Source organism: Hyperoodon ampullatus (assembly GCF_949752795.1).
Source record: "Hyperoodon ampullatus genome assembly, chromosome: X".
NCBI classification, from domain to species: domain Eukaryota; kingdom Metazoa; phylum Chordata; class Mammalia; order Artiodactyla; family Ziphiidae; genus Hyperoodon; species Hyperoodon ampullatus.
This window is the reverse complement of record NC_136913.1, coordinates 115,933,315-116,077,493: the sequence shown is the minus strand read 5'-3', so window position 1 is coordinate 116,077,493 and position 144,179 is coordinate 115,933,315. Positions and strand designations below refer to the sequence as shown.

Sequence of the window (144,179 nt, the reverse complement as noted above, 5' to 3'; positions counted from 1 at the left end):
ATACATCCTTTAAAAATGTTATTGGAAAATGTTTTATGATCAGTAAGTCAAAATAACTCTCTCCCACCGTTTCTTTCTCCCTGCTGCTCCCTGATACCCACGCTTCTTTGTTCCATTTGGCACGTAAACTTGTTTTTGCCGCCAAATGAGTCAGTCATGATGGGAACGTCAATTGATTTGAACAGATGTGTGTCAATGTTACTTGGGAAACTAGATGCCAATAACCAGGGCCACAAAAAAAGGCAGTGGTTGCAACTCTGTAAAAATTTACACGTGCGTACAGACAATGACTAAAGTGGAACCCCAAATAGGAAAAGTTGGATACACTCCAGTGCTTGGAGATTGAATGATTGTATGCTGCTTTTGATTTTCACTAATACGAGTAACTGTCCAATTAAAAAAGACCTACTAAGGACTCTGCAGTGCAAATTATTTTGCTGATTGTTTTAAAAACACCATACCTATCAAATCATCAAGGCAGATGGGGCAGCAGGGGACTGGGTTTGTTCCCCCAATCCTGGACCATTATTAGGCTCAGGGCAACACTTGGAGAAAAGGTCATCCTACACAGGTGGGAGTTAACTTCTAGGCAGCTTTCCTGAGAGACGGCACAAGATGAAAATAGAAATAGGTCCAAAAAGCATTTTTTGGAAGATCAATGAAAGTTTATTAATAGGAATTAAAGACTAGAGTCGGGGCTATATCCAAGTTGGCATAAATTTTTAGAGATCTATTTTCCCATCAGCCTACAGTGTAACTTATCCTCATAACCCTAAAACTTGATACATGCCTTTGTATTTAGAATAATTACATTACTCTTAAAGGAAAAATGATCTATGCACCAATTATAGCAAATGTGTATCTCCCTGCCACTCTACACCCCAGGCATTCTACCCATTAGTTACCGCTCAATAAATGAACAAAGATCTGTTAGCTCTTTCATAATATCTTACCTATCTGCAGCCTTTACCTCCCTCCCCCGCCCCAGGAGTGATCTCTTTGGCAAGTTCAAAAAGACGTAGACCCCTGTGGGGATTGTAAATTGAGCCATTAGGGAGAAGCCCTGAGAAGACTTCCATTTCTGGCATTGCTTGGCTTTGGAGCACTCTCCTTACACCAGTGCACTCTAGAATCTGAGCAGCCAGTGGGAGTTCGGGCGGTGGCCCTGGCTTGGCCACTGCTGTTAGTCTGGGAGCTGAGAACAGAGCAGTGTCCTGTAGTCTTGAAGACTTTGAAGCGTGATTCTCCCAAAGCAGCTCCCTCACCTGTCCCCTAACCCCACCCTGACCTGCTCGCCAGACTCGACTGTTGCCCCAAGACCAGGCTTTTTAAAGTCCCGGCCACAAAACCGCAATAGTCAGAAACATCATAATCCCAACATCTTGCCTTTTTTTTTAGGCGTGCGTTTACATGCTTCGCCAAATGCTTTCATATTTTCTTTTTGCAACAACCCTGAGAGATAAATAGGACAAGACGTCAAAAAAGCAATTGCCAACAAGAAAACGGGCTTCTGGAGGTTGAGGATGTGTCCTAGGCTAGTCTGGGGCCTCTTCCTCCAGACCTCGTGCTGTGCCGCTTCTGTCATTACCTGTTAATCAGAACCGAACACACAGTAGTGACTAGAGCAGGAAATGGAGTTGAGTTTGTTTGGTTAGAAAAATTAGAGGTGAAACTCATTAGTCGTATGATGAGCTTTTGCCTACACCCTGGACACTTCCTGGGTGAGGCCCAAGACTGGCCCCAGGATGACTAAATAGTGACAGTAAATAACGCAGCTGTATACACGTAGGTGTGCACAAACAAAAGTGTTAATTAAAATCATTTAAAATCTCTGACCGTATATGATACTTTCTAAAGATTCAACCAAATTAGTCTTAAGGAAACAGATGGAATGTCCAACCATAGGGGTTAACTTAATTTAGTCACTCACTCAATGGAAACTTTTTCATCAGCCATTACAAATAATAATTTTAAAGACTCCGTCGAAACCTGGAAAACGCTTATGATACCATGTTTTACAAATCAGGGACATAAAATCATGTGGACACCACAGATGACAAGCGGGTCTATATAGGAGCAGAAACTGGAAAGAACATCAAAGAAAACATACTTGTTGCTTTAAGGTGGTGGGATTCGAGCTGAAGTTCTTTCTCTGCTTTTACAACGTGTCTTTCGTTATGCCATATTTTTTGTTACGTTGTCAAACATAATTCTCTGAAAAGTCTTTAGGGGTCACGGGCGATGCAGCAATCTTGGGTCAAGGATGCACAGACCTCAGACGTCTCGGGGATCATCATGTCACGAGATACCACTGTGCACTTGTGACAGATTGATAACTGAAAGGTCTGGGAGCCGCTCATCTTCACAGCAATACAACTGGTAAGTATTACAAGACCCATGGATGAAAAGATCGAAAAGTGGGCCCTAAGCAAGGAAGAAAGAGGTTGCTGTCGCAGAAGGAGGGGGACGAGTTGTACTTTAATAGTTTAATGGGGGTGTGTGTCAGACTTTGTGTCTTTAACTATCATTTAAGTTCTTTGTAATGAATTGAAATTCATTTAAGGCATAAGATTTTATATGCGTGCTAGAATGTTAAAGAATTTATGCTCAAGCACACAACTGTAAAAACATGAACCATAAACAGTACAGACACAGGGTCATCCTTAATATGTTGAGTCGATATCAGTGGTCAAGAAAAGGCATAAAAACTCCATGAACAAAAAGTCACAAAAAAAGAATACATTAAAGATGCTCATTTCAGTATTTTGGGGTTTTTTTGGCCACGCCACACGGCTTGTGGGATCTTAGTCCCCTGACCAGGGATGGAACCCGTACCCCCTGCATTGGAAGTGTGGAGTCTTAACCACTCGACCACCAGAGAAGTCACTCAGTTAACTATTTTTAAGGGTAGAAATTAGAAACATCCTGATGACCAATAACAAAGATTGGATAAATAAAATATGGTGTCTCTAATATGTGACAAGAGAATATGCTCTGGCTGAAGCATTTAGCGATAAAAGAAATGAGCAGATTTTTTGCACTGTTCCCATCCATGCAATCTGAGTATACAGGGAGCATTCTGCATGCAGTTTTGTTTCAATATACAGATAAAAGGCTGAGAGGAAATATGTCAAAACTTTAACAGTGGTTATCTCTGAGTTGTGGTATAAAAAGTGATCAAAGAAAGATGCTAAACTATTTTTGCGATGTGTTCCTAATATGTAATCTGAATGTATTGGGAACATTTTGCATTCATAGTTTTGTATCAATAATGTGGAAAGCAGCTAGGAGTACGGATACCAAAAGTCTATCAAAGAAAGATGCTAAACTATTTTTGCGATGTGTTCCTAATATGCAGTATAAATATATTGGGAGCATTTTGCATGCATGGTTTTGTATCAATATACAGATAAAAATGGCTGGTGGGAATAAACCAGAAATTGTATAATGGTTATCTGTGGGTTATGACATCATAAAGTGATAAAAGTAAGATACAAAATTATTTTTGCAATATGTTCCTGAATATGTAATATAAGTGTATTGGGAACATTTTGCATCCATAGTTTTGTATCAATATTTAGATAAAAGCCTAGGAAGAAATATAGCAAAATTTAATAGTAGTTATGTTGGGGCCCTAGTATTATAGATGATATCTGTCTTTCTCTTTATACTTTTATGTATTTTCCAAGTAATACTTGTATAAACAACAAGATGCATTACTTTTATAGCGATAATAAAACTTATTTTATGTTTTTAAAGAGTTTGTACTTATTTAAAAAAACAAAAAAAAGCATGGTCCCCTGACCCAGGGATGGGGAAAGTCTTCCTATTTGGGTAGCAATGGGCCTAGAATACATTTTTCAACCTGTCTGGGCGAAACCTACACAGCTTTGGTTGGCTCCGTGGTGCAAATGTATGTTATCATTTACTCTTGGCAAAGGAAAGAGAAAGTATAATTTAAAAATATAACCATGACAGAGGAATAATAGTACTATTGCTAAACAGACTGCTATCTCCTGTCTAATCAAAGTAACACTTTAAGAAGTGTAGAAAGTTGAAACAGGCTGCTTTTCCTCCAGGAGCAATTGAGGTCGCGGGACTTGGATTGCCGCCCAGGGCCTCAAGACACGTTGGCCAGTTTGGGACATGCCTGAGTCAGGAAAACACCTTACAGAAAGTCTAATTCCACTTAGCTAACTTTTTGCAGATGCAGATAAACCCCCTGCATTTCCCACAGCTCTGCTGCACTCCATAGCAACCCTGGTGGTGGAAAACACATGTGCCACTCGAATTTAAGCTTTCCCTGTTCCCTTAAGAGAGAGGCATTTGGAGACACACCAGGCAGTTGCACTGATTTGAACAGAGACACTACCTCAGAAGAGGACTAGGGTCCCCCCTGATCCTTTTAGAAGCGCTCTGGGGAAGCTGTTTCCCCCCCACCCCCACCCAAAGAATCATTCACACCCTGTAGCAAGTCCATATTGTTAAACATAACTTTTGAAATATGTCCGTCATATTCCTTAAAGCAGAAGCTGCAGTTGTGAGGCAAAAATAGACTTTGAGAACGTTCTTCCAGTTTCCTGGTGCCATGCCCCTTTTCTGCTTAAGGACAAATAATCATACAACCAAACGTGTCCTTTTGCAAAAATAGGCGTGCTCCTCTTTAATCTTTCCTACGCATTTTTCTCTGCCGCATTCTAGCAATCTGAGCTCATTTTCGGGGTGCCTAGCTCTGGGCTACTTACTTGTGGGGAGAGGAGAGGATGGGAGAGAAGCAGGTGAAGGTGATGCTGACCCAGAGCACGCTTGAACACACGAATCCTGTCCTCTGTCTGCTACTGGGTACAGAGCTGGGGCTTTGACCTTCTTCTGAGCCAGGGCAGACCATACAGAAAATCTGCTTTGCTTAGCTGAATTATCCAGCATCTTCCTTTCGCCTAGGCTAGACCAAGAGCATGGAATAGGGGAAGGGTGTGGGAGGGCCCCCTTCCTCAATGGAAGCCTTCCTGTCCAGCTGAGGGGGCGGGGAGGCGGAGAAGGCGAGAGATAGAGAGAGAACCCTTAACGTAAGCACTGACCATAAACTCATTTCATTTACTGGAGAAAAAAAAGCTCCAGCCCAAGAGGGGCTGGGGGGCAGGGCAGGGGCGGGCGCAGAAGGAGCTGGGAGCTTCCCTTTGCTCACAGGGTCAGTGCGATCCCTCATTTTACAGAAGAGGAAACCGAGTTGCTGAGAGAGAGGAAATAACTTGTAGAGAGGTCGCGCAGAGAATTGGTGGCGACGTTAGAACTTGAACCTTGATCTTCAGAGCTCTTTCCACTGTAATACACCGCGTCTAAAGGACAGAGAGAGCGACCCAGGAAGCCGCTAGAAAGGATGTGGGGCTTGACGAGCACCTGCGAAGGTGGACGGGGCCAGAAGAGGCAGAAAGGCAGGCGAGGACATTCTAGGTAGGGGACAATGGCCTGGCACAGGCAGGGATGGATGTGCTGTGGCAATACGGGGGTCAGGAGGTAGGTCTGGAGGAAATTGCTAAGGTCAAATATAGCTTCTCAATGCGGGCTATGCAGACCCTAGAGGAGATAAAGCAGCGTCCCACAGAATACATATGGCACAAGTTCTAGAGGACAAATTTGATTCAGTAGTGGGTCATTTAAAGCACTGTTTTTCTAAGACAAGCACAGAGTCACAAAGATAAAACTGAGATCTCAAAGTCATTTCAAGTTTGTTGCAGGCCCCTGTGGGCTGCCCCATGACTCCCACCCCAGTCTCATTAGGAGGGAGGTTTTATGCACTCGTCTCTAGACCTTTGGCTGTTTGTTTTTCCTGCAGTACGAGGGTCCTCGACCTCTGATAACAGCTGCCCTGCTCTTCCCTTTGGGGGCTGCTGCTCCCCAGCCAGTCACATGATTCTGGAAGAGCTGCCCATCACAGGAAACTGCTAGAGCCTCATGTCAGGCACATGGCCCAGGTCAGGCCAGTCCCATAGTATCCCATGCCCCTTTCCACATGGATTACGCTCGAAAAAGCTCATGTGACCCAAGCCTAACCAATGAGAATACTTCTCTGATTTGGGGGCTGGGAGTTTAGTCCTGAAATAGAGTCTCTCTTGCAGTTTCTAAGCTTGGGGCTGTATGTGGCTATGCCCTCACCCACCCTGGTCTTCCATGTCCATCACCGGGAGGAAGTCCATCTTCAGCAGGAGAGAATGAGAACAGCATGCACACAGAAACACTTAGAAACACAGGAGGAAGCGGGGGGGCGGGGGCGGGCAGTGGGAGGGGAGGGAGGCAAATGACCTGACTTAAGTCCCTGATTCAAGGTCCGGAGCACGTATGGTCTGTTGCTCTTTTGTTAAGCAGGTTTCATTTGATTCATTCAACAAACACTTACTGAGAACCTTCTAGGTGCCAGGCACCATCCTAGGGTCTGGACATAGAGTGTTAAACAATGCTCTCGTGGAGTTTATATTCTAGATTGAGTTGTGCTTCTGTCACTTGCAGCTGAAACAGTGCTGCCTGCCAGATCGTGGAAGAATGTACATGCTAAGGATAAGGACCAGAGAGAGAGAGAATCTACACTATAAACAAGGGAGTCTGAAATTTCTTGAGCAGAGAACTCACGTGATCTTTCACAGAAGTCTAAATCTGAGGCAGGCCAGGTTGGGAGTGGTGACTCTGAAAAGGCTGGAATGGCTGGGACTTCAATCTGCTCCATTTTTGAAATACTCTCATGAAGAGGATGTCATGGTTCCTGGGATGAAACACAACTTAGAAGGAAAATAAAGTGCTTCTGGGAAGTGCTCCAGGCCCAGGTCTTCTGGCACTCCCACCACTCCCCGCCCCCATTGCTTGTGTGCTTCAGCCTTCCCTGGGCCGCTCCATTTTCCATTTACGTGGGGTACAGATGCCACTGATCAGAACATGGTAGCTGAAGGGAAGGCCCATAGGAGCTCCCGTCTAGGCTGCCCTCTCCCTGCCCCAACACACCCACCTAAGACCCATCCCAAGGGCTTACTTCTCCAGAAGACTCCCTTGACTGCACCCACCCATGTAGAACCTCCTTTGAGCTCCAGCCACTCTCATGTCCAGGCACTTTGCTCATAGTAGAGGTGGCTTTTTTTCAGGTGAGACTCCTGCAATTCAGTAGGAAGCTGCATGAGGACCAGAACCAGACTCGCCTCCACCACCTCTCCTATGGAGACTAAACCTGTGCCTGACACTGCAGAGGAGGTGCTCCACCCCAGTTGGTTGATGGGGCTGATTGTAGAGATGGCTCAGGGGTACGATGAGCAGAAGTCCTTTTCCTGGGACAGTCCTGGTTTTAGCCTATTTTATTGCCATAATTATCAGCAGCGTCCTCTCACTTTCAAAAGTATCTCGTGATAAAACACATTGTCACCTACTCATCTGGAGAGTACTGAAGGGGATACTGTCACAGCCAAGTTGAAAGAGCTCCTGATATAAGACAAAAATATTTATAAAATCAAAACTGCATTATATTGCAAATCTGTGCTCTGTCACTTGGAACTGAACATGCTCCTTGCAGAGCTCTGGAGAGCCTTGCCTGCCTGCTTGGCTGCATCTGGTTCCCACACTCGCTTGAACACATGAAGCATTAAAGCCATAGTTCAGCCTGTCACAAGATTCAGGTATTGCCTCCATTTATTTCATGCCATGAGTATGTAAAATAGCACTGTTACGCCCCACAAAGACTGGAAAGGCTCCCGAGCTCAGTCCAGAACCAGAAAGAGTTTAAAGGCAAGCATGAATGCACGGGAAGTCCAGCAGATGGGGCAAACTGCTGCTTGATGATTTTTTTCAGCTCTTAGCTTGTGAAAGTCTGCCTCCCAGGGGCAGCCAGAAGAGGAAAATACAGCCTCATCCCATCACCCTCGCATCTTCCTCTCTACCTCTGTCTCCCCAGAGTTATGGCATCATCCTGCCACTGCTCCAGTTGGGAAGTTCCATCTGCTTACCATACTCAAGGTCTTCGGAGTGGAATGCCTACGAGACAAGCATTTCTCCCTTTGGTGGATAAAAGAGGGCTACAAATTCTTTTTTTTTTTTGAAACGTTTTATTTTATATTGCAGTATATTTGATTAACAGTGTTGTGTTAGTTTCCAACAAGGGTCACAAATTCTTTGACATTGCTCCCACTGGGATATGGGGTCTGTGTCCTCTCCCCTCAGATCTGGGCTGGCCTCAGTGCCTTGCTGCCCAGTGTGACAGAAGTGGCCTTGTAGCTTCCACCTGGGTCTCTTGGAGCCTTGGGCTTCCACGTACAAGTCCAGCTGCTCTGAGGATGTGGTGCTGGAGAAACCATGTGAAGAGATGCCGTGGACTCCAATAGGAGAGAAAGAGATGCCCAGGCAGCCCCTAACTGTTCCAGCCCCCAGCGGTTTGGATCATTCCAGCTGAGTCCCTGGATATCACAAGTCATCCCTGCCAAATTGCAGATTCCTGAGCAAAATCAATGATTGTTGTTGTCTTAAGACACTACATTTTGGGGTGGTTTGTTATGTAGCAATCCATAAGCAGGGTACTCCCTCTTGCCAGTATTGATTTATCACTTCTTGGAGCATAAGTCTGATGCGCTATTAAGCTCTAGGACCAAAAGTGAGGATGGGGAAGGACCAAGGGGTGAAGGGAACCCTGTACTTCTGCACTCCTAGTTCCGTAATGTGAGAGCAAGACTGGGGGTAGGTGAGAGAATTGTTAGACAGTAAAGGGGATTTTTTTAAATTTAGTATTATGTGATTATTTTTAGTTTCCTTTTGTTTATGGCAAGTGGAAATGGTTTTGTGTTTATCATAGTGAAATCAAATTATACTTAAAAAATAAATGTATGTCACACCAATTAGGATGACTACTATGGAAAAAAACCCCAGAAATTAACAAGTGTTGGCAAGGACATGGAGAAATTGGAACACTTGCGCATTTCTTGTAAAATGGTATAGCAGCTGTAGCAAACCACATGGCAGTTCCTCAGAAAATTATACATAAAATTACCATGTGATCCGGCAATCCCATTCCTGCATATATACACAAAAGAATTGAAAGCAGAGATTCAAATAGATATGTATACACACCAGTCAGTGTTCATAGCAGCATTATTCACAGTAGCCAAAAGGTGGAAATAACCCAAATATCCATCTACAGATGCAAGGATAAAGAAAATGTGATATATCCATACAATGGAATATTATTCAGCCTTAAAAAGGAAGGAATTTCTGCCACATGCTACAACATGGATGGACCTTGAAGACATTATGCCAAGTGAAATACGCCAGACACAAAAGGGCAAATATCGTATGATTCCATTTATATGAGTTATATGCTTTTATGAGTAGTCAGACTCACAGAGACATTAATTCTGGTAGCTAGCTGCATTCTTCAAGGACCCGGCAGCAGAATGATCCACTGCTGAGTCATCCCAGTTTTATTGCCAGGGGCCCAGCAGCGGGGGAGCCCCTCTGGCTCAGCTCCTCCCCAGAGGGTGCTTCCAGCCCTCCAGTAAGAGACCAGACTCTTACAGCTCAGAAGAGTTAAGCACAGAGCATAGGTACTGCTGGGACATCCTGCAGGCACGCAGGGCTTCCCACCTTCCCCAAGGATGGGGGGTGCATGCACACTCTCGGGCAACGACTCCGGAGGACCACCCCTCCCTGCGGCCTCGGGAGTGGACCCGTGCACATTACCTGGACCTGGGTTGGGGTCGGAGTCTGGGGGAGAAAGGTCAGGCCTCCCGGCTCCCCCCAGGGCCAACCACCTCGACCCAAGGCTGACCAGCTACCGCCCAGAGGTCTTTAAACCTTCGCTCCGGATGCGCTTAGGTACTTGGACGGGGGACGCGCGACAGGGGAGCCGGGGAGCCGAAAGGTCTGTCCGCGACCACCCTCGGGACACAAACCTCGGTGCGGCGCTGCCAACCTGTGAGCGCGCATCCATGTGGAGGGGCAGCCTGGCACATGTGGGGCGTCTTGGCCCAAGTGGGTTGAGGAAGGCACCAATATGGGGGTGGGGGTGAATTCTAGAAGATCTGCTGTTGCTAACACTTGACACAGCTGAGGATGTGAGCTATTCGCCAAACCAAAATGGAAAGGATTAACTGAAAGTCTAAATGGATGAGAACTCCACCACCTTCGCCCCAACCTCCCTTCCCCACTTGAGTTTCCAGAATCCTGGCAACCTGGCTTATGACCCCAGGTAGGAGGTGGGATTTTACTCTATGTAGTAGACACCTCTGGTGCCTCTTGTCCCTTCTGCTTAGGCCACCTCTGATTTCATCTGCACAAGTGCACCATTTTGTACAAGATCAGACTGACCTCATGCTGGCAGCGGTTGACCTTCAGGGAGCATTAGGTCTCTTTTTGCTTTCAGTTTCAAGGCCTTCTCTGATGCTGTATGTGCTATGGTCTGAATGTTTGTGTCTCCACCCCAGAAAATTTATATGTTGAAACCTAACCCTTAAGGTGATCGTATTAGGAGGTGGGGCCTGATTAGGTCAGGGTGGGAGGTGATTAGGTCCTGAGGGCGGCTCCACCCTCAGGAATGGGAGTAGTGCCCTCATGAAAGAGGCTGGAGAAAGGTCCCTCGCCCCCTCTGCCAGCAGAGGACATAGTGAAAAGAGGCCAATGTATGAATCAGGAGGTAGGCGCCATGATCCTGCACTTCCCAGTCCCCAGACTGTGAGCGATGCATGTCCCTTGTTGATAAGCCCCTCAGTCTGTGGTATTTTGCTATAGCAGCCCCAGTGGACGAGGACACTGTAGGAGCTTACCGGGCTCACTTGTAAGAGCATCTTGTAATTGTGGTCAATTAACACCCCAGGGTTAATAAGACCCCAGGCTTAACCCTCACCTGACAGGGAGATGGGAGCTTGTGTTTAAAGGCTGTAACTTCCTGCTCCTCAGTGGTCAATTCTGGGAGGCCTCTGAAAGCTTCTAGGGAGGCCCTGGGCAGAATAAAACCCATGTTTCCCACAGGGGTGACCTCAATAACGCACCATTATATTGGCTTTTCCTCTTTCCCTGTGTCACTCTCTTAGCTCCCTCATTCCAACTTCCCGAGATCAACCCCCAAATAAACTACCTGCTCTCAAATCCTTTTCTCAGCCTCTACTTTTGAGGGAATGCAAATTAAGATACTCTCCATTTGGAGATGTCAGAATGAAATGTCTGTGTGCTGGTCCAATCATTCTTGAGTGAAGCTGGTTGACAGGCCCGACCTAGGCCACAGAGCTTCCAGTCAGCGTGTTAGCATCTCATCCCTAAATCTGGATCAGGGCCCAAGATCAGGGTCCAGAGCTGGGACAAGAGTGAGGCAAGGGAAGTGCCCACCCTCTCCAGCTGACCCTGCACTTGCATGGGCCTGAGACGTGAGCACCTCCCTAAATGTTGCCCCCTGGGTGTCCTATTTGCCTCCCTCTAGTCCTGGCACTGGCCAAGACAGTAGCAAAAAGCCTTTAAGATTAAAACCAACAAATGGAAAAAAGAAACTCAAATAAAGGAAATAATGCATACAGCAGAAGACAACTTTAAAAAAATCCACAATATCCTCAGAGACATAATTTATGCATTCTTCAAGAAGAAAAAAAAAAGAGCATTTAAAGAACAAGAAAAAGCTCTTGGAAATGAAAAGTTTAGGGCATCTCTCAGCGAGTAGAACAAAAAGGCAGAGTAGGAAAATAGGAAAGGAAAGAAAAAAAGAACATTAGAGGATTGTTCCAGGAGACAAGCCATAGATGTTCTAGAAAGAGAGCCAGAAAAAAGAAAAGGTGGAGAGGATATTATCAAAGAAATAATACATGAAAATGCCCAGAACTGAAGGACATGAATTTCCCGTTTAGCAGAATACACTGTGTGCCCAGCATAATGAATGGAAAAAGCCCACATCAAGCACCTCATCATGAAAATCTCAAACACAAAGATAAAGAGAAGATTCTAGGAACTTCCAGAAGAAAAAAATAGATTACATGCAAAGGATCAGAAAACAGAATGGCTTTGGATGTTTCAAGAGAAATACAGGCAGCTAGAATACAGGAAGCAATTCCTTCAGTATTCTGAAGGAAAATTAAGATCCAACCTAGAATTCTATATCCAGCCAAAGCAATAATTAAGCATCAGGATAGAATATAAACATTTTCAAATATGAAGGGTCTCAACAAATTCCTTCCTTTCTTAGGAAGCTACTGGAGGCTATAAGCCACCAAAATGGGGAAGAGAGACTTCAGCTTCTGCAAATGGCAGGCTAGGTCATTTGGGCCAACACTCCTGCTGAAGACATCAAAGAAGGTGGACAACATAATTTAAAAATATCCTTAAGCATGAAATACTTAACAAGACAGAAAGTAGAGAGCCAAGATCCAGGAGAAATGAGACCAGCTCTTTGGGTCATTTTGGCTCAAAGAGACTTTTTCCATCGGGAAGAAGAAGCCAAGAGACCAAGTGCTTCCAGTGGCCTCCCAGGGACAGGGAACAAAAGTCAGAGTCCAGGGTCAGCCCAAGACAAAGACTCTGGTAAATCATCGCCTGCCTTGGGCTGGTATTCTGAAAAGCTGTAGCCTAGGAGTAAGGATGACTTGGAAATAAACCAGCTCTCACATGCATTGCAGTCTGCCTTCCATTCATCCGAGTAACCCATCCCCACAAACCACACACGTTGAAATTGGATTAAGTGTATTCCAGATAGCTAGCAGTCCCAGGCACATGGGGAAAACAAGTCTTCTTTAAAGGAATATAACAATATCCTAGGTTTCAAATTATGTCTTTAAAATCTAACGCCCAACGCATAATCAAACACATAAAGATTTAAGACACTATGAGCAAGAACCAGTAGAAATGACAGCCAACAGAAAGCAGAAGAACTCCCAATACCAGAATTTTCAAGTTTGATTGTAAAACAGTGATGCATATTTTGTTCAAAGGGAAAACACCAAGCTTCACAATTGTGGCAGGAAACTGAAAACCATAAAACAAGTCACAGCAGATTTTAAAAAAAAAAAAGAAGAAGGAGAAGGAGAAGAAGAGAAGAAGGAGGAGGAGGAGAAGAAGAAGAAGAAGAAGAAGAAGAAGAAGAAGAAGAAGAAGAAGAAGAAGAAGAAGAAGAAGAAGAAGAAGAAGAAGAAGGAGGAGGAGGAGGAGGAGGAGGAGGAGGAGGAGGAGGAGGAGGAGGAGGAGGAGGAGGAGGAGGAGGAGGAGGAGGAGAAGAGGAAGAAGGAGAAGGAGAAGGAAGAAGAAGAAGAAGAAGAAGAAGAAGAAGAAGAAGAAGAAGAAGAAGAAGAAGAAATGTAACACAGAAGAGATACAAAGGAAATTCCCACAGTGATAGGAAAGGAGAATGCCAGGATGAAACCTGTACACTAGACCTTGAGAGCTACCTGTTCAGGTTGGAGCAGGGGATGGAAGGCCTCAAGAGGGTTGTTTTCCAGGAGGAAAAATGTGGAGCCAGAAAACAACAACAACAAAAGTGGAGCTGATAAGATTCTCTAATGTATTTCCCACATGAAAAATTGGGTTGAAAGTTGTACAGAGTTATTGGACATTGGGAATTCCCCAGAGGTCTGGTGGTTAGGACTCGGCGCTTTCACTGCTGAGGGCACGGGTTCGATCCCTGGTCGGGGAACTAAGATCCCACCATACGGGCGGTGCGGCCAAAGATAAAAAAGTTATTGGAGAGTATGAAAACACTTAGCCAAGGATTTGAGGAAAGTCAAGGAGAGAGGGAGAGGGTGAGGAAGAGGGAGAGAGAAAGGGAGAGAGGGAGGAGGCAGAGGCAGTCGATAGAAAATATTTAAAATTTTAAAATCAGGAAAGAACAGTGTAACCACAGGATTTTATTTGTAAGTCTAATCTCACATAATTTCTTGTTTGACCTATGGGTTATTTAGAAGTGTGTGAATTTTTCTAATATTTGGGAATTTCCTGCCTTCTCTTGGGTTAGTATTTCTTTGTGCTGATGTTATTTCCTCTGTTTTCTTCTTAGCTTTACCTCTTTCTGTTAATTTTTAGCAGTTACTCTAGGGTTAACAATATGCATCCTTAACTTAAAAAGTCTATTGAGGGTCATTACTGTCTCTCTCATCCTTCATGCCAAAAACATCAAACTTCCAACTTTCCCCCTCTCACCTTACGTGCCACACTTCACAAATCTAATAATCTTACAATGCAATAATTCCATATACCTGCCCTCGTGTTCTTTGTGCAATGGTCATATCTTTCACTTCTACAACTCTTATAAACCCCAACTGACAGTTTCTACTATTTTTTTCTTTATAGAGTCGTCTGTCCTTTAAGTAAATAAGAAGAAAGAATAGTCTTTATGCTTACTCACTTACTTGCCATTTCCAGTGCTCTTCATGCCTTCTTGTATATCCAGAAAACGATGCTATTTTGATTAATAAATTAATAACTGATTAATTTTAAAAATCCCACCATTAGGTATACGGTTCAAACAAAGACCATACTTTGGAAGTTTTAATCCATCTCAGTAGAACTGTGAAAGGACCTGCTTTAAGTCAGGGCCTTCCAGAAACCACAGAGAAGGGAAAAAAAGCTATTTTGATTTTGAAACAGTTACTGTTTTAAAAATAAACAGCTGTTAAGATTACTAATAAAAGTCTGTGTAACAATTGTAATAAGAATTGCCATTTATTGACTACCTACCCCATGTTGTTGGAAGTGGACCCTCAGTGGGAACTGAGGTTCAGAGGTTAAGAACCTTGCTCGGACTCCATGGGTAGGGAGGAAGTGGAGGTGAGCACAGAAATCTAATTCTGACTGTAGACACATGTTGATTTTCATATGCAATAGCCTGGAAATGTGTATGACACACAAAGCTAAGCAAAAAAAAATGTCATGGTCATTAGGATAAAAAAATACTATGCACTTACGACTGTGTTTGGATATGTCCTAGTTTTCCCTAATTTCCACATTTTTTAAAATGAATTTTTATTGGTGTATAGTTGCTTTACAATGCTGTTAGTTTCTGCTGTACAGCAAAGTGAATCAGTTATATGTATACATATATCCCCTCTTTTTGGATTTCCTTCTCATTTACGTCACACAGTGCATTAAGTAGAGTTCCCTGTGCTATACAGCAGGGGCCCCTAACTCTGGGGCTGAGGACTGGCAGAAACGTGTCCTGTTAGAAACCAGGCCGCACAGCAGGAGGTGAGCGGCCCAGCAGGAGGTGGGCGGCAGTGGGGGGGAGCGAGTGAAGCTTCATCTGTATTTGCAGCTGCTTCCCATCGCTCGCATTACCACCTGAGCTCCACCTCCCTTCAGCATTATGGTGAGTTGTATAATTATTTCATTATATATTGCAATGTAATAATAATAGAAATAAAGTGCACAATAAATGTAATGTGCTTGCAGGGAGATCAGCTCGGTGCTTTGTGACCACCTAGAGGGGTGGGATAGGGAGGGTTGGAGGGAGATGCAAGAGGGAGGGGATAAGGGGATATATGTATATGTATAGCTGATTCACTTTGTTATAAAGCAGAAAGTAACACACCATCGTAAAGCAATTGTACTCCAATAAAGATGTTAAAAAAATGTAATGTTCTTGAATCAGCCTGAAACCATTCCCCCCACCCCCACCCCCACCAGCCCCCTGCCCCGGTCCATGGAAAAATTGTCTTCCACGAAACCGGTCCCTGGTGCCAAAAAGGTTGGGGACCCCTGCTATACGGTATGTTCTCATTAGTTATCTATTTCATACATAGTATTAATAGTGTATATGTGTCAATCCCAATCTCCCAATTCCTCCCACCCCATCCCCCCTAATTTCCACATTTTTAAAAATCAGCATTAAAAACCATAGGAGCACAGATTGAGGTTTTCTTCTTGATGTAATCAGAATGATTGAAAAATAACTGAAAAGAGGAAAAAAAGTCACAGAGCATTAGCTTCATTTAAAAATTATTTTCTTCTTCCTCTATTTTAGCTACAATAAAAATAGTTTCACTTTTCCTGATTATATACATTTAGATATATACATAAAAGTTCAAAAACCAAACAACCTGATTTAAAAATGGGCAAAGGACTTGAATAGACATTTCTCCAAAGAAGATATACAAATAGCTAATAAGCAGATGAAAAGATGCTCAACATCACTAATCATTAGGGAAATGCAACTCAAAACCACAAGGTGATGCTACTTCATATCCATGAGGATGGCCATTATCAAGAAAACAGACAATAATAAGTGTTGGCGAAGATGTGGAAAGATTGGAACCCTTGTGCATTGTTGGTGGAATGTAAAATGGTGGAGTCACTGTGTAAAGCAGTATGGCAGTTCTTCAAAAAAGCTAACAGAATATCTAGTAAACAGCAATTCCACTTCTGAATATATACCCAAAAGAATTGAAAGCAGACACAAACAGATATTTGTATACCCATGTTCATAGAAGCCTTATTCACAATAGCCAAAAGGTAAAAGCAAACCCAAGTGTTCTAATTTGCTAGGGCTGCCATAACAAAATACAACAGACTGGGTAACTTAAATAACAGCAATTAATTTTCTCAGTTTTGGAGGCTGGAAGTCTACAATCAAGCTGCCAACAGGGTTGGTTTCTCCTGAGACCTCTCTCCTTGGCTTATAGATGGCTGCATTCTTGCTGTGTCCTCACATAGCCTTTCTGCATTCTTGGTATCTTGCACTAGGACCCTATCCTTATGACTTCATTAACTTCATTACCTCTTCCAAGTCCTATCTCAAATACAGTCACATTAGGGGTTATGAATTTTGGGGGGACACAATTCAGTCCATGACACCAAATGTCCATCAATGGATAAATGGATAGACAAAAGGTTATATATACATGCAATGGAATATTATTCAGCCTTAAAAAGGAAATTCTGACACATGCTACATGGATGAACCTTGCCGACATTATGCTAACAGAAATAAGCCAATCACAAAAGGACAAATACTGTACGATTCCACTTATATGAACTATCTAGAGGAGTCAAATTCATAGAGACAGAAAGTAAAATGCTGGCTGCCAGGGGCTTGGGGGAGGAGAGACTGGGGAATTATTGTTTAATGGGTACAGAGTTTCAGTTTTGGAAGATGAAAAAGTTCCGGAGATGGATGTTGATGGTTGCATAACAATGGGAATGTGCTTCATGCCACTGAATTCTACACTTAAAAACGGTTATCATGGTACATTTTAGGTTGTGTATATATTACCACAATAAAAAAAGTGCAAGAACTTCCCCGAGATAATAATCATTAAAACTTGGGGAACTCATCTTTTCATGCATCTTTCTCTACACTTATGTATATACATATTATGTGTTTGTTGTCCTTGTAGAAATCCTATTATTTAAGTTCAAAATATTATTGTAAGAGATTTCAAATGTAAAGTATAGAGAATCATAATGCAGCTGCCCATGTACCCACCACTCGGTTTTAATAAATTTTAGTATTTTCCCATTCTTGCTTGAGACCTTTTATAAAATTCTTTTATCATGTAATATTCAGTACCTACAATATTATGTGTGTAATGTGCATATAAAATTAAAATGCACACTTGAGAACCCACTACAATACCCAATCTCAGAACTAGGTCCTGTGGATACCTTTGAATCCACCTGTGTCCATCCCCATGTCATCCCCCCATCCCCCTGCCTCTTCCTACCTGCATCTCCCCCCCCCCACCCACTCCCAAGAAACACTATCCTGACTTTTGTATTTATTATTCCCTGCTTAAATAGCTTGTCACATATGTATACAGCTCTATTCTGGCCACCTCTTGCTGCCTGAAAAACTATCTCAGAATTCAGTGACTTAAAGCAGCAAGCATTTAATTGTATCTCATGATTCTATGGGTCAGGAATTCAGGCAGGGTTCAGCTAGGAGATTCTTTATTTCACAGAGCGGATGGGCTGGGCTGGAAGGTCCACATGGGCGCCGCATAAGTTTGGAGCCTTGGCGGGGATGGATGGGTAGAAGGCTGGGTTCAGCTGGGACTGTTTACTGGAGCCTAGCCTCCTGAATGACTGACTCGGGTAGTCAGACTTCTCCGAGGGTAGCTCAGGACTTTCAGTGTTCCAAGCAAGCCAAACAAAGCTATAAGACTTCTTATGGCTTTGTGTAGAAGTCTGGAATGTCACTTCTGCTGTAGTCTACTGCTCAAGCAAGTCTCCAAGGCCAGCCCAGATTCAAGGGGAGGGGAATTTTCTCTGCCTCTTAATGGGAGGATTAGAAAAGAATTTTTGGCCATCTTTATTTTATCACAACAGCCCCTAAACAGTATGCTTTTAGTATTTTTAATGCCAGAGGGTGGCAGGGGCCCTGTACATGTGGAGCATTCCACAGCAAATGTCACCTTCTCAGTTAGGCTTATCCTGATACCTTGTTTTACCTCCTTTCTTTTTTTTTTTTTTGCCTTGATTTATTTTATTTATTTATTTTTATACAGCAGGTTCTTATTAGTTATCTATTTTATACATATTAGCGTATATATGTCAATCCCAATCTCCCTTTTATTATGGAAAATTTCAAACGTATAAAAAGGTACAGTAGGATTATGAACTCCACACAGACCGATCATCCAGCTTCAGTGATTATGCGCTCATGGCCAATCTTGCTGCCACACCCCACCTACTTCCCCCGACTCCAATCAAGCCATTTCCAGCCATGAATAATTGGATATATATTTCTAAAAGACAGGACTCTTTTTTCAACACATAACCACAATGTATTATTCCATATTTTAAAAACCACAACAATTCCTTGATATCAATGTATATTCAAGTCTGTTCAAATTTCCAATTGTCTCACAAGTGTCATAAATGTGTGTGTATTTTAAAGTTTGTTTACTTGAATTGGGATCCAAATAAGGTCCATACATCACTATTGATTGATATATATATATATTTTTAACACTCTTTTTCTTTTTTCTTGGCAGCGCTGCACGGCTTGCGGGATCTTAGTTCCCCGACCAGGGACTGAACCCAAGCCCTTGGCAGTGAAAGCGCCAAGTCCTAACCACTTGACCACCAGGGAATCCCTGGTTGATATTTCTTTTTTTTATATATATATAAATTTATTTATTTTATTTATTTATTTTTGGCTGAATTGGGTCTTCATTGCTGCGTGTGGGCTTTCTCTAGTTGTGGCGAGCAGGGGCTACTCTTCGTTGCAGTGCGTGGGCTTCTTACTGCAGTGGCTTCTCTTGTTGCAGAGCACGGGCTCTAGGCTCTCTAGTTGTGGTGTGCGGGCTCCGTAGTTGTGGCGCACGGGCTTAGTTGCTCCGCGGCATGTGGGATCTTCCCGGACCAAGGATCGAACCCGTGTCCCCTGCGTTGGCAGGCAGATTCTTAACCACTGCGCCACCAGGGAAGTCTCCCTGATTAATATTTCTTTAAGTCTCTTTATCTATAGATTTCTCCTTCATGTCTTTTTTCCTTGCAATGTATTTGTTAAAAAAAAACAGGTTGTTTATCCTGTAGACAAACAACTGATAGCATCTTAGACTGAATGAAACACAGGAATATTTTTGGCTTGTCAAACTTAGAAACTTTTCCACGTTCTCCAATTTTTCACTTAACAAGCACAATACTCCACTTTCTTGGCACTTGAGACCCCAGAGGTTTTGGTTGCCTCCCCAGCACCAATTTCAGACTTCTTCCTGTTTCATTGAATCTTGATCTTGTTCAACATATTCCAAGGGAAATGAACTGTAATCTTAGCTCTAAAAGTGGGCTTGATTGGGCAAAAGGCAATCCCACCCCCAATTTCCAGTTACTAGTTAAGAAATGGGACATTTGAGCCCATTCTGGCTAGTGAGACTTGAGAGGTTTTTCACCGCTTTTAAGAGAGTTGCACAGAAAGCCTTTCTTGAGGAAGCCTGCACTCAGATGACTGTTGGCAGCCTCTCCCCTGACCACAAGAAGGCCTGGACTTAGGATGAAGCTGGCACTACGGACAGCAGAGTAGACCAATGGAAACCCCATGGGTTCTTGGCATCCTAGTGGAGCAGTGGATCAAACTGGTCAGGCCTGAGCTACCTCTGGACTTCCCAGTTACGTTGCCAATAAACCTTATTGTTTAAGCCAGTTTGATCTAGGCAATATGAGTGGAAGCCTAGAACATGCTAACTGATACAAAAGCCATTAAGATGACTCCAGTCTGGCTTCCTCTCTGCTACAACCAAAATAGACTACTCACCATTTCCCACACTCCCCTGCAATTTTTTTCCCTATGCCTCTACCCAAGTAGACCTTTTGGCTGAAACCTTTTCCCCCAGCCTTCTTTCCTCTATATCTACCTGTCCAAACCTTTCTCATTCTCCCAAGTCCCATTTCAAATATTGCTTCTCCCTGAAGCTTCCCCCAGAATGCCCTCCTGCCTCCCCTTCCCCATTCTGAGTTTCCTCTTTGAATTTCCTCGCATCAGGTGTGCCCCCTCTTCTAGCACTGAATGAAGACTTGCCTTGCATTAGAATTGCTTGTATACTTGATCCCTCTCCCCTACTAGACTTTAAGACCCTCAACGGCAGGGACAATTTGCATTCACCTCTATCCCCAAAGCACCTAGCACAGAGCCTGAGACACAGGAAGGCCCCATAATAATCTACACTAAGTCCCCTACATACGAACCTTCAAGTTGCAAACTTTCAAAGATGTGAACATGCATTCCCATGTCCAATCACATAAGTTATTTCACGTGTCTGGTGTATGTTGTCACGTGTGTGCATCCTCTACAAGTGGTTGTGATTTTGTGTACTTTACTGTACAGTGCTGTATAGCGTACAGTAGTACAGTGTCTTTATTTCAAGCCCAGGATGTCTGGAAGCAAGCATAAAAGCAGCAGTGATGTAGCTGGTACTGCTAAGAGGCGCCAGCTGTTGTACTGAACTACTGTACTTTTCAAGGTACTGTAAGATTTAAAATGTTTTTGCAATTTTTTGTTTGTTTTTTATGTATTATTTGTATGAAAAGCATTATAAACCTATTACAGTACACTACCATATAGCCGACTGTGTTAGTTGGGTACCTAGGCTAACTTTGTTGGACTTGGGAACAAATTGGACTTAGGAACGCGCTCTCGGAACAGAACTTGTTCGTATGTAGGGGACTTACTGTACTGAGTTGAACAGCAACAATGCCGAATGTGGTTGCTCCTTTAACCTATGTGACCCCAGACAGTTGTTCTCTATGAAGGCTCAGTGACCTTTTAAAGAAATTGTTGTGTCTCCAAATTTACAAGTAACATATGCAAACAAATTTTGAAAAAGGGGAGGGCAGATTCAACTGAAGGCAGCATCTTCCCCTAAGCTCCAACCAAAGGCCAGGTGGCCCCTTGTGGACCTTGTTTAACCACACCTGACCAACTAGAGCAAGGGTTGCAATCACTAACAGAATGTCTTTAGAAAGGTGACTTCAGAAGTGCTGAGCTTCAGGAAGACCCACACTGAGGAGGGACCAGACAATTTTAAGAAAGGGGTGGTTTGGAGACCTCCCTGGTGGTCCAGTGATTAAGACTCCATGCTTCCAATGCAGGGGGTGCAGGTTCGATCCCTGGTCAGGGAGATAAGATCCCACAAGCTGTGTGGCATGGCCAAAAATAAATAAATAAAAATTTTAAAAAAGAAAGAAAGAAAGAAAGAAAGAAAGAAAGGGGTGGTCTGGACACCAGCCCTGGTGTCAGACAGATCCCTGTTTCAGTACTGGTTATGTTCCAGATATGTCACCTTGGACAAGTTCCTTCCACTCTCTCGGGGCTCAGCTCCCTCATCTAAGAAAATGGGGGGAATAAGAGTACCTACTGGGCTTCCCTGGTGGCACAGTGGTTGAGAGTCCGCCTGCCAATGCAGGGGACACGGGTTTGTGCCCCGGTCCGGGAAGATCCCACATGCCGCAGAGCAGCTGGGCCCATAAGCCATGGCCGCTGAGCCTGCGCATCCGGAGCCTGTGCTCCGCAACGGGAGAGGCCACAACAGTGAGAGGCCCGCGTACCGCAAAAAAAAAAAAAAAAAAAAAAAAGAGTACCTACTACCTCAGGGGGTTGTTGTGAACAGGAATGAAGCAATGCGTGAAAAGTGCCTACATGTAGTAAGCGCTCGGTAAACATGTAACTGCCATTAACGACAAGGAGGATGAGGCTCACAGGGTGGGAGGGAAAAGCAGTGGAAAGTAGGGGTAAAGGGGACAGGACAGCAGGAATAAGGAGGGAACAATCTCTCTCTGAGCAGACTTTTTTGTATAGCTCTGACTCTCATTATGTTTCGCCATAATAAGTAATTATAATTAGGATATGGGAGCCAGGGGCCTACATGAAATATAAACACTAACAAATGAATCAAATTGCTTTACAGGTGAATAACACAAAGTAATTTTGGAAAACAGTGTTTTGATTGGATACTGTAAGGCTTACGACAAAGATCTGTCCACAAATACTGGACTCTAGTTAATAAATCTGTTACAGACATATGTAACTACTTTATGATACTAGGGTCAAACAAACTAGTGAATCAAGCCACATTCTCACTGTCAAAGAAAAGAAGTTTAAGAATAAGGAAAAGAGGAAGGCTAGGGGATTCCTGTGGTGGGGATGAGAATGGAGACAATAGCCTTATGGAAATAAATGTACAGTTGTCTCCACTCTCATCCATACCACAGGATTCATTGTAGCCCAGATACAGAAGTAGATATAGATGTGTGTGTACATGGGTGAGTATGCATGCTTATATTTCGTAGCTCTGTCCACTGGGAGGACCTAGAAGCAAGGACACCCCAACAGTCATAAGCACACCTAGCACTCAGATCTTTGTTTCTAACACCATTGTCCAATAAAGGAATCCTTGAAGTAATGGCTGATTCCAGACCGGGGCAGGGAAAACCCAAGGTGAACCCGTAATGTCCTATGGTGCCAGGAAATAGGAAAGTGCTTGAAAAGGGGTGGGGCTAATGGGAAGATGCATGGCAAATGTCTGGGGGAAACGTGCAATATAAATGAACCTGTGATTTATGTTCAAAGCTCTCAAATACTGCCATAATGAAAGAAAAAAAAAGTTAGGAAAAGAAGTTCTACTGAAAAGCTACCAAGTTTGAAAGTCACTTCAGTCATGAATCATAACGGGGAAGCTCATTATGAAGTACACTCATGCTGTATAAAGAGAAAACTTGAAACTTAATTTGGCAGTTTTTATCGGTAATGCTTGAAGTTACAAATAATAATGAAAAAAGAATTAAAAAATCATTACTCTTTCAAGTGAAGTATCTATAAAATTCACATTTAAAAATGGCAAAGAGCACACACAACCATTCATGCCAGAAAGTTATTTTGTCTGAAGCTGCCCACAGGATCATAAAATAAGCCAGCAGAAAAACTTGAAGATCACATTAGAGGAACTCTGTAATCATCTTTGAAAATGCTTCGCAGTGCTCGAGGAAGTCAGTTTACATTCTTAAAGATCAGTTATGACCTCAAAAAAGCTCTTTAATGTACAAGTCATTTGGAATTACTACCTTCAATGAGCTTAATATTTTCCTCTATGCTATCGGTGTACTAGTTTCCACATAAGAGGTGGGCGCCAAGGTTAAGTGCCAAAGAACTAAGAGCCAGGTTCTGGAATAAGATTGCCTGGGTTCGAATTCCTCATCTGCCACTTCTAGCTGTGTGATCCTGGGCAAATTATGCAACCACTCCAGGCTTGCCTTTCTTCATATGTAAAATTGGGATGATTAAAAAAATCCACTTCGGGGCTCCCCTGGTGGCACAGTGGTTGAGAGTCCACCTGCCGATGCAGGGGACGCGGGTTCGTGCCCCGGTCCGGGAAGATCCCACATGCTGCTGAGCGGCTGGGCCCGTGAGCCATGGCCGCTGAGCCTGCGCATCCGGAGCCTGTGCTCCGCAACGGGAAAGGCCACAACAGTGAGAGGCCCGCGTACCGCAAAAAAAAAAAAAAAAAAAAAAAAAAAATCCACTTCACCTCATAGGGGTTATCATAAGGATTCAGAAGTGCTTAGTATGGTTCCATTGCATATGGTGATAATTCAATTAATGACTAATAATAAATAGGGTTTTGGGGGTTTTTTTGTTTTGTTCAATCTGAAAATATGTCTTGCTTCTCATTCTAGGTAATTCAGATACAATTTTTAAATATTTTATTTGCTTTTTAACGTTCTATCATTTATTCAACAAATACTTATTGAGCACTGTAATTTGCCAGGCATTCTTGTAGGTGTCTGGGATATAGCAGTGAACAAGACTGTCCCAGTCCCGCCCTCATGGAGCTGATGGTCTACTAGGGGGAGACAGCTGATAAGTAGAGAAATAAAGGAAAAGCTCCATGTGGCAGGTGCTTGTCAGGGAACAGCTCTGCCATGGACGTCCCCACATAGGCCACGAGGACAAGGTCAACTGCAGTCTGACCCAAGTCTCAGACGAACGCCCTGTGACCCTCCCAGGAACATGGTAAACAGCCACGTGAGGAGCTGTCGGGAGGCCATTGGTCACCCACCTCCCGATCTTGCGGCGGCTGCCATGAGGCAGTTTCTGGTCCGCCTCCTTGGTTTTCGAAAGGCGTGGGACTTCCAACCTTGCTGCTCCACTGAGGGTACAGCTGCGGGCTATACAGTCACTTAGTTGGAGTATGGAGCCGACTCCTCCACGACAGGGCAAGCCACCACTTGTGTCATCTGTCCTCCCTGTTTTGGTATCATCCTGTGCGACTGGGGACGCAACAAGTGGACATAATGCTGATCTTGCCTATGCTGCTAAGTAATAAACTCTCTGCATCAGACTTGAGCTTTGTTTCCTCTGCACCTGAATTGATGGCAGAGTTGCAAGTCCAACCTAGCAGCTGTGGCAGTAGTTGCCATTTAGGGACTCTGCCTGACCACTTGACAGAGCTAAGGACCACAGGAAACTAAAACAGAGGTAATGTAATGGAGAGTGACTTTGAGGCTATTAGGGAGAGCAGGGAAGTGTTCACCAAGGTGACACGTGAGCCAGACAGGCTGATCTGGGGGAACCGAGTGATAGGCGGAAGGAACACCACGTGTGAAATGAACTGAGACAGGAGGCAGAGGATAATTGAAGTGAGACCAGCGGGCAGAGGCTAGTTTACACATGGGCTTGCAGGCCTGAGGACAGCTTGAGTTTTCAAGCGTTAAGGAGGCAAGTGATATACAGTTGACCCTTGAACAACACGGGGGTCAGGGGAGTAGTCCAAAATCTGTGTGGAACTTGTTAGTTCCAAATTCAACCCACGGCAGAGCATGTAGCGCTGTGGGTATTTATTGTAATATTCAATACATGTGTGGGTAAGTGGCCCGCGCAGGTCAACATCATGTTATTCAAGGGTCAACTGTAATCCGATTTATATTTTTTTAAAGATCATCATACAAAGAAAGAAAATAAAAACAAAACACACACACAAGAATGAAAAAAAGATGACCCAAACTGCAGTGCAGGGGCTGACTGAGAGGGGCGAGCGTGCAAGTAGGGGGCAGCGGCCTCCGAGCGCTCTGGCGAAGTATGCTTGTGATGCAGCCAGGGTGCTTGGAGCAGCGAGGTCGGAAGAACAGATTATCCACCCTTGTAGGAGTTTGGCTTTTACTCGGAAACTGGGAGCCACAAGAAGGATTTGAGCCCAAGAGTGACTCAACCTGATATTTTAATTAGGATCACTTAGGCTGCTGCGTTGAGAGGCTGTGTGTGTGTCGGTCAGGGGGAAGGGGGACAAGAATGGAAGCTGCTATTGCCATAATCCAGGGAAGAAATGATGACCAATTTGTCCACGGCAGCCTTCCCGCCACGACTTTGGCAACTGAACCTCTGAGACTGTGAACCTCTCTTCTGTGAAATGTGCTTTCAATAGATAAAAATAATGTATATAAAGCACTGTAGCACAGCATCTGACACATATTAAACCTATTAAATAGTAGGTATTATACTGGCTTTGCCAGTTTTATTCCTGAATCCTCTGCGCCTACTTTCAGAACAGCTCTTAGAGGTTCTTGTGCCTTTAAAAATGCAAATAAAACCTTATCACTCTCTACTTAAAAACCCTGAAGTGCCTTCCGTCTGTGGAATGCAGAAAATCCACCCTCCTGGTCACCGCCTACCAGGTAGGTGGTCCATGGTCTGGCCCTGGCATTCCTCTCCAGTCTCAGGGCCGACCCCTCTCCTTGCTCGCAGACACTCTGGCCTTCCTTCTCTCCCTCCAACACCTCAGATGGCTTGTTACCATCTCAGTGCCTTTTGCATTTGCTGTTCCTACCATGAAAACTTTCTACTCCAACGGTTCACGCGGCTGGTTTCTCTCCCAATCGCAGCTCAACCATGACCTTCCCTGGCCGCCTTATCTAACATATGGCACCCACCCCTCATCCTCCAGTCCCCAGCACATTGCTGTTTTAGGTCCTTTACAACCTGCCACTATTGGAAATTGTTTTGTTTCCTGTCCCTTTCCCCAACTAGAATGAAATCTTCATGAAACCAGGAACCTTGCCCGTCTTCCCCAGCACCTAGCACAGAGCGGATGCTCAGTGTATTTCTAGGATCTCAAATGCAGGGAAGGACATTAATTAACTTTCCAAGCTAAAGAATTAAGGCAGTAGCCCAGGTTATCTATAAATTTTTTATACATGGAATGAAAATGGGGACCTACCTATATTTACAGGTATAATACATACAATATTCTAAGCATTCACAAAATGGGAACATATGAAGGGTTTGACACATGAATTTTCCAAGTTGCTAAGGTTTGCTTCTTCCTTAAGCATCAACATTCCCCTGGATGGTAATACTCCTAAAACAGGGTCCACGTTGCCCTAGCTCCTAAAATCAAGCAAATGAAATTTCATTTTCCTTTCCTTATGAGCATCCCTATTGTAAGGGGTTGTGATGAAACAGCAGCCCTGAGGGATTACTGGAGCGTGACATTTATGACCATTTGCGCCAATCCTCAATGACTACACGGCCCCAGAAGGCTACAGCTTTTTTCTTTTGAATACTTTTCCTCTACCTTGACAGACTGCTATCCTACAAATTACTGCTATTCCTGTCAGTATCTCCCCTCCCCTACCTTATAAATGGACTATATCTGATCTGTTGAAAATTGGTTAAAGAAATAAAATTGTTAGAACTGTATGCCCCAAAAGCAGGTTAAGTCAAGTCTGTCTGCACAATATTCTTAGAAGTGTGCGAGCTTCAGCAGGCCTTTCCTTCCTGGCTGTTACCTGGGTTTCTTGCTGGGTTTGTCAACCAGCTAAAACAGAACCACAAACTAAAGAGTCTGCGCAAGTCAGAAGGGGAAACAGTTCAGCTTCTTCATGATATTGTACCAACAATCAGACCGATCTTGGTTTAATCCCTGACACTTACTAGCCATGCACCTATCTTCTCGAAACATTCATTTTTCTCAGCAGCGACTTATGTTTATGGAGCACTTGCTAAGCCCCAGGCTGCTGTTGTGTTGCACCTGTACTCTCCCATATAATGAATCCTTACAGTAAGCCCGTGAAGGAGACAGCATTATCCCCATGAATCAGTTGAGAAAACAGGTTCCGAAGTTAAGTAACTCAATGTCACATAGCTAATAAGCAATGGTCAGGACAGTCTAACCCAGAACTCTTAGCTATTCATTCATTCAACAACCATCATCTGAGCTGCTACTATCTTTGAGGCACTAGGTATACACCTCAGTGAACAAGACAGGTAAAAATTCTTGCCCTCCTTTATTTTATACATAGTAGTTTGAACCTCTTAATCTCCTCCCCTTATCATGCCCCTCCTCCCTTCCCTCTACTACAGTGAAATGAAGAAATTCTTGCCCTCCTTATATGGAGCGTACATTCTAGAGGACATGAAAGGAAGAGACAAACAGTGAGCAACAAATACAAATGTAGATTATACTGCATGTTATTAGATTATACCACTCAAAATTGCCAAAGGCCAACTATTTTGACCTACAAAAATGGTAATTTCATACGGTTCGACCTAAGAGAAGGTGGTAAGTGCAACTGAGAAGAGGAGGGTGAGGAAGGTCCGCAGTCAGAGGCAGGGTGCAGTGGTGAGTAGGGTGGCCCGGGAGAGCCCAGTGAGCTGGCGTGCTGAGGAGAGGAAGTGGAGTTATCCTGGATGCTACACTCACACGGGGTAACGCCCACCTCAGCCTCAGAGGGCACGAAGATCAAATGAGATAACAAAAGGGAAAACTTTTTGTAAACTAGGAAGTTCTAGGACTATAGCAAATTATTATTTAGTATCATTTAAAGTTCCCTGTTTTGCTGCTGGGAATTACAGCAGACTTTTTAAGGCATAAATATAGCTGGATGGCCTGCAAGGTTACTAGTTCATACCTTACCTGGAGCAGAGAAGCAATGAAGAGTTTTGGCTTAAAACTTTTCTTCCTGCTCCCAGAAAACAAAAGGTTTTGTTGTTGTTCTTTAGTCGATAGAGTATTCTCTACCCAAAGAAGGTAACAGTGTATGTCTGAAAAACTGTTGAACTGCAGGTGAGGTTGCTATCGAAGCAATTTAACAGAATTCTAAGAGAGAGCCATGCTATTTTAGCATCGGAAAATGTAATAAACTATATACCACGTGTCTAAAATCTGAGGTCTCTGAAGTAGGTAAGAATCTCACTAGCTCCACCAACCCATTCTACCAGATAATCATTATTTGCTGTGCTTGGTAAAGATTACAATTAAACTAGCTGCTGAAATTTAACAGACAAGGAAAAGGTAACCAACAGAAAACTACACTAGGTTAATTTGTAGAGAAATAACAGGTATGCATAGTTTCTTTTAAAGAGACAGCCTTTATTTTAAGGATTTTTACATTGAAGACTTCAAAAAGTGGTAGGTTTTTAGAACTTACTGACCTGTATTTAAAAGGAAATGTTGACAAAGATTCTCCAGAAATAATCTGAACAAGCGGGAAAATACAGTTAATACTACTGAAACCTACTAAAATAACTCCAGGACATATGGTTTATCCGACATAACAATACCTCTAAATGCTGTCACTGATATGAAACTGACTGCTTCTTTTCTAAACACACAGTGGTATAATTAACAATATTCAATCACTTCTGTTCTTTCCTGAATATATAAAAATTAAAATACCAATTAAAAAACTAATATATTCTCCTCTTTCAATGTTTCTTACAGATACAATTTCAATATTTTCATTCAATAGTGGTGTGGTTTAAGAGGTTTTTCATTCACAAGTCAAACAACAATTCATCCAAAGGGAACTGATACTCTATAGGCTCATAGTGCAAATAAAGAGGTTGGGAATGCAGCAACTGACCTTTCTAAAATACAGAACGGATAAAATTCTTAGAAGATACATGCAATAAGCTCTACTAAGCAGCTGGCCACAGAACTAGAACATCTGATAATTTTCCTGGTGACTTCAATGGGACTCCAGATGTTTCCAAACTCAACTTGAACTCTCATCTTAGGCTTTGTATTTTGCTTTTCCAGTTTCGCTAATGACACAAACATGCTATAAAATAAAAATCCAGAGATTCACATTAGAAAAGTATACTGTGAAGTGCAAGGCGAGAACAGTACTTGGCATGTCTTCTATGAACAGTATTCTGCTGCAGGGGTTTTTACAAAACAAACGGCCTTCCTCATCTTCCTCACCCGCGTTCACAAACGCGTTCTCGGCACTCCTGCTTCCAGAGGAGGTGGTGGGTATTTGAAGGAGAGTGAATTAAAAGACTTAAACTAGTTCATTTCTCGCTTACTTATGACATCTATCATCTGATATAATAATGGGACAGTTACTGTATATTAAACCTGTTCAACTGTTTAGCCAGCAAGAGTGTTACCCTAGCCTGGCCAAGTTACAGCTTTAAGGACGTCTGTACTTGACTACAGCTTTATGTGACTAATGGGAACCATCAGTCTGTTCAAATTATGAGGTGCTGGAAAGAGAAAACAATTCTTCTCTTTTATAAATTTTTATATGGGTTCTGAAAAATGAGAATGAGGAAAAGAAGCATTACTTACATTCAAATCCCTGAAGTATTCATTATAGTCAAGGGCATATCCTACAACAAACTTGTCTGGAATTTCAAATCCAACAACTAAAAAGAATCACATCATTTAGATACAGAAAACATCACTTTCAAATCTAATATGTGCAAACATTCTCTAAAGTGACTCTAAACCATTTCATATAAAACTTGTTGGGTTAAAGCTGGTTAAATGATTGACAAAGTATTTCACTTACAGTCTGGTCTATATCCAACACTTCGCGGGGTCCTTTTCACCAGCAAGCTGTTAATTATAAAATGTGACATGTGACACACGGAGACACTGCAGGGCATTACAAAAGAGAATATTCATGTTCTGCAACATGGTTTCATCTGCAGTTTGGCATACTATAGTCAGTTTTAACAAACCCAAAGACACACTATGAAATGGAGAGAGCTAAATCACAGGGCTCCCTGGGCAGGGGCAGCAATGAGTTCACACTACAGATGAGGCCCTTGACTGATCTTCACCTGGAACACGATGGGCTGTTCTGAGAGCTGCCCCCTGACTACTCACACGCCCATCAAAGGGCAGCTACTTGGGGAGGATGAACGGGTGGGGAATGCCAACGAGCAAAGATGACAAGTAAAGGCTTTCAGTCCCAAATCCCTGGGAAACAATCCCTAAGCCACAAATGGTGTGGGAGAGGTGAGCATCACCTTTCAAGACTTTTAGTAAATAGCTTACAAAGAGGAATGTTAGCCTAAAAAAGAACTAGCATGCTAAGGAGATAGTATTTGTTCTTGAGAGCAGAAACTGCAGGTAGGATGCATCAACTCTAACGAAAGCTAATTTCATAATCCAAGTGCTGCCTGCTGAAATTTTTCAGCCATTAAAAAACCTGTAATGGTGCTCTGAAAGCCTTTACATATGATAAGGGCAGTCCCAATAAAACTTAAGATTTCATGACTTCCTAGATAAGTATATTAAAAGGGCTGGAAAGGACCTAAAGTGATTCTCAACCTTCACTGCACATTGGAATCATGTGGGAACCTTAAAAAATATATAACAAAACTCAGATACCCAGGCCATACCCCTCACCCATTACATCAGAATCGCTGGGGATGGGACACAGATGTAAGTTATGTTTTGTTTTGTAAACTCTCAGATGATACCAATGTGCAGCCAAAGTTGAGAAGCACTGGCCTAAGCCTTAGCCTCCAAGGGATCATAGTCCAGGCAAGTCCCTTGAGATTCTCCTTCCAGTAATTAGAGGACACACTTGGACTCGGGTTCCATTTTAGAAAGAAAATAACAAACCAATCATGGCAAAACCCCTTCCATCTACCTGAACTCATTCAGGAACAATCCCAGGAAGGTATCATTAAACTCAGCGCAAGCTGTACTAAGAGTTCAGGGGAACTCGGCACCTCATATTCCTATAGATCTCAATGAATTATTTTGAAATAATTGCAGATTCATAGGAAGTAGCCAAAAAAAAAAAAAAAACCCACAGGGAGCGCCCGTGTGCCCTCTCTCCGGTTTCCTCCAGTGAACATGTCACATAACTGTAGTAGATTACCACAACCAGGACATGGACATTGGTGGACTGACCTTATCCAAATTTCATCAGCTTTCTGTGCTCATATTTATATGTGTGTAATTCTACGCAATCGTATCACACGTGTGGATTTGTGTAACCACCACCACAATCAGGATACAGAACTTGCCATCACGCATGACTTTCTCTTGCTACCTCTTTATTTATAGTCACAGCCACCCACCACCCCTTAACCCCTGGCAACCACTAATCTATTCTCCATTTCTATCATTCTGTCACTTTAAGAAGGTTGTATACATGAGATCATACAGTATTTACCCTTTTGAGATTGGCTTTTATTGGCACAGTTCCCTTGAGTTCCTCCAGGTCATGTGCATCAGCAGTTTGTTCCTTTTTAGTGCTGAGTAGGATTCCATGGTAGGGTGGACCACAGTTTGTTTAACCAGTCACCTACCAAAGGACATTTTGGCTCTTTCCAGTTTGGGGCTATTGCAAATGAAGCTGCCATGAACATTCACACACGGGTTTTTACGCGGATGTAAGTTCTCATTTCTCTGGGAGAAATGCCCAGAGTGCAGCTGCTGGAGTTGTATGGCAGTTACAGGTTTAGTTTCTTAAGAAACTGCCAAACTGTTTTCCAAAGTGGCTGCAGCACTTGACATGCCTGTCAGTTAATGGTTTTTTAATTTTTAATTTAACTTTAAGTTAAGAAGCTTTCTAGTCATTCTTAACCCTGCTTTGTACTTAATCTTTTTAGGTATAAAGCACAGATACACATACACTACATAAATAGATACACAATATATCTGTGATATTAAATTTAATGGCAAGGAAGAGATTAGGAAAAGAAGATTGAGAAACAACCCACTTGGGCCACAGCTGCATCACTAATGACCCTCCACACCTCCAGCTACAGGAAATCTGTCTCTCATGAGGCAGTCTATCTCAGTTTCACAGCATATTCCAGGAAAGAGGCACACAAGAATATCTGGAGGAATATATGCCACAGTAGGTTGACATTTAAAACCCTGAAAGCATGTAGAGAAATAAGCAAATGCACTGATTGATCTGAAGGAAACTGCTTAGTGCCCTAGAATGCATCATTTCTACACTCTCATCATGCCTGTCCCAAATCCATTTAAAGTAAAAACTCACTGATGATACACTGGCACCAGCTATCAGAAAAGCCCCAAAGGACAAACTGCTGACACACGACACAGTAGAAGGCTTACTCTGATTCAAAGATGTTCGACAAATACTTTGATCCTTTCAAAGGGGTTTATAAAAACCAGTTAATCGTTTAGGAAATAAAAGTTAGATCACTATCTGGCCCCTACATAAAAATTGCAGATTGGTCAAAAATTTTTTTAAAAAGAAAAAAACCCCCAAAACACCCAGGGACATCACCTGACAAAAAGAATAGTAAGGCATGAACTCTGAGCCAGGTTGCCTGGGTTCAAATTTTACCTCTATAGTGATCCAGCCCTGTGCCTCTGGATAATTCCCTATGCCTTGGTATCCCCATGTGTCAAGTGGGAATAATAGTCTACCTCTGAGTTGTTGGGGAGTGAAACTATAATTAGGGATAAACACAGGTAGAATTAATAAGCCAAACAACATAGGTAGGACCAGGAAGTGAGGCTGGCTTAGAAGAAAGGAAGCAGGCATTGTACATTTTCAACGTGGCTACAAAACAAGATGCAGCACACAGGACCACTACATCACTCAATTCCAGGAGCTCAGGATCTCCAGGGCCCACTCCTTCCTACCACCTCCTAACCCGTCTTTGGGATCCTTGGTCTCAGTTTTGCAAAGAGGCCCCAAATCCTCTGCCATGCTACCCAGGACAAGTTTGATATCATTATTAGATTGGTGAAAAAACAAATATTAATAACATTGGGCAATAAGGTAACTGCACTGAAAGGCTTTAACACACGACAAATTATTTACAAAGGACACTTACTGAGTCTTATTTGAGATTATATTACTTTTTGAAGATAAGAAAATTTACCCTTACAAAGAAGCAATTAATCTTTTTTCAAATGAAGAAAGTATCTTATGTCAAAATGTTATATACATACCTTGCAACCTTGACCATCTTTGGATTATGCTGCTTGACCAAGGAAAGCAAGGTCTGCATTGTTTTGCCAGTGTCAATTATATCCTTTAAAAAAAGAAAAGACATTTAAATGGTAAATAAAACCATCATACCTTTAAATTCAGTCATTATATAAACACAAAAAAACAAAACCCCATGTATAACTGGAATAATGCCATTTTTTTTTCGGTGCAGTGATTCTCCCCACAATTCATACTGAGATATTCTGGAATCTGTAAGTCATCTGGCTCTCAGCAAGCAGTAGGAATGCCAGTCCTCAGGGCTGGATTTTATAGGCACCAAGAGATCAATGACAGCTAATTTAAATATATACATGCAAGTATGTACACACATATTTTATTAGAGAGTTGTGGTGCTGCCCTTCATTATAAAAGATATTAGACTCTTTTTTATAAACTCAAGATCAGGATGCTCCAACTCTCGGATGCAGGTGGTTAAGAGACCACACCAAGAAACACTGCTTTATACCATCTTAAAAGTATCCAAAGTATTAAAGTTTTACCATATAGAATTACTTTACATGAAAGTGAATCTTAGCTATTTAGTCAAAAGTAGGACATTATTCAAAACAAACCTATCTCTAATTGGGAAAACATTTCTTAAACCATAACCCTAATGCTCTTCAATGAAAATATTCTCTACAGATGGTACAAAGCAGCGTTCACAAAGTGGGGCTGTAAGTCATCAGAAACATCAGGGCTGGGGATTTGTGAAAAATGCAGATTTCTGGGCTGTGGTAGACAGAATTCTGATGGCCCCCAGGACTCCTGCCCCCTGGTGTACACACTCAGAATAATCCCCCACTCCCTGAGTGTGAGTGGGACTTGCGAAATGATGGGGTTGTCAGTAGGTTGTGTTACACAAGACAGCTGTAGCAGTCTGGAGAGAGATTCTGCTGGTTTTGAAGATGTCAGCTGTCATATGAGAGGGTCACGTGCTAGGACATGAGGACAGCCTAGCAAGAAAACGGGGCCCTCAGTCCTGCAACCACAGGAACTCAGTTCTGCCAACAACCTGAATGAATCTGGAAGAGTACCATGAGTCACAGGTGAGATAGGAACCCCAGCCTTCATTCAGCCTGATGAGACCTGGGGCAGAGGACCCAGCTACCCTGTATTCGAGTCCTGACCCCTGAAAACTGAGATAATCAGTGTGTGTTGTTTTAAGCGGCTTAGTCTGTGGTAATTTGTTAGGCGGCATTACCGCAGACAAAATGAAGCAATCTGAAGTGGAATTAGTGAATCTGCATTTTAAAAAAAGCAACCAGTTCCCAGGGATACTCATGTACACAAGCCATGTGAAAAGTGTGTTATTTGTTTATTTTTTAATCTATAAGCTAAAGTTTCTAAAAACCTTGGTAACAACAAAAAATGAATCAGGGGTTACTGTTGCTCTTAAGCCTTACACCATTTTACATAAAAGAGTAAGAACTCATTCTATTGGTGGGAATATAAAGTACTTTGATGAGTAATTTGGCAACAATAGTAAAATTGAAAATGTACAAATTCGAAAACCCAGTCATTCCACTTCTAAGTGCCTGTATCCAGAGGGAACTCACACACATGCACACAGGACAATGCAAAAGGATGCTCTTAGCAGCCCTGTTGTAGTAAGAAAAATTGGAAGCAAATTCCATATTTGTAGGGCAAGAAATAGGTTGATTTGTACACTGAAATGCTATGAAGGGTTTTAAGGTCAACTAATTCTATATGTTTCAACATGAATAACCTCAAAACCAATTTTGAGTGAGAATAACAAGCTGCAAGAGAGAATATATACAGTGTAGCACTATATAAATTATCAAAAAATATATTTTGTATATGGTTATATATATGCAATAGAAGCATAAAAAGCATGGATGGGAATGATATGTGTACCTTTAAAAGGAACAAAAAAAATTCAAGCCAAAAAGAGAGGGGTAAGAAATATACCAGAATGTTTCCACTATCCGGTAAAAGTAAATTACTAAATATTTCTTAGGAAAAAAACAATCTCATTCCCTTATAACACAAGCCCACCATTAAAACTGATGAAAAGGAATTTCTTTCCCAGGGTTACCTTTAGGACTGTGCATACCAAGTTAGAAAATCATAAACACTATATTAAAAGTATGTAAAACTTACTTCAACAATCAAGACATTCTGGAAGAAAAAGAGAAATGAAAATCAGTACAATGAATCAGACAGTGTTTCCAATTATAATTCAAGTCACATCATAACAAACTCTAAGGATTTATCCAAATTCTTGCTTTAAGCTACTTTACTATATCGAACCCTGATTCAAACAAATGGGCCATCTGTTGGGATTTGGAACTCTTTAATATAAAATTTTCACTGCAATGGAATTTTTAAAAGTAAAATTTGACCCATATGTTCATTTTTTAAGAGTTTTCATTACTTAAACGGAGGTCTAATCTTGGGCAAGTCACGAAATTTCTCTGGGCCTCAGTTTCCCATGTGGAAAATGAGGGACTTCAACTAATATGTGTATTCCAACTCTAACATTCAAAACTATAATTTGTACAGTAACTCCAAAATCATGCATTTAACTTACCATATGGAATCCAATTCAAAACGCATTTTCTCAGTAGGCTGAAATTGATCTGCATTTTCTGGATGTGTTCATACTCTTGGACTAAACTAAAAGATACCAATGCTTCCTCCCACCATAAACCCTTACCCCAATTTCTACCTCTCATAACTTTATGGCTGTTAGAACCCTTAGAGAAAATACTGTCTAACAATTACCTCCGAGGTAGAGAAGAGTCCTATATCTATTCTTGGGAATGAGGTAGCATCTCACATACTGGTTATAATCATTGTCACAAGAAGATTCATGTTATATTGCTTATTTGTAGTTCTCATTTCTCTATCACATACCTACGGGCATCAGAATTTTAATGTTCTATATACTCTTCTAAGTCATTGGTTATCAAGGTAGGGCACACAAGATCCACTGGGTTGAAAGAAAAAGATTAGAACTTTTTTTAAACCTCACCTTATGTAATCTATAATTTTATAACTGCATGCATTTTATAATATACATTATATTACTACCATAGTTCATATGCAATTTACTCCTTTCCTCATATCACAACTAATTTCTCTCTTTTCAAAAGATATTGTAACCTAAATCTTTAGGAAAATTGAATATACAGTTGATGCTTGAACAACAAGGGGACTAGGGACACTGACCCTCCACACAGTTGAAAATCCACATATAACTTTACAGTCGGCCCTCCATATCCACAGTTCAGCCGTATTCACAGATTCAACCAGCCACAGATCGTGTAGTAGTGTAGTAAGGATTTATTGAAAAAAATTTGCATATAAGTGGACCCACGTAGCTCAAACCCATGTTGTTCAAGGGCCAACTGTAATCAATTAATGGACCAATAATTGTTTCACCACCTACCATGTGGTTCTTTCTCAGCATTTTCTCTAGCCCAGCTAGCACATCTGAAGGACAACATTTTCCCATCAGTAACTTTGGCTCACTGATGCAGCAATTTGCACCATGGGATGGAATTATAGTTTGAAAAGAGCATTGAATTATGAGACAGAGAAACTGGATTCTAGTCTTGCCTCTAATACTAAGTAGCTGTAAAACCTTGTCTAAATCATAATCAAAGACTTTTAGTACTATGAGGCTGAGAGATTAAATATTTGCCACACAAAATTGTAGTATCCAGAGTATGATGTCATTAATGTTTAAAAAAAATAAAAGAATGAGAATTGCTACCATTACCGAGAGCTTATTTTACATCAAATAGCTACATCCTTACTTAATAAATGAAAAAAATGAGGCTCAGAGGTCAAATGACTTGCCTAAAGTCATAAAAATAGTCAAGTGGTAGAGGATAGATTTGAAGAGGGGTTTTCAGGGTCCAAAGCCCATATTCTCAACCATAACTGGAAAAAAGGAGAAAACTATTCATATATATATGTATCTGCACACACACACAGTATCCTCCAGAGATAAACTGAAATAGAATGTCTAAATAACCCATAATCTCACCACCAAGAAACAACTTCACCCAACTTCTGTGTCTTGTTTTTTTTCCACAATAAATGTGCTTACTGTGACTATCATGAAAAGAAAGTTATTTTAGAAGCAGAGACCTTTTAAGATCACAGAGCTATGTAGTGGGACAGAGCCATTAGGTGGGAAAGGCAAGGTCAAATGGAATCACAGAAAGCTTTGAAGGCTAGGTCCCTTCCAGCACTAAAAACTGATTATAGGAGTAAGGGCTTCAAATGACTTCTAATTATGGGCAAAGCATGCTGAAAGGGAAGGAGGATAGGTCTGGCAGGAAGGGAAAAGAGTCAACAGATTATAATTTCTCCTTTGAAGTTTTCAAAAGATGTTGAGGAAGACAACATTAGTTTGGCACGACCCTGATATGGGACCATAGAATTTGACACAAGTGTTGCATGTTAAAGTTGCCTTACAGATACTCAGTGAAGTAAGCTATAAACATTAAAATCTAAAAACCAGAGGAAGAAAAGAGCTTTGGAGCCAGATAGACCTGCATTTAAATTCAAGCTCTACCACTTAACTGGCAGTGTGACTTTGGACAAGTCCTTCAACCTTGCTGAGTCTTAGTCTCCTGATCTGTAAAATGGGGATGATAATATCTACCTCACGAGGATTCTTGTGAAGCTTTTATGAGATTATGCCTTTATATTTGGCACTGTGTCTATAAGCAAAAAAGTAACTGGCAGCTGAAAAAAAAGCATTCCAAAAAATAAAATAAAATAAAAATTAAAATTAAAAAAAAGCATTCCATTATTTATCATTGGTTACTCAAAAATCATTTCAGTGTATCTAAAGAATAATATTGTAAATATTCAACTATTTTAATAGCTCTATTATCTCAGCGAAATGTCTATGCTGGAAGAATTCTGATGTATTTTAAACTCTTTTTTGGGATTCCTTAAAATAACAGTATGTTTGAACATACTAAGTGTTCTAACTACCAGAAACTGTTTTAAGAGCTCTACATGCATTATATCACTCAATCCTCTTCACTCACTGAGATGACTGCCAGTAGCATCATATGGGAGATGAGAGGTTAAATAACCTGCCCAAGGTCACATAGCTAGGAGGTACTGAGCCAGGCTTTGAATCAAAGCTCTCCAGCTCTAGAACCCACACTTTCAGTCACTACATTATACTGTTTCTCTATCTTTTAAGAAACTATGTGCTGTTTATTTTTAAAAAGAAGACTGTCCTTTCCCCCATATATTCTTTTGAAGGATCCCAAATTAGATCCCCACAGAAGCATCCCAGAAGTACTTGGCAACACAGACTTGATGTTTAATGTTGGATTTTGCTGCCTCTTTGCTATATGACCTAGAGAAAGATACCTAACTTAGGTTGTTTCCAAGGGTTAAATAACCCTTGTCTGAGTGCATAAATAACTATCTAAACTGCCTCTTGGTGATGGATTGAAAGCACAGTGTTACTAATTGACTCAGTATGGAATGTTCTTTTCTTCCCCTTCAAGATACATACCTTTCCAGTTAAAGTTGAGAGATCATCTCCACCAATTACTTTTATGTCACCTGTTGACTGGTCATTCTAGTTTAAAAAAAGAGATAAATATATATGTATATCTTTCCATGTATACACACATATTTCAAATTATCAAATGCGAACTAGAAGATTTAAGAAGTTAGCTATCTAATGTCATAGCATTATGATATTCTAAATGATACAAACTGTAAGAATTATGTCTCTAGAAATGAATGACTAGGTAACTTTCAAATAGAGATTAGTAAAAATTAAGAAGTTCTAATTGGCCATTACTGATGTGATGCTTCGAAGAGTCCTAAAAATGGGGTACACCCATTTTCGAGTGGGCAGTATTACAGAGGCCACCCATCTTCAGTCTCAGTTATTTCTGAACCACGAAAGAAGTTATTAGCATGACAGGTGTCTGGTTCTGGCCCTGGACCATTCCCATGAGTCAATCAAGGTGTAGAGTCTCATCTATATCACACTCGACTCCAAAGATATTTCCCTCAAAAGTCTAGCTCAGGCCCAGGTCATCTTCAGCACAGTCTGGGAAATCAGGTCTGATCAGTAGTCCTTTAAAGCATACCTCTTAGGCTCCCAGTTTTATGCTATCACAGAATCTAGCAGAAACCCTTAAAAGAGTTTCAAAAGGGAATGCTCCACACCCAGTGTAGTTGGTGGTGATAATGATCATAATTTGGCTGTGCTGGATTCAAGACAGAAAACTGGAGTGAAAGAGCAGGTGAATGAAACGGCTTAGACTTGCCCTACCAGAGAGCAAAGCATACCAAAGCTGTGGCAATTACAGTGGTGCTGTACCAGCACAGTAATAGACAAAGAGATCAAGGAACAGAATAGAGCCCAGAAACAGACCCAGAAATATATGAGGATTTAGTATATGATAAAGATGGTATTTCAAGTCAGTAAGAAAAAGATGAATTATTCAATAAATGGTGTTTCATCAACTAGTAATCCATTTGGGAAGAAAATAAAGTATGATCCCTACCTCACAGCATACACAAATATAAATTCCAGATGGATTAAAATCTAAACGTAAAAAATAAAGCCATAAGCAGACCAGAAGAAAACGTAGAATATTTTCACATTCTCAGAAAGGTAAAAACTTAGGCATGACATGAACCTAAACTGAAAGAAAAGATCTGTAACGAGTATTTCTATTATACATTGGGCTCCAACAATAAGAATCCAATAGAGAAATGGAGAATGAACATGAATAGGTAATTCACAAAAGAATGTCATAACATATAAAATGATATCTGAGAAACAGATAAACAACATGATTCTAGTGTTCACCCATTCACACTGGCAAAACTTAAGCCTGATGATATATATTTTGGCAAGAGTGACAGGAAACAAGCACCCTTGCTGTTGGTGAGAGTATAAATCAGTACACTGTCCTTTGAAAAATATATAGTCATACCTATTAAAATTGTAAACACACATGCCATTTGTCCCAGCAATCCCACTTCCAGGAATCAAAGCTACAAAAACATAAGTGTGCAAAGATACATACAAGGATGTTCACTGTATCAACTGTTATAAAAAACAAAAATTGGAGGCAACCAGCATGTCTATTAACAGGGAACTATTTAAATTAAGTTCATCCACACAATGTAATACTGTGGAGCTATTAAAAAGAATCTGATAGGGCTTCCCTGGTGGTGCAGTGTTTGGGAGTCCGCCTGCCGATGCAGGGGACGTGGGTTCATGCCCCAGTCCGGGAGGATTCCGCGTGCCGCAGAGCAGCTGGGCCCGTGAGCCATGGCCGCTGGGCCTGCGAGTCCGGAGCCTATGCTCCGCGGCGGGAGGGGCCATGGCAGTGAGAGGCCCGCGTACCGCAAAAAAAAAAAAAAAAAAAAAGAAAAAAAAGAATCTGATAATCTATATACACACTGACATGAACAATGCTAACTAAAAACACCAAGTTATAGAGCAATGTGTTGCCTACGAAACCATGTCTGTTCAGCATTTTTAAAAAGCTTATAGCTGCAATTACCTCTGAGTAGTGAGAAGGGATAAGAAGACTTTCTACTTTTATATACAGGCATACCTCAGATATTTCGGGTTTGGTTGCAGATCATCACGATAAAGTGAGTGTCACAATACAGCAAGTCACAGGAATTTTTTGGTTTCCCAGTGGACATAAGTTATGTTTGCACTGTACTGTAGTCTATTAAGTGTGCAATAGCATTATGTCTAAAAAAACAATGTATAATACCTTAATTTAAAAATACTTTATTGCTAAAAAATGCTATTGTTTATGTGTGTAATCTTAAAAAATGGTACAAATGAACCTACTTACAAAACAGAAATAGAGTTACAGATGTAGAAAACAAACATGGTTACCGGGGGAAAGGGGCAGGGATAAATTGGGAGATTGGGATTGACAGACACACACTACTATATATAAAATAGATAACTAATAAGGACCTACTGTATGGCACAAAGAACTCTACTCAATATTCTGTAATGGCCTATATGGGAAAAGAATCTAAAAAAGAGTGGATATATGTATATGTATGACTGATTCTCTTTGTTGTACAGCAAAAACTAACGCAACATTGTAAATCAACTATACTCCAATAAAAATTAATTTAAAAATAAAATAAAATAGTGACGTCAAATACTGTGGAGGATGAAGAGAAACTGGGTCACTTATACTTTGTTTATGTGAATGTAGAATGGTACAGCCACTCTGGAAAACATTTCAGCAGTTTCTTTAAAAATAAAACATGAAACTATGGTAAAACCCCACCCCACCCCAAATAAATAAATAAATAGATAAAAAATAAAAATGCTAACCATCATGTGAGTCTTAATCTTTTTGTAATGGTAACATCAAAGATCACTAATCACAGCTCACCATAACAAATATAATAATGAAAAAGTTTGACCTATTGCGAGAATTACCAAAATGTGACACAGAGACATAAAGAGAGCAAGTGTTGCTGGAAAAATGGCATCAATAGACTTGCTTGACCCAAAACTGCCACAAACCTTCAATTTATAAAAAATGCAGTATCTGCAAAGCACAATAAAGTGAAGTGCAATAGGGACTCCCCTGGTGGTCCAGTGGTTAAGAATCCATCTTGCAATGCAGAGGACACCAGTTCGATCCCTGGTTGGGGAGCTAAGATCCCACATGCCACAGGGCAACTAAGCCCGTGTGCCACAACTACAGAGCCCATGCACTGTGAAAGAGCGTGCATGCCACAACTAAGACCCAACACAGCCAAAAAATAAATATTTAAAAAATTATTTTTAAAAAAGTGAAGCACAATAAAACGTGGTGTGCCTGTACTTCTAATTTTGTCATACACTTCTATATATGTGTCCGTATTTTATGGAGTGTTATTTTTGAAAAACACAAATGGGTCAACAGTATACAGTGTTGCAAACTAAATGTAAGATACATAAGTATGACTACCAATATCAAAAAACTCTTGCATATTACTTCTCATCTTAAGGAAATTTCGGACACCTCTTATTCTAACTAACTTTAAGTTAGGGTTTAAACCTAGAGTTTCAAAAACAGAATTAATAGCAAAAAACAAAACAAAACAAAACTGTATGAAACCTGAAGCTTTCAATGAGAGCGAATCACAGCAGTAAACGATTTACACAGTAAATCAAGTTAAATAGCGACATCTTCTGTATAAATTTGGTATTACAGTCGACTTCAATTGACCCCTTTTTAACAGAGAAAAGGAGTAAAGATCTGAGAACTGAAAAGTATGGAAAAAACCCTGTGATCCAAAGGCGATGGCGATAGGGTAAGAGACAAGAGAACTCCAAGCACGCAAGACACTGCTGCTGCACTAGATCTAAATCTCCATATTTCTGTTCGCCCCAAGGGTTTTAGCTTCGAGGCTCCTTTTTCTGGAAACACAGCCACCTTTTAAATGAAGGGTAATACAGAAGATTCATTTAAGCAAAATGTTACAGTCCACTGTGCTAGAATACAGGTATAAGTGCCCAAATTGCATACAAATGGCACCCATGAATCAATTACCCCACCAGAGGATCTTCCCTTGCTCCCTCCCTTCCTGTCTATGACAAGCTTCCCACTGTATCCTTGTTGCATTTCATTACTGAGTGACTCTTATGTGCTTCATCTTTAAGGAGATGATGGGACTGGCATGGGAGAGCCCAATCTGTCCTTAACTCAGAATGTCACTGTCAGCTACATAAAATCCCCAGAGAAGCTCTTTGGGTCTACCAAATACATACCCTCAGTGTCTGTGTTTCCATTTTATCTACCTTTTCTCGAGTCTACGTGAAAAAAAGAGAAGGGAAATAGGAAGGAACTTTCTTATTTGTCTATCCCTAAAAATTGTGCAAACCTCCAGGTAGCAACAAGAACTGAAGCTTGGTATAGGAAAAGAGGAGAGAAAGCTGTGTGAAAACACGTTAATGAGTGGGCTGCAAAAGAACGGCTTGGAACAAACAGGTTGAGACCATAAGAAGAGAATGAAGAGAGGTTAATCACCAAAACTAGGCTCCCAAGAGGGTGAGACTAGGAGTATTACTGAGGTAGGAAGTCCAGCCTTAGCACTTAGTGGCTTAGCAATATGTGCCTTCCTTTTTGCAGTGAACTTCAGATCATTCTTTAGGACCCTAGAATGGAGTTATGGGGAAACAACTGTTCCTTCTACATCCAGCTAGGTCCCAAGTCCACCACACTCAATCATATTTTCTCTTCACGTCATAATTTCAACCATCCTCTGTGTCCTTTAACTGTTCTCCTGTACCCTGATCAAATATCAACAAAAGGGAGAATATTAGAATCATAAACTTTTAGAGGTAGACTGCACCTCAGATGAAAAACGGCAGATATCCAATTTTCTAAAAATATATGCAGAAAATAATAAGTCTGGAAGGATATATGCCCAGGTAATAAGTCAATTTATTTACCTGTTATTTTAAACTTAAAATGTTGCTTTAAAGGAAAAAGAAGCTATTATCAGTTTTAAAAATGATGCTGATGAAGCAGGGCCCTTATAGATCATCTAATCCTGCATTATTCAATATAATAACCACTAACCACATTATTTAAAATTAAATAAAACTAAAAATTCAGGGACTTCCCTGGGGGTCCAGTGGTTACGAATCCGCGCTTCCACTGCAGAGGGCACGGGTTCAATCCCTGGTCGGGAAACTAAGATTCAACATGCCGCGCAGTGTGGCCAAAAAAAAAAACAGATCCTCTATTGCACGAGATATATTTCACAGCCTCACAGTCACATGTGGCTAGTGGCTCTTTACTAGACAACACAGACACAGAACATTTCCATCATCACAGAAAGTTCTGTTGGTCAGCATTGCTCTAAACACATCAAAGATATCATTTGGTACAACAGGGTACCAGAAAAGATTGAAGTGTTAGTGCTGATATTTAATATCTGGTATTTTCAAGTACACTGTTTTCAAACCTTCAGAAGTCATTGCAACCTGTGTTCTTGCTTTTCATTCCATGTCTGGTTTTGGACTAGGATCTGATAAACATGTTCAACAGAACCACTCTTCATGGACTAAAAGACAGTATCTTGCATACAACAGGTGGTAATATGTTTGCTGAGTGAATTAATCAATTTCCTTAATTTTTAAAAAATATTTATTTATTTATTTATTTATTTATTTATTTATTTATTTATTTATTTATTAATGGCTGTGTTGGGTCTTCATTGCTGTGCGCGGGCTTTCTCTAGTTGCAGCGAGCAGGGGCTACTCTTCGTTGCAGTGCACGGGCCTCTCATTGTGGTGGCTTCTCTTGTTGCGGAGCATGGGCTCTAGGCGCACGGGCTTCAGTTGCTGTGGCACACAGGCTTAGTAGTTGTGGCTCACGGGCTCTAGAGTGCAGGCTCGGTAGTTGTGGCCCATGGGCTTAGTTGCTCCATGGCATGTGGGATCTTTCTAGACCAGGGCTCGAACCCATGTCTCCTGCATTGGCAGGCGGATCCTTAACCACTGCGCCACCAGGGAAGTCCCTCCTTAATTTTTTTTTAAAAATAGAAGTTGTGGTTTCATGGGTCCAAACCTGACCACTACCTTCACGTTCTTCTAATCAGGGTGCTTACATAAAACCTAAGTTGTCCGACAAGGACTACATCACAGTGAAATCCACAGGCAAGAGTTAGAAAGTATACTTTTGACTCTAGTTCTGTTAGCGTTTCCTTATACCATGGACAGTACACATCCCCATTCCTGCCAATTTAAACTGAACAAATTCTTTTCTCCATCCACGTCTATGGTCTTAGTTCAATAAGCAGGAGAAAGGCATAAATCACTTCACTTTCTTTATATATATATATAAATAGATAGATTTACAGAAGATAAGCTTTAGACTATCTAGTGTCAACATGAAAGTGGTACGTTTACATTTAACTTCAACTGTTCTGGAGAAAAAAGCATACCTTAAAGCAATTGACTAAGTACATACAGAGAAAAGTGTCAGACCAAAAGCTACTGACCTCTGCTTAGAAGAGACACTTTAAGAAACTACTCCAATATTTTCTGCATTTTTCTTCAACAAGCTCACTCAAAAAGTCAGCTTCTTACAAATAACAAATTGCTATAAAGTAATTTGTACCTTTGATATACTAAACAGATAGCCTAATCAAGCTACTAATCAAGTGACTTCCAAGATTAAGACTGAAACTTATAGCTTTATGAACCTTGACCCTAACTGAGGAAAAATCCCATAACTGGCAAAATGAATTGTTTGCATGCAAAACTTCTGAAGAAATTATAGGAAGCCCATGTTAGAGGATCCAAGTCAGTTAAAAGTTTTCCCAAATAAGACTCTCAGTTCTGCACAGAATTAAAGGCCTGTCTTCACATTGAAGACCTGTAGGATCCTGGGCAAGTCACTTAATACCTCTGCCCCTCATTGTTCTCAAATGTACATGGAGATAATAATTCATAACTCAAAAGTTTTCTGCAAGATTTAAAATCCTAAGAAAAGGGACTTGCCTGGTGGTGCAGTGGTTAAGACTCTGCACTCCCAATGCAGGGGGCCTGGGTTCGATCCCTGGCCCTGGAACTAGATCCCATATGCATGCCACAACTAAGGAGCCCGCCTGCTGCAACTAAAACCCGACACAACCAAATAAATAAATATTTAAAAAATAATAATAATGAAAAATAAATAAAATAAAATTCTAAGAAGAATTTCATTTTAACATAAGTCATTTAGTCTGGACACACCATAAATCAGGTTAATTTCTCCTTTGCTTAGGGCCCACAAAAAATATTCCCACAAAAAAATTTACTTGTTGGACAACTTTCCCTCTCGAGACTTCCTCATTTTTTTTTAATTAAACTATTTTAGTAAAAAAAAAATTCACTGCAAAATTGCACTCACAACAGAGAAAATACATTTGCACACTTATCAACTGTTTCTTTTTTTAATATCACAGAGACTTAGTGATAAAAAGTCATTGAATATATAGTACTACATTTTATTGCTCTAAGATGTACATTCACATTTTAATACCCCTGAAACTGACAAATTACAATCGACAGCAACTTACAACAATAACTGACAGCATCTTCTTTCTTAGCAGTACAACAAATAGTGGTAAATCTTAAAATCAGTGCTATCTAAGATTTAATGAAACATGGTATTTGGAATCCCCAGGCAATTTGTCAACTAGGCACTAAGCAAATAAAATTCTGCCTAGCTACTCTAAGAGTATGTAAACTATAATGTGAGTGTGTATACACAGAGGGAAAATTCTTCAAAATATTAGAAATAAAAGTGGTAGTGGAATTTAGGGTGACTTAATTCCTTTACAATTTTCCATGGTTGTATGTTCTTTATAATAAACATGTATTTTTTAATCGGAAAAATACAATTTTCATTCTGAAGAAAAACTAGATGGGGTGTGTTAATATTATTATGGCTCTTTATATATTCTGGGAACATTTAATAGTTCATGGAGCATTTCTTTAGGATAAGTACAGATCAGTTAATGTTTAATTCACTGTTTCAAACTGGTCAAGATCAACATGTAAAACTGCATTAACATCAATGTTACTGATGCTGCAAACAATTTTAAATTCCCATTTTATGATATCAAATTAAATTGCCTGTTTTTTTATAGGTACATGTGAATATCTTCCACAACAAGCTGATGAATTATTAAATAGGGTAGAAATGTTACTTCAAATCAACAGAAAGTATATGGTTTTCCTAATTTCTATTGTTTAGCAGTAAATCTACACAGAATTTCACATAAAACAGAACAGATTTTTTTTTCTCTACGTGAAAATTTACCTAAATGTTTGCTTTAATCATGTTGAAGGTTCCAACGCCTTTTATCAGTTGAGGAGTTCAGCTTAACAATCCTCTAAGATCTGAAACTAATAGGAAAAAAACTAGGACTTCCCTGGTGGTCCAGTGGTTAAGACTCCACACTTCCGCTGCAGGGGGCACAGGTTTGATCCCTGGTTGGGGAACTAAGATCCTGCATGCCACGCAGCGTGGCCAAAAACAAACAAAAAATAAAAATAAAAAACAACTAATAGGAAAAAAACTAAAAGTAGAAAATGGAATTAAAATGTCAAAGTGTTTCTACCACTTCAAAATTGCTCTATAACTATAAAATACTCTTAAAAAGAAAATATTAAACTCCTCTCAGTTTTTTAATGAGCTTTCTTTTCAAAGAAAGAACATTCTGCACAAGTCCCCAAAGCAATGAAGTGTAAGTCATAAAGTAACAAAATTGATTTTTATGTGCATGTGTGGGGGTCAGGGGTGGTGGTGCTTAAGAAGACCAAACAGAGAAATCACGCCCTGGACTGTAAGCCCATGTTTTGCCTCTAAGCAACAACATATTAAAGTCTGGGCAGCTATATTGCCTAGAATTAAATCTTAGTGTAAATCAGCAAAATAAATAACTTCTATTGAGTAAAAATCCAAATTTTGTATTTAAGCAAGTCTTTAATTCCAGTGAGACTTTGACAAGTTAAAAGGAGCTTATGAGTATGAAGTAATGTCATGATATATGAGCACAAAGGGTTTTAACAGGATAGGGAAAATGTCTATGATAATGCTTAAATGGCTGTCCAATCACCCACAGGACTGATGAAAATGGGGAAAAGGTCAAAGACTTGGGTCAAATAGATGATTAACGAAGAGAATGGAGGCTGAAAGTTAAATGTAGATAAGTGGTCTTATGCTCAATGAAAACGTAAACATAAGCCAAGTTTCTACAAAGATGCACTACAATACTGATTCATGAAAGAGCAAAGATCAGACATTTATTCTAATCCTTGAAGAAGCTAGGAAAAATCCTATTTTTAAGGAAAACAGTAACTTCTCAGGAACTACAATGTCAACACGCAACCAGAAAAAAAGCAACAGTATGAAGTAATAAAAATCAAACATTCACACGATCAAAGAAATTGTGGATGATGAAATTCATGTGTAAAGATGACATGGATTTTGGTTCACCCCGCAAGTGTCAATATTCTGAAGCATTTGAGATTGTGTGACACAGACAGAGCGACTGTGACCCAAAAGTGGTCTTTTCAATGTGCTAATGTTCTCGCTCCATACGCGCTTTCTAAGAGACAACTGTTGACCCACTTTATTACTCACACCTAACTCCAAATACGACTGCCCCGCAAGTCAATCTAGCTCCAGAGAGGACATCTGCCACCAGTAAGTACAGTCAAAAGAGTATATCCCCCAAGTCCCAAGAGCAATTCTGAAAACGGGTTTTTCAAAATCCAAAAAAAAACAAAACTAAACTAAACCAAAGAACCTTTAAAATAAGTATAGGCGACTAGTTTGAAAAAGACAATATTCACTTGGATATACACTACTAGGGAATATATTAGAAAATCTCACTCTAACCAAGTAAAATGAACATGTAAGTATAGTTTGCAGAGCTTCAAAAACATACAGGAAAACCTACAGTTGCCATGGTTTGTTTTGTTTTGTTTTGTTTTTATTTCAGCAAAACATAGTCCTTCACGTCAAATTAATGTTAATTTGAATTTCAGAATTCATATGGTTTTGTTTTTATCTATTATGTAGATCAATTTTGGCTCTTTAGTTGTATAAAAGTTATAAGCTAATAGAATTTATATATAACCAGATAAAGCTCATACATATAGGATACATATAATAAAAATGCCATGTTTGGGGCTTCCCTGGTGGCGCAGTCGTTGAGAGACCGCCTGCCGATGCAGGGGACACGGGTTCGTGCGCCGGTCGGGGAGGATCCCATATGCCGCAGAGCGGCTGGGTCCATGAGCCATGGCCGCTGAGCCTGCGCGTCCGGAGCCTGTGCTCCGCAACGGGAGAGGCCACGGCAGTGAGAGGCCCGCGTACCGTTAAAAAATAAATGCCATGCTTATTTTAAACATGCATTAAATATACTTACACAGTAGCTCTTCAGTCTGATAAAATCTACAGTCATAGGTATAGATCTATCACTATTTCTGTTCAGTGCTTTGATGTAATCCAGCAGGTCAGCAAAGAATTTATAGCCCCCCTTGAGCACACAGAGGGCCACGATGTGATGGCCTCCCATCTCCTTCATCACATCTCGAGCCAGCCGTTCGGTCCTACAGAAGTAAAATCAAGAATTTAATAGAAATTAAATTATATTATAAAAGGAACATTTAAACTTTACAACAAACATCCCTTAAGGATTAAACTTCCAGGGGAATTCCCTGGCAGTCCAGTGGTTAGGACTCGGCACTTTCACTGCCGCGGCCCTAGGTTCGATCCCTCGTCTGGGAAACTCAGATCCCAAACGCTGTGAGGCGCAGCCAAGCATTTAAAAAAAAAAAAAATTAAACTTCAACAAAACACATCCTTTGCCCCCATGAAGTATAATATCCTTGCTCATAAAGTGAAGATAAAAATTTCAAAAACCTTCCAAATCCAAGTGTACTGTTACATCTATCATAAATTTTAGAAACACAAATTAAAATAAGATACAATTTTCACCTATCAAACCAGCAAATTCCTATAATACAATATTAGAAGAGATTGTGAGGAAAGAGCACTCTCATATACCATTGGGAGCATAAATTAATATAAACTTTTTGGAGGATAATTTGGCAGTATCAAAACATTCAATAAACACACCGTCCCCTTGTCACAAACTTTCCCCATGGATAAATTTGAGCAACTGCCCAAACATCTATAAAAGGATGTTCCCTTCTAGTATGATCTGCAAAAGCAAAATAATGGAGACATCTTGCACCTACCAATAAGGAACTGGTTAAATCAATTATGGTACAGCCAGAAAATGGAATGCCATGCACCCTTTAAAATATATGAGATAGTTCTGGATGTATTAATAAGAAAAAATGCCCAATAAATTTTAGACCTATATGATAGTAATACCCATGTGTTAAAATATATAGTATATGTACATGGCCAATGTATAGGTAGGAAATGTGTACAGCAGGCTGAGATAACTTTACTCTTCTTGTTTAAGCCTCTACAGTTAGAATATTTTAGAATTCTAGAATATAGCTATATTAGAATAGAGTTATAATATTGATATTATAATTTTAAAATAAAAAACAACAGCCAGACACACAAGGCAAGCATTTAAATAACAAGTAAAGTTTTTCACTGCAATTCATTTAACAGGAAATTTTCAAGCTAGACGGGCATAATCATCAAAATCTGACCTTGTCTTCCCGTGATTCAGCCCCAGTCCATTACCTTGTTCAGGGTTGAGAAATCAAAGACTTTGTGCCTAGAGTTCATTCTTCCAATCTCCCTTCAATATTTACTTTATTCTACTCTCTACAGATTCCCAGTACACCATGACTTATACTGGGTAATTAGTAAGCTCTCCCTTCCTCCCTTTTTTGTCAAGAGGGCTTTTAAAACAGAAAGCATCTATTATGTGACAAGCTGGCCTAGTTCATGTTCAAACATCAACTACTTAAAACAGTTGCTGACACTTGAAATTAATATAAGAAAAAACCAAAATTTCAATTTAAGATCGTACTAACCTGTCCATAATTAGTCCATGAGGAATAAACACCTTTTCCAAGTCCTCAGCATAATGATTAGGTATACAAAATAAATCTAGGTCATAACCTGGTTCATCATCACTAATCTGAAAAAGAAATATGGCTGTTTCAGTGAGAGCATTTCATGATACAAACACTTGATTGGATTTAGATGTTTAAAACCCTTAGCCTATCACAGAAATTTAAGTATGAGATATCAAGAACTTTCTGTAATTTCGTAGGTATGATAATGAATTATAGTTATATAAGAAATCAACCACATGTTTTAGAGATGAATAGTTAAGATTACAGAAGTAAAATGACATGATATGAAATGTTCTTTAGTTCAGCAGAGTAAAAGAAAAACTTTAAAGAGCTAAGACAAATCTGGCAAAATCTTGATAATATTATAAACGTGTGATGAGTATATGGGGATCCATTATATTATTCTCCCGACTTGTGCATATGTTTGAAAATTTAGTAAAAAAATGTTTAATACAGTGTAGTCTAACAAGTTAAAATATCACAGTGAACAAGAAGAACTGCTGCTCCCTACCTCAAACCCAGAGTCTCTCTCATCTCACAGTAGGAAAAAAAATCACCAAAAAAAGCTAAGTGATTCCTTAAAAATCCAAACTTCTAAAAGTCTGAGATTGTTATAATCAACTCATGAGGTACCTTCATAGTAGATACTCTAAGATTGTTTGAGTAGGACCACATATTGGTCGTCTTGATATGCCCAGTCCTTGTAATGCAAAATGTTTAATAACACTGATGATGTGGCACCTGTGGTGGTAAAATGTACTATGATTACAGTTTTATAATTATATAATGGGCCTATAAACACAGAAAAAATATAACAAAATCATAAAAAAACTTTTGTCTTGGGGAGGGGAGTTACAGCGATTTTATTTAGCTCTTTATACTATATATTCCAAATTTTCTTCAGTGAGTACATATTGCTTTTTAAAAATATCAAGTCTTTCTTATAAATTATTTGTGGTAGTATGTGTTTTTATACATATATGTGAAAAGTATGGGGAAATTTTATGATATATTAAAACCAAATCTACAAACAAAAAACTTTTAATACAAAAAATTAAAAAAAGAGGAGAGAGAGGGAGAGAGGAAGAAAGAAAGGGTGGGTATGGAAGAATATACCAAACAATAGTCAACTGTAAGAAGTGGGGACCTGCCACTTTCTACACTTTGACTTCTTTTTTTTCCCACTGCCAATTTCACTTTTTAAAAAAATTATAGTTGATTTATAATTCCCACTCAGCATTATATTTAAAGCTTATTCAAAGACACAAACCACAATTATAATACTCTATCTCACATGACATTCAAGACTAAGTATCTTCCAAATCACATTCAAGAAGCTGATGACATGAACTCTGGCAGTTTGCAAGAAATATTGGTCAAACCATAATTAAATCTCACTGCATCAGTTAATATCTATTGAGTACCTCCTCCTCCAGTCAGCACTGTATTAGGTGCTTAAGGACAAGTAGCTTGGTTTTCAATAAATTTTTAAAATATATAGTTAAGATACATTTATTATTCACAGAATTGAGAATTATATTCTAAGAAATTTGAGGTTCACCTCATCTCTCTTTCAGTCCCAAGAGCTCTGAGTTTTCCAGACTTCGGTGGAATTTCAAGTATCGTCGTGTCAGACTGGTAGTAGCTGTGCACCGCTTCCGCTTGGAGCACGTGGCCAGGAGCCTGGCAGCGATTCAGGCAGGTGGACTGGGACATGCCCACAGGTAAGCTCCAGCAGCACATAGTGCACAGGCACTCGCTCAGCACGAGGTGCGAAGTCAATATTGATTTGTTTTTTAAAAAACATGTATTACTTTCATATGCAGGAAAAAAATCCTATTTTGAGGGGCAAAAGATTATGCCAGGTCCTCTAAGGTGAAGTACTAATGTATCTGCTAAACACTGTCATCAGGCTTATTTCAGAAGACATTTACTATAAAAAGAATGGGAGTATGGAGGTTCCTTTAAAAACTAAAAATAGAGCTACCATACGACCCAGCAATCCCACTACTCGGCATATACCCTGAGAAAACCATAATTCAAAAAGAGTCATGTACCACAATGTTCACTGCAGCACTATTTACAATAGCCAGGACATGGAAGCAACCTAAGTGTCCATCAACAGATGAATGGATAAAGAAGATGTGGCACATATATACAATGGAATATTAGCCATAAAAAGAAACGAAACTGAATTATATTTGTAGCGAGGTGGATGGACCTAGAGTCTGTCATACAGAGTGAAGTCAGAAAGAGAAAAATAAATACCGTATGCTAACACATATATATGGAATCTAAAAAAAAAATGGTTCTGAACCTAAGGGCAGGACAGCAATAAAGACACAGATGTAGAGAATGGACTTGAGGACACGGGTAGGCGGAAGGGTAAGCTGGGACAAAGTGAGAGAGTGGCATGGACATATATACACTACCAAACGTAAAACAGATAGCTAGTGGGAAGCAGCCGCATAGCACAGGGAGATCAGCTCGGTGCTTTGTGACCACCTAGAGGGGTGGGATAGGGAGGGTGGGAGGAAGACGGAAGAGGGAGGGGATATGGAGATATATGTATATGTAGAGCTGGTTCACTTTGTTATAAAGCAGAAACTAACACACCATTGTAAAGCAATTATACTCCAATAAAGATGTTAAAAAATAAAAAGGGCCTCCCTGGTGGCGCAGTGGTTGAGAGTCCGCCTGCCGATGCAGGGGATACGGGTTCGTGCCCCGGTCCGGGAGGATCCCATATGCCGCGGAGCGGCTGGGCCCGTGAGCCATGGCCGCTGAGCCTGCGCATCCAGAGCCTGTGCTCCGCAACGGGAGAGGCCACAACAGTGAGAGGCCCGCATACCGCAAAAAAAAAAAAAAAAAAGAATGGGACTAGGACATTTGTGTCACCTACAAGAGTATTTCAAGCAAGCATTACTTTTATAATGCTTCATAACAAGCAAGCGTTACTTTTCTAAATTTTATAAACTGAAATTTAGTTAAAAGTTCTGGGAAAAGAAGAGCTAGACCTTGCTAGATGCTACGAGAGGACAAACATTGATATCAGGCTCAACAGAACAGATCTGCTATTACCTGACAAGAATGAAAACTTACCATTTCATAGTGCTTTAAAGTCAAGATCTGGAGCACCAAAATGGCTTCCCTGAGACTTACTCACCCCTTCCTCCCAGTTACTCACTGCTTCTGCCACAAGCATAAACCAGGACTCACCCAGGACTCTTTGAAACATGCAACACTTATAAAGCCTACTGGTTCTGTGAAAATGGCTCAGTGCCTGGCTATGGGTTTTGCAGGCAGCCTAAGAACTTCAAGATTCTTGTCTGTCTCAATCAAAGCCAATGTGAATTCTGTCCAGAGTTCATCCCAAACATGCAGTTTAACACAGACAGACCAGCACAGATGTACCCCCCAAATAGGAATTCTCTCTGTCAACACGCCAAATTAATTTCCAATTCAGGGACTTCCCTGGTGGTCCAGTGGTTAGGACTCCGCGCTTGCACTGCTGAGGGCCCTGGTTGGGGAACTAAGATTCCACAAGCCGTGTGGCATGGCAAAAAAAATGTTTTTTAATTAAAAAAATTCTTTTTTCCAATTCAAAAGGTTTTATTTTCAATCAATACTATTAGATTTATATATCACATTCAGTGTAAAAGGGTTGATATGTTATTTCAAGATAAAAAAAAAACATGTCAATATAACTCTTCCCAAAAGGCAAAAATAAGAATTCATAAAACCTGCATTACTTGAGGTACTTTAGGCATAAATTCACAACTTTGTTATAATTCACTATAAATACATGGGATGTATTTATGGGGATCCTAATTTAAGCAACATATGAATTGGCCATGCATAGATAATTGTCAGAACTGGGCAAGGACTACATGAGGGTTCATTATACTAATATGTGTACTTGTGTATGTTTCAAATAAAGTTAAACAGGAAGCAATTTATTTAAATGATAACAAGGCACCAACATCACTTTTTCTCAATTTTACATTAATGAAAAATCCAAGTTTTAAAAATTCATATTTAATGTTCAAATATGTATTAGAATAGTAATTTTAAAATGGTGAGGACCTTATTTAGAACCTGTAATTCTTTTTTTTTTTTTTTTTTTGCGGTACGTGGGCCTCTCACTGTTGGGGCCTCTCCTGGTGCGGAGCACAGGCTCCGGACACACAGGCTCAGCGGCCATGGCTCACGGGCCTAGCCGCTCCATGGCACATGGGATCCTCCCGGACTGGGGCACGAACCCGTGTCCCCTGCATCGGCAGGCGGACTCTCAACCACTGCGCCACCACGGAAGCCCTAGAACCTGTAATTCTTATCATTAACACTCAAATATTTATTGAGTACCTACTATGTTGTACATACTAGAGAGAATTAGATAAATTTGACACAACTACCCTCAAAGAGCTTACAGTGTAGTAGAAGATATGACATATACATGAATAACCATACGACAGTGTGAAACTATTTTAAAAATACAGAAAAAGTATTATGGGAGTTTAGGAGGGTACTCAAACTCTCACTCAGAAGCCGTGCTTGCACCTATACCACTGACAGCAAGAAATAACAGAAGATATAATTCAATAGACAGGAATTTGTTTTAATCATCCCAAGCACCAAAGCTTCATATTAAACAGGCCTAATAATCTCAATCTCTAGAAGAGCTAGACAGAAATATACTTGGTGGCCCTTAATCTTATCAGCCCTTATTTGTTCCATCTGATATTGGTTAATATCTGGTATTAATTAACCCCATCTAACATGGATTAGTTAACAATCCAGTGGGTACTTTGATAGGAAGGGATTGCAATATGTTTAATTATATAAAAATGCATTCAGCACCCACCTTGATTAAGGTACTATGCAATAGATTTTGCAGGGGGATACAAAGATGATTATAAATTTAGAGCCTTCAAAAAGCGTATAATCTAATGGAAAAGACATATACACATACAACTATACAGCACATTAAAGCTTATAATCTGTACCAAATCTAACTTCACAAGCCCACAAACATGTGATTATCAAAAGCGGTTATACACACTAAAGATAAACATGGAACCCAAGGTCAGCCAGCACCAATGACTCCCTCCTAAAGCAATATCAAGCTTGAAGTAGTCATTATATTCTGTTGCCTAGGATATAAACTGAGTAAATTAGACTGGTATGTCTCTGATACTGAATTAGCACAGCCTTCTAAATCAACTAGGCAATAGCAATGCCCAACTTTGCATATGAGTATAAATCACATCTGTTTTATTATTTGTGACTTGGTGTTGTATGTCTAAGCACGTGGTTATTACCAACACCTTCTAAAAGAACTGCATTAGTCTGCCACAACAAAATACTGTAGACCAGGTGGCTTAAACAACAGTAATTTATTCCTCACAGTCTGTAGGCTGGGAAGTCCAAGATCAAGGGGCCAGCAAAGTAGGTTTCATTCTGACGTCTCTTCTCTTGGCTTGTAGGCAGCCATCTTCTCCTAGCTATCTGTGTGCTGAGCGCTGGGGCTGGGAACTCTCCGGTGTCTTTCTTAAAAGACCAGGGCCCCACCCTCATGACCGTACCTAATCCTAATTACTTTCCAAAGGCCCCATCTCCAAATACCATCACATTGGAGGTTAGAGCTTCAACATATGAACTTAACATAAAATGGCTAAAGATCGCAAAGAAGGTCCTGGATGGCTTTGGGGAGGGCCCAACCCCAAAATATTTGGGGGAGAGCCCTGGAGGAGCTGGAAGTGGTAAACAAATGAAATGTGGTTTCTCTGCAGATCCACCTTTCCTACTCTGATTTCCAGTTCAGCCAGAAATGGCCAAAGGATAGGGTATTAATAGCTCTCAGTTACTTACCATTTACCCAGACAGTTCAGAAATCTGACTGCATCTCCTCAGAGCTTTAATACATAGCTCTCAAATTCTAACCTATCTGTAATATACTTGTTATTGGTAAAATCTACAAGGCACTTTTATTAATATGAAAGATTACTGGAAAATGTAACATTACTATATATCTTTTGTCTATTTGCTATCATAAATTACCAAAATAATTTTATTTTTCAGTAAAACTGAAGCCACAAATTCTTAATAATTATGTGTCACATCGATAATAATGGTTTTCATACATGAAAAATTTTGTGGTTTACACATGTCTAATTACAGAGATATACCATCTAAAATTACAGTAAGCATGGAAATTAACTTGAGCTAAGACAACACATGCAACATCAATTCATCATCTGTGAGCAGGATTGCTTAAGCCTGTTTGTGGTCAAAAAATGACAATGTTCTTGGGTCCAAACAAGACTAAATGGAAGTGAGGAAGCGAGTCTTAAAATATGAATTAAAAGATGTACAGTAATAGATAAAGTACATTTTATTTTATTCCTAGTAACCAACGATAATTCCAAGCTTCTAGAATGGGCAGAAATGGCTAGGTGGTATATTTTTACCTTTTATATTCAGACACTTTAAAATTCTCAAAAAAAACCAAAGCAAGTGTGTCATCCCCTTGGAAAAATTTGTGATAACTCAGGATATCATAAGACAAAAATTATGAACTACTGATACATTTATCCCTAAATGTGAAAAGAATTAAAAGGTTTACAAGAATCTAAGGGTTACAAGAATTAAAATCAGCATTCTATTCAACTGAGGGATAAATTATTACCTGCTTCTACATAAGCGGGCCCATAACTACTATCTAACACTATCATCTTTCCAGTGTGCACAGTGGAATAACAGGCATGTTAATTCTGGGCAAAACATAAATGCCTATCAATTATCAGAAGCACAGTGCTGAAGACAGTAGTTTCATAGCAATTTGAAGTGTTTGCTTGAATTCTTATTAGTAGCAAGTTATTCTAAATGTTTGTTAGTAATTTGGTAGCCACTGGCAGGAAAATAACAATCCAGTCTCAATATTAACGATGGTGGTTGACACTTCTATAGCATATAAATCTTACCAATGCACACAATATACAATTACAGATAGGAAGAAGAGCACACTAGCACATCTTTATCATCTCTTCACAGGGGAAAAGAACGACATGGCCCAGTTACTGCCTAATGAACCACAGAAATCCAAAAGAGAACTCCAAGACCCCTCTTCTCTGCTGATCTGGTTGGTCCTTTTGTATTTTTCCTACCTCCTGCCTATGGACTTTCTGTGATACCTAGATACAAAAATGGACAGAAAACAATTAAGATGAATCTACAGAATGCATGTCACATTAATCAATTTGTAGAATGAAACCCCCAAACTCAACTGCTCCATTTCTTGGTGGTCACCAAGAATAATTTTGGTCTACATTGTCAGTCTAAACCCTGATGATAACAATGATAGGGTTGTGGACCAAAAAAATGCACTATTTTATCAATTCTGTGAAAATTATTAGCAGGGTAAGATTTAAGTCCAGTTAATAGGGGTTACATTTCTAGCACTAATATCCTGAAATTTAGAAGACATTTTATCCACATAATGTATACGTGATGTTTCACAATAACTTGCAAAAATTCAGAAGCTTGTTCTTTGTTCAAGTGTGTCCAAGTTTACCCTGGAAGTTTAGAGAGATAGTTACAAGTAGCATGGGTCGTATCAGGCAGATCTGCAGGTCAATTTCATCTAAGTGATACTGGGCAAGTTGTCAATAGTTCACCCATCTGTGCCTCCAAGGTCATACTAGTGTTTTTCTCCCTCTCTCCTATTATGTATCTTTAGGGCAGTTATATTAGATAATGTTGCAAAATATTTACTTCAATGCCTAAAGCATAGTAAGTACTAAATAAATATCTACCACTGTCACTATGAACCTAAAAGTGGAGAGGTTAAGAGCAGACTCTGGGGCCAGATAGCTTAGATTCAAATCCTAGTATTGCTGGGTAATCTTGGGAAAGTTACTTAACCTCTCTGAGCCACATAAGTTTTTAAAATAAATATCAAACCAGTTAATATGTGTAAAGGGCTTAGTAACCAGCACACAGTAAGCACTATTTAAGTGTCCGTCACTGCTAACATGAAGACAATTTCTGGGAAGGAAATAAAAAAAGGAACAGGAATTTGCAAACCGAAAACACAATGAATATCTTGATGTTCAAACAAAACTAACAGCCAGTTCTAGCAAAAATAATTCACTGTATGCTGGTGCAGCCATTGGACCCCACAGCTTAAAAGCATCTAACTTCCTCAGCAACTGAATAAAAACAGTTGAGTACCTACTATTAGCATAACATTTAAGTGTATGGGCCCTTGAGAGAGACCTAGGTTTGAGTCTGAGCTCCTCTTAATAACTGTGTGACACTGGGTATGTTACCTTAAGAGGTTAAGTTACTTAACCTCTCACTGAGGCTTCAAGGATTCCTCACCTGTAAAACGATAATCATACTTTTTTTAGAGGGTTGTTTTGAGGACTAAACAGGACTATGTAGGTAAACACATCGATAGATATTATTACTGTTCCCAGTCAGGGACCACGCAAAGGTTGTTCATTCACAAAGACCGGCTATCCTTTCAATAACACCATGAGGTAGCTAGCACCTCAGTTATACATAAGACACTTAAATCCAGAAAGGTAGTGACCCAAGGCCACACAGCTAGTAAATAACCCACGCAAGCAGGATCCCAGGCCAGGCTCCATTAAGAGCACTGCCCTTTACCTTAAGTCATAATGCCTAATATGAACTAGAACCCTTCCCTTTTTAGGGCTCAAGTGGTTAATTATTTAATTTATTCATCCAACAGACCATCACTGAGAATTTCTTGCATGCCAGGCACTGTACTACGCGCTGGGATTACAGCGGTGATTCCTGCCCTTATAAAGTTTATGTTTTTGTGGGAGAGACAATCAACAGGTAATAAGGTAACTGCTAAAATAATAATAATAATAGTAATAATGCAGGCTAAGGCATTTAACTATTGAGAGAGGGTTGGCTATTTTAGCAAGCGTGATCAGAAAGGGAGGGTAAGGGGAGGGAGCAGCCTGGCTTGTTCGAGAAACAAGGAAAAGAACCAATGAGGCTGGAGACAGGATACCAAAGACGGATTATGGTGCCAATGTCCTTGAAGGTAAGGACCAGATTCGCATTTTTTGTCCCCTGCAGCATCAAAGAGCATAGGATCCGGATTCAAGCAGATCTGATTACGAGGCCTGGCTACCTCTGGGCCGTGGGAAAGCTACCTAATATTGGCTAACTACTTTCTACGTGTGTAAAAAGGTAGGCATGGTTACCGCTGCCAAGGCTGCCGTGAGGATGCAATGAGGCAATGCGCATTCCCACAAATAATCATTACTATGTTTGCAAAACTAGGTGAAAATACCAGTCCCCGCATGCCTGCCATGTGGTCGTTTCCGTGCTCCTGAGCCCTCTCACGGAGCTGCCCCGAGGACCTCACCCACACACCGCAAATCGACAGAGAAGAGCCCCTCCTAAGAAAGCTCCCACCCTCACCCCGCCAGATCATTCCCGAACTGGCCCACGGCCCCTCCCCATAGCACGCTCGCAAGCGGCACATGTCAACCAAAACGCCATTTCCACCCTCTCCTCCCACACGCAGCCCTCCTTCCCGGGGCTCTCCAGAGGCGGCCACCCCGACCTCACCGTTCCATCCCCGCAGCCGCCCGGGTGTGACGCGCGGCCGAACCCAGGAGGCTGCGGCCGCCCCCCGCCCCCCGCCCCCCGGCCCCGGGCCACACCGGCCCGAGCCCGCACTGCGGCCCCGCGCCTCAGGGAACGGCGGCCGCCGCCGCCACGGGCCTGACGGGCCAGGCTGCTCACCACGACGCTGGGGCTGCGGGTCGCCATAACGGAGCCGGCTGGAGCGCGGGCCGAGGGCAGTATGGGGAGGAGGAAGCCGGCGGCGGGGCCGAGAAGAAGGCGGAGGCGCGGCAGGAGGCGGCGCCGCGCGGGAAAGCAGAGTGGTCCGCCCGAGCGCTCCTCGCCGCCGCCGCCGCCGCCGCCGCCGCCGCTGCCGCCGCCGCCGCCGCCGCTGCCGCCGCTAAGAGCTCAGGCGCAGCAGGCCCCGCCCCCGCTCCGCCCCGAGGCCCCGCCCAGAACCGCCCGCGCGCTCCCCGCGCCCCTCCGTGGGAGCCTGCGGGTTTCCAGGCTCTCCAGGTGGCCGTGGGAATTTTCTTCCCAAAGAAGCGGAGACTCCCGCGCAGCCTCTCTTCCTCTTTCCCTCAGTCTCCCATCCAGAAGGCTCCCAAATTCCCAGACCTGCCACCGCCCTCCTTTCTTCCCAGTGGCCCTAAACTGGGCGCCGGCTCTTCAGGTTCCTTGGACTGCATTGCGGCTTCCATTTTCCTGACTCGTGGCCGGATTCTAACAAAAATCTTTAACTGGATGTAAGAGTTGAGACCTAGAGCCCTAGAGTCAGCCCGATAAGGGTACAAATCCGAGGGGAACCCTTAACTGTTCTGTGACCTTGTGCGAATCAGGCTCACTGAGCCTCTCTTTTTCGTCTCAGTAAAATGGGGATATTATTAACAAGGATCGTTGAGGGTTAAAGAAGATGATGTGTACGTATATGGTGTGTGCATATGTATATATATATATATGGTACAGCACTTAGGACAGTGCACAATCAGTAAATGGGAACTATCACCTTTGCTGATCTATATTCTTTCCCACCACAATTCCCGATACGGAAATGGGGGAAAAAATCTTCCCTGACTCTCCAATAGGTCGAGTAAGCAAATAAGAGTTGTTCCATTCCTAACGTGCTCATCTGTGTAGCTCCAGCACCCACCACAGTGCCCAGCACAAAGTTGGAGGCCTCCATTAAGGCCACTGAGGGAAGTGTGATGGTAGGAGATTTGTGAAATGGGGCAAGTCATTGAACTCGGAGCTTCAGTCTCTTTCTCTAAAAAATAGTGCTGCTATGAACTTTTTTGTTTTTTTACGTATCTTTTGGTGAACATGAGTGCATTTCCATTGGGTATATAGGCTTTGAAGTTCATATTAGCACATTTTTATTACTTATTCTTTTAACAACCATTGTTTCACTGGGAAATTAATTCAGAGAACTTTTGGTTATACATTTGGCCCCTGACACAAACGGACTCAGCCACCCACACTGGTTTCTAAATTAGATACCAACACTTCAGAACCCTTCCAGCTTGATTCTGGCTTGCAGTTTCTTTCTCCAGCCCCTATGGTACCACATACTCCTGTATTTTAACAGAGATGTGAAATAAAAGGTGAAAGCCCAGTGACTTTAAAGACAAAGAAACAGTCATTATTTCAACCCTGTCATTCTAGGTGACAACTTGGAGCTTTTACTTGTGTTTAAACTTTAAAACAGCAAACAGAGTGCAGTCTACAAGATGTAATCCTTTTGTTTGGTAAGTAAAAATCTGGTTAATGTATGAAATATTTTACTGAATTTGGACAATGTATTTAAAATTGAAATGTATTCTTTTAAATTTTTAATTGTTTTAAAACTAAAGATGAAATCAAGAAAATAATGGTTTTTACTAATTATTACAGAAAATAATTTTGTCAGACAGACAAAATAATTTTCTCGTATAATTTTGTCATTCTGGGTGTCAAATATGCTACGTATGCCACCGATCTTTACTAGAATATCTGCATGAAGGAAGAAATAAGGAAAGCATGGGTATAACCCAAGATTCCCCTGCCCCACTCCTGACTTTCCAGAAACAGTTTTGTAATCCACTTATGTGGACATAATGAGGAATTATTTCTGTACCACAACCAATTCTGAGTATATTTCTGCTCCACACGTTTCTTTGCTTAGTAAAAACCTTGTTTTTACCATGGTGCTGTGGTCCACCAAAATTTGTATTTCTATGAAAAAAAAATTATCACTGCAAAAATACTTATCCTAGGGCTTCCCTGGTAGTGCAGTGGTTAAGAATCCACCTGCCAATGCAGGGGACACGGGTTCGATCCCTGGTCCAGGAAGATCCCACATGCCACAGAGCAGCTAAGCCCGTGCACCACAACTACTGAGCCTGCGCTCTAGAGCCCATGAGCCACAACTACTGAAGCCTGTGCACCTAGAGCCCGTGCTCCACAACGAGAAGCCACCGCAATGAGAAGCCCATGCACTGCAACAAAGAGTAGCCCCCCGCTCGCTGCAACTAGAGAAGGGCCGTGCACAGCAATGAAGACCCAATGCAGCCAAAAATAAAAATAAATAAATATTTATTTTAAAAATACTTATCCTAAATGTTGAATTTTCAAACTGAATTTACAATAGCTTTCTCAATGTCAGATGTTTCGCCTTCATCAGAATAAATTCCCATTAGCTTTACTTTGATTCCATGAATTGGACCATTACTGGAATTAACCAATGTGATGGTTAATTTTTATGTTTCAACTTGGCTTGGCCACGGTGCCCAGATATTTGGTCAAACATTATTCCGGATGTTTCTGTGAAGGTGTTTTTTTGGATGAGATTAACATTTAAATCAGTGGACTCTTGAGTAAAGCAGATTACGTTCCCTAATGTGGGTAGGCCTCATCCAATCATTTGAAGGCCTGAATAGAACAAAGGCTGACCTCCCCTACAGGCAAGAAGGAATTCTGCCAGCCTTTGGACTGGAACTGCACCTCTTCCCTGTGTCCAGCCTGTTGGGCTTCTCCATCAGATTTTGGACTCGCCAGGTCTCCACAACCATGTGCGCCAATTCCTTAAAATCTCTCTCTCTCCACACACACACACGCACACACACACACACACACACATCCTGTTAGTTCTGTTTCTCTGGAGAACCCTGACTAATATAACTGATTTTCGATTTGAATCATCTCACGATATCAATATAAAACTGACATCATTTAACTGTGAAGTTCTCCTGCAAATAGAGGTACTTATTAAAAGGTATTGTTTCACTTTTCATCATGTACAAGGAAACCTGAAATCAAAAATGAGTAAATGAATTTTGAAGAAGTTATTTGATCCAAAAAAAGTCATTCACGAGCAATATGAAGATACCCTCTCTGCAGCTGCATCTTGTTAAATCACCTTTGCTGCACAGCCTTCTTAAAATAACTACAAACCTTTGAGGTAGATGATGCTGCTGTCTCTGTCAGTGTCTGCCAGGTTTCTTCACTATAAAGATCCTACTTTCCCCTTTGTAACTAATAAAGGTTATGAGGAATGATACTAAGACTATGTAAATATTGTTCCTCATCAAACTTTCACCAATTTTAGCATCCACTGATGATTCTTGCCTGAAGTAATTATTACTGGGGTGTATGTCAAATGTTGATTTTCCTATTAACATCATTCCTTCTTAGTTGATTAGCTGAAATGCTATTATAATGGAGAGCGTTCCCTTCTCCCCAGTCATTATTTATTAAATTATTTATATCATCAAGGACTCACGGGTTCCAATTTTATCTTATAGGTAATGATCCATTAATAGCATTACTTTGTTGCCCAAATTGCCCAAGATTTGGCTGTTGGGAGTCCCTCTACGTTGGCTCCTGTGTCTTGATATTTCCCCACCATTCTTTGAGCACTTTTTTTTTTTTTTTTTTGCTGCACCATGCGGCATGCGGGATCCTTAGTTCCCCCAACCAGGGGATCAAACCCGTGCCCCCTGCATTGGGAGCATGGAGTCTTAACCACTGGACTGCCAGGGAAGTCCTGGGCACTTTCTTAATTTCTGGCACAGCATGATATTCTAGGCTCATCTTGTACTTTCCCTGCCCTAGCCTTGGAATCAGCCATTTCCCCCAGAAGCCCTGGTTCCTTTCATTGGAGAGTGGCATTAGAAACCAAGCTCTGGGCACTAGGTTATAATTTAAATCATGATGATAAAAACCAAGAGACTTATAATAAGCTTTTAAAGAGTAATTTATATTTATTTGTTTGTTTGTTTTGGCCGTGCCACACAGCTCACAGGGTCTTAGTTCCCCAACCAGGGATTGAACCCAGGCCCTCGGCAGTGAAAGCGTGGAGTCCTAACCACTGGACCTCCAGAGAAGTCCCAAGAGTAATTATATTTTAACAACTAAGGTTTAAAATGTAATGCCATCTATCAGTATTTAGTATGTGTATGTATACTTAAATTTGTATATTTAAATATTGAAATATGTACATTTTGAGGTATGTTAAATTCTTTTTTGAAAAGAGAACCTTATATAAAATAGAATTAGTAGCTCACAAAAATAAAAAGGACTACACACTGAGTATACAGTTTGTTCTCAAGGTGAGGCAATAAAAGAATTACTTTTTTTAAAAAAATATTTATTTATTTATTTGGCTGCACCAGGTCTTAGTTGTGGCATGTGGGATCTAGTTCTCTGACCAGGGATCGAACCCAGGCCCCCTGTATTGGGAGCGTGGAGTCTTAACCACTGGACCACCAGGGAAGTCCCAAGAATTACTTTCTAAATGAAGGCAGAGTTGTTGCCTCACCCAACATAAATGTGTACTCTTAAAAGGCCTACCTTCATGCTTATGTGCTGCATTTGAGTGTTTCTGCTATAGGCAATTGTAGAAAAATCAGCAAATAAGACAGAAAGAATAATAAAGGGTTCCTTACTTCTAGAGAAGTTAAAATCCCTAAGGTTATGTTACCTGCTATTGTGGTTTTCAGAAAGCACTGTTGCTCCGGTTATTAATACAGCTAAGGCTGTGGCTTCTTGGGGTTCTCAGGTATCTGTATGCTGACATGACATCTCTTTCTAATGTTGCTCTTTTCCAGGACCAGGCCCAAAATTCAGAATACTAAAATGGACAGGGTATTTTACACCAAACCATCTTTAGCACCCTCCTAGGTGGCTGCTAGCACCAAAGGCTTACTCCCTCATCTCCTGACCCGTGGTATCAGGATGGAGGGGTGTGTGTTAGAAATAATTAGGTATAATAGATATGCTTCATATATTTTTAATGAGCTCAACAGTAAACTGTCTTATATAGTTCAGGCTTCCAACACAGGGAAAGTTTTAAGTCAAAGACAGCAGCTCAGGTTACTTTAGGTTAATTTTGTATAGGCCAAATACTACTATAGGAAATTGTGTACCTTTTCAAGCTGGGTAGTAACAAGGTGACAGATAAATTGACTTCTAAAGAAGATTTTATGGCTGAGTTTAAAATAGCTCTGTTGGGGCTTCCCTGGTGACACAGTGGTTGATTGAGAGCCCGCCTGCTGATGCAGGGGACACAGGTTCGTGCACTGGTCCGGGAAGATCCCACATGCTGTGGAGCGGCTGGGCCCGTGAGCCATGGCTGCTGAGCCTGCGCGTCCGGAGCCTGTGCTCCGCAACAGGAGAGGCCACAACAGTGAGAGGCCCGCGTACCACAAAAAAAAAAAAAAAAAAAAAAAAAAAAGCTCTGTTGTTTGAAAGTGATTATATAGCACACATCTGTACTGGGACAGATTTTAACACCCTGAAGATTTATCAAGGCCTTCTCTGTTCATAATATGTTTTTGCCTCAGGGTTATCATACACTAAGTTAATAAAAAGTTATAAGTAGGTCCATTCACTTGTATACTATTATCTAATAAGGCATTCAATTTTCCTCCATTCTGATACTTTTGATTACTCTAAAAAATGAAACAGAACCACTCCATCTTTCAGCACTTGTTTTCTGCTCTCCCTTCACACTTACTTAAAGGGCCCTGCTGTAAATTCGATAGAGCTCTGCCATCTGATAGAGCAGCCACTAACCACATGTGGCTATTTAAATCTAAGTTTAAATGAATTAAAATTAAATAAAGTAAAAAATTTGGTTCCTCAGTCCTACTTAGCCACATTTCAAATGTTCAACAGCCAGACACAGAACATTTCTACCACTGTAGAAAGTTCTGTAGGACAGCTCTGGGCTAGAGTGAGTCTTCTGGAAGGAATGATAAAGAACAGTCTCAGAGCCTCGGGAGGAAGGAAGCAGCCTTCTCAGTGTAAGCTGATACTGCTACCAGGTGCATAAAACTGACAGACTGTTACAGTGCACCTAAGACTCAGGATTCCCAGGACTATTTTGGTGCGGAGGCAGATGACGTCACAAAAGTAGACGACTACTCCAAGTGGAAATCAAAACAGGACTGAATAAAACTGATGAGAAATCTAGTTGCGGTTGTCTTAGAATCTTATCAGAATTGCTTTTAATGCTCTATTTTCCGACAGGCATGGACAAAGGCCCCATTCTTTCTTTTTTGCTCCACTTCTAACCCTCAGTTTAGCAGGCTGTCAATGCTCTTGGAATGAACATCTTTGCTTAAAAATTCACTATCAGTGGACTTGCAACTGAAACTTAAATTTCTAAAAGAAAAGCATAACTCTTTCCCTGACTGATACATTATTTCAATTCTCTGATTTGTGGAGGGGGCGCTCTTAAATAAAAACTCACAAGGGAGGAATCGAAGCAGGAGAGGGAGAGAGGTGAGCAAGGACACAGAGCCCTGGACTGACCCGCTGCAGTAGTCCTGCCTTCAGGCCTGGGGGACAAGGATTTTGTATCCTAGAATCATTGACTACCTGGGAAGAGGGGGAGTGTAGCCTCCCAGGCTCCCATCAGGCAAGGGCAAGAAACCTGAGGTCCCAGGTGTAAGGTGCACTCGAAGCTAATGTGGGATGGGGGCACAGCTGGTAAAGCGACCTGGCCAGGGCACCAACAGCAACTACCACATCTGGAGGAAAGAGTATAAACTGTATTCGGATCAGGTGGCCTAGAGAGGAGCCCTCTCCTTTCCCATTCAGGAATCAGGGAATTGGGAATCAGGGTGATTCCCAACCTTTTCTACTGAAGTACACCCAAAATACGGGAAATTGGTCTTTTGCGCTGTTTTCACCCTTCAGCTGGTCCACAGGCTATGCGAAATAGCTACCAGTGGAAATGACATATCATGGGATTTTCTTGGGAAACACCTTCCTAATACAGGAAACTAGTTTAAAGGAATAGTATAAGCATGGATAAAGAATAATGCTAATAATGACTTTGTTACTACATAATTATGACTATGCCTAATTTCCACCATTTATTTGAAATTTAAAAAGCAATTGACTAGGCAACAAATTCATTGTTGCCTAATCGCTTGCTTTTTTAAATAACTCATTTTCACTGGCAGCTATTTCATAATAATTTGCTTAGCTGAATCCAGGTAAAATTCTGCAATTTACATGAATATATAAAAATGTTTCTACTCAACTTTGTATGTGGACTTTTAAAGGCATGCTATCCGACAAATGTTTGTAATAATTATTTAGCAATTGTATTTTATGTGTATTATTTTGATTGTATATCCTAATATTCTTAAGTGTGTTTGGAGAGTTTAAATTAGCATTAAACTAGATTAATAAGCATCTTGATTTTATACAGTCTACCAGAATTGCCTGCAATATATACCTGTATAACATATAATATAGAGATAATTATATATAAAGTGAATTATGACCTTTAAGATGATTTCAAACAAAACCTCAAGAACTTTTGTTTGCTTCTCCCTCCTCAAATCTGTGGAAATTTAGATAAGAATAACAAACACTTAGCACTTACCACTGGAGAAATTTAAACACTGGAGGGGTTCAATAATAGTACTGTGATTGTTATTTCTTAAAAGTATTTGTATTTTAGAGAAATATATATATTTCTGTGGGAGAGGAATAGGTAGGGGTATATATGAAACAAAATTGGAAATTAGTTAATAATTGTTGAAACTGGTTAATGTGTTCACAGTAAAAACTTTCTGCAGGGCATTTGGTAATATGAATTAATGGACTTTAAAAAATGTTCACAGAACTTTGACTTGGGAATTTGTTTAGAAATTTATCTTAAGGAGATAATCAGACAAGGGCAGAAAGTTATATGTTTAAGAATGTTCATCTCAGCATTATTTTTAAATATTTGTTACTTTGTATCCTATAAGAAAAAAATAAATGTTACTTCAACAGAATGAAAAAGGAATCTAAGATAGATGAAGAAATGAGATACAAAGCACAACAGTGGCAGCTGAAGGGTGAAAACAGCTCAAAAGACCAATTTCCTCTATTTTGGATGTACTTCAGTAGAAAATGTTGGGAATCACCCTGATTCCCAATTCCCTGATTCCTGAATAGGAAAGGAGAGGGCTCCTCTCTAGGCCACCTGATCCAAATACAGTTTATACTCTTTCCTCCAGATGTGGTTCCCTAGTGAAATATCCTGATGGCTCACCAAGGCTTACTCCTATTTCCTTCTTCAGGCTCCCTTAACAAGAGCTGCTGTTTCTGCTGTTGTGCTTAACTTAAAAAAAAAATTCAAAATTACAGATAAGTTACAAGAATAATACAAAGAACTTCTGTATATCCTTCACCAAGATTTACCAACTTGTGACATTTTACCCTATTTGCTTTATGTCTTTTTATATATACACATACATACACACACACACACACACACACATTATTTTTTTGAACCAGTTAAAATGCAGACATGACACACCTTTACTCCTAAGCATTTCAGTATGTATTTTCTAAGAACAAGTATATTCTCTTATATAACAACAATGATCACAATCAGGAAATTAACATTGATACAATATCATCTAATATTCAGTCCATATTTACATTTAGTTAAAAGTCCCCAAAATGTCCTTCATAGCACGAATTCTTTTTCTGAACCAGGATCCAACTCAGGATCGCACGTTACTTTTAGTTGTCATGTCTCTTTGGTCACATTTAACTTGGAACAGTTCCTCTGCCTTTGTTTTTCAAGACGTTGACTTTTTTGAAGAGTATGGGCCAGCTGTTCTGTAGAACATTCTTCAATCTGGAGTTCTCTGCTGTTTCTTCATGATTGGATCAGCACTGTTTGCACTAGCAAAATAATGGCCACAAAAAAACCTGCAAACAACTTAACTGTCTGATGATAGGGAAATGGTTAAATAAGCTGTGATACAGCCACAAAATGTACTATTATGCAACCAGTAAGAATGATAGAGTGTATTTACTGACCTGTGAAGAAATTTCCAATTTTTAAATGAAAATAGCAGAATACAACTCAGTAGGTATAATATGAGCCCATTTTATATAATTACATATATGCATAGAAACATTGAAGATTTTACAAAAATATAATGGTGACCTATGGTCCAGAAGATTATGAGGGATTAAAAATTTTTTTTTAGTTATCTGTATTTTCTAATTTAGGTATGATGAGCATCAGGTCATCTGTGAATAGTGAAAATATTTTTTTAAAACTTTAAAAAGTAATGGGATAGCTTCACTTTTATATCTGAAGGATCACTGTGTGGAAAGGGAATAGCTATTACTTTTCTGTACTGTTATCTACCATGAATCAGCTGATTTCACTTAAAATAACTTTATCTTATTTGCTCTTTAAGACAACCCAGTGGTTTAAGGGATATATATATATATATATATATATATATATATATATATATATATATATATATATATATAACAGGGATACTATTTTGACAGATGGGGTGGGGCTGAGGCTGAGAGAAGGGGAGGATACCTTGCTCAGAGTTACCACTTACTAGTGGTAAAACTAGGACTCAAACCCAGGTCTTCAGACTATAAAGCTCTTAATTTATCCACCTCCCTCTGCTCCTGTGTGGCCCCTTTTCAAGCGTCTGCTGCCTGATTCTATCTGCATAACAGGCTTAGAACTTTTACAGTTCCCCAGCTTTTGTCTCACCATTGTATCTCTGGTGATTTTCATAGGTTTTATAAGTAGGCAAATACCTTAACTTTGATTTTTTCTACTAAACAAGAATTATATATGTGTATCTATGAACATAAATGCATTTTGCTTTCTGATGTGCTTCGAGCTTTGAGTTGCCTTTACCACGTGGCATTTTTCACAAGCAAGTTGGCTAATCAACTTCATTACCTCTTGATACCCATGGCCCCAACATCTTCCTTCTCTCAACTTTCCCTTCTACCCTTTTACCTCCCAGGTGCCTACAACTCACCCCACTCTGTATGCGTAGGTCCTTTGCCAAGGAAAGACCAGATTGTGATTTTGCATAGGTACCTATTAAATCTCTGCTAGTGGGGAGGGGCTAGGTAGACAGTCCATGTACAGTCCCAGCCACTGGAAGGCCTTTTCAACCTTGCTCCTGTCATCTTATGAGTTACTCTTATCTTTGGGTCATCTGCAAAAGCAGACTGGCAGAGAACCATATGATGGTGCTTGGACTGTCAGGGACATTAAACAGAGTCAAGAAGTCAAGTAAGGTAAGAACTCAAAAGCGCCTGCTGGCTTTAGCAACAGTCATTGGTGGACTTTGCTCGAGTGGTTTTAGTGTAGTTGCGAGAAATGGAGACGTATAGACAGAAGCGAGTACAGTGAGCTAAGGAATGGATAATAAAGATATGTAAGTGGAGACATCAAGTGGGGACTTGACTTTCAAGAAAATTATATGAGAAGAGGAAAGAAATAGGGTAAACCTAGAAGGGAGCACAGGAACAAGGGACGGTGGATTAGGGGACGGAGATCTTCAGTCTGGGTTCCCTCCTTTAATCCTCACAGGTCTATGCATGGAGTAGTATTTTCACCTGCATTTAAAAGATGAGATAATGGAGGTACAGAGAGAGTCAGCAACCTAGTCGAGGTTACATGGGATCTGAGCCAAGGCCACCAAAATCTAGAGTCCGTATGTAAGTAAAAAGGATTGCAGACTGATATGGAGAATTTGAGACTAAACACCAAAATTGTGGTGGCATCGGTCTGCATTGTGATGTCCTCTAGCAGGTCATCTTCCCCAGATGTAAGACTGGGGTGAACTCTAGGCAGAGGGGAGGCAAAAAGGTGGAAGAGAATTACAAGAAGTGGGAAGTTGAGGCCAGTGGTGTCAAAGGGTAATGGAGGTGATTAACCATCTTATCCAAACTGAGTAGTTAAAGAAGCAAGACCAAAAACTGCCCAATAAAGAAAACAAAGGAACTCAGAGTCTGGTGAGCATGGGCACAGAGTGGAAGAAGTTAGGAATCTTGGCAAAAAGTTAAGAAGAAAAACAGACAAACAAAACACAGTAGAATCCAAACTAGTTTATCAGCAGTAAGAATAGAGAGGATGGATCCAAAAGACAGAATGACAGATTCTAAGGAAGTAGATGTGGAAATCAAAGTAGATGAACTGTAGCACTATCAGGACAACTTGGTTTGAGACTCATGCTTGAGTAGCCAGCAGATGGAGTACAAATGTCCAGAATAGCACAGAGTCTCATTTGAGACTCAGCATGGAGCTTCAGTGGATGGAGCAGACTGCGGATAGGGACTGGAACTCATCAGCAGAACACACAGGTGACAGCTGGAGCAGCAGACTGTGGTGACAAGCAAGAACAATACAAGAGGGCAAAGACCAGGACACCATGGAACACTTAGATCAGGGTAGGGAAAAGAGTCAGGAAAGGACTGGTCTAGAAGGGGTGGTATAGATCATGGAAATTAAGGTAAGAGAGTTTCCAGGAGGGCATCAAAGGAAAAAAAGAAAAAAGATATGAATGTTCTAAATGTTTTGTGTCAGTCTTTCTAGGAAGTAGCCTACAAATAGTTGGCTGCATTTCCAAGTTTCACGGAATGGAGTGACCTCAGTTATTAAATGCAGTAAAGGCTACCTAAATCTCCTACCTTGCCTCTTTCCCAGGGAGAAAGAAAACCTGTCAAGTCTTTTTCCTAAGCGACATACGTTTTCTTTAACCCCTCTTCCTCTACCCCCACCCCCAGCATACTGGATAGCTGCCCTAGGCTGTTTGGGCACATGGGATGAGCTGAAATGCTTAAGAACAGCTCTTCTAAGGGAGGTCCGGAAAGACTGTTGTATTTGAGGATAATGCCAAAATTCCAGCTCTCTGATCTGCAAACTTTCAGACACTGCTTATCTTTTGTGCTTGCTCTCTAACCAAGAATATACGAGACCAGGGTCCAAAGAATTATTGCTTCCTTGTAATACTAAATCAATACTAAATATAGAACATAAGCCTATTGGGCTTAAGGATCAGGAACATTTGAAAATAAGCCTTTGTCTTAAGTTGTCTGGCTAACCTCTGAAGTGAAAGTAACACCACTCTCCATGACTGCTGCAGTTCAAAGTTACAGAAAGAACTTTCTAGTGTAGTCATCCTGTTTTGTCGCCCCTCCTTAAAGACTTAATTATTTTATAAGCATATAAAGAAAGGGGGGGGAAGGAAACATGACCAAAGGTCAGGTTATTGGTAAAATATTTAAAAATTATTTTTGTAATATTATACATCTGACTTAAATCTTTTTAAGTAAAACAGTTGTTTGGCTAATGTCATAAATACCCAGATTAGCACAAAATGTGATTTTGAGAATTAGAAAAAAACTAACGGCATCATATGGCATCAATCCATCCTGACTACATTCAATTTATTCTTTATTTAGGAACTTTCTTGATAACCAAATATTCATGTTATTTTTACTCTTATTTCTTACTTTATTTTCAGACATGCAGGTAACTAACTGTTGCTTGAAATTCTTAAATAAAAAAAATGATTTTCTAGCAAATAAGCTAAAAGCATGATATGAATATCAAGTCAATTTTTCTAGTTAGTCTTAGATTTTATTCATACAAGGACAAAACAACTAATTGAAAAGGTCAAGTGATTCTATCTTATTTTTACATAATTGACCAGTTGTTAGAGTCATGATTTGGGTAGTAGGAACCATCACGACAGATAAAGGTCATAAGAATTCTTCAACAAAACAGTACACAACCCCTTCAAGTACACTAAACTGAGCCATATTCGACCCTGGACACAAAGAGAAGCAGATCCATCTGGCAACAATGAACAGCTACGAGCAAGCTGTTACTTTTCAGAAAGCAGAAGGAAGGAAAATTATTCACCAATTACTACTGTTAATAATACATACAAAATAAAACCTTTTGACTTAATCTTTTCACAAATCAAATATAGTGTCCAGTTTCCCAAAGATAATTCATATTCCACTTTGAGATATAGTCTATCTGGTCTTTACAACAAAATCAAAACCCCATAGAATTTTCTGTAGAGCATGTATGATTTTATTTTTTTAAAAAGGTACCACACCTCTTTTCATTAAAAAGCACTTCTTTGGAGTAGCAGAGCAAGGAAGCTTAATCCCTTCAGGTGGACTTTTAAATTGGTACAAATTTTCTGGATGGCAATTTTTATCAAAACTCTAAATGTACATACCCTTTACTTAGCAGTTCCACTTCTGGAAATTTAGCCTAAGAAATTACTTGCTTAAGAACATGAAGATGCACGTGAGACTGGACAGAACCATACCCTACAATGCCATGGAGCTGCTAAACAGCATGTGAGAAACTAGTTGTGCTGACACCTTGTAATGTTGTTCAAGTGAAAAAGACAAGGTGCAGAACTGTATATACAGCATGAGCCTATTTTTGCTAAAAAAAAAAAAAAGCGTCTTAAGTTATATCTGTACACAAGCATTTGGCAGAATACACATCAAATACTGGGGAGTAGGCTTGTGGAAAAGGGGGGATTTTCACATTTTGCTTGATATATCTTATATTTTAATTTTGTACAATGACTACATATTTTTTAATTGAGGTAAAGTTCACATAACATAAAATTCACCTTTTTTTTTTGGCCGCGTGGTGTGACATGCAGTGGAAGCGTGGAGCCTTAACCACTGGACCACCAGGCAATTCCCTAAAATTCACCCTTTTAAAGCATACAATTTGTGGCTTTTAGTATAGTCACAAAGTTATATAACCATCACCACTATCTAATTTTCATCACCCCCAAAAGAAATTCCATGCCAGTTATTCTCATCCTCCTGTCCCCCCAACTCCTGGCACCCACTAATCTGCATTGTCTCTTATGAACCTGCCTCTTCTGGACATTTCATATAAGTGGAATCCTACAATATGTGACACTTTGTGCTGCCTTCTTAGCCCCTTCTTAGCTAGCTTCATCCATGTTGTAGCATGTATCAGTACTTCATTTCTTTTTATGGGTATATATATGACTTTTATAAATAAAAAAATCTGGTGGTGGGGTGGTGGTGGTGGTATGAATTGGGAAATTGGGATTAACATGTATACACTAATATGTATAAAACAGATAACTAATGAGAACCTGCTGTATAAAAAATAAAATAAAATTCAAAAAAATCTGTAAATAGCTGATTTTAATGCTACTCAAACAGAAAAACCTTACCCTTTTGTACAAATGATTTTATAGAAACTCAACAGTCTAAATCCAATGTCCATGTTAAAGTACAGTTTATTTCTATCTCCCTGCTCCTAACACTCCCTTGAATATCTACTCTCTCAGGTCCCATTTAAAAGGTTGCCCCTTCATTGACACAGCAGATCTAGTTAGCTCTTTGCCCAGCTGTACCTTCCCTATCTCCCCACCGCTACCCTCACCCCCAACATAAAAACACATTTATAGCCTATAGTGGTATAGGCAAAGGTAGAATTTGGATGTTTATGGATCTGCTATCTTTTGACAAGGACCCAGGTCTGGTTGACTAACTTCAGTACACTGACCCCACGGAGAACATGTCTGCTACAGTTTAACAAGGTAAAATACTATCATTAACTTTCATCGTAACTGGTATTTTATAGCTTTCATCTTCTGAAGAAAAATCAAGAATGCATTTTTGCCTTGTCCTTAATATCCCAGTTACCTCATTATCTGAACAAGGCAAAATTATGTAACACTGGTTGATACATAAAGCAGCACTGTCTCAGGGACTGGGCTTTCCCCTTAAAAACATGGACTGGCCATTTGCTGGCCATAGAATTTTCGTAGGAAATTCTAGCACATTTATGCTTTGGAATGACCTCAGCAATTGCTGATGACTGCAGCTGAAAAAAGAAAACAAACAAAAAACACCCCAACCCCAAACCCCAGCTGTCAACAGTTTCAATTAGGTAAAGAAAACCACATAATTCTCTTTATAGTTTTATGGGGTAATTAAAATGAAAGTAAGTAATGGATTTTCAACACACACACACACACACACACACACACACACACACACACACACTCGCCAAGCATGTGTGTAGCAGTTGCAATAAAGCACACTCTCCTATAGTTCCAGCATTAATCAGAACCTCTTACTTGATTTCTTTTTCCTTTTGAGTAGGAATGCAGGAACGCAGGTTAGGAATTGTATGTATGGAATGAGCAAATTCTACCAATTAAAACTTTGATTTCTGCCCTGGATAGGACCACCTCAATACATGAGCACTACTGCTAGAAGTAAGCTGTCCAGAGTAAAGGGAGTACATTTAAATCTTTAAGGTGGAATCCCTTTATGACAAGGATATTAATCCTGAACCCTTATTAGCAAGCAGATAAGTTGTACTAGGAGTTTTGGTTTATTTTTAAAATCACCTTCTAACTAGGTTCCAGAGGACCCAATTTAAGTTGTAGGTATCTTTATCATAGAATGATAAAAGAACCAAGATGTAATGCAGTTCTATAATACTTTTGAAAGATTGCTGACTCTCTCCCTGATAAAGCCTTATGTGTGAAACTTTGAACTAAACTCAAATTCACATTTTTCTCTCTCATACTTGTTTAACGACAAATTTATTAAACAAACTAGGTATTTCACCTTGAAATAAAAGCAAGACTAAAAGGAACACAGTACTATTGCTGTTACAAATAAGCTTCATCATACCGTTGCACAAAAAAGACATAAATACAAACATGAAAGTCATAAGTCATTTATTGAATGAATAGTATATGCAAGAATACCAATAAAAGGAAACTAATACTACAAACTACAATTCTGAAAATAAAGCCAATATAACAGGAACAAAATATACATAACATGAGAGGAATGTTTGATTTTGACCCATAATGCATTCCTTATCTTTACAATTAACCTAAATGTCTGTTAGAACAAAACTGTATACCTTGGTCTAACTTTAGTGCTTTTTAAAAAAGCAACAACATTCTAGAACACTTTTCTTTTGCTTTGAGATATTTGAGTCACACATTTGTTCAAGTACATAGATTCTGATTCAACAGTAGATCTACATATCTTGTTATTCTCTTAATATCTTGAGTAGCATGTACTCCTGAGCAAGTACTATCTGAAACTCTAAAACTGATGATCCTTGAAATAAAATGTATTTCATTCAGTTGTGGGTTTTTAATAAACTGAGATGAAAGTAAAACTCACCCCTCCCATCCCCCCTCCCCCCAGGAACAAAGAGCTCTTATTAAAGTATAGAAACTCAAGTCTATCTTTCTACTCTAAAGAACATTTCTTACTAACATTTCTGGTAAGGCAATAAATGCTCCAGAATAATCTTCAATATACGCTTGCAAAGATTACACTGTTTAATATCGATAACGAAAACAAAACAAAAAAGAAAAAAAAAGGAGAAAAGAAAAGACGCTTCAAAATTTCAAGCTAAAATACGCATAAAAGACAGTCATGGCAGTATTTTTTGAAATGATGTAAATGTTATATACTTATCAAATAATGTCATGCTTATTAAAACTACAGTTAAGGACTTAGGAGATGAACAGTAAATACACTGCTGAGGTCCATTTTTCTAAATAGTCATACCACGATGTAATTACTACCCAGAAGATGATGATGCTACTTGGGAACATAAGTACTGTACAATTTTTACATTGTAAGGCACTTTTACTCAGCATGTGACGAAAACATGGATAGAGAATCAAAATATTGGAGGTTTACAACCAAAGGTGATTTTTCATGTGACTTCAATTTACATTTCAATTTTTAATGAAAGACTATTTAGCCAATCACACCACAGTGAGAAAAATAGGTAGCCAGCCACTTATCTAGCCAACCAAATGGTAAAGTGCTATTCTGGTTGCTAGTGGCAGAGAAAGGGTTGAAGAAACCCATACAAAGTCATACAGTTTATTACATAACAAATCCATTAACTGACAGCTATTGTATTTGAAGTTCATTACATGATTATTGACTGGCCATTATTACCCCCGGCACCTTCCATTTTTCCTAAAAACATCATTACAGTAGTTGTCCAAAAATGAAGGTGCTCTATTATTCCATGGGTAAGTCTATGGCACACAATGTAAAAAATAATCTAGACACAGTGATTCAAAGATTTAAAATAATGGGTTTCAAGCTGCTGTAAGGAAATAAAATACAGATCCTTTGGGAAAAGTCACATAGCTTGGTAAACAAACATCTAGATCTGTCGTTGCACTTCAAGTCATGGTGAATTTTGAAAATTCATCACATACACACACACAAAATCCAATGGTATATTTAGAGTAAAAGAGAAAAACATATAGGGCAATCCACTACTAAAGCTAGTTTCCTTCTAAAAATAATAAAAGATGGTTAAAATAAAGCAATCATCGAGTCCCTTGATTTAAGTAAATGTGTGAATACACACTTGACAAATGTGACTTTAAGGGACTAGCAGTTAAAAAAAATCAGTCGTTAAGCACAGTGTAATTTTCCACCTGTTACATTTTTAAAATGCTTTTCCATAAGCTGCAGAATATCTCAATGTACAGTCAAGTTAACATGTTATTTCTTGTTGGCTAATTTGCTTTAATGTGGTAGGTTAACTAATAATTCAGAAATCAGAATCCCTACCCTTGATATTGAGGTGCTATGGTAATATTCGGCAGAACACAACTAAAATTTTTTGGTTTTGCCATAAAGAAATATATAAATGTGCTTCAGCAGGTAAGTGGAAGAAAATATCACTAGCTAGAAATGCCAGTGTGAAAATCCTTTCTAAAAAGCTGGGTTCTTAGGCTTTGAGGAACAATTCTGATGACCAATAAAACAACACTGAACCCTACCAGAAGAAAAATAGGGCACAGAATCTTATTTTATAGATAAGCAAAGCAATGAATGAAAACATTAAAAATATTAAATAAAGTTTCTAAAATAGTGGTCACAAAATTAAAAATAAATACTGTTTTATGCAAAGACTGTTTTTTTTTTTTTTTTTACTTCTACAGCACATGAGATCTCCTTACATACTTTGGGCCAATATATGAAGTGTTCCACAACAACGCGGCACTTGAGAGGAACGGGTTTCAGACACGGTGGCCAAAGTCCTTAGTAAGTGGTAACCCTTTAAAGGTTAAAGAGGCTTAATTTGCTGTTGCCAAATGTTAGTTTAAACTTGAAAGGATCCAATCATTTTGCTAGAAGCTCTTTGTATGATATGAAAAGAGAAGAGGGTTACTTTCAAGAGAATTTTGCCGTAAGCACTGGAGCTCAGAGCTTATAATCACCAGTTGCCTGAGTCCATGCTGGTCAGTGAGAACAACTTTAACAGGAACCAAATGAAAAGCTTTAGCACACTTCTTGGAAGAGATTTTTAGCATGTGCTGTCGAAGCCAAGAGAAAAAGAAGGTTCTCTTCATTTCTAGCCTCCATTACTTGAGTGTGGAAAAAAAATTCATAAATTCCCATGTGCTGCCACCAGAGGCGTGTTTGCACTGTAAAGTGAAATTTGCTTATGCTTTCCCTTGAGTATGAATCCACTGAACAAACTTAGACACTCTAAACAGTAGAACTTTGTTCAGTCCAGAAATATAGCTTACTTCATTTCAATGTCTGCTTTAACTGTTGACACTATACACAGGGTTAATAGTGTTTCAATTGCTTCCCAGAAACTGCGAACTACAGCTACGTAATATCAACATGTCAAACTCTGCCATCTAGTGAAGGCTCATAAAACAAACAAGATGTTTTTAGGCAGTTCAATGAAGGATCTAAGAGTTGGGCAGTAAAAAGTTACAAACCCTTTTTGATTTTAGAAAACAGTGAAAAAAGAATAGTAGTTATGGATGTCTTATTCATTCCCAGTTTTCTAACTCTGTCCCATGAACCTGTTTAAAAGATGATAAAAAAATGTAAAATATGATGCTTGAGGGGAACACAATAATATAATGTTATTGAGGAGCAAGAATATCTCATTGGTTTGACATTACAACTACATTTACTGATAAAGTGGATAGCTTGTGTTTACTGTTACAAAATCAGCTAGTTAAAAGAAAAAAACTATGCAAGCCTACACATCCTCAGCATTCTAGTAACATGCTTAACTAAACATAATAGCATTAAAAAAATCATACTGCACATTATTACCTCAATACGTATTTATCAGTGTGTATACTGTATCCTGACAACAGAGCCAATATAATTAACTTTCATACCTAGTTTCCATTAAGTTGCTGCTGAGTTAGTTGTTGCTGATCAATTTCTACTTTTCCCCGGCTTTTACTCTCTCGTTCCTCATCTTCTTCATCTCTCTCATCATTTCCACTATGATTTTTACAATATAGTCTACAATGATGAAAGATAAAAATCTCAAAATGTTTTGTCATTGTTTATGAGAATATATTTATATCATTAGTGGATGAGGTCCATGCCCATTTAAAATCTGGGTTTTCTCATCCACACTAAAAAAACACCCCACAATTAGCTATAGGTCCATTTCTGTCTAAAAGAGAGAAAGGAAAGCACTCTATTAATGAAATAATAAAAGTTCGTCTGAAATAAAACCACATATGTCCAAATATAAGGCAATTCCTCACTTTGCCCAATGAGATTTAAAAAAGTTTTTGGCCAACATGAAAATATCAACTTTTAGGTATATATATGAAATAATGAAATTCTATAATGTTTCATATACATAATTTCAAAGCACATTTTAGGAAATAATATAAATTGTATATATGCTGCTGCTTTCTGCTCACATTTCATGAAACAATTTTACTCAAACTCCTCAAGTACCTTTTCATCATTAGTGTCCTGGCCTTTACTAGAACACCTTTATGAGTCACCTAACAGTTTTCCAGGTACTGCATTTAGCTATGTTTCTCATGATGTAGACTGGCTCCTTCAATTTCTTTTTTTTCCCATGACACTGACCTTCTGGGAAGAGTCAGACCATATGCCTCGTCAACTACACCACATTCTGGATTTATCTAACTGTGGTAATGTTTTTGTTTTGTTTTGTTTTTTAAGAGTCTTTTTTACAGTTTTTTTTTTCATTTTTTGGCCGCTCTGCACGGCTTGTGGGATCTTAGTTCCCTGACCAGGGACTGAACCCAGGCCACGACAGTGGAAGAGCCGAGTCCTAACCACTGGACCGCCAGGGAAGTCCCTGCGGTAATGTTTTATTTGGTTTTCTCTCACCCTTTATTTCCTGTAAACTAGAAACAAGGTCTAAGGGCTTGGTTAAGTTTAGGTTCAACTTTCCTTTGTTACTCCAGGATACTTTGTAGGTAATCCTGCATACCTCAGGATGCATGTAATTCCAGAATGTCCTGCTATGAGTGTGCTGTTTTCACTTGCTTAAGGTGGTAGAAATGGCCAGATTTCTCTATCGTAAGGGTAAGTATTCCCTGTTTGAAATTAACAAACCATCTCTGGAGGGATACTTTGACATCATGCTGTTCTGACAACCTTTTACTTGGGTATATACACTATATACTTGAAATTCATTGTTTTTAATGAAAATTGCAATGCAGGTGATTTTGAACAAAGGTTTAGGCCACTTTACTGTATACACATCAATATATTTTTTATAGTTAACCACCCCTACAATAGTCAAAGAAGGGTGGGAGCTGATCTGAGCTCAGTTTTAGATCAATTATACACAAGATGACAAGATGGAACAATGCTTAAAAAATGTTCAGTGGATGCCCTCTTGTGGTCAGCAACGGATAAAAGATGATCACAGGAATTCATCTGCCACAAATGATGTAAGACTAGGTTTAACATGAAAAGTTTCTAACAAGTGAGTAGAATAAACGGCAGGGGTGGGGCTGTGGGGGCAGCAATAACAACTGACTTCTGACCTAGTTTTGCTCATCATTTTTTTTTTTTGCGGTACGCGGGCCTTCCCACCGCCGCGGCCTCTCCCCCCGCAGAGCACAGGCTCAGGACACGCAGGCCCAGCGGCCATGGCTCACAGGCCCAGACGCTCCGAGGCATGTGGGATCCTCCCGGACCAGGGCACGAACCCGCGTCCCCCGCATTGGCAGGCGGGCTCTCAACCACTGCACCACCAGGGAAGCCCCCATCATTTTTTATTCTTAAAATATTTTCAAAGAACTATGGAGAATTTCTACTCTTCAAACTCTGCATGTTAGGAATCACTTTTTAAATCATGAGTTCAAATATCAAATATCACTTCTATATAGTGCACCTATGAAGTATATCCCCCCAAATATAACCTGAATCTAATTAAGCCTTTGAGCCAACTTACAAATTACAGGATATACAGAGGGGTAGAGAAATGAGGTAAATGACATCAGGAAAACGCAAATTGATAAATCTAGAATATGGGACTTTTGCAGGACAACTTATCAGGGTTCTTTAACAGGTAGGAGGAAAAGGCAAGGGTGGAGTGGGGACTGCTCTATATTGAGTGAGACTTAAGAGACATCCATTAAATGCAATGTAAGGACCTTGCATGTATTGAGGTTTGAACAAATCAAGTCTAAAAAGACATCTTCAAGACAACTAGGGAAATGCGAAAGTGAACTGGGTATAAGACAATACTAAGAACTTACTGTTAATTTTATAAGATGTGATGATAGCATAGTGATATTAAAGTATGTAAGGATAAAATGACAGGAGATCTGGGATTCTGCTTTAACATACCTCAGAAAGAAAAAAAAATGTAGATGAAACCACCATGGCAATAAGTTGGTACCTGCTGAAACTGGGGTTGTTATACTCTTCTATTTTTGTGGACTTTTAGAAATTTTTGTAAGAGTTTTATCTAAAAGGATAAGCCCTTTCTTGTTAGAACAAATTTTAATCTTTTTATGGGATTATTTTTCACTCAAGGACTATTTCCCATAGGCCTATTATGTGTCTTTCACCAGTCTGGACAGCAAGGCCGCAGGTGCTGACCAGTCAAACAAGATCTCTGCTGTCACAGAACTTACTGTTTTATGGTGGGAGACTGACATTTTAGAAAAATACATATTTAAATAGCTTAGAAAATACAATAAAACAGGATAAACAGATCACTATATAATCTTCCCTCGCCTTTTTAATATGAATATATTCAGGATCCAGAAAGGGCTGGTAAAGAAAGAAAGCAAGTCACATGTAGGAGGGAAGGAAGCCACTTCATTCAGAAATATTCCTCCTTGCATTTCCTTTCATTTGTCCATTCTTCTCTCCCCAAACTGCCTGCTTATGGACTCATTTGAACTCCATGGTCTCTATGAAAAAGTCTGGAATCCACTTCTGAGCAGATTTAAGAAACAAATTTCAATGTGAAAAAGTAAAAAGAGCATTTCAAATCATCATGGATCCCAGTCCAAATACTTTTGTTTAGAGATGATCACTGCAACATGGTTTTCTAACAGCTAAAAAATAAAAGCCATCTAAATGTCTAAAAAGAGAACTGATTAAACAAACTAATACACCCATACACTGGAATACTACGCAACCATTAAAATGGTGATGTACAACTGTTTAATGTCACAGAAAAAAAATGCCTCTACTAAAGATATAGTAAGTGGAAAACAGGTTATAAAAGAGTATATATAAGAAAGTTTTGTTTTTAGAAATATACACGTATATACAATCACACAAATGTCTAGAAGAAAATATTCCAAAAGATTTAAAGTTATTATCTCTGGTGGTAGAATTAAAGTTGACATTTAGTTTTATTTTTCTTATCTATACTTTCCATCTTTTCCTGAAATGAAAACGGATAACTATTGTGCAAATATCTAAATAAAGTTAAAATGTAAACACAATAATTCTCCACATATCTGATTCTAAATATTTTAAATGGGCCTGTTATTTTAAAATATTATTGGCTACTTTTAAAAATAATGGATTGCTCATGAACCATATAAAGGAGAATATAAAATTGCCTCTTCTGCACCCCTATGCAATGAATGAGAGATGACAACTATTAAGTTTGCTGACTATGCTCCTAGAAAATTTTCTGTGTATAAAAAACATACACATATCTTGTATATGTGTGTACACATGTACTTTTTATATGCTAAAATAGAATTATGCAACTTTTTCCCGACTCAATCATTGAAATACCTCTCCACAACTCTACACATGGGTCTACTTTATTCTTTAATTTCTGCATAGTATTCCACTAGATGCATGTATGTACTAAAATTTATTTACTAAGTCTCCTAATAGAATTCCGATTTGATTTTCTTTCTTTCCTTCTTTCTCTCTCCCCTTCCTTCCTTCCTTCTTCCCTCCCTCCCTTCCTTTCTTTCTCTCATTCTCCCTCCCTCCCTCCCTCCCTCTCTCTCTCTTTCTTTCTTTGCTATTGTGGGTGAAAAGTTAAAAATCTTTTCCCATTCCACATGAGAATTTCACCTTTGGTTAACTCTTTAGCTCTCTTCCTCTAGCAACTTAACAAAAATTAGTGTGTCAACTATTTTACTAAGCTATGTTACCCCCCAGTTGGTAGACTGTATCTGGACTGGGAAAAATATGCATATTCTGATAAGAAGTCTTATCTTTGGTCCTCTTGCAGTGTGGTGTAACCTGAAAATTATCTATGCCTATATGACTGTTGTTAAGAGGTGCTGACTCCAATGGGGTATGAGGCTTTTCCCCAATGTGGATCATATCTTATTGGACCTGAGCTGTACTGCTACAATGACTGCTGCAAGGACTCTCAGAGAAGATGAATATTTGATGCCACCCTGCTGGCAAGCTGTAGTTCCTGTCTATATCCTTCCTGAGTAGACTGATGCCATCTGGGGTAATCCTGTCAGTTTGAAGTATAGTTGAGTCTAAGAGGATGCCCTAGTGGGTGTTGCCACTATCACTAACGATAATGCAATGACACTCCTTGCACATACATTTCTGCACTGTTGTCTGCTCAATCCCTACAAGCACACTAGTAGCAAAAGATATACATTATTTTAAGGTTTTCATCTCCAATAATAAATTGCTCTCCTAAAAAGTTGTACCAATTTATTATATTCAACCTTAACATGGAATAAGAATGCCTGTGTCTCAAAAACCTAGCTAACAGTAGATAGTCTAAATCCTATTCATCTTTACCAAAATTGGTAAGATCTTGTTTTAATTTGCATTTGCTTCATTACTAATAAGGTTGGACAGTTTTTCATGTGCTTATAACCCATGGTTATTTCCTTCTATAAACTGCCTGTTCATGTCCTTTACCCATTTTTTAAACTGGGTTGTGCTTTTCTTAATGATTTGGAGTTCTCTTTATTTAGTCTAATTTTAATGTAGTCAAATAAAAGTTCTGAGTTCCCTATCATGCTTAGAAAGGCCACCTATACTCACAATTGTTTTCTTTTCTTTTCCTTTGTTTTTAAAATTTTTATTGGAGTATAGTTGACTTACAATGTTGTGTTAGTTTCAGGTGTACAGCAAAGTGAATCAGTTGTACATACACATACGTATATCCATTCTTTTTCGGATTCTTTTCCCATATAGGTTATTAGGGAATATTGAGTAGAGTTCCCTGGGTCAAGACTGTTTTCTAAATGGAGAGCCAACTGTATAGATATCAGGTACTGAATTAATCCATTCTGTCTCCACATATATAAAATGCTACCATAATTATTTATAAGATTCCAACAAAGACATGGATCTATCTTCTGTGATCTTTATCACTGGGCCAGTATCATACTGTTTTAATTACTATATGATTGGCTTTGATATCTAACAGGGGATTTCTACTCTCAATTGCATTAAAAATTTTCTTGGCTTCATGTGATAAATTAGTTGGCTACCCCAATATCTATCCCCCACCACCCTCCATAGTACTAAACCATATTTTGTTTGGATAGCAATGTGTCCACTAAGAGTATATTTCCCAGCCTCCTTTGGACATGTGACTAAGTTCTGGCAAATGAGATGCTGAGCAGAAGCATGTATGGAACTTCCAGGAAGGCTGATTAAAGCCTGACGCAGCTGGAGCAACAGCTACTTTGTCCTTCCATCTTCCTTTGCCCTTGCTTCCTCCTGCTTCCTATGGAAGGAAGCCCAAGGAGGAGACAGCAGAAAGACGCCAATGGGGGCCAACGATAACACTGAAAAGCTGCCTACCACATCTGCACTGCTTTCCTCTGGACGTCTTTTAGGGGAGAAACAAACTTCTATCTTGTTTAAGCTTCTATTTCTTTTCCTGTTATATAAGGTAAGAATCATTACTAATAGACAATAATACCACATTTACTTTTTTAGATAAAACTGTCAAAAAGTTGGATTTCATTAAAATTGTATTAAGTATATAGATTAATTTGGGGAGAATAGGTATCTTTCAAAGTTCAGTCTATCAAGGAACATAATATATTTCGTCATTCATTGGGGTCCTATGTAAAATGCTATTTTTTAAAAAAGGTTCACCATTGGTGTATGTGTATGCACGTGTGTGCGTGTGCGTGTGTGGTGGGATAGACATTTTTCCTTTACATTTTCTAAGTAGTTATTACTGGAATTGTTTTTAAAAATTCATCTCATATTCAGCAGCCTTACTTGAGCTCTTATAAATTTTAATAAATTCAGAGTTGATTTCTTTGGATTTTCTTGGTAGACAGTAATATCAATAATATTGACAATTTTATTTTTCTCCTTCACAACATTTACTATACATTTTCCTCCCTTTTCTCATTGCACAGGCTTAACCCTCCAGAAAAAGTGAAAGTAACGTTGGCAGTTGGCATCCTTGTCTTGTTCCTGATCTGAATGAAAGTGTATTGATACAGTGGCTCTCAATTAGAGATGAACGTGAGAATCACCTGCGGAGTCATCAAAATACATGGTTTGGGCCTCAACCCACTGAATTTAAATCTGAGGGTAGGGCCTAGGCATGAACATTTCTAAAGAGGGCCGTATCCACCTCCAGGCGATTCTGAGGCTCAGCTCTGGCTAAGAACCATGGTCCATTTACTTTAACACTAAATAAGCTGTTTGCCGTTTTTGTCTCTCTTAACACTCTATTAAGACTCCTAGCTTACCACCAAGAGCACTCTTGCTACCTTACTTTAAAATTCAGAAATGGATGTTGAATGGTATCAAATGTCTTTTCACTATCCACTAGGAAAGCACTAGGATTTTTCTTTATTAATTGTAACAGGTCACATTTATATATTTCCTAATTTTGAATAATCTTTAAATTGTTAGACTACAGCCCTGGATTTGATTTTCTAATATTTTATTTCAGATTTTGGTACATATATTTATAAAAGTTAAGACTGTTCTCTAGTTTTAAAATTTTTGTTGTTAAATGCTGTCTTTGTTAGGTTTTGTGTCACAGCTATGCACATGTTACAGAATGAACCAAGAAATTTTCCATTTTTTGCTATGGAAAAATCAAAGAAAATCCAAAGAAATCCACTCTGAATTTATTAAAATTTATAAGAGCTCAGTAAGGCTGAGCTCTTGCTATGGTGCTGGACGTCTTTAAATAACATTGGAATTATCTGTTCCTTCAAGGCTTGAGAGAACTCACTTGAAAAACACGTGCCTTTATTATTAAGCAAAGTTTGGCCAATTTTATAATACAGCATTAGCACCTCATGCAATCACCCAAATGACTTGGTGACTGCTTATGCAAACTGCTTTGTCCATGGAATAGTAGACCCTGAGTCTCTGGTTTATTGCACGCTGGGAACGTGAGAGCAAAGAAGTGCTTTACAACTTGCAAAGGCAAACCAAATAAATATTCAGGGATCTCTACCAACTTATTCTCCATTCGATTAAACAAAGGGAACCATTGTAGATTCACAATGATAACACTAGCCCAACGCAGCACTGGTAAGTGGAGGGCCATAAAAAAGAGGGTAACATGTAAGCCCAAATCTCCAAACCTTACTCTTTCATCGGTCTTCCAAGTGTCTTTCAACTTCTGCCTTCACAACTACATCCTATTCTAAGTTACCCACAATTCTCACCTGGACCCTCAGCAGTAGCCTCCTACCACCCACCCCCTCATTTGCACCCTTGTTTCTCTCCCATCTTAGGGCCTTGCACACGCTCTTCTCTCTGCCTAGAACACCTTCCCAATGCCCACATTCATTTAGCCCTTCATATCTCTGCTCAAGCACTATTTCCTTAAGGAAATTCCCAAACACTCCCCCACTACAGACTCGTAGGTTAGCTCCTCCTTGTTACATGCTGTCACAGTGCTTTGTAACATCTTTTACAGCACTTACAAAGTTTATGATTGTATATTTATGTGAGAATTTAATTGATATATCTCTCTCCCACTAGACTGTAAGCTTTCATGAGGACACTGTCTCTGTCTGTTTTGATCACTATTGTATGCCCAGCTCCTAGCACAATGCCTGGCACACAGGACCAGAAAAATACTGATTGAATGAATGCTAATCCAGGGATGTGTAGGCAGAGGAAAATGTCAATTGCAGTACTCATTTCTTATACAGAGTCCTTAGCATTCTACACTTGGCTAAACACCACCTAAGAAGAGTGAGCAAGTAAACTAATGTCATCTATTTAAGGGCAGTTACTTACTGACAAGCTTAGGAAAATGGACAATTGTTGTTCTCTTACTTGTAAATTCCTCGTGACATATTTTCAATGTATTTAGCTTTGTCTTGTACTCCACAGTGGTAATGGTAAGTCTTAACACAGGCTTTTATTTCACATCCAATAGTAGCACCGGGCTGACTGCAAAGTGTACATTTCTGTTTAAGGGAAGAGAAAGAATAATCATAAGCAGTATTTCAAAGTTTATGCAATCTTATTTCTTCTATTTTAGCTATTTCAGCCAAATAGTCCACGTTACAAAGAAAACAGCCAGTTTTTCTATTGAAAAAGAGTGCACTGAACTTATTGTATAGCATATATATTAAATAACACTGCAATTTAAATCATACTTTGACAGACTTTCTAATATGTAGTCACCCCTGATGTTTCCATTATTTAACTCTACTAACCGTCAGAGAGCTGACATCGAAACATAAAGGGAACACTCCTTAATACTGCCAAACACACACACAAAAACATATTCTATATTTTAGTGGTTGGCTTCTTTTCCTCCCTGAGATCAGTTCCTTTCCTATTATGACTGGGGGGAAGAATGAGAAGATAGGAAAGCAATGCCCCTCAGAGAGGGATTGCTACCAAGTAGGCAAAAGGGCAGAAACAGACTAAAGGGGCTGACATCTTTTTAAGACTTAAGGTGATTGTTGGAAGAAGGGTTTCATAGTCAAGGAAGTTTAAGAAATGCTAGTTTTCAACAGATTACTTGATTGCAGAACTTCTGACAGCCTTCCTCCGGGAAGGAGGGTATAGTAAACTTCCCAAGTTTATTGAAGTCCAGATGCCCTTTTAACTTTGGAGCAGTGGGAGAGCATCCCGATGGACTGATTTCCTTTGGAGCACACTTGGGGAGATGCTAGGTTAGTGTTGACACTAAGATTCAACAGTGCAGAAGTAAATAAGTTGATCAAGAGAATGTGAATTGTTATCCTAGTCACCTATTTGACTTTAGCTGTATGACACAACATTGCGCTACATATGATGAAGTGATTTTTTTCCCCTTTATTTTTTTTTTAGTACTCCACATTCTGTTTTAAAGGAGTTTCATTTTTAGAAGAGTAATCAAAGTATCAAAAAACTGAACTGGATTTAAATGGAACAAATGACATCAATAATCTTTATACCTTCAAAAATGCAGTTCCACAAAGAAAAAGTCATTTCTAATGGGTTCAGACAAAGATCAACAATGCCTGAAACCACTAGATGAAAGATCGAAGGGGCGCTTCACAACGGAGGGATCAACTAACCACCTGAATCCAACGTCAGACATTATGACTTGTCTGATGTGATAAAATATGGATGATATAGTCCCACCTGTGAAGTGTTCTTACCCCCCAAAATGTTGAAAATGAATTTAATCAAGCTTTACATCTAACTTCCACTTTAAAAGAAAATCTGGCGGATAGAGGGACAAATTAAATAGCATTGTGAAAAAGCAAACAGACAAATAAAACATGTGGGATATTCTACAGGACAATTAATTTGTTTTCTTCAACATGTCAATGGCATACAACAAAACAAAAACAGAAACAACAAAGACAGGGAGGAGGGAGTGCCCTAGATTACTCAAGGGAAATATAACAACCATATGTAATATGTGAACCTCCTCTGATTCACACAAACCAACTTTAAAAAGATAGTTTTGAGACAATTGGGGAAATACGAACTAGGTATTAAATAACACTGAAGACTCATTGTTAATTTATAAGGTGTAATGACATTGTGGTTAGGTAAGAAAATGTCCAACTTTTAAGAGATACATACTGAAATATGTAGAGGTGAAATGATATGAAGTCTCAGCTCTGCTTTAAAATACTTCAAGCAACAAGAATAAAAGGCATAGATGAAACGAGTGCCGCAAATTCTTGATAACTGATGAGTCAAGGTGATGGATAGACGTGTGTTACTAGTCTTTCTAATTTTGATGTTTGAAATTTTTCACAATAAAAAAATTTTTAAATGAAGTCATTTCTAGAGACAACTGCTGTCTTAAAGATTCTGCATTCCAATGACATTTTATAATATTCACAAACTGTAAAGGAGTAAGTCATCAAATAAAGATGCCATTATTTCTTAAAGCTATTTATTAGTAATTCAGTATGTTTAAAAACATGAGACTTAGGCACATTTTATAAAGGAAACTTTAAAGCTATGATAAACATATTAAGAGACATAACTATGTATGTGAACTTTAACTAAACAGAAGCCTCTGAAAAAATCTCCTTTTATTAAAAAAAAAGAATGAATAACAACATGGGGAGATTCTCAATGTTCTATTGGGGTCATGGAATTTTTCTTTAAGCGAGCTTAAACAATTTAACATTTTAAACTTAATAAGGTGTGTCATGTTCACATCTTCATTTATTTTACTAAAAGACTCCCAAATACCCTGAAGTATAAACCTCAGTATAATTGTCTTAGGTAATGAAGTTACATAGAAAGAGGAATAACTTTCAGTAACATCAGCATCCTTTATTACATTACAAATAAGTCAAATATATACTTCACTTTAACATATGAACTACTTTATATTAAAGTTTTTGATGACTGTATAAATTTGAGATGTGTTCTAAATTTAAAGCACAAAGTCAGAAGAGTAATGTTGCATAGCATAAACATAAAAGCACAGACCATTCTTTTTCCTCGCTTAATCTCCTGAAGTACAGTTTTAATATCAAAATCTCCAAATTCTGCTCTTGATGTTGTTGTGAGCTGGACTGTGCCAGAAGAAAATAACTAGAAAAGAAAAATGCAGGAACATTTAATATTCAGAATCCTTGTGAGAAAAAGATTAAACAACATAAGAACAAATATGTTACATTATTTTAATATCCTGAGAAAGATGACTTTTCCTTAATAATCAAGTACTGATTCAAATATTTTTTAATCTATTCACATCTGACTAAAACATAACCCAAAATAAGGACAATGGAATAAAACTAAGGTTGCCAGTGTGGAGCCAAGATTAAATGCTTCATTTAACAAGGAGAGTTGTTCAGCAGTGTCACCCTGTCATCTCAACTATTTTACATTTCCACAGTTTCAAAAATAGTTTAAAATGACAAATTTCCATCATAGATGCAGATGAAAATCACCTAGAGATTTTTTTTTTCAAACTAGACATGTATGGGATCTACTCCAAGGGTACATATTATGGAGAAAGCTCCCCAGGTAAATTTGATATGCATCTCTGGTTAAGAACCTCTGATATGAATAATAGAATTTAAAAAAATTTTTTTTGGCCATGCCATGTGGCTTGTGGGATCTTAGTTCCCCGACCAGGGATTGAACCCGGGCCCTCAGCAGTGAGAGCATGGACTCCTAACCGCTGGACCGCCAGGGAATTCCCTAAATAATATAATTTTTTTTAAACCTAATCATAAATGGGATGAGTAATTCAATACAATCTAGTTCAAAAATGTTTACATATGCTATATGTCAGACCCGGATCTAAGGATGCAAAGATAAGATATAGTTCTTACCCTCAAGGAATTTAAGAGTCTATTAGGGGAAAGAGGCTCATAAATGAATAACTGTAATATGGTATATGAAGTACAATAAGAAAGCATTTTACGAGGTTATAGTGGAGGCCAAACACAGCTTCCAAGACAAGTTTATAAAGCTGAAATTTTTACAGTTATGAAATCATTAATTATGGATTATCTGGAACATAGTAACTATAATTAGGATTACTTTAAATCGCACTAAATCATAAAGGCTATATTTTTTAAAATCTAGAGTTTATGAAGATTTTGGATTATAGAACTTCCAGTTATAAAATAAATAAGTCATGGGGATATAATGTACAGCATAGGAAACAGAGTCAATAATATTGTAATAACTTTGTATGGTGACAGATGGTAAGTAGTCTTATCGTGGTGATCATTTTGTAATGTATAAAAATATCGAATCACTATGTTGTATACCTGAAACTAATATAATATTGTAGTCAATTATACTTTTAAAAAAAGATTTGAGATTATAGGATACACTATTCATAATTCTAAAACACTAATGCTGGGGAGTAAAGTTCTATATTTGGTTACTAGCTAAATGATTTTCCAAAACTTGGGTTTAAAAGCACATAAAAAGAACCATACTTACCATGCACTTATAATGTGCAGCTGCCTTCTTGGCATTAAATATATGCAGTTTTCCTCTTGCTTCATTTTCTTCCTCCCCTACATGACAAAATCCACATTTAGGCCTGGTGTCACTAGGGCTGCTTCTGTGTGGAGACCTATCTCTCTGCAAATGTAAAAGAAAATGAAAAACTTGAAAAAAATCCATGAAAATATGCTATCAGTACCTCAAGCTTAGTTAACACTTCAAATGATTAACTTTACCTATCAACACAGTTCAGATGAAATATTCATGGTGCAACAAAAAGTAAGAATCTAACATTTTTCTACTTACATAGGAACTACTCTCCATTTCATCTGTTCCATGGGAGGATGTGGACCTGGTGTCTTCCGACAGCCCTTTAAAATTAGTTTTTCGCGGCCTTCCTTTGCGACTTTTCTTTTTACTTTTAGGTGATGAGGGCTCCAGTTCATGTTCATTAAAACTTTCTTCTAGATCAGCTGCTTAAAAATGAACCAAAGCTTTACATGGACCAATCTTAAAATGAGCATCAGTTCATGGGTCCTTAGAACATATGTTTCTCCTTAGAATAAAATCACCTCAAGATACGGGGAGAAATGATCTGTGGTATGTTTGATATAGTGGCCTAACATTTCATATAAATACAACAAAAATCAAATACAAAGAAATAGTTTTACTATAATCACTGTAAAATTAATTATTTCCATCAAAGTTATAATTCTATGGAAATGAGTTTTGTGATCTTAACTGTGCACATAATTCAATAAACATTTCCAAACTCTAATAAGGGAATTTTTTAGAATTAGATCTTGTATAATTTTTTTTTTTTACCATAGGTTTCAAAGAGTTTTACCTCACACTGTTGGTGAAATCAGAACAATTACCCAGAAAATAAACTTGCTATAACTTGGAAAGCTAAATGAAAATAAAGTAGGTGTATCTGTGCTGTCCAATATAGTAGCCACTGGCAACATGTGGCTTTTTAAATTTTAAGTCATTTATAATTAAATGAAATTAGGGCTTCCCTGGTGGCGCAGTGGTTGAGAGTCCGCCTGCCGATGCAGGAGACACGGGTTTGTGCCCCAGTCCGGGAAGATCCCACATGCCGCGGAGCGGCTGGGCCCGTGAGCCATGGCCGCTGAGCCTGCACGGCCGGAGCCTGTGCTCCGCAACGGGAGAGGCCACAACAGTGAGAGGCCCGCATACCGCAAAAAAAAAAAAAAAAAATTAAACCTTCAGTTTCTCAGTCACACTGACCACATTTCACGTGTTTATTAGTCACATGTGGCAAGCTGAGTCTCTACTGGACATCACAGATATAGAATGTTTCTATCATTACAGGCAAGTTCTATTGTACAGCACTCCTCTAGATAGCTCTTTAAACTATCATGAAAATCAAAAGATCAAATTCAACAAGGAAGATATCTACAAATGAACTAACCAACTGATCAAGTAATTAAACAAATATTAAGTATAAAAGGAATTTCTAACATAAGTGGTAGAAAAGCTATGGTGCAGATTGTCTGTGTATACGTTAATGGATTAAACAAAATTTATGTAGAAGTTTTAGAACTGTGCTTCCCAGTAATTTGAAAAGTATTTCTACCATTAATAGAGGTGCTTCATTCAGTTATTCACTAAAAATATTTACTGAGGGCCTACTGTATATAAGACAATGTACTTAGTGTTCAAAAAGGTATAAAAACCAAATATTCACTTGTCTTAGTGTCAAACTATAGAAAGTTTTAGGCATAGCTCTAATACCTACATTGTTTTTTCTTTTACCTTAAATTATCGACTATAATTCCACGGACTAATTTCTTCCATGAGAAAGCATATCAACTCCTCTTCTCAGATGCTGATCTTTCCTAATAAATACTTTAAAGGGTTTTTTTAAGCAATAAAAGCACATTCATTATGATAAGGAAAGGGTAATTTAATCATTGAATATACTTGAATATATAAACTCCAGGAACTGAGAGCATTAGACCATTTTGCAAAACAGTTAATAAAAATTTATATCAATGTAACTTCACCTAACTATGGTAGGATTTAAGGGAAGAAAGGGGGGGAAGGTAAAAGTGGATAGTGTTTTATAGGCAATAAAACAAATTCATGTGAATAACTCTCCCTGTGAAGACAGACAAGTCAATTAAAGATAATTCTGATCTTAACACTATAGCAAATTTCACATCAGAACATGCCACCTACTTTAAACATTCAATCTGACAATTTTTTTTTTTTTTTTTTTTTTTTTTGCGGTACGCAGGCCTCTGCTCTGGCCTCTCCCGTTGCGGAACACAGGCTCCAGATGCGCAGGCTCAGCGGCCATGGCTCACGGGCCCAGCCACCCCGCGGCATGTGGGATCTTCGCGGACCGGGGCACGAACCCGTGACCCCTGCATCGGCAGGCGGACTCTCAACCACTGCGCCACCAGGGAAGCCCCAATCTGACAATTTTTAAGACACAGAATTTCATTAAAGCTATTAGAATTACTTGCACGTGCCAAAAATTAAAATGAAAAATCATAACCAAATGTTTCAATCATCCTGATATATATTACAGCATATATGTGATATACATAATATTCTGTTATTTACAATGAAAACAAATAATCCCTAATACTATAATAACACTACATTGTTAAACACCTATAAAGAAATTACTTAACTGATTCCATTATCAGGCCAACATGGCTAGCTTTCCAGATGGCATATTTGTCTATCCTAAACATGGAATCGTTCAGTATAAAATTTTAGGGGACTTTAACAGCAATAGTTTAAAAAAAAAATCACAAAAGATTGACAGATTTAACTATATTAGACTTTTAAACTTCTGAAAGTAAAAAAAAAAAAGTGATAAAATTAGAAGGCAAACAAACTGGAAGAACATCTGCTGTATTTATGACAAAAGGATTAGTATCTTTATGGTCTGATAAGCTCATAAAAGATTAAGACCCCAACAGAAAAATGGGTGAAGCGTATGATCAAATAATTCGTAGAACATAAGTAGTTAAATATACTTTTAGGGACTTCCCTGGTGGCGCAGTGGTTAGGAATCCCCCTGCCAATGCAGGGGACACGGGTTCAATCCCTGGTCCAGGAAGATCCCACATGCCACGGAGCAACTAAGCCTGTGTGCCATAACTACTGAGCCTGCGCCCTAGAGCCTGTGAGCCACAACTACAGAGCCCACACACTGCAACTACTGAAGCCCACACGTCTAGGGCCCATGCTCCGCAACAAGAGAAGCCACCGCAGTGAGAAGCCTGCGCACCGCAACGAAGAGTAGCCCCCGCTCGCCGCAACTAGAGAAAGCCCGCGCACAGCAACAAAGATCCAACACAGCCAAAGTAAACTTTAAAATAAATAAATAAATACACTTTTAGAAAATTTGACGTCTCTAAGTCAAAGAAGTGTAAATTAAGTGATACATCATTTTCACCTATCAAAATAGCAGTCTTTAAGTAGTTGTAAAAAACTACAATAAACCCAACAAAAAATGTGTTAGAAATACAAATATAAAAGAAGCCCCACAAAAATGTTGAGATAAGCCATGCTTCTGGATGAACAGGATCAACATTAGAATGGTATCAGTTCTTGCTAACCTAATTTAATGAAATGCTGATAAAACAGAATTGAAAGTTGATTCCACAGTTTTCTGGAAGAGTAAATGTATAATACACAAGACTATCTTTTTTAAAAAAAGATATCAAAATATACCATAAAGCAACAGTAGTTAAAACACTGGCACAGGAATAGACACATGTCAGCAGAAGAGAAAGCCAGGTTGAAAAGAGACCCACATGCATATGGGAAATCAGAGTATGATAACGGTAGCATTTCAAATGAGTGGGGGAGAGACATTATGGCACAACTGGGTACCCATTTTCTAAAAATTCAGATTCCTTTTCTCATACCATATGAAAAAGTTATAGATGGATCCAAAAAATCTAATAAAATAACAAACCAGAAATGTAACAGAAGAAAATGGAAGAGATTTTTTTTTTATAATCTTGGGGTTAGGACACCTAAGAAGCCATTTAGTGGCAGGGAATTAATATCTATATTTTACAGACAGCACTTCAAACCAATTTTAAAAAGACGAACCTTGAAAGAAAAACATGCAAAGGATAGGACTGACAATTCACAGAAGAAATATAAATGACTGAAAAAACATGGGCAGAAGCACAACCTTACTAATGATAAGAGAAATGGAAATTAAATGAGATAATCAGATTCGTAAAAATTATAAGACTGATAATATCCAGCACAGTTGTAGGGAACTGGACACTCTCATACACTGTTGGTACATGTGACAGTACTTATTCCCAATGTTAAATGCACAGAGTCTCTCCTGGCATCCCCATTTCTAGGACTTTATCCTATAGAATCACTTGCATAAGTACATAAGCACATACGTATAAGGAAGATCAATGCAGTTTTATTTGTATGTGAAAAAAATAGATATAACTGATTTTTATTAAGAGAAATCCTTAAATAAACTATGGTTCTATTTATTGTATGGGATGTAACACAACTGTTAAAAAGAATGAGGTTGATCTGTATGCACAGACAGAGAAGGGTGTCTGATACATCACAGAATGAAACAAACAAGTTGCATAACATTATCTATGTATACTGTGATGCCATTGTATTACAAATAGTGCACATATGCAGATATATGTAAGATTGTACGTATGTAAGAAAGGTTCTAGGAAGATATACAAACTGTTAGTAGTAGGAACTCTACTACTACTGAGAGTGTGATTTTGGGGTGAAGAGAGGGCTTTCTGAATTACTTTAATTTTAAGAGTACTTTTGTACTATTTTAATTTTTTTAACAATGGGCTATGTACTACATTTGTATTTAAAAGAATTTATAACATCCAATGTGGTGAAAGGAGGGGGTAAAGTCAGCCACTGCTGACGGGAATATAATCTAGCACAATCTTTCTAAAAAGTAATATGGCAATGCGTATTGAGAACCTTAAAAAGATTAAACCCTTTGACCCAGTGATTTTATTTTTGGGAATTTATCCTAGAAAATATTTGAAAATTATTTGCACATGAAAATGTGAGTATGAAGCTAGTCAGAGCACCTTTGTTTAAATTTTTCATGGTTACTTATTGTTTATTTTTCCAATTCAAAACTGAAAATGTTTTAACATTCTTAAAAGTTATTTTTAATAATAATTATAAAAGAACTATCTGCATAAAAGTAGGGAGAATCTTCCTTTCCACCTTCCAATTCCATCTGCTCTGCACTCCCAGCTGGTGCCCTAGCTTCCTTGCTTCCTTTTCTTCATACTCACTCCCTTCCTCTCAAGGTACCGTTAATGCTTCTTTTCTCAATCTCAAGGGTAGAGAGCCTGGTTTTGAACCCTGGATCTGTCACAGACTGTGTGTCCTTGGACCTGAGACCTACCTCAGAGGGTTCTTGAATTAAATGAGTTAGTTCCTGTAAAGTACTTAATCTAGAACAGGGCCTGGCACATAAGACGCTCTCAATAAATGTCAGCTATTATTTTCTATGCATATGCAAATCTGTTTTAAAAGAATATACAAACAAATGGCATTCTAAGCATACTATTCTGCATCTTGCCCTTTTCCATTTAATATGTAAATGCAAATACCCAAAATATAAGAGCTAACATTTGAGCTTTTTGAGTTTTGACTATACCAGATGTGCTATGCAGTTTACATGCACTATCTCATGCAACCTCAAACAGCCCCATGAGGTTTTATCAGTCACCATCCCCATCCTCCATTTTATAGATAAGTAAATTCAGAAAAGTTAAATAATTCTGCCTAAGATCACAAAGCTAGGGAGTAGCAGAGCTGGGACAAACACATGTCAGTGAGTCACTACTATATGCTTTGGAAGTAGTAATACCCACTATCATGGAAATAAACATCTTCATATGCTCCTGCAAGTTAGAAAAAGGATAGCTATACATACGCTTATGTATGCATTGCTCTGGAAGGACACAAAAGAAACTGACAGTAGATGTTGCTTTTAGCAAAAAAATTTGGAAACTGAGATACAAGGACAAGGATGAGAGGAAAGCTTACTTACAGTCTACACTCTTTTGTATTGCTGATTTTTGTACAATGTTCATATACCTATTCAAACAAAAGAATATGGGAGAAAATAAAACCTTACCCTTGTATTCACAACTACAATTTCTAAAAATCCAGACTTGATAAGGTAGGTAGCAAAATAAGGTTGTCCTCCTTTCCTGTGTTTCCAAGTGTTCCCCACCTTTATGAGTACAGATGTCCATGTCACCTTAGAATGGCCAGGCCCTTCTCTGTTACCCTTCTGATTGCCCCTATGCGACAGGGGTTGACCAACTTACCAGGAAACCAACTCTCCCCTCCTCCTAGTATCATATAAGCCCTATCTGTCCCTTTACCAATTCTCTTCTCCCTCCTAATCAATGTTTTCCTCATCTTATATCTTCCTGGTTTAAGCCACATTTCCTTCCTTCTCCTAAATTCTCACATCACTTAACAGTATGAAGTAGAAAGGACCCCTGGACAGAAAGTCTGAAGTCTGCCACTTTCTAGGCCTTAACTTGGTGAAGTTACTTAACACTCGCAAGTCTCCTGGTATATCAAATGGGACTAATAAGAACACCTTCCTGAAAAGGCTGCTTTAAGAAAATGTTTGAGAAAAGCACTCTGTAAACTATGAAATTCTATTCAATTGTTAATTATTACTCATCATACCTTGTGTAGACTGTAAGCTCTTTGCCCACAAGGGGCTTCTTTTCTAAACTCCCCAATGTGCCCACACCCAGCAGGCACTCAATAAACATTTGTCAGAATTTTTTTTTAAGAAAAAGGCCAAGTATTAAAGTTGGGGTAAGCATTACCACATCTGCTTTGAATCTTTAGGGCAGCTACAAAAGCAAGACTGGAGGTCCTCTGCCCTGCCGTCTCCAATGGGAACGTGGTGAGCATTTGCTCTGCATGCCCCTGGTCACAAGCAAACTCTGTTTTTCCAGTAAAGTTAGCAGATAAATGATTTCTTTTAGGCATATACATATACATATACATGTGCATATATAAAAATGTAACATACATAAAATATATTATTCTTAATTAAGTGTGCCAAAATGAAATATGATAGCTGGGATTTAATTTAAAATAATCCAGGTGGAGGAAGTGGGTAAGGGTATAGATGAAACAAGACTGGCCAGGAGCTGACGGTTGCTAAAGCTGGGTGATGGGGATTTTTTTTTATGCTCTCCTCATGTCCCTACATTTTTAAAAAAATTTTTAACTTAATTTTATTATTTTTTTATACAGCAGGTCCTTATTAGTCATCAATTTTATACACATCAGTGTATATATGTCAATCCCAATCACTCAGTTCATCACACCCCCCCACCCCCCTGCCGCTTTCTCCCCTTGGTGTCCATACGTTTCTTCTCTACATCTGTGTCGCTATTTCTGCCCTGCAAACTGGTCCATCTGTACCATTTTTCTAGGTTCCACATATATGCATTAATATACGATATTGGTTTTTCTCTTTCTGACTTACTTCACTCTGTATGACAGTCTCTAGATCCATCCACGTCTCAACAAATGACCCAATTTCGTTCCTTTTTATGGCTGAGTAATATTCCATTGTATATATGTACCACAACTTCTTTATCCATTCGTCTGTCGATGGGCATTTAGGTTGCTTCCATGACCTAGCTACTGTAAACAGAGCTGCAATGAACATTGCGGTACATGTCTCTTTTTGAATTATGGTTTTCTCAGGGTATATGCCCAGTAGTGGGATTGCTTGGTCGTATGGTAGTTCTATTTTTAGTTTTTTAAGGAACCTCCATACAGTTCTCCATAGTGGCTGTATCAATCTACATTCCCACCAGCAGTGCAAGAGGGTTCCCTTTTCTCCACACCCTCTCCAGCATTTGTTGTTTGTAGATTGTCTAATGATGCCCATTCTAACTGGTGTGAGGTGATACCTCATTGTAGTTTTGATTTGCATTTCTCTAATAATTACTGATGTTGAGCAGCTTTTCGTGTGCTTCTTGGCCATCTGTATGTCCTCTTTGGAGAAATGGCTATTTAGGTCTTCTGCCCATTTTTGGATTCGGTTGTTTTTTTAATATTGAGCTGCATGAGCTCTTTGTATTTTGGAGATTAATCCTTTGTCCGCTGATTTGTTTGCAAATATTTTCCCCCATTCTGAGGGTTGTCTTTTTGCCTTGTTTGTAGTTTCCCTTGCTTTGCAAAAGCCTCTAAGTTTCATTAGGTCCCATTTGTTTATTTTTGTTTTTATCTCCATTACTCTAGGAGGTGGATCAAAAAAGATCTTGCTGTGATTTATGTCAAAGAGTGTTCTTCCTATGTTTTCCTCTAAGAGTTTTATAGTGTCTGGTCTTACATTTAGGTCTCTAATCTATTTTGAGTTTATTTTTGTGTATGGTGTTAGGGAGTGTTCTAATTTCATTCTTTTACATATAGATGTCCAGTTTTCCCAGCACCACTTATTGAAGAGACTGTCTTTTCTCCATTGTATATCTTTGCCTCCTTTGTCATAGATTAGTTGACCATAGGTGCGTGGGTTTATCTCTGGGCTTTCTATCCTGTTCCATTGATCTATGTTTCTGTTTTTGTGCCAGTACCATATTGTCTTGATTACTGTAGCTTTGTAGTATAGTCTGAAGTCAGGAAGTCTGATTCCCCCAGCTCCGTTTTTTTCCCTCAAGACTGCTTTGGCTATTCGGGGTCTTTTGTGTCTCCATACAAATTTTAAGATTTTTTGTTCTAGTTCTGTAAAAAATGCTATTGGTAATTTGATAGGGATTGCACTGAATCTGTAGATTGCTTTGGGTAGTATAGTCATTTTCACAATGTTGATTCTTCCAATCCAAGAACGTGGTATATCTCTCCACCTGTTTGTATCATCTTTAATTTCTTTCATCAGTGTCTTATAGTTTTCTGCATACAGGTCTTTTGTCTCCCTAGGTAGGTTTATTCCTAGGTATTTTATTCTTATTGTTGCAATGGTAAATGGGAGTGTTTCCTTAATTTCTTTCAGATTTTTCATCCTTAGTGTATAGGAATACAAGAGATTTCTGTGCATTAATTTTGTATCCTGCAACTTTACCAAATTCATTGATTAGCCCTAGTAGTTTTCTGATGTCATCTTTAAGATACTCTATGTATAGTATCATGTCATCTGCAAACAGTGACAGTTTTACTTCTTCTTTTCCAATTTGTATTCCTTTTATTTCTTTTTCTTCTCTGATTGCCGTGGTTAGGACTTCCAAAACCATGTTGAATAACAGTGGAGAGAGTGGACATCCTTGTCTTGTTCCTGATCTTAGAGGAAATGGTTTCAGTTTTTCACCACTGAGAATGATGTTTGCTGCGGGTTTGTCGTATATGGCCTTTATTATGTTGAGGCAGGTTCCCTCTATGCCCACTTTCTGGAGAGTTTTTATCATAAATGGGTGTTGAATTTTGTCAAAAGCCTTTTCTGCATCTATTGAGATGATCATATGGTTTTTCTGCTTCAATTTGTTAATATGGTGTATCACGTTGATTGATTTGCATATACTGAAGAATCCTTGCATCCCTGGGATAAATCCCACTCGATCATGGTGTCTGATTCTTTTAATGTGTTGTTGGATTCTGTTTGCTAGTATTTTGTTGAGGATTTTTGCATCTATATTCATCAGTGATATTGGTCTGTAATTTTCTTCTTTTGTAGGATCTGTCTGGTTTTGGTATCAGGGTGATGGTGACCTCACAGAATGAGTTTGGGAGTGTTCCTTCCTCTGCAATTTTTTGGAAGAGTTTGAGAAGGATGGGTGTTATCTCTTTTCTAAATGTTTGATAGAATTCACCTCTGAAGCCATCTGGTCCGGGACTTTTGTTGGAAGATTTTTAATCACAGTTTCAATTTCATTACTTGTGACTGGTCTGTTCATATTTTCTATTTCTTCCTGGTTCAGTCTTGGAAGGTTATACCTTTCTAAGAATTTGTCCATTTCTTCCAGGTTGTCCATTTTATTGGCATAGAGTTGCTTATAGTAGTCTCTTAGGATGCTTTGTATTTCTGCGGTGTCTATTGTAACTTCTCCTTGTTCATTTCTAATTTTATTGATTTGAGTCCTCTCCCTCTTTTTCCCGATGAGTCTGGCTAATGGTTTATCAATTTTGTTTATCTTCTCAAAGAACCAGCTTTTAGTTTTATTGATCTTTGCTATTGTTTTCTTTGTTTCTCTTTCATTTATTTCTGCTCTGATCTTTATGGTTTCTTTCCTTCTACTAACTTTGTGTTTTGTTCTTCTTTCTCTAGTTCCTTTAGGTGTAAGTTTAGATTGTTTGAGATTTCTCTTGTTTCTTGAGGTAGGCCTGTATAGCTATAAACTTCCCTCTTAGAACTGATTTTGCTGCATCCCATAGGTTTTGGATCATCATGTTTTCATTGTCATTTGTCTCCAGGTATTTTCTGATTTCCTCTTTGATTTCTTCAGTGATCTCCTGGGTATTTAGTAACGTATTGTTTAGCCTCCATGTGTTTGCGTTTTTTACGTTTCTTTCCCTGTAATTCATTTCTAATCTCATAGCGTTGTGGTCAGAAAAGATGTTTGATATGATTTCAATTTTCTTAAATTTACTGAGGCTTGATTTGTGACCCAAGATGTGATCTGTCCTGGAGAATGTTCCATGCGCACTTGAGAAGAAAGTGTAATCTGCTGTTTTTGGATGGAATGTCCTATAAATATCAATTAAATCTCTCTGGTCTATTGTGTCATTTAAAGCTTGTGTTTCCTTATTAATTTTCTGTTTGGATGATCTGTCCATTGGTGTAAGTGAGGTATTAAAGTCCCCCACTATTATTGTGTTACTGTCGTTTTCCTCTTTTATAGCTGTTAGCAGTTGTCTTATGTATTGAGGTGCTCCTATGTTGGGTGCATATATATTTATAATTGTTATATCTTCTTCTTGGATTGATCCCTTGATCAGTATGTAGTGTCCTTCCTTGTCTCTTGTAACATTCTTTATTTTAAAGTCTATTTTATCTGATATGAGTATTGCTACTCTAGCTTTCTTCGGACTTCCATTTGCCTAGAATATCTTTTTCCATCCCCTCACTTTCAGTCTGTATGTGTCCCTAGATCTGAAGTGGGTCTCTTGTAGACAGCATATAGATGGGTCTTGTTTTTGTATCCATTCAGCGAGCCTGTGTCTTTTGGTTGGAGCATTTAATCCATTCATGTTTAAGGTAATTATCAATATGTATATTCCTATGACCATTTTCTTAACTGTTTTGGGTCTGTTTTTGTAGGCCCTTTTCTTCTCTTGTGTTTCTCACTTAGAGAAGTTCCTTTAGCATTTGCTGTAGAGCTGGTTTGGTGGTGCTGAATTCTCTTAGCTTTTGCTTGTCTGTAAAGCTTTTGATTTCTCCATCGAATTTGAATGAGGTCCTTGCCAGGTAGCGTAATCTTGGTTGTAGGTTCTTCCCTTTCATCACTTTAAGTATATCATGCCACTCCCTTCTGGCCTGTAGAGTTTCTGCTGAGAAACCAGCTGTTAACCTTACGGGAGTTCCCTTGTATATTATTTGTCGTTTTTCCCTTGTTGCTTTCAATAATCTTTCTTTGTCTTTAATTTTTGCCCATTTGATTACTATGTGTCTCGGTGTGTTTCTCCTTGGGTTTATCCTGTATGGGACTCTCTGTGCTTCCTGGACTTGGGTGGCTATTTCCTTTCCCATGTTAGGGAAGTTTTCTACTATAATCTCTTCAAATATTTTCTCGGGTCCTTTCTCTCTCTCTTCTCCTTCTGGGACCCCTATAATGCAAATGTTGTTCCGTTTAATGTTGTCCCAGAGGTCTCTTAGGCTGTTTTCATTTCTTTTCATTCTTTTTCTTTATTCTGTTCCACAGCAGTGAATTCCACCATTCTGTCTTACAGGTCACTTATCTGTTCTTCGGCCTCAGTTGTTCTGCTATTGACTCCTTCTAGTGTAGTTTTCATTTCAGTTATTGTATTGTTCATCTCTGTTTGTTTGTTCTTTAATTCTTCTAGGTCTTTGTTAAACATTTCTTGCATCTTCTCGATCTTTGCCTCCATTCTTCTTCCAAGGTCCTGGATCATCTTCACTATCATTATTCTGAATTCTTTTTCTGGAAGGTTGCCTATCTCCACTTTATTTAGTTGTTTTTCTGGGGTCTTATCTTGTTCCTTCATCTGGTACATAGCCCTCTGCCTTTTCATCTTGTCTATCTTACTGTGAATTGGGCCTTTTTTTCAAACATACTTTTGCGTATGTTTCACACTTCCTATAATGCCAGTTTATAAAGTGCGCTACAACAAAGATGAGTGTAAATAATGCCTAGCACAGCACTTTGCACATGGGTAGTCAACAAATCTGGTGAATCAAAGAAAGAATATGGAGTCAATTCTAGCAAAGAGCACAGTTTGAATAAATTACTAAAATTTTCCAAGTTAAATCACATAGTTTAAATTCTATTATCTTCCAAGGAAGAGCACATGAAAAGATGAGTGGTAAGAGAGGTAGGTAGAGTTTTCAAGGAGTAATGGTTACAACCATAATGATACAGAATGTAGTATTTACTGAGCAACTTACTATGTGCCAGGCACATTGCTAAGAGCTTCACATGCATCATTTCATTTAATTCTTACAATAATCCTACAAGGTGGGGTTTTTTAATCCCCATTTTACAGATGCAGTATTAAGGTTCTAAGAGATACTAAATAGCTTGCCCAAGATCACGTGACTAGTAAGTGGCAGAGCTAAGATTCAAACATACATCTGAATTCAAAGCCCATGTTCAACCAGTGTACAAAACTGCCTTTCCAGTACCTAATAAATCTATTCAATGCACCTAAATTTAAAAGGTTTTTAAACACTTTTGATGCCATATTAAAATCTCCCTAAACTTCCACTTAATAAAAGTAATGAAGAGTGGAAACTGCAGCATAATCTAGAGAAAAAGAACAAGGGAAAGAAAATATTAAGGGACTATTAAACCAGGCAAAGGCTTGAATCTACATAAATGACAACACACTTTCAACATACTTCCAATATAACTATTTCCTGAAACATAAACTGAGTTACATGATTTGACAAACACCTCTAATAAAGCTCCCAAATTGTACATTAGGGGCTCCACCAAGTCCCTGATTTGTTTACACTGTCTCAGAACACCTGGGATTTTATGGTGACTGTAATTGTGGCACTTATCACTAATTTCAGACTTATAAAAATCTGTAAAAAAAATTCCTATATACCCTTCACCCAAATGTTAATATCTTACCACATATACTTTATCATTCATTCTCTCTATCCATATACCTTTTTCTGAAAGGTTAAAGAGTAAGATGCAAACATGATGCCCCTTTATCTCTAAGTATTTCCATGTATCACCACTGTATTTTAATCAGTTAGTCACATATCTGCTGCTAAATTCTGTAACTCCCCACAGAGTGAAACCCTGTTTTATTAATTCATCTTTCTCTACTGACACCCGGCACAAGAGAAGCTACAGGACAAGAAGTGTCACCCAAAAACAAGTGACACGTTAAATACCATTCTTAGTTTCAAGCCAAAGAAAATGAAGAAGTTACAAACATTTCTTGAGTACCCATCCCATGCAAAACATTCTATATTGGGTAATTTAAGAAATATAATAAACCACAAGTTTGGCTCCTTACAATTAAGAATTTAAACTGAGCTGAGGTTATGTTTGTGATGATGACTTACATTCTACACATTCTTGCTGTGAATATCTAACACCCAGCATCGACTCTAGATACTGTTTTCTATCTCTTCACAGATTACTTTGCTCCATATAAATTATTTAATGCAAAGACCTTAATACCCTTAATGAAAATGATTTTAAAAGAACCACCATTCATTTGTAATCACAGTTCCTTATAAGTAGTCATATGTTTAGTGATGACAAATTATCATATTAAAGTACTTCTACAAAATACAGACTGGCATCTGGTACAAGCTAAAGCTATTTGCTATTGCCAACATTTGACATTTTTGAAATATTGCTTTAAAAAAAAGTAAAAGGGCTTCCCTGGTGGTGCAGTGGTTAAGAATCCGCCTGCCAATGCAGGGGACACGGGTTTGAGCCCTGGTCCAGGAAGATCCCACATGCTGCAGAGCAACTAAGCCCGTGAGCCACAACTACTGAGCCTGCGCTCTAGAGCCTGCGAGCCACAACTACTGAAGCCCGTGCACCTAGAGCCCGTGCTCTGCAACAAGAGAAGCCACCACAATGAGAAGCCCACGCACCACAGTGAAGAGTAGCCCCCCTCACCACAACTAGAGAAAGCCCACGCGCAGCAACGAAGACCCAACGCAGCCAAAAATAAATAAATAAATTAAATTAAGTTATTTTTTAAAAAAGGTAAAGAATATACCTATTATCTAAACACAGGCCAATGGGGGGGAACATAAGATGTAGGATTTAATTCTGGCTATTCCAGTCCATTTCTAACATATAGGAGGGCACTACACCATTTTAAGCACTCAATCACCACATGTGGCTAGTGGCTACCATATTGGACAGTGCAAATATAGAACATTTCCATCATCACAGAAAGTTCTGCTAGACAGCATTGTTGAGCCATTAATTCTCCATTCCCTTGTAAAAAGCCCTGCACCGCTGAGGTCCATGTCATTCAACTAAACCACTGCTTCCCAAATTTAATATGCATACAAACCACCTGGGATCTTGTTTAAATTCCTATTAAGTAGGTCAGGGGTGGGGCTTCAGATCAGGCATTTCTAACAAACTCCCAGATGACGTCCATTCTGCTGGTCCACAGACTATGCTACCTTCTTCCTCTCCTACTTGCTAATAATTGCCAACTCCCAATCATTCCACTCACACATCACTTTCTTTAGCACACAGCTCACAGCCCTCTTCTCCATCCTGACCCCTGCCCATCATGCTGGGTGATTTCACTATCCACATGGACAATCCAAGCAACACCTAGCCATTCAGTTCCTTAATCTTCACTGATGTCCTCCACCAACCACCTAATCCCTATAATCATACCCAGATACCTCATAATCACCTAAAAGGATTCTACCTCTGAAATCACTATATCATACTTTGGGACCACAGATGATTGCTTTCCCAAGTACTTTCATTCTCACTGTTCTTCAATCTTACCAGGATCTCCAGTCTATTAATTCCTTTCAGTTTCTTTACTCTCACAAATATTCTAAACTCCCTTATCCCTTTACTCCTTTGTTGAACCCACTTGGAAAAATTCCGATTCTGAATGAACCAACTAGATACTTTCTCTATTCTACACCCAGGATCCTGTAATGCTGTAGGAAATGTCACACAACCTGACTGGTGGCATCACTTTATAAATTCATGGTTACCAACCTCAACTGGTCCAATTCAGTCCGGAAACTTTACATTTCTCTAGGCAAACTTCCTCCCCTGGTCTTCACAAGTATTCTTTCAAAACAACTTCTCTCTCCTTCAACTTCCAAACCTCACCCCTCTCCCTACATTCTCCGTCACAGAGAAAACAGACCTGATAGGAACCACTTATCCTCTTCCTTCTCTCCTATTACAGTGGAAAGGTCCTCCTTATCACAGGGCAATTGTTCCACTTGTGCCTGAATCCTCCTTCTTGTACCTTCAATCTCTTGTCCATTGGATCCTTTCTTGTAAGCATTAACAACTAACCCCCCCCACCAAAAAAAAAAGGCCAACGAAGTGAAAGAAACCAATCTGAAAAGGCTACATACTGTATGATTCCAACTATATGACATTCTGGAAAAGGCAAAAGTATGGAGATGGTAAAGAGATTCTCAAATTTAATATTTCAAAGCACAGTTCATATTATATCAAGCCGACATGACAGACTGAATTACATAGTATTTATCGTTTTAAGTATTAGCAAAGTAGATACTGAGCCACAAATGGCAAAAACGATCAAGAAATTGCCGAAGGTATCAATTCCTCTTTGCTGTATAGATTAGTGCCATACAATTCTCAATGACAGTCCCTGAAATACAATCCTATAAACCCCCACCATAAATTAGAATATATGTTTCCCATTAGAATAATGAAATAATTGGAAGTTCTGTTTCTGACAAAGCACTCAATATCTAATAAATTCAAGCTAGATGAATGTGGTAAAAGTCAAAATTCAATAAATAGAAACTCTGTCATACTTTTAAACTGTAACATTATGCTTTCATGTTCTACAAGATGAGTATAAACATACTACATATGTCAATAATACAGGGAACCCAAATGTGCTACCAAACTATACACTGAACCCAAAATTCAAATCAGTCGTATCACAAATTTGAATTGTAGTATTCCTGCCAGTTATATTGAAAGAAAAGTCCTCTTGGGACTTCCCTGGCAGTCCAGTGGTTAAGATTTCACCTTCCAATGCAGGGGAGGCGGATTTGACCCCTGGTCGGGGAGCTAAGATCCCACATGCCTCGGGGCCAAAAAACCAAAACAGAAAACAGAAGCAATGTTGTAAAAAATTCAATAAAGACTTTAAAAATGGTCCACATGAAAAAATCTTAAAAAAAGGAAAGCCCTCCTGAAAAGTATGAATTTAGATCTTCCTCATTAAAAAGGTTCTCAAAGCAAAAAGTGGTCAAAATTGGGGCTTCCCTGGTGGCGCAGTGGTTGAGAGTCCGCCTGCCGATGCAGGGGACACGGGTTCGTGCCCCGGTCTGGGAGGATCCCACATGCCGCGGAGCGGCTGGGCCCGTGAGCCATGGCCGCTGGGCCTGCGCGTCCGGAGCCTGTGCTCCGCGATGGGAGAGGCCACAACAGTGAGAGGCCCGCGTACCGCAAAAAAAAAAAAAAAAAAAAAAAAAAAAAAAGTGGTCAAAATTGTTTTATGTAGTCTGTACTGACTTATCTCTACCACTAGATGGTACTATCAGCTTCAGAAACTGAGGGAATAAAAGGGAAGATGACTATATTAATCATTGTTGCCACCCTCAAATATCCTGCCCCAGTATGCTGACACACTTGTATTCGTCAGATTATTAAGTCTCAATCCTTTCCTTACCATATATGCTCACTACAATTGTGAAGAGAATCAAATAAATCCGCTGTTAAAACCTGAAACAATGAAAGGTGGGAAAGCTTACTCTTAACCTTTCACGAAAGGTTTTTCAATTCAATTACAGAATTAAGTGAGGAAAAAACTGAAGGAAAACACTATAAAGTTTATCAGTTGTACTTTATCACCTCAAAAACATTCTGTTCTTATTATTTGTCCAATATGTTTACCTTAATGACAAGTTTTTGCTAAACACTGAATTTTTAACCAGCACTTCTGAAGTATTTAGACTAATCTGGTCGTGAAGGGGAAACAATACTATTTTGTATTATAAAACCAAGATCTAAGAGATCAAAAAGGGCCACAGATTTTAATATGGCAACACTGATAACTAGGTAAGTCTTTATAAAAGCAACAACTTCCTAAAACAACAGGCTCAAACCATTCTTAATTCTAAGCAACATGTTCTCAGAAGCTAACAAAAACTTTAAAGATCTCTAATCTAAATGGAAGGATAGAACAATCTCAGATTAAATCTAAGCCTTTTTATATTTTGATACTAGTAAAAGTATCAAAACCATCTGTTTGAAAAGGTTTGAAACAAGTCAGAATTCAATTTGAGAACTTTCCCATACCTTTTAAAGACCAACTACAGCTTGGCTAACTATACATAAACATGACTATCCTGGTTTTGTATAAATTTAAGTGGAAATAAACTATAAAACAATTTTAAAACTTTGTATTTTAAAATTGATTACCTCTTATGAACATGTCTGTATTAAGAAAAAAAAGTACTACAATGTGAATAAAAATTTAACAGAAAGCCTGTTTATCACAAAATGCACTAGTATCCCCAGTTCACGTTTTCTTTATCTGACAGTAGCAAGGTTTCTAATTATTACCTTTACAATCTACTAACATACTTACCTAAACACAGAAATCCGTAACCACTAGCATCATTTCCCCCTAAAGATAAATACATTCTCAACATATTCTTCATAAGAATTTTGGGGTAAAAGTTTTCTTAAAAATTCAGATCTTTTTCACTATGTACATTAGTTTATCTGAATGCTTCTCTCTCTTTTTTCCCCTTCATTATGGTTCATTCATAACTTGAGTAATTTTTATAGTGCTTAAACTTAAAAGCAAACAGAACGTGTTCTCTCTCCTTAAATATCTTAGTTATAAACCTTAATAATAGGAATAAAAAGGGAATTAATGTACAGATATAATAAAACTGCTTTCAAAAGGCTTTGAATCTCTGCAGGAACTGGGTTAAGCATTCTTTTATTTTTAATTGAAGTATAGATGATTTACAATGTTTTGAAAAATATGGAACGCTTCACGAATTTGCATGTCATCCTTGCGCAGGGGCCATGCTAATCTTCTCTGTGTCGTTCCAATATTAGTATACATGCTACTGAAGAAAGCACCCGAATGCTTTTAATTCTTCAAAATGTATTCAATATTAAGATATGTCTTGTGGTAAAAGTCAATATAGTATAATTCACTCATATTTTACTCAAATTTCCTCTTGAAATTGAAAAGTGGCTGAATAACGTACCTTCAGAGTTATGTGCAGTTTTCTTGTGTTTTCGGCAATAAACCCTACAAAAAATGAAGAAATTAAAAATTACCAAGTAAACAAACCAAATTCATTTTTCAAATTAAGAATGAGCAGTACACTTCACCCCATTCAGAAGCTGGATTCCAAAAACCTTATCATTAAACTTTCTATGCCATTTCTCTAAGCATTAAATTCCCTACCAAAAACACCCTTTACGATGGTGATGAAATGCTTTGAAATGGGAAACAATTTTTACAAAGGCCTAAAGAAAGTATGACTGTTTAAAAAAAACTAAAAGAGAAGTTAAATAATTACATGTATATTCCTTGTGAAGGTTTCTCTCGTATCTGAGCTTTATCATGCAATGCACAGTGGTAGTGGTATGTCCTGTGACATGTTTTCACATCACAACCAATTGTAGCTCCAGGACAATGGCACAAAGAACACATCTACAGGAAAACAATAAAATAATATTATTAGTGTGTGATTTTGCTATGGCTATGAAATCAGGTTAGAGGCATATCAAATCTCTGTCAAGGAAAACAAATTGGTTATTGAAAATTTCTGTAACTAATAATGCTACTTTTCTTGTTTTCTCACATAGAAATAATTCAAATCAAATTCTACTGGGAGTATTTTTCCCATGTTAAACTATGACAAAATTAATGGAATATTATTAATATCTATTGGTTCATTGTGGTTAAGAGAAAATCTGAAATGTTGCAAATCAGGAATGTAAGCTGTAGACCTTTTCACAATCCAGATCTTCCTGGAAATGAGTAACTGGAGAAAATGGCTCATTCCAGAAAAAAATTTCTTTCACATTTCCACTTATCAATGAGATTTTTTAGAAAAAAACTCACATACTATTTGGGAACCTGGTAAAATCAATTTCAAGTGAGGGAAGGAGAGAAGATAAAAGAATTAGGTAGATTTTCAAATACCTCGAGCCCTAAAAATATTTTGTGATGTCAAATTGATTGTGAAAACATGCTCATCTATTTTAATTTAATCTGTTACTTACCTCTCACATTATGAATTCAAGGAAACAGATAAAACAGATTCAACATATTTTAATATACCTTACCTTCTGACTTTATTGGATAATTCATACTGTTTAACTAGCTCATGTCTAAATTTAGAAAAAAATTCTTTAAGTACATAACAATGACTGTTAGTGGTTTTGATTAACATATCATAGTATACTGTACTGAGTGGACTTTTAATCAGGCTGTCTCCTAAGCTATAAATGCCATGCAAAAATAAATTCACAGTAAGGTAAATCTTAAAATCTGTTCATTTGTTTCTTGGTTGCTAGATGCCTCATTTGGAACGTTCTTATTCCTCTTGATTAATTTTAACATAAAGAACATCCTAATTTTTGGATTACTTGGCCCCTAAGCAATTTTAGTGTACCAAGAGGCTAATGTAAATTCTAATAAAATGCCTTACATTTCTCTAAGCAAGTCAAACACTCAACCTCTCATTCAAGCTATCGTTTAAAAAAGACTCCTATGTAAGTCAGAAACAAACATTCTCAATACAGGTACTTCCCAGAAAACATGATGGCCAGTGCCCATTATTAATGCGAAAGAAATACACCACTTCCTTAAATAAATACAGAAACTTCAAAGCAATACTGTAAAAAGAAACACTGCCAAATTATCAAGCAGGGAAAGTTGTTAAATACTTTTGGGTGGCTTATAAATTCTTGAGGAGGTGGAGCATTTGTACTACAACTTATTTATGAGGTTCTATTATTTTAGTAAATTATACTTCTTATCAAAAAAACCACAGACTTATAGAAATTGTGGAAAACACCAAAGAGCACAAAGAAAATTAAAAGATCGCTCATACTCACCAAGTGTAGACACCATTACAGTGTTGCTATGCTTACGTGAAAGTATTTTTCTATGTAATTTTGTACATACTGTCACTTGGTTTTTAACTTAATAAATTTAACATTACCACTACTTCATTAAGAACTGTACTGCAAGTAGCTCATTTCGAAATTACATCAAAAATGTGTTTGCTTAGGTACATTCTGAAAAAAATCATTGAGTTCAACGAGCAAGCAAAAATAAAAGGAGAGGTACTGTTAAAAATCCTGTAGAGGCTCAGCACTGGCAAACACAGTGAGATGGGCACCCTCAGATACTGCTGGAAATTGGTATATTCTCTGGACAGCAACTTGCCTTATTTATCTTAGAACTTATTAAAAGTTTATACTCTCTGATCCAGTAATTTTCCTTGAATTAATCTAGTCTACAAAATAAATCATACTTAAATGGTGTATATGCAATCATGTTCACTGCAGAGTTGGAATAGCCCAAAATGTAAAACCACCTGTGGAAAACAACCACTGAAAAATGTTTAAATAAATTACAGTACAACCATATGTAGGAATGTTCTTTACTCTTTTCAAAAACATTTTAATGGCATGGGAAAAGGTTTATGTATAACATTAAGTGAAAAAATAAAGCAGGATACAAAGTTAGGTATGCTAATTATGTTTACAACATATATTCTTTGAAAATAGGTGGAAGTAAACATAGCAAAATGCTGAGTGACTATCTGTGTGTGATTGGTTTTCTTCATCATTTCCTATATTTTCTGATTTTTCTACAAAAGGGAAATTACAAAAAATTATTTAAAAACCATTGGAAATACTCTAGCAAATGATTTCAATACCCATCTCTCAGTTTACTGAGAATAAGGAGGAAACCAAATGCCCAAAATATATCAAAATGTGTTTTGGCTGGTTATAAATTCAAATCTGCCCAAAGTATAACCAGTTAACTACAGCAACTCAGAACAAATAAAATTTTTTTAAGTGAGAAAAAGCTTATTCTCACTTTTGTCAGTTTATCTCAAGGAAGAAAAGAAAGAGGAAGATATCCCAATAAAACTGTTTTCAGAGAGTGGAAGATTCTTCTCAAGGCTAGGAGTAGGAATTTTTCTTAATTAGAATTCACAGGATCTATTTTATGCAGCATTCATACATAAGCAGGTATTTCTGCTTGTATATGAAATTCTGGCAAAGTACTAAGAAAATACCAAAAAAGTGTCCATAATAAAACTAAATATAAAATGTATATCTGCTTGTGTACCTATGAATACAGAATGGGAACACTACTATGTTCAAGATATCACTACTATATTGCAACACCTGAAATAATTCTTTTTACTTGAACACCTATGGGACTTAAGATAGAGTATTCATTTTGGCTCTTACCATTTTACTTCCTTGTATGACAAATTATCTTTATAAATGTATAGATTTTATCCATCAAGTGCTTCTAGAACGAGTTTTTTGGAAGACAAACACTGTGACTTAACCATGTAGTACTCAATTATCGAGAATGAGAAGGAAACCAAGTGCCCAAAATATATCAAAATGTGTTTTGGCTGGTTATAAATTCAAATCTGCCCCAAGTATAACCAGTTAACTACAGCAACTCAGGTTACTCTGTTATTGAAGATTTTAATATCATATGGAATATTTTTTTCTCATTCACGTTTCTAATAACTGCAGACTTGACATAATTATCTTAAAATACATCTAAAAATATTTTAAAAGTCTGATTTGGAAAGGTGAAATTGAGGAGAACAATCCAACTGAAGGGACACAGAATGAGCAGAGAGAATCAAAAAGAGATAAAAAGAAAATTAAAGAAGCTGAGAAACTAGATAGGTGGCTAGTATACTTTTCTTTAAAAAAATAAGTATTATGGAAAATAAAACAAAGAGGACTTCTATCGGAAAAAATGTAGAATAATAGGAAAACGGGCCCCCCTGACACAGCAAGGCACCAGTTGGTTGGACCTGAGTGATGTTATCCTGTATTCCTCTTTACACAAAACATTTGCCCTCCAATCAGTCATAGGCCCTACTGGGCCCTCAGCAGAACGCGTGTCATGCTTGCACTGTAGCCAGGTTGCTCTCCATGTGGGCAAATCAAAGTTAATCTGACAGGAACACATTTCTCAAGGACAATGGCGGACTTCCTCCTCCCTGAAAAAAGGTCCGTCCCACATATCAAATATTCTGTTGAAGGCCAACTTCCTGTCTTCAATATAGGTATAAATGTCAATTCTCAGCTTATCCTGCCTATACCCTGATTTCAAGTTCTTTAGAGAAGTGAGGTGAAAATTTCTTTGCTGTTAATGATTTTTCTTTTACTTTTATTCCTCTGTTCAGTTTGCTACCTAGTAGACCTAATAAATTTCAATAATCAATTACTTCTTCCAAAATGGGGAGATTAGAAAAAGAGACTCTTATAGATGTCTGCATATCATACTATCTTTTTTAAAAATGTTAATAAAAATTAAATATATTTAGGATGTACACCATGTTTTAATATACATATACATAGTGAAATGGTTACTAGAGTTGAGCTAATTAACATATCCATCTCTCCATATAATTACCATTTTTTTTAGTGCATGTGGTACAAGCACCAGAAATGCACTCTCAACAAATTTCCAGGATACCATAGGGTATTATTAACTACGGTCATCATGCTGTACAGGAGATCTCTAGACTTATTTAGCCTACATAACTGCAACTTTGTACCTTTTGACAAACATCTCCCATTTCCCCCACCCCTCCTGCCCCTGGTAACTAGGGTTCTACTGTCTGCGAAGCTTTACTATGTTAAGATTAAGTTGTGCCACACAAGCAGAGTCTCAAGGAGCTGATCCACAGACGAAAGAGGAACTAAGTCACGCCTGAGAGGAGACAAACGGAACTGAAAGGACTATGACTTAGCTAAAGTCCCGCAGAAGACAGAGGCTGGGACATACCTGCTCCTCAGTCAACTGAAATAGGCCAGGACTGAAATTCACTTTGCAAAAGGAAGAAGTCTTAAGTAATAAAAGGAAAAATACTGCTTTCTTAGTTGCTATGGGGGAAGCTCAGGGAAAACTCAACTAAGACCACCGACAGAGACAAGGCAAAACAAATGAGATTGCCAATTTCTAGGACAGGCAGAAAGAGAAGACTCTTGGGGAAAAGCTCTAAGTCTTAGCTTGCTCAGCTTAACTGCTGTACATCTACTATGCATGTCAGTAACTGATCACCAGTGTATAGTACATCAATTCTCACAGCCAAGTACTTACTACTCTCAAGATACCTGCTGCAAGAAAACTGCTACAAATGTACAGAGAATGAAAGAGGTTTCAAAAAAAAAAAAGTCTGTAGGAAAAAAAACAAAAGCAAAACAAAGAAAAATCAGAGGGACTTCCCTGGTGGTCCAGTGGTTAAGACTTCGCCTTCCAATGCAGGGGGTATGGATTCCATCCCCGGTCGGGGAGCTAAGATCCCACATGCCTCCGGGCCAAAAACATAAAACAGAAGCAATATTGTAGCAAATTCAATAAAGATTTTAAAAATGGTCCACGTCAAAAAATCTTTTTAAAAAAAGCACTTGGGAGTTGGGAATAGGGTACCTAGGATATTTTCACAGGAGAAACGAGACAAAAATAAAGTGAGAGTAGTTCACCTTACACTGGTGTTTGTTATTCTGTGTTATTTTTAATAACAGAAAACACTACCTCCAGTTAAAACTAGAATGGAGGACAGTGCGGTTGGGGCAAGTTTTCAGAGCTGCCTAAAAAATGCTCCTAACTCCAGGTTCATTACTTTATATAGAGTAACACCTCACATATCCAACACAGTCAGAAAACAGAGAAACGTCTGAATTATCTGCTTAGCAGATGCTGTCCACTTGATTTGTTAAAAACTCCTAAAAAAAAAAAATGACCACTGCCCAGAAAGGTGGAACATGAACTCATAACTGTTTCTGGTTTATCCTACAGCTACAATTTAAAAAATATATATATATATATACAGCATTTTGAAGAAGGTCTCAAAAAACACAAACTTAATAAAATATTCTTAATAAGGGTTATATAATAAAATAATTAGGTCTAAGTAGAAAGTTAGAAAGCAAAAATGAAATCTGAAAGCTGTCAAAGTCACTGAAAAGTGACTTGATAGATTAGGATCTTAAATTCCAAGTGCTTCTAAAAAATAGGGCTACTGAAAAGCACTTGTTTTTTACTAAAGTAATAGACAATTCTAAGCAGTTACTGAATAAATAATTTCAGAAGTCTTTTGGAAATCAGAGGGCAAGTAAGCCTATCAAGCTCTTACTTAACTTAGTCTCCTGACCTAGCTCTCAATATCACATACTCCAACTCCATCAACTTTATGAATCATCATTATGAGGAATATAAAGTTATCTTATCGGAGCTTTTGAAGTTTGTTTTATTCATCTGAAAGATTCAGAGTTTTTCTGAGCTCAGATCTTTATGTTTAAGCTCTTCTAAGATGTAGGTCTTTCAGGCTGAGGGTACTCTAAAGTGACAGGCTGCTTACTATACTTAATCTGTGAAGAACACCAACTACAATCCATGCTCAAATAAGTACCAAGACATCCCCCCAAAACCAGACATAGATTATTTTATACTACTGGTTTGGGTTCTCTTCCATTAGCACAAATAAGTGAGAAGTGATTATATAATGACATAAATTTACAGTATTCTCAATTACAAAGAAGTATCAATATTCAATGAAGGCAAAGGAAAAAAATTTGTGAATTTTTTAAAAATTAATTTATTCAGTAATAGTCAAAGACCTGATTTTCTCCATCATTAGATCTGAAGTTTCTCTTTGGCCTCACATTCATTCTCCTTAATCACCTCCAAAGTAAAACAAAGTTCATTTTATATAAATGACAGGTAAAATATCTGTGCACATTTAAATTAATCTGCATGCCATAATGAGCTTTCAAAAAAATTCACATTTGGGCTTCCCTGGTGGCGCAGTGGTTGAGAGTCCGCCTGCCGATGCAGGGGACACGGGTTCGTGCCCCGGTCTGGGAAGATCTCACATGCCACGGAGCGGCTGGGCCCGTGAGCCATGGCCGCTGAGCCTGCGCATCCGGAGCCTGCGCTCCGCAACGGGAGAGGCCACAACAGTGAGAGGCCCGCGTACCGCAAAAAAAAAAAAAAAAAAAAAAAAAAAAAAATTCACATTTATACGAATACATTCATGACGCATGTACACTTAGTTACACAGATGACAATGAGGCCAGTGGCCAAATCTTCAGGAAAAGATTTACCTGTTTTTCCCCCAAAATACTGTAAGGCAAGGATCCTGCAAGCCCAATTCGGCCCATCACCTGTTTTCATAAAAAAAGTTTTACTGGCACACAGACATGTTCACTTCTTTGTGTATTGTCTGTGACCGCAACTGAAACAATGTGGCTAGCAAAGCCTTAAATATTTATTATCTGATCCTTTACACGAAGTGTCCCGACCCCTGTCCTAAGGCAATGGTCCGTAACGGAGAGTGTTCATCAAAAATCACTTGGGAATCTTTTTCAGAAAATACCTATCTGCAACCCACCCACACCCCTTTCTGATTTAATAGTTGGTTAAGTACCACTGCTCTAAGGATTTGGTAGCACCATTAATTACCTGGCATCTTCTGCTTCTTTGTATGTAGTAAGCAGTGGTTGCGTTCTATACACTTTGGGTGCTCCATTTCACCCTTAATGAATGCCAAATAAGCCACACACACTCTACTTTAAATAGCACTGGCATTTAATATTCATTTAATACTTGTCAAAAGTACTTCCTCCTCCTTGAAACTCTTCCCCCTTTGAGTTCTACAGCATCATTTTCCCAGTGGATCACACTTCAAATGTCACTTTCTATGAAGTCTTTTGACTTCTCAGGTAACATTAATTATGGTCCTCTCTCCCAGCTCCCCTGTGGCATTCTTTACATACTTCTAAGGCCAAAGTACATTTATTCATGATTGCATACAAAGTGTCTAGCATTGTGCTTGGTACGAAGTAGGCACCCAATTAAGTGTCTGATAAATGGACACACAGATGATTTCTAGACTCTAGATGGAGGCCTTGACGAATACAATGCCTGAGGAAAACACCAAAAATTTAACACCCTACTGGTAGAGTGAAGGTTGAAGAAACATGAAAACACCCTTGTTTGAGGCATACACAGCTCTCCACCATCCTGAACAAATAACCAACCTGATTTTTCCCTCTAGGTTTCTCTCCTTCCTCTTCAAACTGCTAGAGCTGCAAACAACACTAAAACACTGATTAACCAAAACACAGGAATTTTATGCTTATACTATTACTTCCGTGGTCAATTTACACCTAGCCCATTATTTAAGCTTCACACTATTATCCAATTGAAGCCCTTCCCTCCTTCAAATTCAGCCAACAGTTAATGAGTGCCCACTTACTAGAGTATAACTGAGCACAAATGAGACATCAAGCACCGTGCTAAGTGTTTTCCATGCATTTCCCCCGCTTAATCCTATGCTGGGCAAAGAAAATACAGTCTCTGCTCTCCCAGAGTTCACAACACAGTGGAGGAGAATGGCTTGTGCACGTGTAACAAGTACAATGCATAGTGTTAAACTCTATGACAATGGTGAAGGTTGAGTTGGACTCAAAAACAGAGAGAAGTTCTGAGAGGCAGCTAGGAGATGACTAACATCTGTACATGGACAGATGTGGGGACAAGCAGAGGACACTTGGGAAACCGAGAGGAGAGGGGATGACATTAGGAATGGAAAACGTGGGTTAAGGTACGACTTCTGAAGGGCAGGTATTATTTTGTAGGCATTAAGGAATCAGTAAAGGTTTGGAGTCAGGAAGTGAGTGATATTAGGTTATAAAAGTAGAGATCAAGTAAATACCAGCAGTATGTTGGAAGGATGGGAAGAGGAAGACTGGATACAGGGTCGCAGTAAGAAAGACAAGAGGGCTGAGACATCCCAGAAGTAGAATCGATGTGACTGATGTGGAAGAAGGAAGAACTGAAGGTAAATGATTCAGAAAGAGAATCTGGTTTCAGGGTAGGGAGATGATGAATACTGGTTGAGTTTAAGATGCCTGCCTGCAGGACATCTATGTACAGCAGACAAATATGTTGCCATTATTATACTTCATTCTCCACAATGACTACTGTGTATTACCTGTCTCCTGAAAAATCCTGCTTTGCCCCTCCTATCTAAGTTGAAATTCCTGTCTAATGTTTGAAGACCCTGTAATCATCCCACCTTTCTCAATTCTAATCCATTACTGCCAGTAGCAATGACCCATTCTGTTATAGTTAACCTATTTCATGGACTCATCCTTTTTTTTTTTTAAACTTACCATCTCTAGGAAGTAGTCTTAACCACCTAAATTGGCAAGACCCCTCCCGCACAGAATAAAAAGGTGTATCTATAAATTGTCATATATGCAGATTCATGGCATGCCCAATATCTAGATCATGAACTCTCAAAATGAGACACCCTGTTTCTCTGGGGTGCCAAGCACTCTACTGGTACTGAGTAAATAAACTAAACACTATGTAAAATATGTCTTTTTATTTTCAGAGGCTACAAAAAGTATCTTGAGCGTAACAGACTTGGAATATTCTTACATAGTATGTATGTAGGATTTTTGTCCCCCAAACAATGCTATTAACAGAATATATTAATAGGAGTCTGATTATGTCCTAAATTCAGTATATTTCCATCTTTATTAGAAAACTTCTAAGCTCTAATCATTACATTTTTTAAAATGTGATTTTTGGTTAGGTAGCTTAAAAGGCAGTCTAGTATAACCTAGAAATTAAGAGTTCTGGCTTTGGAGTTAACTGGCCCTGGATTCAAATTCCAGCTCTGCCACTTACTAGCTATATGACCATAGTCAGGTTACTTCTCTGAGCCTCAGTTTCCTAATCTGTAAAGTGAGAATGGATGCCTTCCTATCTCACAATATGACTGTAAGGATTTAAAAGGTTCATGTATTTAAAGTACTTAGCCCAGTTCCTAGCACATATTAAGTGTTCAATAAATGTTAGCTATTTCTGCTACTGAAAAAAGCAGGAAAAATGTTCAAAGGATTTCTTAAGACATGTGGGTAAAATTTAGTTTGAAAAAGGGAAAGTTTAGGAATGACCTGAGGATAGTCATCAAGTTTATGAAGGACTTTTCATTTTTAATATAGAAAAAAACCAACCATTTCCTTTAATGGAAAGAGGCAGACCTAGAATAAATGACTCTAACTTAAGTGAGATACTTGAGTTATACTGAAGGATGAATTTCGCAACTGTGAAGAGTGTTATATAATACTGGTCCTGTTCCAGGTTGCTTGGGTAGAATCACAATTTCTTGATATATTTAAAATAAGATAGACCAAAAAATCTATGTTACATGGCTTTTAGGTAATCTTGCCTAAGGGGAAGGAAAGTGAACTAAATGGCCTCTCAACTCCTTCTATTCCTAGAGTCTGTGATATATGTGACATAGGTACCAATTTTAACAGTAACTATCTGATGTGGATACTCTTTTTCTTTTCTTTTCCTTTTTTTTTGGTGGGATCTTAGTTCCCTGACCAGGGATCGAACCCCGGCCCCAGAAGTGAAAGTGCCAAGTCCTAACCACTGGACTAACAGGGAATTCCCCCGATGTAGATACTCTTAATGATCTCACCACCTAGTTTCATCCAGCAAAAGTATGTTCTTCAAATATACTCAAGTGTCTCCTTAAACAAAATGAAAACAGCAACGATAACTCATAATCTTACTTGGAAATTTGCATTTCTTGGCTAGATGGCTGGAGAATAAGCGTAGATGGTACAGATGTGGTGTCTCCACATATGAATTCAAGAGGAACTAGAAACCATTCTGGAAAAAAAAAATCTGTCTTAATTGCAAAAACAGAGTCTCAAATTATAAAAACCTTAGGCTGGCAAATGTCTCCTAGTCCATCTCGGTGCTTAAAGGTGATGTAAAAGAGATGAATATGTTCGTGCAGAATGGCTTTCCTCCCTGATCCTTGTGGCTGACATGAAAATCTTGGAAAATGGCCTATGGCAGCAAGAACACACTTGCCACCCATACCTCCGGCTCTACTGTGACTTCCCATCCTCTCAAGACTCTGACCCATCTGGCCGCCTATATACTTTCACCTCAAACCCCAGACTCTTCTTTCTCCTTTTCTTTGGGGCAAGTGAGAACCTCTGGAGCCAGCACGAGATACAGACTGGAACCTGTCTTAAAAGCACCCATGGACCAGCACTCCTGTTTTTCATTATTTTCAACGGGAACTCATGACCCACTTTTCACCTAAAATCTAGATGAACAGGAGCCAGGGCAGACTCACAGGATAAAATGCCTTAAAAAGTCAATTAGGGAAACTGATTATCTAGTTTACATGTAGCTTACCTACTTACATGAAACTCTCCACTTTTTTTCTCCCTTTCTATTTGATTTATGGCCCTTTTATTGCTTAGACAAATCTGCACAGGGAAAAGTAAATAAGAAAACCAAAATCTGGTACTTGAAGTACTTGATAGTACTTCACGTAAAAATGATGTAATGGAAGGGACAAAACTAAAGGCTAAAAGGAGACTTAAAAATTATTTCAAAATTAAACATACAGATGCTACTCCAGTCCTAGCCCCTATGTAAATTATTTAAATTCTGACATTTTAAGAGAAGGAAAGGGAGCAAAATTATATACCTGGCTCAAAAGTTCTCTCCTTCTGCCACTATTCCTCAATGCTGGATGCCCACAGTCTCAAAATGGCTACAAAACACCTTTCCTAAGGGAATTCCCTGGCGGTCCGCTGGCTAAAACTCCATGCTTTCACTGCCAAGGGCGCAGGTTCAATCCCTGGTCGGGGAACTAAGATCCCACAAGTCATGCGGCACAGCCAAAAAAGAAAAGAAAAAAGAAAAAACCCGCACCTTTCCTAAGGTAACTCTTTGTATCTCTTATAGCACTCTTTAGTTATGCAACATCACTGTTTAGTAAGCAGTGATACAGCATTATCCGTTTACTGTTGGTGACTTGCCCTAAGTTATATAATGTGTCAGTGGCAGTTATTAAAAAAACAGGCCTCATGAATTCCCAGCCCAGCAACCTTTTCATTAGCCTACAACAATATTAGCAGGATCTTATTATTACTTACGAACAATAACTACAACAGAGGCTACCATTTATCAAGTCTTAACCATGTACCAGGTACCATGCTAAATCCTGTATAGTCTCTTTTTTGATTCTCACAATATCGCTGGAAGGCAAGTACTACTGTTATCTCCTTTTGGCAGGCGAAGAAAACATGGTGTAGAGAAGTAAATCAACTTGCCCAGGGTCACCCAGCTAGTTAGTTACTAAAGCTTGTGGTCTTAACCTCCAATACTGTTCTACTCCCTAGATCAAGGAACAAGCTTAGTTATTTATAACTCACTACACTTGGGCAAAAAAAATTAACTCCCTACACCATACCATTAAAAATTAATCAAAACCATTTATAATAGTGAAATCTGTACCAAGTTCTGATGCTTTCTGCACAAACAGGTACAAATAAATTAAATCTCCATTGAATTTAACAATACTGACAGATGTATGCTTCTGCTTCATATAAAACTAGGCACTGCATTTGTTAATAACACAGTAACATCAGGGACCAAAACTGCTCCTGTTCTGACTAGAGCAGCCATGTCAAATAACAAAAATGTTAACAAGTCAGGATGTAGATGCATTTTCCAGGAATATTCATAATGCCAAGGAATAAATAATGGGGTGATAAGGGTTACAATACAACTAGCTTCAAGTAAATAGTATTCTTTCTTTGTACCCAAAGTTGCTTTTAAGGACTAGGAAATAAAAACATAACTGCTCTGGTTCTCAAAACTCAGCAAGCCACAGTAACATGAAGAAATCTAAAACCACCAAATAAAAAAAAACGCATTTAAAAAAAAATGCAGCATTCTATTGTTATCTATAGTTTTGAGGGTGGGGAATATAAACATTTTCACAGTTAAGGTCTCACTACAACAAAAACTGTCTGACCTCTGAATTCCCATTTGTGCCAATACTGATTCTAGGGTTTGAGACTATTCATCCTTAAAACAAATCTCAGATGTTATATTTGAACTTCTTCATATTGCTTTTCTTTTTTTAAAACTAATACTAGAGAACTGACTACTTTTCAAAATAGATTATTCCTGACATCAAAATGATAGCCCCCCTTTCCCATTAGATTCTGTATGAAATATGAGACTACTTAGTGCCTAAGAACATAGATACATGTTCTGCCAAACCCGTCTTTAAAATAATGAAACACTTGATAGTGGAGCTACTGAAGGTACATTTACAGATGTAATTTCAATAAAGAGCTCAGAGGAGAAAAATAACCAAATGAGAAGACACTGTCTCAATGTAAACCATAATGTATTAAATAGCAACAGAGACGACACTACCTCTCCAACAGAGCAATACAGTATCTTGCCAAACTGGTTACTTGGTAGTGAAGACAACTGCAGGAACATTACACTTAGCACAGCTTCAGAAAAACTGTAAGATTCACCAAAAGTTATCCAAAGTCAGAAATGCTGTGTTGTATAGCTGAACCATGGTAAAATACGTTGTGCAGAAACTACTAACATTTTCCTGTTGAAAGGGTTCTGTCATCTTCATTTGTAATGATCACAATTACTTTATTAATGGAAAATGAGAACATTTCAGAATTTTAATTATCAAAATATACGTGAATGAAGACTTTAACACATGAAACATTCAAATTAAGCAATCTGCTTGTTTTGTAAGTCAACATGGCCTCCAAGAAGATTTTAATTCTTTTTGAAAAGAAAAAAAATGGATAATATACATATTGATTCACTCCTTTTTCGTTGATTGACAAATAAGTTAAACCTAGCCTTGCAATTTGCTGATTTGGGGAAAAAATAAGACTGCAATTTAAAAAAATTACACTCAGTTAATAACACGATACACTCTAAAATAAGCAATTTCCTCCTTAATGAGCTTAAAGTAAGTTTTATTCTCAAGAGGCAGAAATACCAACTTACCAGCTTCGTGCCTCTTTTAATTTCCTTTTGGACATCTTCAATAGAAAATCCACCAAGACTTTCGTTATCAGAGTGTGATGATACCAAAGCAGATGAAAAGAGCTATAAATTACATTTAAAAAAAATTAAGGTTCATATATAAAGAAATTACAGTGAAACAGTGAATAAGATGTTAAATTTAAAAGGAAATATTCAAGTAAAAATGGCATAGCATTAGGGAGAAACCATTTCTTAGAAGTTTAACTGGTTTTGTTGCTTTGTTTTGTGTTGTTTAGTAATCAGGAATATTCATTATTAAGATTCTCATGGTTTCAGGTCTCTTGCTTGCTGCGGGCATACTTACCATGCACTTATGGTGTGCTGCCACCTTCTGGTTTTCAGATATAAGTAACTGTCCACATTCCTTGTCTCTATTTGACTTACAAAAGCCACATTTGCGCTGTCTTGTAGGCCCTTTTTTCTGTTCAACTGAGCTTGACATGATTTTTAAATTGCCTTTAGAATGCCACTTTATGTCTCAAGAAATGCTACAGAGAATAAGAAGGGCAACAAAATGGTTAATTTTGTTTTAAAAATCAGTTTACACAGTAATATAAATTGCTTAATATTTGACCTAGGTCTTAATATATGCCTTTAAAAATAGCTATTTAGTATAGACAAATTAATATTCAAACCTCTGTAATTTAAAAAAATGTACAGCATATGCATAAAGATAAGTTAAGGAAGTACTGAGAAAAATCAAACTGCTCTCAAATTAAGGGACGTGTGAAATAATTAGAACTATTTCTGCATGGATAAATAAAACACGAACAGGGCTTCCCTGGTGGCGCAGTGGTTAAGAATCCGCCTGCTGATGCAAGGAACACGGGTTCGTGCCCCGGTCGGGAAAGATCCCACGTGCCGCGGAGCGGCTAGGCCCGTGAGCCATGGCCGCTGGGCCTGCGCATCCGGAGCCTGTGCTCCGCAACGGGAGAGGCCACAACAGTGAGAGGCCCGCGTACCGCAAAAAAAAAAAAATAATAAAAAATAAAAATAATAAAAAAATAAAATAAATAAAAAATAAAACACGAACAGTGTATGATATTAAAATAGTCATCTGCTGACCTAATTAATGAAAAACATTTTTCACGTATAGCTAGCTAGGTGCCCCTTCAAGGAGACAAAGAATTATACATCTAAGAGCAGAGTAAAAACTAATAAGAGAACTACACAATATCCAGGGTGAACAGAATTCTGTAACTGCACAACTCCTTAAAGTTCACATATTGATAATCCAACAAATGAGAAATGAATTTACATAACCATGACTTTGGAACACTTATTTTTAAAAGCTGAATTATTTTCAAGTTTAAAAAAATCATGTATACATCTTTATTAGTTTTTGCTATTGTATTCCTTTTGCAAGTAAGGAAAACATTAAGCTTTACACCAGTCTATTCAAAAATGCAGACTTTAGGAACCAATCATTTATAAAAACAACTGTATTATCTGACTCTGAGATTTACTCCAAAAGTCTGCTTATTAAAGTTACAAACTGACAGTCGTGTTCTAAATGTAGTAACTTTCATACTTTAATTAGTAATACTGTATAAAGAAAGGGAAATTTTTCTGAATGAGCCTTAAATTTAGTCAAATTTTAACTATAGGTAGTATAGTCAAACAAAAAAAGGGAAGAAAAGCTCTAACATGGAAGGTTTCAGATTTAGATCATCAATCTCAACATGGATTCTTCAGAAGACTATAAACAAATGTAAAATCAGTTATTTGAATTGTGTAGGTTTCCCAAATCAACATAACTAAGCAGTTCAGGACCCAGGTTACCACAACACACATTACAGTCACTAAAATCTCAAATTTTTGTCTTAAAATTTACTAAATTCTTTCCATTCCTCCATACATTTGAACATTCTCAAAACATGTTGAAAAAATGGACTCACTAACACTACACTGTTTCTTTCTGAGAAGCACTTGCTCACCAACAGGAACAGGAGCAGTTGGAAGCCATCAAGGTGGTAGATGCAAACCATTCAGTGCTTTACAATATAACAATGCAAATACTTAAAACTGAAACAAAGTCACAAAGAAACAGATCTTCTCATCCATTTATATCTATGTTTTTCTCTTTAATGAAACTTCAAAGGCCCTGACAGTCTCTGCATTGATGGGTTTAACAAACTCTTAACGCTATTTGCAATTTTAAATACTTCACTCTTCCAAATGGCATCGGATACTTTACAACAGTATTGTACTCATAGCACTGGCTATAAACCGTGAAACTGATTGAAAACAGGCAGCAAATACTTTTAGGATTAAAGAAAAAAAAAAAGAACATAACAGAGAAACAAAAGAAACAAAAGGGGAAGTGTGTTTGCATTTGCTCAGGCAAATATGTGTTCAGTTGCTTTATCAAGAATGTAGCTGCCAACATCTTTAGAATTAAATATGCAAAACATCAAAATTCATAAATAGCACCAGAATTTGCTACTTCAGTTCTAAATTAGCTTTCTTTACTACTGTGCAATGAACAGTAAGCACTCTGAAAAAAATGTAATGTATTCAGCATTTCTCCTGGTCATCCTTGGCCAGCTGAAAGGATGGCACATTATGAATCCAATCTATACAGACATCTTAATGTGTAATTTCTGTACAACCTTAGCATAAGCTATAAAAACAGCTTAAGACAAAGTAAATTCCTAGATTAGAACATCACTTTTTATTCTTAAAATTAATTCTGAAAATGGTGTCCCCAAAATTCTACCCATATGGAATCCTGCCTCTTTCCATTTATAAACAGGTAAATTTCTCATCCTAATTTTGAGAACCTACTTTTCTAGGTATCAAAGACCCCAAAATCTAAAAGAGAAAAAAAGGTACACTTTATTTGGCATTCAGAAATACTCGTGTATTTTTTCTGTAATCAGTTTAAATATAATTTGTAAAGTGAACAGAAACGCACATAAAAGTGCACCAAACCAATTAAAAACTTTCCCCAACGTGCAATGAGTAAATGGATTTTTCCACTAAAATTCAAATAATGCATCTGTGCATATCTTGCTAATTTTTTTTTTACAGCCTCCTTGTAAAACATGAAGTGGAGAACATCATGGAAACAATGACTCCTAGTAAAAATGTCTTTATCATAAAAATGCAGATTTTTATCTAATGCTGTCACATTTGTGGTCTCTACTTGAGGAGAATAAGGGCATTCCAAGGACCAATATTAAGGGGTTCATAATGATCCATACAGTATGTGGCATTTTAATTTTAGTCTAAAAGGTTTTTCAGGGCATGCGGAGATCAAACTTTGATGCTTTCACCCAACAATGAAACCTTTTCCTTAAAAGAAACATAGCATTATGGATAATGTTATAAAGCTGAAATAAAGAGGCAAAGATAACAGCGTGAGAAACATAATTTAAATGTCCGAAAAAATATAAAAACCCGATTAGTTAGGCTGAAGCAATCAGTGCATTTCAGATTTTCCAAGATGCTTTAAAGCACCAAGGTGGAAATAACCTGAAACATCAAGGAGAGCATTCAAGAACCAACTCGAGAGCTCATTCAGTGTCTGATATCTGAAAGACCATTTTCACAGAAAACAAAACAAAACAAAAACTGCAGTTCCGGAAGATCAAACAATTCCACACGCAAGGAAGTTGAAATATACAGATCAAAATATATAAACATGATCCAAGAAGCAGTATTTCTGTCAGGAAAGTTACACTGGAGAGAAATAAACGAATAAGAGATGAACCGGAAGGGCACCTGAATTTGGTTGCACGATATTATTACATGCTTCGCACTGCTTTTTGCGGTTATTCAAAAGGAAACTAAAGGAATTTTCCAGTTGTTTCAAACCCAAGGGTAGAGAAAGAATTTGAACTGTATGAATAAGACCTGATATTACGTAGTAAGCCGATAAAAAGAAAAGGTTTTTCAAAATTATAGGATTTTTCAACTTCCACGCAGAATATCGAAACGAAGAAATTTCAAAAGAATGCCGTGCTGCTCGTCCATATAATAAAGGATGGTACACATAACGTACCGGAGCCTCTCCGTTATTTATTCCTCAATACACACTAGACTCCAAGATCTCCCTCTAATCAAGGGCTAGATAAACTCGCAAAACTATCTTCCAATAAAGCACTTTAGCAGGTTCCTTTCGGTCGTAAAGTCAGGGTCCCCTAATTGTCCTTTTCCAATCCTCCTGGATCCAGGAAAATATCACCCTACCACTTTCTTTAACCCTCCTCCCGCCAGGAGTTCGCCCTCTAATAGTCTTCGTTTCCTATCTCAGTTTCACCCCTAATTCCCCCCACCCCGGAGTTTTTCCTCATTCCGTAAGGCTACCCTTCTTGCCATCCTAACAATTCTTCCTCTCACTCTTCCCAAACTGGGAGTCTCCCTCCTTCCCAAATATGTCCTAAGCGATGGCAAAGACTAAAAATTCCCGGTATTTTGTCCTCCTTAAATGTTGCGCCCCCTCCCCCGAAGTCTAGGCTTAAGCCTAACCTCTCCCTTGGCTCCTCCGAAGCACTTTTCTCAGCAGCCTCTCTGCCAAGCGCCTTCAATGAGCAGCGCTTCTGGGGTCCCTGACAATAAAGCGAGACCACCAAGAGTCCCCCTTAACAACGGGCAGGGGCGGCGGCCTGGCCACCGCCATCCTCCTTGTCTTCTCCCGCCGGGCAGAGAATGGGGGGCCCCAGGGTACCGTGGGGACTCACCGGCGGGGCCCAGAGGCGAACGGCAGGGGAGAAGCGCCAATGAGGGGAAAGAGAAAGAACTCGATCTTGGATCTCCGGCAGCGCCTGGGAGCGGGGTTCTGTCGCCGGAGGTTGTTTCCTTTCATTCGAGAAGAGACGGGCTCGCGGAGCGCCCTTACGTCGCCCCCCTCGCACGCAACGACTCACATAGCGTTAATACGTCTCGAGCGCGCCGCGGGCCCTGATTGGCTGCAGCGAGGAGGCAGCTGAAGCCGTAGAGCCACAACGCATGTGCAGAAGCCACCCCCGGTACGGATCGGGGCGGCAGGCTCCGCCTCCTGCTCGCGCGCGTACCTTCTATTCTCCGGTCCGCCGCTCAGCCAAGTGTTTGGGGGCAGGATCCGAGGAGATAGAGAAAGAGATTCAAAGATATCGCTGTGGGTTGGGCAGAGAAGGGGCTGGGTTGGGACTAGAAACCGTTGGCCAGGGGCCCCGGGTAACCAGTTTTCAACAGTGATTCAAGTGGGTAGGCCTTATCCCTTGCACTTGTTCACCGAGGCCTTTTCATATCCATTATTTCATTGTACTCTCGTGGCATCCCTTTGAGGTCCCCCGTTCTCTCGTTTTACTGCCAGGAAAGACTGAGAAGCTCGTAGTGGAGACAGTCTGCCTGGATTTCAATCTTTGGGCGAATCATTTTTCATCTCCGTGCCTTAAATTTGTGTCTTTAAAATGGGGATAAAAATAGTATCTCACGGGTTTATTGTGAGAAAGAAATGAAATAATGCCAGTAAACCGTGTATTAGCGTCCCTGGCGTATAACAGGCCCTGTATAAATTCTGAGATTTTTCATAATCAGAAAAGATAAGTGATTTTCTTCGTATTTCACACAGGTAAACCCGACACCTAAACTGAGTGCTTTCCTCTGATGTATGAAGCCAGACTGCGTGGGTTTGAATCTCAGCTCCCCCACTTCTAGCTCTATGACCTTGAGCACGTTGCATTACCTCTGTCCCTCAGTTTCAGCATATCCAAAATGGAGATCACAGTGGTGTCCATCTCATAGGATTGTTAAGAGAAATGAGTTAATATATGTAAATCACATAGAATAACGCTTGGGCACATAGTATTCCCTATGTAAGGGTCAGCTTTTGTTATTTTCTACTGGGCTCACAGACTGCTAGCCAGTGGTTTAAAAGAAAAGAAAAAAAATTCCTAACAAACCAATGAAATTTTAAAGATGCCCTTCGAGTAGCTATTTTTCCTGTAGAAAAAGGGGGGGGGGGGAAGCAGTGGATTTTCATTGTTTTGATCCACTGCTCTTTCTATGCTGCTTCATCATTCTTTTTATTTTTCACTCCAATGACAACATTAAATTGTAATCCTCAAGGGAACAGTAACCATGTTTGATGTAACCTTGTATCCCATATGAACAGGTACCTAATAAGGGTGGACAAAGCAGGACCCTTAGCCCTTTCACCCAGGCCCTGTACCCTTGAAAGGGAGTGGCTGGAAATTTACATAAGAAGATCCAGAATGTGTATTCCAAATATTCACAGTGTGTTTGAAAACAGGTCCTCCCCCCACGCCCAGCATCATTTTCCACCAATTTTACACACTTACTGATGTCAGGATGAGACTGATGATTGTGTAATTGACAAAATTTAGTGCCTGTGCAGTACGTCATCTTTTTAGATTTCTTCACAAATCCCCATATTTTACTCTCTTTTATTCATTCTCTCATCCATGCATTCCTTCTAACAAAATTTGATTGAATAAACATCTGCACAGCTGCTAAGTTCCAAACACAAGAGAGACATAGATCAACTCAGTCCCTGACCTTGAGCTCATGGTCTAAAAAGGGAGACAGACAAGCAAACAAACACAGTATGATGTGATAAATGCTATATTAGGTGTGTGCCTGGTACAAACATCCTCTATTATGTACAAAGCACTATGCTAAGGTACAGTGCAACAGTGAATAAGACACAGCCTTTGCCCTCAACTATTTACAGTCTAACAAGGAAAAGACAAATAGCTACTATCGGGGATGGACTGCAGCAAGTGCGTTTGCGGTGGAAAGGAAGTGCAGGGAGAGTTCAGGAGAGGAAGAGATCAGTGACTCCAGTTAGTTTCAGGTCCCAGGTCTGGTAGCCAGTTCCAGTTAGCATGACTGATAGATGCAGCCTGTTATTTCAAGGGCTACAGAAAGGAGTCAGATTGTGATAACGTGCTCTTAACGGTGCCTGAGGATAGAGCATTGGATCTCTTCATCTCTTATTGATTCACCAGCACACTTCCACCAACACTCTTCCTTTTCCGTTCACTTTTTGCTTCAGGCCCTAGATCCTGCTTTTTTTTGTACCTCACTCTCAGCAAAGTCTTTAACGTCCTGACTTATTTAGAGTAGGGCCATCTGAGCTAAGCTAAGCTACTTTATCTTGTACACCCATCGTCTCTGGCTTCCTTCAAGATTCAGAGAGAGAATTGTCCTTTCTGCTTTTTAAAGCTAAAGCTGTGACTTTAATCACATCTTTTCTGTACTCTGGAGGAACTGATTCCCTACTTATTTTCTGCTCCAGCAGCATCAATTGCCCTGCTCTCATTTACCTTCAGTACTAGACTCTACCTTCACTGTCAGACTGTGTTCTTTCCCTCCCATTGCTCTCCCATCACTCATTCGGCAGACATTTGCAGATATTTTCTGTATGCCAGGTATTATGCCAGACATTGGACATTTGAAAGAGAGTAAGACACAGCTCCTGCCTTCAAGGAATTCTCAGTCTAATGAGAAAGAAAAACAGGTATTTCTAATGAGAAAGAAAAACAGAATTTCAGTGCAATAGGTGAAATGCTATAATAGAATTACATACGGAAAAGTTTGGTGAACTCTGTCCAGTGGAGCAGGAAATACATCCCTGGGGAGGAAATGTTTTGAGTTGGGTCTTAAAAGACAGATCCAGGTCCAGAAAAATATTGATTCCATCTTCACAACTTTTCTCCGTCTTCATTCTTGACGTGTCTGTTACATTTGACACTTTAGGCCATTTACTTGTTCTGAAACTTTCACCTTCCTTGTCTTGTAACATGGACTCTGACTCTGGCTCCCTGGCTGCTATTTCAGTCTCTTTTGCAGGTTTCCCTTCTTCTCTTTTTAAATGCAGGCTTCTCCCTAGACAGAGTCCTAGACCCCCACCCCCTTCCAGTCCAGCCAGTCTTAAACTTTGGAAGTTTGTTAAAAATGCAGATTCTTTGGCACCACCCCGGAGGATTCTGAAGGTTTGGGTCCAGGAATCTGCCTTCTTAAACTGCCCAGATAGTCTGATGCCAATCTGTTGAGGGCCACACATTAAGAAACTTCCCTCATTCTTTTTTTGTAGAATTGATACAATCTCTTGACTTTCACTACCCTGTAAAAAACCATTTAGCAACTGCATCTGCTCTGGTTAGATTAGCCCTGTCCCTGAGCTCAAATCACTATGTCTAGTACAAGCAAGTTCATCCTCTCCAGCAACTCAAAAGTAATTTTTCCCCCATCTTCAGTGTTTTTGTGTAAGATACCACTAGCATTTCTGCTCCTGCCTAAACCAAAGGCTAAATTCACCTAGTGCCTAAGTTCACTCCCTTCTAGCTGTAATCAACACCAGTGGATTATGCATTCATTCATCAAGTACCTATTGATCACCTACTACATGTTAGATAAATATGGACATGGTCCATTTGGGTGTAGTGGGGGAGAAAGACCTTAATCAATTAATCACATAAACCACTGTAAAATTATGACAACTTTTGCACGATTGGTTCAGAAGGAGGCAAATGTCACTTACATGGAACTGAAGTCTACTTGCGTTTTGTATGTTGGATACATTTTATATTTTTTATTCTTTATTTTTAAAGTTGATGGATTAAGTATATTAAATGTTTCTGTGAAAAAAGATAGAATGCTATATATTTGTGTGAGATGCTGCATAAGAGTCAGAAGACCTGGGTTTGAATTGCTGGCCTGCCACTAACTAGCAGAGTTACCTCGGGTTATTCATTTGACTTCTCTGAGCCTTTGTTTACACATCAGTCAAATGAGATTACTGTTACTTGCAAAGCTATTATGGGGCACAAGGACAGATAATGATGTACATTAAAGTTCTTGCCCCAATAAATATGAAGGACAATTATTATTATTATTATTATTATTTGTATCCCTTAACTGCCATATCATCTGTTTGGTCTACCTGCTAATGTAGGCTACCAGCATTTGGTGCCTATGCTCTTCTACTTAGGTTTTTTTTTCTAAGTTTTTTTTTAATTAATTAATTTTATTTTAGGCTGCATTGGGTCTTGGTTGCTGCGCGCGGGTTTTCTCTAGTTGCAGCAAGCGGGGGCTACTCTTCAATGCAGTGCACAGGCTTCTCATTACGGTGGCTTCTCTTGTTGTGAAGCACGGGCTCTAGGCGCGTGGGCTTCAATAGTTGCGGCACAGGGGCTCAGTAGTTGTGGCTCGCGGGGTCTAGAGCACAGGCTCAGCAGTTGTGGCGCATCAGATTAGTTGCTCTGCGGCATGTGGGATCTTCCGGACCACGGCTTGAACCCGTGCCGCCTGCATTGGCAGGCAGATTCTTAACCACTGCACCACCAGGGAAGTCCCTCTACATAGTTTTTGTTGTTGTTGGCCACCCTATGGAGCTACCCTAGTACCTAAGTGAGGAGATGGGGGCCTCGGGAGACTTTGTGTTGATGTCTTTCCCTAGTTTAGCAATTTGAAGCTGGGTGTGGAGAATGGACAATGGAAAAGAGAGTAGAAAATGGAGAATGGGAAAGAGACTGTAATGAAGAACAAGGAGAAGTGGAATTGGAATGGAATGACATCATCTCAAGAGTTTGTTAATAATACAGCAGCCCAAGCCCCCCACCCCAGTAACTCTGGCATAGATATGAAATGGGGCCCAGCAACTATATTTTTAGCAAGCTCCCCAGGTAAGACTGTGATAGACACAAAAGTTTGAGAACCACTGACCTATAGCCATCAAGCTGAAAACAAGAAAAAAAAAGTATCACTTGGGCATGTCATCAGTTTCATCTGAGTGCCCAAGAGACTTCATTCTGATAAATATCATTCTTAAACATAGATATTAGTGAGGACATGTGAGGACACGTCCTTATAATTGGCTTTGCCATTGGGTCCCAGGTAATCTTGAGCATCTTTGTTCCTTGGCCCTATTTTGGCTGTTGGTTAGATAACATGATCAGACAAGTCTACACTAATCTCACATATTATAATAATAAGTCTAAAAACTAGAGGAATTATATATGAATAAGATTTGCGGGGAGCTAATATTCACAATGAGATATAGTCTGTGCCAGGAGACAAAAACCAAATGGCCTGGACAAAAATCCGAGTTTCAGGTTAACTTCTCAGGGCCTTAGTTTCCTCATCTGTAAACTGAGGATGATGGAAGTACCTGTCTCAAGGAATTTTTTTGGGGGGGATTGCTTGAGATAATCCACATCCAGCATCTGGCACAGTTCCTGGCCCACAGAGCTCAACAAATATAGCTACAAGCTAGCTTTATGGGCAGCAATCTGGAGTGTTCTACTTAAGAGTAGCTACAGCTGTCTCCAGGTTTTCTGATAAGTGGAATAGGGAGACAAAAGGCCTTTGTTTCTTTATTTCTGCTGTTCTTGCTTCCTACAACTCCTCTGACAGCTTTCGTCGACTTGCTAGGACCTAGCAGCCTTCAAAACCTGGTTCAGGTGTCGGCCCTTCACTTCCTGGAAGCTTTAATTACCCTTTGATTGGGTGAAGCTCCCCTCCTCTGCTTCCATAGCATCCTGGCCAGACCTCGATCTCATCATTTACCACATTATACTGAAATTATATGTACTTCTGTCTTTCCCACTAGACAGTGAGCTCTTTGGGAGAAGAGACCATGTCCTAATCTTTTTTCTACCCTTTCGCACCTAGCATAGTGCTTGTCCCATAAATGCTGGCTGAACTTTCTCAGAGGAACATGCCAGGGAGCCAGTGGTTACTGCTGTTGGAAGACTTTTTCCTGTCTGAGACTGCTGTCCTGTATTCTGGGCCTTGGCTCCTACACCTCTCTGTTGCACTTAGAATCATTTAATGCAATTTAGCAATTAATTACACACTGTATACACTATGTTATTCTCTAATTGCTTCATATGTTAATCTACCACTTACTTCCTCTTCCCTCAGGCATTAGGAGAAGAAATGGCTATAAATGGAAAGTGGATGATCTAGCTGTAAGCCACACCCGGTTGTCCATCAAGTCTGCTTATTGAATGCCCAGGGTACCATGGATGCTACTATTAATCACCAGAGGTGAATGCTAATGAAAAAGTAGCATAGGGCTTCCCTGGTGGCGCAGTGGTTGAGAGTCGGCCTGCCGATGCAGGGCACACGGGTTCGTGCCCCGGTCCGGGAAGATCCCACATGCCGCAGAGCGGCTGGGTCCGTGAGCCATGGCCGCTGAGCCTGCGCGTCTGGAGCCTGTGCTCCACAGCGGGAGAGGCCGCAGCAGTGAGAGGCCTGCGTACCACAAAAAAAAAAAAAAGAAAAAAAGAAAAATTAGAATAATTTACCACAAGTGCCTAGAACACTTAGACACTCAGTGTTTGTTAAATGAATGAGTGATTTAGTGAAAAACAGTAGTGAACTTGATTAGACAGAAATCAGGAGCCCTGGCTTCTAATCAGATCTCTATCACTTCATGTTGAACTTGAAATGTCACTTCTTCTTTCTGGGACACACTTTCAGATTCTAAAAAACATGATGAAATCAGACTAGATTATCTTTAAGATCTCTTCCAATTTTAATATGCGATTCTTCCTCCCAATAGTTAGAAGACTCCTCAAGAGTCAACAGGGTAGGTATCTCTTGTATTCTCCATAGCACCTAGCACAGTGCTGAGCACACAAGAGGACATGAGAGATACTTAAAGTCAGAACCTTCGCCAAAATTAAAAAAAAAAAAAAGAGCACAACCAATGGATACCAAGTATGCCATGAAACATGCCTCGTCTCTAAAAATGGGACCTAAAAGAAAAGTAAGAGAAAACCTGGAAATCTCTTCTAATTGTTGCATTGCAAAATCATTAAAACATTTATGATTTGAAATCCTAACTTAGGCTCCAGTTGACAATCAAGTGATTTCCCTTCTTTAATCCAAGGAAAAACTTAAGCACATGCAGAGTACAATTGCCGCTTGACCTTAGACCCTGTTCTCTCTCTTCCTTGGTAATCATCCACGCCCACCACTTTATTTACCACCCACTGGGATTGACAAAACATTCATTTAGCTCTCTAGTCAGCATTTCTCCTCTGAATTCTAGGGCCATATATCCAACTGCCTATTTGAAATTGCTTAGTCACCTCAAAAGCATCTCAAACTCAGTATGTCTGAAACAGAACTGGTGATCTTCTCCCTATAAACCTGGTACTGGTCCACTGTTTGCTAACTCACTGACCAGCACCTCTAGCCACCCAGTTCTGCAGGCCGTAGATCAAGGAGTCATCCTTGACACCACCCTCTATTTCACTCCCCCCACTCATCTGTACTCTATCAGTAATCGTGGCAATTTTGATTCCTAATTATCTCTAAAATCAGCCTACTATTCATTATCTCCACTGTCTCTACCATCTCTTACCTGGACCACTCTACCAGTTTACTGACTTGGCTATCTGATTTAATTTTCCCTCTTCCAATCTAATCTCCAACACTCCTGCAAGTGTCATTAATTCATTTATTCATCAAAAAATATTTACTGAACAAAAGAAAAAAAATTTATTGAGTGCCTACGAACCATGTGCGAAGCACCAGAGGTACAGCAGTGTACAAAACAAGCAAAAACCCCCATTGTCATGGCGTTTACAGTTTAGTAAAAGAGAGGCACACTAAAAGTAATATGTAGTATACATAGTATGGGAGATTTATTTCCAGCATGATAAATTAAGAAAGTTAACACATCCTCTCCCCACAAAAGCAACTATAAAGCTGGACAAAATTGACAAAAACAGTCCTTCCAGTGTTCTGGAAGGCTACCAAAGACATAACAGGGTGACCAATTATCCTGATTTCCTTAGTACTGTCCCAGTTTTAGCATTGAAAGTCCTGCATCCCAGGAAACTCTTCCCCAGTATGCAAAAAATCAATTTTCAGCAATGGTTGCTCATGTTTGAGGGAAAGGTACCAAACCCATACTATGGCTCCAAAAGCAGGGGCTGAAAGCAATGCTATTTTCAGTGTCCAATAAATATGATCGAATATCTATCCGTAGTCACTGTTGCTGTCTTTAACCTTGACCACTGATGTTGGCAACCATGATCCGCTGTTCACAATAGCCCATCATTCATTGTTGTATCACTCAGAGGCATACAACTTTGTTTCTAATTTACATGTATTGCAGTCATGATTTGTAACATCCTGTCTTTGACTTTGCCTGTGGATTAACTGTTGCAATTTGTATGGAGATAGTGGTACTTTAATTTTTAACATTATGAATATTGTGCTCTGAGTGGTCAGATAAAGAAAATGAATACAATCACAATACCAACTCTAGCTTGACCCAGAAATCACCCAAAAAGAAAACTAAATAAATGACTATGTTATTTTGATGACAGATAGAAGGGCACATACAACTGGCTTAGGGAGGTAAACAACCAAAACAGAACATAACTGCACAATAAACTGAAAAGAATTTGGGACTGGGCATGGCAGAGAACAGGATGTATAAGCATATATGGAGATTGAATCTCACAAGTGAAGTATAAGACAGATAAGTGCTTATAAATCAATCAGATGCTTTGGGTCTTCCAGAAAGACACTAATGTTCAGCTGAACTTGGTGGCCACTGATTTACCCTAGATACACCATACCAACAAACATGCATTATTCTATCTTTCTCTTCATTGCTCTTTGAATAAAGTTACATTTCCTCATTCCAAGATAGCAACTAAAATGTCCTGTGGGTGAACAAAAGGGGAAATTTTGGTACAAGATGGGTTGGTCCCTAGCAGTGTGGAGTTGATTTTGTCAGAGCTTACCAAGGATCATGCTTTCTACAGTAAATCAAATGATGTGTCAAATCATGGCAACTGAAAAATGTTCCTCCTAGCTTTTAGGTACTTTGATTTAAAAAGGAGAATATCAAATCATCTTCTTGATTTCTTTGAAGATCATAGTGAAGCTGCAAAAAATATAAAACTAAAGATTGTTGATATCTTATCAACTTTGCTCATCGTTCTGCATATTCAGTAGACAGCGCCAATGCAAATTTTGGAAATCAGATGGCTTTAGAACTCAAAATAAAATGTCACCCAGTAAAGGGCAGTCAAATTAAACAGTGCTTCCTCAATTTCTTATGAAAACTCTAACTTATTTGGAATCCAATTTTGATTTCACAATTTCAAGTCACCTCTGTACTTTTTTTCCCCGAGAACATTTTTCCTGAGAAAAAAGGGTTAAGTTTTGATGACATCCAGAATCCTTTATGATGAGTAAAAATTACGGGCATTTTAAGCATGGATAAGCCTATACAATGAATTTATAGGTGCAAAGGACCTGATTGGCAAACAGCTAGTCTAACAAAGGTATCTTGAAGATAACAAAGTGAATGAATGTACATTTTTGGAGAGCTGGAAACTAATTCCTGCAAGTCTACAAACCTGATGTTTCTACTTAGTAAAATCTACATATTCTGTGCTTAACACTTTTGTTGAGAAGATATTTTAGCTCTTACATTTAAGTCTTTGATCAATTTTTGGTTAATTTTTGCATATGGTGGGAGGTAGGGTTTCAACTTTATCCTTTTGCACATGGATATCCAGTTGTCCCAGCACCATTTGTTGAAAACACCATTCTTTCCCGATTGAATGGTCTTGGCACCCTTGTTGATAATCAGTTAACCATAAATGTAAGAGTTTATTTCTGGACTCTCAATGCTCTTCCATTGATCACACTGTCTTGATTTTTATAGCTTTGCAGAAAGTTTTGAAATTAGGAAATGTGAATCCTCCAAACTTGTTCTTCCTTTTGCAAGGTCATTTTGGCTGTTCTGGGTCCTTTGAATTTACAGATGAATTTTAGGATCAGCTTATCAAATTCTGCAACAAAACCAGCTGGGTTCTTGATAAAGGATTGAGTTGAATCTGTAGATCAGTTTGGAAAGTATTGCCATCTTTGCAATATTAAGTCTTCCGATCATGAATGTGGGATGATTTTTTTAAAGTGTTCAAATTTATTTAAATATTTCATTAAGCAGATTTTTAGGGATGATTTTTAATATTTTAGGTTTTTAATTTCTTTCATCAGTATTTTGTAGTTTTCAGTGTACAAGTCAGCACATGTTTTGTTAAATTTATTCCTAAGTAAATTTATTCCTATTTCTCCTTGATGCCATTGTAAATGGAATCATTTTTTTAAATTGAAGTATAGTTGATTTACAACATTGTGTTAATTTCTGCTGTACAGCAAAGTGATTCGGTCATATGTATATATACATTCTTCTTTATTTTTTTATTATGGTTTATCACAGGATATTGAATATATTTCCCTGTGCTATACAGTAGGACCTTGTTGTTTATACATTCTATATATAATAGTTTGCATCTGCTGGAATCATTTTCTTAATTTCATTTTCAATTTGTTCATTGCTAGTTATAGAAATACAAGTGATTTTTGTATTTTGTTCCTGTGTCCGTGACCTTGCTGAACTCATTTATTATATCTAGTAGATTTTTAGTGTATTCCTTAGGATTTGCTATATACAGGATCATGTTATCTGCAAATAGAGATAATATTATTTACTTTTTCATTTCCAATCTGGATGCCTTTTTTTTTTTCTTGCCAAAGCCCTAGTTAGAACCACCAGTACAATGTGGAATAGAAGAGACGTTGTTTAGGGATAAAAACTTGCAACTAGTAGGTAAATAAATCCTGGAAATCTAATACACAGTGTAGTGAATATAGACAACAATATTGTATTATGATTATCAAACTTGCAAAGAGACTAGATCTTAATTATTCCCACCACAAAAAAAGAAATGATAATAATGTGATGTGATGGAGGTGCTAACTATCCCTACAATGAGAATCATATTACAATATATAAATGTATCAAAACAAAATGTTGTATACCTTAAATTCACACAATGTTATATGTCAAATATATTTCAATAAAAAATGTTGAATACAAGTGACTAGAGCAGACATCCATGTTTCACTCCTGATCTTAGGGAAAAACTTTCACCATTAAGTATAATGTTAGTTGTGGGTTTTTTCAAAGACGTTCTTCATCAGGTTGAGAAAGTTTCCTTCAATTCTTAGTTTATGGAGCATTTTTATCATTAAGGGCTGGTGAATTTCATCAAATACTTTTTCTGCATCTATTGAGATGATCATGTGAGCTTTGTCCTTTATTCTGTTTATATGGTGCATTACATTAATTGATTTTTGGTTGTTAAAACATCCTTGGAATCCTGGGATGAATCCCACTTGGTCATGGTGTATAATTATTTTTATATGTTGCTGGATTCAGTTTGCCAGTATTTGGTTGAGGATTTTTGTTTCTGTTTTCATAAGATATATTGGTCTTTAGCTTTCTTTACTTGCTATGTTTTTGTTTGATTTTGGTGGCAAAGTAATACTGGCCTCATAAAATGAGTTGGGAAGTGTTCCCTCCTCTTCTATTTTTTAGAAGAGTTTATGAAAAAGTGCTATTAATTCTTCTTTAAATATTTGGTAGAATTCACCAGTGAAGTCTTTAAATCCTTAGTTTTGTTTTGTTTTGTTCTTTTCCTTGTGGGTCGTTTTAAAATTACTAATTCAGTCTCTCTGCTTATTATAGTTCTATTCATAATTTTTTATTTCCTTTTCTGTCCGGTATGGTAGTTTGTGTCTTTCTAGCAATTTGTTCATTTTGTCTGTTATCTAATTTGTTATATAGTTGTTCATAGTATACATTTATAATCCTTTTTATTTCTGCAAGGTTGGTAGTAATGTCCTATATTTCATTCCTGTTTTTAGTAAATTGAGTCTTCTCTTTTTTTTTCCTGGTTAATCTAGTTAAATGTTTTTCAATTTTCTTGAACTTTTCAAAGAACCAACTTTTTGTTTCATTAATTTTCTCTATTGTTTTCCTATTCTCTACTTTATTAATTTCCACTCTAATCTTTATTATTTCCTTCTAATTGGTTTGGGTTTAGTTCTTTTTTTGTTTATTTTAAGTTTCTTAAGGTGGAAAGGTAGGTTATTGATTTGAATCTTTCTTCTTTTTTTAATGTAGGTGTTTACAGCTATACATTTCCATGTAAACACAACTTTAGTTGTTGGATCCCATAAATTTTGTTTGTTGTGCCTACAGTTTCATTTATCTCAAAATATTCTGTAATCACTCTTGTGATTTCTTTGGCTCATTGTTTACTTAGGAATATGTTGTTTAATTTCCACATATTTGTGAATTTCCCAGTATCTTTATGTTATTAATTTCTAATTTTACTCCACTGTGATCAGATAACATTGTATGGTTTCAATTCTTTTAAATGTATTGAGGCTTATAATATTGCCTAATATATAGTCTATCCTGAAAAATGTCCCATGTGCACTTGAGAAGAATGTATATTCTGCTTTTATTTTGTGGAGATAGATAGATAGATATACATATATATCTGTATATAGCAATACATATATATCTATTAGTTCTAGTTGGTTTATAGTGTTATTTAACACTTCTATTTCCTATATGCACTCCTATGTTTACTGCAGCATTATTTACGATAGCCAAGATATAGAAGCAACCTAAGTGCCCATCAATAGATGAATGGATAAAGAAGATATATACAATGGAATATTACTCAGCCATAAAAAGAATGAAATCTTGCCATTTGTGACAACATGAAGGGACTTAGAAGGTATTATGCTAAATGAAATAAGTCAGAGAAAGACAAATACTGTATGATTTCACTTATATGTGGAATTTAAAAAACAAAACCAATGAACAAACATAACAAAACAGAAATAGAGATACAGATGCGGAGGACAAACACGTGGTTTCCAGAGGAGATGTGGGTGGGAGGAGGAGAGAAATAGGTGAGGGAGATTGAGAGGTACAAACTTCCAGTTGCAAAATAAATGAGTCACAGGGATGAAATGTACAGTGTGGGGAATATATTCAATAATAATGCAATACCTTTGTATAGTGACGGATGGTAACTTGACTTATCATGGTGATCATTTTGAAATGTATAGAAATATCAAATCACTAGGTTGTATAACAAGAAACTAGCATAGTGTTGTAGGTCAATTATACTTCAAAAACAAACAAACTCATAGAAAAAGAGATCCAATTTGTGGTTACCCGAGACAAGGGGTAGGGAGAAGAGGAATTGGATGAAGGTGGTCAAAAAGTACAAACTTCCAGTTATAAGATAAACAAGTACTAGTGATGTAATGTACAACATGATCAATAGAATTAACATTGCTGTATGCTATATATGAAAGCTGTTGAGAGAGTAAACCCTAAGAGTTCTGATCACAAGGAAAAAGCATTGTTTTTCTATTTCTTTAATTCTTGTATCTATATGAGATGATGGATGTTCGCTAAACTTACTGTGGTCATCATTTCATGATGTATGTAAGTCAAATCATTATGCTGTACACTTTAAACTTATACAGTGAGAAATGTCAATTATATCTCAATAAAACTGGAAGAAAAAAAGACTATTTCCTTTTCATCTTCTGCATAATTTTTCTATCCATTATCAAAAGTGAGGTATTGGGCTTCCCTGGTGGCGCAGTGGTTAAGAATCCGCCTGCCAATGCAGGGGACACAGGTTCGAGCCCTGGTCCGGGAAGATCCCACATGCCACGGAGCAACTAAGCCCGTGTGCCACAACTACTGAGCCTGCGTGCCTAGAGCCCATGCTCCACAACAAGAGAAGCCACCGCCATGAGAAGCTCGCGCACCGCAATGAAGAGTAGCCCCCGCTCCCTGCAACTAGAGAAAGGCCACGTGCAGCAAGGAAGACCCAACACAGCCAAAATTAAAATAAAACAAAAAATAAATAAATTTTAAAAAAAGTGAGGCATTGAAATCTTCAATTATTATTGTTGAATTGTCTAATTTCTTTCTTTCTTTTTTTTTTTT

The 144,179-nt window shown here is 38.7% G+C and overlaps 2 protein-coding genes across 2 annotated transcripts; both read right to left on the bottom strand.

The window, feature by feature from the left end:
* Positions 1–28,776: 28,776 nt before the first annotated feature.
* Positions 28,777–61,048, bottom strand: HPRT1 (hypoxanthine phosphoribosyltransferase 1). Its single transcript, XM_079727728.1, has 9 exons — positions 61,007–61,048; positions 51,170–51,276; positions 49,573–49,756; positions 39,155–39,220; positions 35,761–35,778; positions 33,600–33,682; positions 30,214–30,260; positions 29,991–30,067; positions 28,777–29,478 (listed from the first exon to the last, which is right to left on the bottom strand). Exons 1-9 carry the CDS (start codon positions 61,031–61,033, stop codon positions 29,431–29,433), a joined length of 657 nt encoding a protein of 218 aa, XP_079583854.1. The 5' UTR covers positions 61,034–61,048; the 3' UTR covers positions 28,777–29,430.
* A 19,283-nt stretch (positions 61,049–80,331) lies between these two features.
* On the bottom strand, positions 80,332–125,801 carry PHF6 (PHD finger protein 6; the record flags this gene model as incomplete). Its single annotated transcript, XM_079727076.1, has 9 exons — positions 80,332–80,461; positions 88,676–88,809; positions 91,298–91,402; positions 92,771–92,914; positions 93,083–93,249; positions 111,411–111,454; positions 111,729–111,862; positions 125,321–125,422; positions 125,664–125,801. 9 exons carry the CDS (start codon positions 125,799–125,801, stop codon positions 80,332–80,334), a joined length of 1,098 nt encoding a protein of 365 aa, XP_079583202.1.
* Between the last annotated feature and the right edge of the window lie 18,378 nt (positions 125,802–144,179).

Excerpts from the sequence above, each read along its gene's own strand:
- HPRT1 (XM_079727728.1), bottom strand. The coding sequence starts at position 61,033 with ATGGCGACCCGCAGCCCCAGCGTCGTG. Across the intron at positions 49,757-51,169 it reads CATGGACTAATTATGGACAG|GACCGAACGGCTGGCTCGAG; the intron begins GTTAGTACGATC and ends TTACTTCTGTAG. Across the intron at positions 30,261-33,599 it reads AAGATGGTCAAGGTTGCAAG|CTTGCTGGTGAAAAGGACCC; the intron begins GTATGTATATAA and ends TATAATTAACAG.